The sequence below is a fragment of the Sus scrofa genome, chromosome 9, assembly GCF_054392235.1.
Source record: "Sus scrofa isolate SSC_HxYL_T2T_F1_AM1 chromosome 9, Sscrofa_HxYL_maternal_Yorkshire_Landrace_v2.0, whole genome shotgun sequence".
Classification (NCBI taxonomy): domain Eukaryota; kingdom Metazoa; phylum Chordata; class Mammalia; order Artiodactyla; family Suidae; genus Sus; species Sus scrofa.
In genome coordinates this window covers 86,735,822-86,880,000 of record NC_139391.1, presented here as the reverse complement: position 1 = coordinate 86,880,000, position 144,179 = coordinate 86,735,822, and the positions used below count along the sequence as shown (strand labels likewise).

Genomic DNA, 144,179 nt, shown 5'->3' with positions numbered 1-144,179 from the left:
CTGCATCCTTTCTTCCTAACATGTTGGACTTAGTCCATATGTAGGTGGACTCTTTATGTTGTAACTACTGCAACCTCCGTAGAGAAATGGACCCATAGCCACATTATGAGAGTAGGCCCTCTTTGGAACACCAATTCCACTGAACAAAAAACAATGATGGGAAAATAGGCCATTGGAAGATTTGCCATATTATTCTGAACTCTATCATTACAAAGTATTTAGAGGTAGGATTGGCTCTTTAAGTTCCTATGGCTATGGGATCATTCGAGTAACAAGGACAGGTCCAAAGACAAAGATGCTGGTATTCCTGCTAACCTAACATGGGATCCCAAGATGGTTTTATTTTGAAAAATAAGATTTGTGACTTTACCTTTACACCATGCTCTTGAGATGGGTCATACCAGTCACGGAATAAGTGGTCATCAAAGTTTTTTTTTTTTTTTTTCACTTAAAGACTGCCAAGTTCATATCTGTGCTTTAAGAAGATTACCTTGGATAATCTTGGCCCAAAAACTGGATAAAAACAGAGGGAGGAAGACTAGTTAGGAGGCTTGGTAAGACTCATTAGAACTTAGTAACAAAAAATGGAATGAGGGGAAAACAGGAGTTAAGTAATTTGGAGAGAAGATTGACAGGTCCTAGAAATTGGTTAGATAAAAGAAATAAAGGTGATGTCATGTAGCTCTTATGTATTTAGCCTGAGTAACTAGAAAAATGTTGAAACAATTAACAAAAATAGAAAACCATCCCCCCCCCCCCCAAATAGGAAGCACAAAATATGAAGCTGGTGTGGTAAAGAAGATATTGAGTTTAAAATAAGTATAAAGGTGTGAAGTGGTTGTGACATATATAGATGTACACATGTAGAGACGTCTAGCCCAGTGGTTTTCTAAATTGTTATCACACTCACTTGAAGAGGTTTGTTTATTACAGAGATTTGTTAGTTGGAATTTTTAGATAAGTTAGATATATCATAATTGATTAAGCAGGCAACATATTTTGATTTACTCACAAAGCTGCAAACCACTATTATTAAATGCCATCATGAGCAGAAAGTACCAGGAAAAGTGATTGGAAACCAGCAGCAGGCATTAAAATAAAACATGTTTTCTTGGACAACAGCTGCTTTATGTAGCTTTGTGCCTATGTTGACAATTTTTAAGTTTTTAGTTATATATAAGAATTCCAGGAGTTCCTGTCGTGGCGCAGTGGTTAACGAATCCAACTAGGAACCATGAGGTTGCAGGTTCGGTCCCTGCCCTTGCTCAGTGGGTTAACGATCTGGCGTTGCCGTGAGCTGTGGTGTAGGTTGCAGACACGGCTCGGATCCCGCGTTGCTGTAGCTCTGGCGTAGGCCGGTGGCTACAGCTCCGATTCAACCCCTAGCCTGGGAACCTCCATATGCCGCGGGAGTGGCCCAAGAAATAGCAACAACAACAACAACAACAACAACAAAAGACAAAAAGGCAAAAAAAAAAAAAAAAAAAAAAAAAAAGAATTCCAAAGCTAATAAGAATTCTGACAAGAGGGAGGGACAATAACAGGCAAGCCTACAGGAAATCAAATCTGGATTTGTTTATTTTGTATCTATTTTATAGCTGTACTCTTATTATTATTAAAATAAAAGGTGCAGGAAAACTTACTTTTCTATATGATTAAAACTTTGTAGCTTCCAACTCTGTTATTTTTCATAGAAGTATTTGTTTTACTTTCTTTTCTTTTAATGGCTGTGCCTGTGGCAAATGGAAGTTCCTGGTCCAGAGACTGAATCCAAGCCACAGCAATGGATTCTTTAAGCCACTGTGCTGGGGATCGAACCTGTGCTTCCACAGCAACCCAAACCAGTGCAGTTGTATTCTTAACCACAGCAGTAATTCCATCAAAATATATGTTTTAATAGCACATGTCATGATAATGCATGGTCTCTTATAAATATAATTCTAATATATGGCCAAGAAATTTTATAGAACTACTGAATCAGAACACTTGGGGTAAGGTCTTTAAAAACTTCTGGAATGTGGAGTTCCCATCGTGGCTCAGTGAGTAATGAACCCAGCTAGCATCCATGAGGATGTGGGTTTGATCTCTGGCTTCGCTCAGTGGGTCAAGGATCCGGCATTGCCATGAGCTGTAGTGTAGGTCGCAGATGCGGCTCGGATCCTGCATTGCTGTGGCTCTGATGTAGGCCGGCGGCTACAACTCCAATTGGACCCCTAGCCTGGGAACATCCATGTGCCACAGGAGCTGCCCAAGAAAGACAAAAAGAAGGAAAAAAAATTTCTGGAATGAGCAGTATCTGGAAATCACTAACTGAAGTTGAGGATAGAAGTCTTGCAGGATAAATTCCCAGCATCTGGCGTACCTGCAGGGTAGATGGTGATTATTAGCAAAGAGAGGAGGATGGAAATTTAGAGGGAAGCCTGAGTTTTCACGTGCATAGCAAATTTTAAAATTACAATATTTTATATAATTCTTCAACTGTCAGGAAGGGATCAGAAAAGATGGTGCCATAGAGATGGGGGCCAGAAGAAAAGGCATGTTTGCTCTGGCAAGGGAGGCTGAGTCTGTTACACAGACAATGCAGGTCAGTGTCTATATTTTGATCTTTGTTTATAGAACTAAAAGAGGGTTGAGTGGAGGCTGAGGAGGGCTATGCTACTGTTCAGCAACATTTAATCAGTTCTGCTAAGTACTGACAGTGGTCTTCCCTCCACTCGAAAGGAAAGTCTGTGCAGGTAGAACAAGCTCACAGGGAAGATCTGAGCTAGGAGGGGAAAGGGTACCCTCTGTGGATGATAAAGGATCAAAAGGAGAATCAAACAGAACCTTCGGTCTCATAAATTCTAAAACTAGTCTTATGTATACCGGGCAACTGATGGGCATGTAGATAATATTTGTGGCACCACAAACTAGTCAATATAACAGAAAAACAGTAGATTGACAGATATAAAGGACAAACTAGTGATTAGCAGTTGTGGGGGGGATCAAGCAATATAGGGGTGAGGGAGTGGGAGGCACAAACTATTGGGCATATGATAGGTGACAGAGATGTATGTCTTGTACAATACAGGGAACATAGCCAATATTTTATAATAACTATAAGTAGAGTGTAACCTATAAAATACATAAAAATTTTAAAAATTTTACAAAATATTTGTAATCTGATTAAATAAGCAAATTAGGTGTGCCTTAGAGTCTTTGCACCTCATTGCCTCCTTGGGTTGTTTTGGGCTTTGAGTGAAGTTACTCTATGCACAACATCAGTAATCGTTAGATAAAATAGTACTTCATGGGATTGTGATTACTTTTTTTTTTTGAACTTCCTGAAGATCACAGAACTTATGAGCTAAATAGCATTTTAGTCTAAAGTAATTAGGATTTAAAAATTACCGTAAGCTAAACTGAAATTTTTCTGGTGTGAAACAAATAAATTGAGCAAAGATGTAGCATAATTTCTGATCTGTTGAAGAGAAAGATAAAACTGTTGGCTATCTGCAAATAATTTAATGAGTAAACCGAGTCCTAAATTTGAGATTTGATAAGTCATAGTTAATATTTGTTTAATAAAGAAAAGAGCAGTTAAAATTTACAATGTTATTTTAAGAGGAATTTTCCATTTTTAGCAATTATCCTCCAAACTACATTAAAAGGAAAGCAAGAGCAGTATGATTTATCCTGATTTCATAAATGAAGGAACAGAGGCTCCATGAGGGTAAGTGATTTATCTGCTGAAAGTCACTAAGCCAGCATTTGGAGTTGTAACTTGGCTGACTCCAGGTTAGAGCACTGCCCGTGACCACTGCCCATCCCACATGGCTTTGGGATGTGGAGTATATGGGATGGAGGAAAGTTCTTCTAGAAAGTTTGCACTGTAACCAATTAGGGCAGAAAGAAGACGTGGAAAATCAATATGACAGTGTTTTTGAAAGTACATTTCCTGAAATTCCCATCATGCGCAGCGGAAACAAATCTGACTAGGAACCGTGAGGTTGCGGGTTTGATCCCTGGCCTCGCTAAGTGGGGTAAGGATCTGGCGTTGCCATGAGCTGTGGTGTAGGTCACAGATGAGGCTCGGATCTAGCATTGCTGTGGCTGTGGTGTAGGCCAGCAGCTGTAGCTCCCATCAGCCCCCTAGCCTGGGAACCTCCATATGCTGCACATGCGGCCCTCGAAAGCAAAAAAAAAAAAAAAAGACATTTCCTATTTTTAGCACAATAATCCCTCAGTATGCTTCATTTATCATAAGGATATAATATTTAAAGATTAATAACTATCAGTCTGGAATCTATTGAGAGCTGGCAGCAAATTTATGATGTTCTCATTACAAAAGAATTTTATGATCTTAAGACATATCCAGATGTAGTTTTAAAATCAGGGAACGAAATAAAGTTTAAAGTGTAGCACTCACACAGAAACACCTCATGTTGGGGGAACTGTCCTGCTATCTTCTATTTAAACATAACTCTACTTTTTAATAGAAAATTATGACTCTTCTTCATGCTCCATGTGATCATCTTACATTAAATTAATGGGTCTTTACATCTACTTTGAAATAGTGATATAAATTGAAAGTATGCTTGGATGGCTCATTAAACTTAGGCAATATGCTTTTTCAGGAATAGGAAAATTAAATCAGGCTGATATTCAGACTGGAAAATCGCTTCTGTTTTGAATCATATCTTAAGACTTTAGACAGAAATGTTGTACCAAACCAGGTTCTCAAACATTTTTATAATTCTGAAATTAAACTTGTCTCCAAGATGTCCTAAACCGTAAGTATAATAAAGCAATGTTGTTTCAGGAACAATCTGAAATATTAGAAGTTTGTGTGTTGAAAAATTACAAAGATAAGTAGCATTCAATGTGAATCCTTTTCTCAATATAATAGTTTATGATGTAGACAATAAAATAGAACTCAATCTTGCCTTTTTAGTCTCATACTGGAAAATATTTCATTTCACTCTAGAACAGAAAGTATAAATGATCAATTAAAATACCTTGGGATGACTACAGATATCAGTGTGTGTGTGTGTGTGTGTGTGTGTGTGTGTGTGTGTGAGCGTGTGTGTGTATATGTTAAAATCTTACCATAACAAGAGATGCTAAATATATGATATTAGTATCACAGGATCAATTTATCTAAGATTAAACTTGAAATTGTTTGTTAGTATTGTTTATTCATATATATACATGGTAAACATACCTGGAAAATATTAAGAATTTAGTATATCATATAAAAAAGGAAATTATCAATAATGGACAAGATAAATATTTTCTACTTGAACTTTCCTTTTATTTCATTGGAGGTTAGAGGTAGACACTGATTTTCTTGAAATGCAAGAATGAAAGCCTATAATTGGATCTTCTGAAGTTCATATACAACTTGTTAACTTATAAAAATGTAATTATATGTAATAAAGCAAATATATATTCTCCTACTTTGAAGAAATGAATATTAAAATCATACTTCAAAAAATCAATTTCCTTTTAATGTCTTCGATCTGACAATTTCCAAACAATTTTAAAATTCCATTTCTTTAAATTTTACTCAAATATTGAGAAACATTGCATTATTAAATATAAAAGTTAAAAGTTTTAATAAATTCCCAGAATATAAAAATAGTTTGATATTAAAAAATTATATACAAGTGCTGACGGAAATACAAAATGGTGCAGCTGCTTTTGGAAAACTGTCTTGCCGTTTCTCAAAAGTTTAAACAGAATTATCACGTAAGCCAGCAATTTTTTTTTTTTTTTTTTTTTTTTTTTTTTTGCTTTTTAGGGATGCACCTGTGGCATATGGAGGTTCCCAGACTAGGGGTCTAATCAGAGCTACAGCTACTGGCCTATGCCACAGTCACGGCAACATCAGATCCAAGCCAAATCTGTGACCTACACCACAGCTCACGGCAACACCGGATCCTTAACCCACCAAGCGAGGTCAGGGATTAAACCCGCAACCTCATGGTTCTAGTCAGATTCATTTCTGCTGTACAACAACGGGAACTCCATAAGCCAGCAATTATGTTCCTAGGTATCAATCCAAGAGAAAAGAAAACATATGTTCACATGAAAAACTCATATATTAATGCTTATAGCAGTATTATTCATAAGAGCAAAAAAGTGGAGGCAACCCAAGTGTCCATCAAATGATGGATAAATGAAATGTGGTGAATCCATACAAAGGAATGTTATTTGGCAATATGAATAAATGAATAATGATGTATAACATAGATGAACTTTGAAAACATGATGTTAAATGAGTGAAGTCAGGCACAAAGGACCAAATATTGTTTCATTCTATGTATATGAAATGTCCAATATAGGAAATCTATAGAGACAGAAAGTGTATTGGTGGTTGCCTAGGGCAAAGAAGGGGGAAAGCTGGAGAAAGAGGGAACTACCAATGAGATTTCTTTTCAGGGTGATGACAGTGTCCTAAAATTGATTTACAATTTTACAGATGAATGTACAACTGTAAAAAAAAGGGGGGGGGCATAGCAATCTTTTAAAACTAATTAATGCAAATAAACCATGTTTCTTCAGAAAAGACTTGCACACTTGCCCACTTAAAAGAATATGTAAATCTAGCACATGTATAGGGGTAAAAAAAAAAAAAAAAAAGCATTTACAATACTCCAGTTCTTCAGGATAAAGATCTAGGCTATTATTCATACTCAGAAGAACTAACATTTTGACTGAATTCATTATAGTTCTTTGCCTACAAAGGGAAAACAGCGTCAGGATTTAATAGATCTCCCTGAGTTTTTATATCCAAATATCTGGTCATCTGAAGAGTAACTGGCTGAGAGCAAATTAGCATGTACCCGCTGACTAGCTCTGGTTACATTTGTTAAGACTTCACAACCCAGCAGGAATGCCTTTGAGGGGTTCAGTTCAGGACTGTGTCCACTACATATTTTCATCTCACAAATAATCCATTCCAAATAAAGTATAAAAATTGCACTGCTACAACATCAAAGAAGAGGCCTAAACAAAGATCAAGCCAAGGTATTTGGCAATCCATTGTGCCAGTAGATGCAAACACAAATTTCAGTTTTGGCAGCTGTGTTTGTATACATTCTAATCCGGGCTGAACATTTGGACTGCTTACCAAGCTGAATACTCATGTGACTGGGACAACTTTGGCATAAACACAGACAGTGTTATGTATATGGATTCCTTTTGCAGACTGATATTTATGTCTTGGAAATTAAACATGAATTCATGCAAAGACAGAGTATATCAGTGCATATGTACAATCTTTAGAGACTGCCTTCTTGCCAGCACTGTACTAGGATCTGGGGAATTAAAAATACACAATGATATCTATTTCTAAAAATCACGCAAAACAGATGCAATATGTCCTTTAACCATTATTATGATGGATCCACCACATATTACTTTCCTTCATGACTTTAGCTCTAAACACACTATAAAATAATCAAATACATACAACACTAAAATTTGTTTGCTTTTTTTCCCCTCTGCCTCTTCTTTGCATCATAACTTTAAGTGATTTCAAAGGGATAAGGATACCAGACTTCTCTTTTCCCATCCTGAGGCACTCTGACAACAAATCATTTCACAAATAGAAAGGAGAAACTGTTAACTCTAGATTTTTTGGATGGCCAAAATCATCCACTAAAGCAACTTTGGGGGTTCTTCTGAGATCATGGAACTTTCAGCATCATCCACTCATTTTCTGGGAACTATAGCCTTTACTGTAGCTGGAATTAAAGGTGAATACAAGGGACGTTTTTGTTTTGTCTTGTTTTTCAAGAAACCCTCATTCCAACACCTTGGTCTGTGTGTGGCAGTCAGCATTCTTAGTTCTCCACAAACATCATCACTTCTAGTTAGTTAAGCAGAGAGAGCGCTCAATCCGCAGGAGGGCCAGGGAGTTGGGCTTAGAGTCTGCACAGCCAAGAACCATCCCTTGACTCCCACCATTGGTTAACAGCATCAGCAAAGACACCACTGTGGCCATTGCTGGGTGACCACTGCCCATACTGCTGATATTGATCCCTGGATGACACTGCTAGAACCACAGCAGCTCTGTAAACTGAGTGCACCACCCCAGCTCTCACTCAAGTGGATCCTACAGCATGGATAGCACAAGTTCCAAATTCAAGTCTGGTTGTTTAGGTCCTCTGTCTGCTCCTGACCAAGTGGATATGAGCACTGGCTTTTAGCCTCTTTGTAGGAGATGCACTTGCAAAATATGGGAGGGAACATCAGCCAAAGGTGCCTAATATTCAACAGGATATCAAAAAACATTGCTTTTCAGATTACTTGGCCAATTTGTGGACCATGTCTTTCTCTGCCCTGAAAACATAACTTCTATGATAGGTGGAGAGGATGGGAGAAGAGGATTTCAGTTAGTTATTCCTTCCCAACTGTGGTATATCCTCAAGAATTCTTTTTTATACATGTTAACTAATGTATACTTTCAGCATCATAAAATTTCAATGCCAGGGCAAGAAATGTTATAATAAAAATTTGACACATAATTTTAAAAAGAGAAATTAGGGAAGTTGAAAACATGGCAGAAGAGTCCATGGGACTCTGCCTTCCTCCTATGCCTGGGAGGCTTCTGGGAATAGCAGAATTACTCAACCCTAACATTTGGCACTTTCATCAATTTATAGTTAGGAAATACAAAGGGGCTTTCAACATCTCTTTCCTCCTGTTTGTTTTTCTTTGCTCAACACACCCTTCTCTCCATGGTGCTTAGTTTAAACTCTATTTGCCTTGAATGTCCATCTCATCCTGCACGGGGCAGATAATCATACCTCACACTCTCACCATTGTTCTCTTTCCCTCTGGTGTCAGTGGAAGCAGAGCCCCTGCCCACCACCCAAGGCTAACCTTGCCTGTGTTCCAGATCTCATCTCCCACTTTCTCCTGGGATGCTACTATCACTTCTCTGTCTTGCATGTTTGCATCTATAACTGGTCATTTCCCTTCTGCACATAAACATGCTTAAGGCTCTCACTTTCTTCAAAACATCTTTCTCCATCCAGAGGTCTGTCTTCCTTTTGGTACTGAACTTTTCTTTGCCCTTATAGCCAATCTTCTTTCCAAAGTAAGTCTCCTGGATGAGCTCTTTTATCTTACTGTGCGGTGCTTCTCCCACCCAAGATCCCACTGCACTGCTCACACAAGTCAGAAAAGACTGCTAGAGTGGAATCTAGCAATGAGTTCTTGGATTTTATCTTCCTCAATCACTCAGCAGGTTTGAGACGGCTGACACCACTTTTCTTTGGATTTCTGTGATATTGCAGTCTTTCCTTTCTCCTCTCCTTCTTTGGTCTCTTCTCAGTCTCCTTGGAAAGCTTTATTTTCTTGCCTACTTCTTACAGGTTATTATTCCCAGTCTTTGTCCTAGACCTCTCTTTTTCTTTTTCTCCACACAGCCATAGACTTCTGCATTTCCTCTTATGACTCCAAATATCATCAAAATGGCAATGACTCTGAAATATATATCCTCTCTCTAGAGAGATACCCTAAGCGCTTGACCTGTGTTTCTGACACCGTAAAGAACGTGGCCTCATGGAAATCCCACAGGCGTCACAAAGTCAAAGCTCAAAATTGAGTTCCTGATTCTTCCCTCAAAGCCTGCCTGTTCCCATGTCCCATCCCTTTCCTCATGGAATGACACACACCCTTCTAGCTGATGGAGCCAGAAAACTGCCATCACCCTTCACACATCCAACTTTTTTCACCCTTTATATCCAGCCATTTGCAGAGTTCATCCTACTGATTTACCTCCTAAGTATCTCTCAGAACTATTCACTGCTCTCCATATCTAAAGCTGATAGTCCAGGTTATGCCAGTACTACCTCACATCTGGAGGGCTGCCCAGCTTCAGTGCTTTTCCTGCCTCCATTCCTACCCCCTCAGGTACATTCTCTACATTGCAGCCAAGGGGGGCTTTCTACTATGCAAATTTGGCTGCTGGCCTCTTGAGCTACCATTGTTTACTACCACCTCACAGGCTCCAAGGGTAAAGTCTAAACTCTCTGGCAGGTTTTAAGGTCTGTCTTTGACCTTGCTCCTGCTTGCTTTTTTCTTTTTTAATGATTTTTATTTTTTCCATTATAGTTGGTTTACAGTGTTCTGTCAATCTTCTAATGTACAGCAAAGTGACCCAGTCTCTCTCTCTCTCTCACACATACACACACACACACACACACACACACACACATTCTTTTTTCACATTATCATTCACCATCACAAGTGACTAGACATCCTTCCCAGTGCTATATGGCAGGGGCTTTTTTTTTTTTTTTTAGTTGAAGTATTGTTGATTTACAATGTTGTGTTAGTTTCAGGTATACAGCAAAGTGATTTAGTTTCTTTTTTTTTTTTTTTTTGTCTTTTTGCTATTTCTTTGGGCCGCTCCCTCGGCATGTGGAGGTTCCCAGGCTAGGGGTCTAATCGGAGCTGTAACCACTGGCCTACGCCAGAGCCACAGCAACGCAGGATCCGAGCCGCGTCTGCAACCTACACCACAGCTCACGGCAACGCCGGATCTTTAACCCACTGAGCAAGGGCAGGGACCGAACCCACAACCTCATGGTTCCTAGTTGGATTCGTTAACCACTGCGCCACGATGGGAACTCCTAGTTTCATACATATATTCTTTTTTAGATTCTTCTCCCTTCTAGGTATTGCAAAATATTGAGTAGAGCTCCCATAGGTCCTTGTTGGTTATCTATTGTATATATAGTAATGTGCATAGGGTAATCCCAGACTGCTTTGCCAGCATTAATTTCACTCGAAATGCACCAGTCACTGTATCTGTTAGAGATTACACCTGGCCACGTGTAAATGGTGACTTGAGTCACTGAACTGGGGATGGGAGTAACATTATTATGATTATTTACCGTATCAGGAAATCCATACTCAGCTGCTGTTTCCAGTTCACTGGAAAGGGAATGTGTCAGGAGAATTTCTACCTCCAGAGCATCTTGGGTCAATGCTCCAGCAGAAACTTGTCCACTTTCATCTCTTCTACTGACCTTTCTAAGGAGTTAAGGGCCATTCTTCATCATTCTCACTCCATCTCAGCTAGGGCTCATCAGTCCCATGGGGAAAAAAGATCCAACAAAATAGCTATAGATGTAGCTATGGATCTAGCCGGAGCTAATGCCAATGTCAGATAATTAGAAAAACTGAAATTAGTTCATTCTTGTTTACTTGTTTACCAAAGGGTTGGCATTAGCCAGAATGATTGGGATAACATCAACATTAATCTTAATTCATGAATTATTAAAGGTTTAGACTGAGTCATAGAAAATTTGCAGGAAGAATATTTTAATTCAGTACTGTTTGCAATCAGTGCAGGAATAATGGAAAAGCATTTTATGACCAAGCATTTGTAACAAAGGTGTTATTTTTATTACAATAACATTAAAAATTACCCCTCTAAATAAGGTGAACTTTGTCATATTAACTAAATTAAAAGATCCATTTTTCACAGGTAATAGACAACATTATGACTACACTTACTCTTGTCCTAGAGAAAAATATATTAGAAATCATCATTCTGAAAAGATGGAGACCTAATAAAATGCAAGCAAATACCATAGCCAATTATATACTCAAAATGACATCGTAATAGAAGACTTATGTTGTCAAATAACAATCAGCTGCTTTTCACATCAATATGAAAGAAACACAAGCTGCAAAGCACAAGGGAAAATAATATCTCTGATTTATCTTCCACTGATTGCATTATACAAGCAAATTGCTAATCAGTATCTTCATTTCTTTGCCAATGCACAAAAGAAATTTATCCCTTAAAACATTCAGTTACATCCTTTGGTGCACTTTTGCATGCATTTCTGTTGGGTATGTTCCATGGAGAGGAATTTCTGGGTCACAGAATATGTGGATGCTCATTTTAATAGAAAGTGAAAGTTTTTCAAAACCAATGTATCAAGCTGTATTTTCACCAGCCATGGGTGACAGTTCCAGTTGCACCACATCCTCACTAGTATGTTTACTTGGTATTGCCAAGTAAAATATATATTTTGTCTTTTCAGTACCACACCTACAGCATATGGAAGTTCCCAGGCTAGGGGTCAAATTGGAGCTGTAGCTGCCCGCCTACACCACAGCCACATCGACCACATCAAAGCCAGATCCAAGCAGCAGCAGCTCATAGCAACACTGGATCTTTAACCCACTGAGCAAGGCCAGGAATCAAACCCACATGCATGGTTACTAGTTGGGTTTGTTACCACTGAGCCACAATGAAATATTTGATTCTAGCCATTCCCTAATGAATACTTAGTTTGAACCACTTTCTATAAGCCTAATGTCTTTTTTATATCATTCTTTGTGAAATGCATTTATAAGCCTTTTTTTTTTTTTTTTAGCTCCTCAGATCATCTGTCTTACCTGGGACAACAGTGGACTACAATCAATGGTCATACAACATATCTTTGGCATATGCAGCCTTTAAAATTCAAACCCAGGTCAAATGCATAATTGATACTTACTATGTTTTTTCCTTTTAATTCAAACAAGTGTCAACTTACTTTTTAGAAGAAAGGCTGGTTTCTCTATACAATGATGTAGGTTTACAGTGTGGAGTTTTGGGAAATGACTGATATGAAAATTGCTGCAAAACTGAGTGATGAGCTCAGGGGACAGGGCTTAATGTAAAGATATAAGGGGTTCCTAACCATTACTAGAGACTGAGCATTACAACAACACAATGTGGAGGCAATTCTCTATACCAAGACTGTTGGAAATAGATGGTGTGAAAAATTATTGGATAAGCTCCTTGAAATAGGAGATAAAAATACTACCAATTCTGTTTGTCTAAATACAGATACCTCTAAATGGCTCTCCAAGGCAGAAGGTGACTGCAGACTTCTGATGGTCAGAGCGGAATATATACTTTTGGGATCGGAGCGGAGAAATGGCAGTGACCTCTGCTAATAGTAAATATGGATCCCTGCTGGATCCAAGAAAAGAATCTTCCTTTCCTTGCCTCCGATTATCTATGAAATATGCCAAAATATCAGTTTCAAGGGATGTCAGCACAGTAGCTTATTTGAGTACACGTAGATCCCCGTCTTCCATAAGTACCCAAATGTCTTCAATTTTAGATTAGTGTCTATATTTGATAAATATACACTGTTTCAGGTGTATTTGTTTTAAAAAAAATATTACTGTGTGCTACATATCCACAGTTTAGAGTAATCTATATAGCCATTAACAGTGTATTTGTCCTCTGGGCCTCCACAAGACAGCTTTGCTCTATCAAGGTATCAAGGGACACCTTTGATATGCGACTTCTGACCTGCACAACCCAGAGAGAACCAATTTCTGTTATCAGCCACCCAGCTTGTGGTGGTGTATTTCAACAGCCCCAGGAAACTAACACCCAGAATCAGAATTAGAATCCACATCTGACCCTCTTCCCTTCGCCTGTCTCTGGTCACTTGGGAGCTTGTTATTGATACAAGTAATTGCTCCACTTGAGAAAAAAAAAAAAAAATCCTGACACATGTGGAGTTAGAGAGCGGAATACAAATGGAGCCTGGCTCTGCCTGTCCCAGAATTGACAAAGCCATCAGTCTCCAGCTATAGATTAGTTTTACTGGTGCTTAAACCCAAAGCCCACCAACTTGATTTCCAAAATTTGGTACTGGCAGAGAGGAAAACAAGCCTTTGTTTTTCAGTGGTGAGAGAAGTGTCTCTGCTCACAAGCAATTGAAGATAATGAATATGGAACCAGATGACACCTATTTCCTAAAGCATCACCCCCGTGTTCTAACTCTTAACTGTGCGCTACTATTTCCAATAAAGGATAAATAGCCCTCTCCCTCCACAAAAAATAATGTATTTGTGAACCTGTGTTCTTGTCCTCTAATGACCACTAACATTTTGATATTTTAACATTTTCCAACTTGGTAGATAAACAAAAATTTGTTTCTTCTCTTTTACTAGGAACTTTATTCAATGATGAATGTCGTAGGATATCATTTCAATATTTACTGGCCATTTTCATTCTTTGTGAATTATCTCTTCACATGCTTTGACCATTTCTCTATTGAGTTGTTGACTATTAATTCATAAGGGTTCCTTTCTAATGACAGAAATTAGTATTTGTGTTGCTATAATGTTAGCTGTATTTATTACACATTAATTTCTAAGTTTCTCAGTTTTGGTACTATGTATGCCATATTTTCATCTAGTAAAATGTACCATATTTTTCTTTTATGTCTTCTGAGTGCTTATGGTTTTGCTGGGATGCATTTGGAAATTATAGAGCTGCATTATCTTTTCTCTTGTTCTTTTAGGCAGATTAAAACCCTTCACAGCAGAATGGAATAATCCTTTTACGCTCTCAAAACATTCTACTTTATCATTTTACCACCTACCCCATTTTTGAGATTGCCATTCAAAAAATATTAACTGACACCCGAACTATCTGCATAGGACTACATTGAAATTAAAGATGAAAAAAGCCACCAGTTAAACCACAGAAATTAGCCAAATACAATTTACAATGAACCAGCAACCTTGCTCTTTACTAATTTTACAAAAAGTCCTTTTTAAACATTTTCTTCTCACTAGCCTTAAACAAGTACAGTATTTAGCTTACCTCATAAGATACTTATACATTTTTATTATTTTGTCCTTCCTTATTATTCCTAGAAATAGTTAAATGCCTCCATATATCATTCCTGTTGAATGCAGGGGAAGTGCCATCTTCACTAGTGTATAGGTTAAGCTGATTATTTTTAGGCAAATATCCTACCAGACAAATGTCAGCTCTGAGTCACATGGCCACAATCAGCTCCAAGTGAGGCTGAGAAATTTCACTTTTGCTTGGACAGGACTTATTTGCTAAAATTTTGGTTAGTTCTATGATTAGGAGTAATTAAGAGATATTGAATACTAGAAGACACTTAGCTTCTGCCCTAACCCATTTGTATGTTAACTCAATCTTCTCATTTCACCGTATATGAAGGACATGTCTCTTTTCCAAAGGTGAACAATGTACATACATACACACACACACACACACACACACACACACACACACACACACACAGATATACAGTAGTGGAATAGAACCAGGAAAACTGCAACAAAAATCCTTTCTTGGAAAAGAAAAGGATGGGAATTACACAGAAATACTTGTCTATAGCAATGCTGAAATCTTTCTGGGTAAAAATTACAGACTCTACTCACTGTCATTGGATTAAGTTCCTTGATGAAATCCTGGCCTTCTCTCTGAGAAACTCCTTTATCCATTGTCCTTTTGGTCTCCTGCCTTTGTTCTTTGGGAAATGCTTCTCTATCCACAGTCCCCTGGGACACCTCTACAGCACACATTGGAAAGCATACCCTCTTTTCACTCAAGATGTGATGATGGACAAGGAATCCTAGGTTTTAGGTTGAATGAAGCTCAAGTTCCTCTACTCTCTGCAGATGCAGTAGAATCGCAGGAGGTGTTTGTTGGTCAGGTAGACCCAAACTTTTATAGACTAGACTTGCAATTTCTTTGGCAATATAACGTGCTCAAAAACATAGTTGACTTCTTGTCTATTTGGTTCCAGGTAGTTGTATACAAAAGAAACCAGAGCCAAAGGCTTTATTTGGGTATAACCTTGACTACAATATCATCTATCTCTCCTTTGAATTAACAGCAGCTACACTGGGTATGAAAACACCCTTAAGCTAATTTTGTATTGGCTCACATTCCTGGTCAAGAACACTTAAAGGAAGGTTTTGAGCAAGGTCCTGGATGACAACTTTATCTACTGTTATTTTGTTTACAGAAACAGCTGGCTTTTACAATCCTGCAGTCTATTTAGATTAAAAACCACCTGCTAAGAATAGAGCAGAGTAATATTCCCTTTCATCTCTAATTTTTGCCTGATTCATCTCTTTCTCATAGTGCATTGCTAAAAGCTGCAAGGAATGGCCAACACACATTAGTATTCCAAAATGTCCTAACCCCTTGTCCAGGAGATATAGGCTTGGTAGGCACATGATCTCCCTTCTTAGTTACCACGGGTAACAGTTTTATTTGATGTTTACAATAAAAAGGATCCTGGTTTCCCAACCTGCAGTATCTATTCTCTTGATCTTTACAAGTCTATCACTAAGGCAGGGCCACATATGTTCAAATATTTTTGCAGTAAAATGCCACCTCTGATACCAGTTTTATATTAATCAGGGTACAGGCTACCTCTGCCTCCTCTAAAAAGAGACTCCAATGGCTCTAATAAGAACTTTCTTTTTATCTTTTCATCTTAAACAAGCTGATCCAGTTACAATACAGATGTTCCATGTACTGCTGCCTGTAGCTTCCATTTCTGAGTCCAAGGTGGCTATTCAAGCTCTCACCATTTCACAGCCAGAGGAAAAGGGAATACAAAAGTGGGGGCAAACAAAATGACTAGATACTTGCCTTTATGACTCAGAGAACTTTTACTTAGATCTTTGTCCTGAATTTAGTCAGATGACTTTGCTGCTGGGGACACAGTCACACAGTCGGGTTTGCACAACTAACAGGAAAAAGGGACGAATGGATGATAGAGACCTATCAGCAGACGTAGATAGCACACTAACATATTTTCTTCTTCCATTGCTTGTTTTTTGATATAACTTTAAGGGAAATAGCATACATATTTAGAAACAGTATTTTTAGCTCCCAAGTTACATATGAAATTATGTATTTTCAATTTAGACTTTCTATCTTTTTAATTAGGCTGTTTATCAATACCAAGTCACTAATCAATAAAAAATATTTTTTATCTGAGATACTTTCTGCTTGTTTAAATTGTTCTTTGTCCTTTCAGTTATACTCAGTTTTTTTTTTCAAAGCTTTTCTTATCTAACTTCTGCCTTCTGAAATGTTCACTAAATTGAAATGTCTTACTGATGTGTTTGATGGTAGGAGACTACGTTTGATAAATGCAAAAGGCAAGTGAACACAGAAAACAGTTGATATTCTTATAAGAGGTGGGTTTTTTCCTTCCAAAAAATTTCCTTCCCCCAAAAAATTCCTTCCCCCAAAGAAGGGATTCTCCCTACCTTTTGCATAAGTATTGTTCATCTTGCTTTTCACTTCTTGCCTCTACGTATGTAACATAACCTCATCGCTAAGTGCTACAAACTACTAATAGTTTCTGACATCCAGTTTTCTTCCCCATCATCCTACTCTCACCACCATTATTGTTTTACTTACTCTAGTCAATCCTTGAGCTTTTCCCAACATCCCCCTCTTCTCCCCCAAGGTTTCCATGAGTACTTGAACATTTATGCTTTTAATTCCCTTCCTGAGCATAGCCATTTTCTGATGTTATCTGCTAATTTTGATTTTCTTCAGTCTATTTTCTTCACCATATTTTGTATGTCCTGAGACATGCCATGGTCTCCTCCTCCTCCTCCTCCCTCCCCTTCTCCTCCTCTTCTTCCCATTTCATTTAACCTGGGATAGCTCCTCAACAAACTCCTTCTGACTTCTAGCAGCTATGCTGGGCTTTTCCCAGCACCCACACTAACCAGTGAAACCTGTCTAATACACAGATTGTATGGTGAGTAGGCAGGCAGATGCATGCTTAACCATAAGAGAAACCAAGGGTATAAAAATAAGTGATTTACCTAATATACTTGGTCCAACTAACAATGGTGGGGCTGGAATTCTTCCCAAGAATCCTTTTAATTAGATGATTAAAAGACCTATCAAGGCATCATTCAGAGTCCTTTAGCATTTCACTGTTACTGTAACCAACCACACTGCTTCAGACAAAGCAGAGGAATTCCAACAGCATCAGTAAACTGTCAGTTATATTTGGCTATTAGGTGTCATCTTGGGGAGGCTCAGGAGGAGGTCTGGTTCTGCCAAGACTGAATAGTTTACTTTCCAGGGGAGAAAAAAAATATGCCTAGAAAAATGTATAAAATTCTTTGCAGTCTCACTTAATAATTATCTTAAAAGCCAAAATCACAAAACACATTTTTAAAAAAAACATAGGGCTGAAAACTTTAGAATCATAGAATATTTCAACACCAACAGGGTACTTGTAATCCTTATTGGGAAATAGAATATAAAGTTTCATAATTTTTGTTATTACTCTTTTTTCATTAAAAATTGGAAACAATATTTCTGTCACTATTTTGGCCTATATATCCTTCTGAGATTCTGTTAGTTTGGGTGCTGGAAGGTGGAATTATTTGCTCCCATGTATCATTAATGAAATACCTTAAAAAATAACATTGTAGAGTTCCCGTCGTGGCACAGCGGAAACGAATCCCACTAGGAACCATGAGGTTGCAGGTTCAATCCATGGCCTCGCTTCGTGCGTTAAGGATCCAGCATTTCCGTGAGCTGTGGTGTAGGTGGCAGACATGGCTGGGATCTGGTATTGCTGTGGCTGTGGTGTAGGCCAGCAGCAACAGCTCCAATTAGACCCCTAGCCTGGGAACTTCCATATGCCAAGGGTGCAGCCCTATAGGGACAAAAGATAAGAAAAATTAAAACAAAACAAAACATTGTGTTTGGCAGTGACCTCTTCTCTTAAGGAATATTATCATGGGACCATAAAGAACAGGGCTGTGTGACTCCTACAGGGACAGTTAAGCATTACATAAATTGCATACATTTTCTGCTTTGAGTAACTGATAACCTCCTGGGCCTGAAAGAATAAAGTGTAGATTCCAATGAGCAGCTGGCTCAACTACTGTAAAAAAATAAATTAATTAAAAAAAATTTTAGAAAGATGTTATCTCTGGTGCTCTCAATAAAAGTTCATGTAAAAAAGTACTTGACCTTATAAAATTATGACCTTCTTTGAAACACTTTTATATTTAGAAGTTACAATCTCAAATAATAATTCTTCTCATTCAAATCTGGGTTTACTATTATGTGCCATTAGAAAGCTGTTGGCTAACCTCACTGATGACCTGCTGAAAATATTATCATTCTAGCCATATTCCTACTGGATCTTCAAATGCATAAAATTCACAGGTGTCCTCTGACTAAGAACAGAAAACACTGCTCTCAAAAAAACAAAGCTCAAAAATTATCTGATTAAGTTAATGTTTAATTGTTCAAACTGTTTTGCTTTGGGTTAAAGTCAAGTGAAATTTCACAGCCCCCTACCTTGTGTCCAGAGTGTCTCCCATATTCTTTTGTCTTTTCAGGGACGTTACTGTAATTGTGAAGACAGCAAATGCCTCATGTGAACCTAGTGTGAGAGTTTTCTTTCTGCCTCTGTTTACAAGATTGTCAGGTTGGACTAAGAACGGCATCTTGCAAGGATGAGAAAAGAAATGAAATTCTGACTAGATTTTCTCATAGCTATGTTTATGGGCTCTCTTAGAAATGTCAGTCTAGGCTGAAGGTGGAATTGATAGAACAGAGTGGGAAAATCTTCTGCTTTCCCAGGTTATCAGCTTTTATCCAGTCAACCATCTACAACACTGGTTTTACTGTCCAGCTTTCCACCCAGTGTGCTAGGTGGAGTAACAACCCCACCTACCCTCCAGAGATGACCACATACTGCCTGGAGTCTGTGAATGTGTTACCTACCTTACAGATGTGATTAAATTAAGGATCCCAAGAAGGGGAGATTATCCAGGACTATTCAGGTGGGTCCAGGATAACGACAAAGGTCCTTATAAGTGAAGGAGGGAGGCAAGAGAGAGTCAGAGAAAGAGGTGTGACGGTCATATCGCAGAGGTCCGATAGGGGGACAAAGGGAGATTTTTGAAGGTGCTACACTGATTGTTCTAATGATGGAAGAAGTGGCCACAAGCCAAGTGGTACAGGAAGGAGGCCACTAGAACCTGGAAACGGCAATGCAAGAGATTCTTCCCCTAGTGCCTCCAGAAGGAATGTGACCCTGTTGGCCTGTTTTAGAATTCTGAGCTCCAGAACTGGAAGACAATGTATTTGTGCTGTTTTAAGCCACTAAATTTGGGATAATTTGTTATAGCAGCAATAGGCAATAAATACACAACAATTTGGCAAGATCAATTTTAAATACAGAATATCAAATTTGAAGCATTTAAGAATTTTTTAAATATTACCTTATGCACATACCTATATCCATATATTTTATATCTATTAAATAATTAGGTCTTAGGTCTCTGTGCCATGATGACAAGAATACAGCAAATTTAGTTACTTAATTGGGAACTCTCATTTGGTCCTTTACGTAAAATGTTGTGTGGAAAAATGAAGCAGCTGTCCTACCATATGGTATTACCTCATTTTAGCTTGTTCCTTAAATTTCCCTCTGAGTGATAGTCCATTTCCATTTTGAACTGTAATTACGCTAGGTTAGAGATGCTCAGCCTTGGCATTGTTGACATTTTGGATGATAAGCCTTTGTTGTGAGGGCCTCTCCTGTGTCTTGTACAATGTTTAGCAGCATCTCTGACTTCTACCCACCACATGAAGTGGCACTAGGTGTCCCCCAGTTGTGACAAGCAAAAAATGTCACTAGACATTGCCCAATGTCTCCAGGGAGCAATATCAGCCCTGGTTGAAAATCACTGCTTAGGGCATACACAGCTTGGCGATCAATACCCCATGAGCATCCACTAAAACATTCACAAGAACATTTGGTTATATGATTAGGAAATGATCAGAAAGGCATAGGTGGTTGTTTCCCTGAAATTCAAGTTTGTAACGAAAGGAGGGTGATGACCTCGACAAAGCATTCTCTCATAGATGCCCTCGGTTTTCTTTTTGTTCCACTGGGATCTTCTCTTCCTCTTTGTTGATTCTCCCTCACCTCCCATATCTCTACATGGTGGAACATCCCTGGACTCAGTTATCCTCTCAGATGTCTTCCTTATCTACACTTGCACCCTAGGTCATCACATCCACATGGCTTTCAACTTATCTATACACTTGGCGGATAGCAAATCTATGTCCCAGACCATGAATTCTCTATTGAACTCAACTTCAGCAAACCATCCAATAGGATCTCAAAAATGAACATATTCTGCTCCTGTTTCCCCACTCAAAACCTCCTCCTTTCACAGTTTCCCAGCTCAGTAAATGCAGCTCCTGTGATACTCGATTTCTCTCACACCTTATATCTAAAACACTACCCTCCCACCAGCTTCTCATTCAAAATATGCTGGAATCCAGCCCCTCTTTGACACCACTGCCAACAGCTCCCTGCTGGATTATAATCAGTGCCTCCTAACTGGCCTTTCCTTTCAGGCCTGTCATCCCACGGTCTCTTCTCAACACTGCAGCCAGAGTGATCCTTTCAAAATGTCAGGCAAATCATGTCATTCCACTAAATATCACCCAGGGGAAAATGAAAATGCCACACGTTCTTTATGATCTATGCTTCTACTGCCTTTCTGATCTCATTTCCCACACTTCTCCAGCTCCCTCCATCAATCCAGCCACACTGACATTCTTCCAATTCCTTGAGCAGGCCAAGAAGCTTCTCAGCCCCCTGCACAAATGGCTCTGCAAGACCCCACCCAGAGTTATGCCCAGGGTTCTGTGTTAATCACTAGTCATGGCTTTCAACCAATCACAGGATCAGAACCACTAGGATAAATGGATGGATGGACAGGTAGATAAGAGAGTGATATGGATCTTGGTATCTATATATGCAAAATAAAATTTATTTTAGGAACTGTGCTCACGTGATGATGGAGGCTGATAAGTCCCACAATATGCCATTTGCCAGCTGGTAACCCAGGAAAGCTGGTGGTATAAATTCCAGTCCAAGTGCAAAGGCCTGAGAACAGGAGATCTGATGGTGTAAGTCACCCCCAGGGCAGGAGAAGACATAACCCAGCTCAGCGCCACCTTGTCCCTCAGGCCCTCAGAGGACAGAAGGACACCCACCCAGATTGGGGCCGGCCATCTGCTTTACCCAGTCTACTAAGTCAAATACGAATCTCTGTGAGAAACACCTTCACAGAAACACCCAGAAATAATCTATCTGGGCATCCTATGGCCCAGTTAAAATGACACATAGTCTGAATGAACCATCAGACTCATTCTCTGACTTGCTTCAGGTCTCTCTCCAAATGTCACCTCGGAGAGGTCTTCCCTCTTCACTCCACCTAAAACAGAATCCCTCATCTCACAATCCGTTTCTCTCCCTGCTCTTATTTTTCTTTGTAACACTTATTGCTGTATGGCAGAATATGGATTTTAGTATTTGCCTCATAAATGCAGTATATGATTGTACTCTATTAAACCTCAACATTGGAAAGTGGTATAATATATACCTCTAGATTAGGAATGCAGCCACATTGGATCTGCCTGGAAGCAATGTTTGTTTCCCATCTAAAATAAAAGTAAACATGACTGTATTTCTCAGCGTCTTCAAGAACTAGGCTAGTCTTTCTTTAGTAACATGGACAAGAGTGCCCTCTACTGTGCTGTTTGAATGTATGCATCTCTGAAGTTTTTATCCCTTCATTTAATTTTTTCTTAATTTCTATTTTAATCAGAACACCGTTTTAATACAATTGAAGAGGTTTGCAAATAGGTAATTTTCATCTTGAATATTTTAAAATAAAATTGTATTTCTATAGTAAACAGAAAGTCAATTTTATGCTGCTGAGGTGCGGATTTTTCTTTAACTGAGTATTCACTACCAAAATTTGATTTGAGGCATGAACAGGGTATTTAAGTCAAAGGCTTGTTTTGACAGTTATCAAATACTGTGAAGGATAAAAAGTTATAGTTTTTGCTGTTCCTGCATCTGAAAATAATATAAGAAGGCTTCCTGGCTATTTGAGGCCAGGTCTAGAGCTGGAGAGAGCTGTATTTAATTTGTCAAAGGCTCTTGTAGGTTTCTAGCCAGCTTCAGATGATAATCACCTGGGAGCATTTAAAATCTACTAATGCCCATATCACTTTCGCCAAGAGTACTTACATTTTCCTTTCCAGTCTTTGGGCCTTTCAGTTCTTTCTCTTACCTCCTTTAAGTAGTTCCTTACTGGGGGCAATTTTGCTTCCCTCCCCTTCCAGAGCCATTTGAAAATGTCTGGAGATATTTTTGATTGGTGCACTGAAGAGAGGGGTGGGGGAAGACACTGGTGTCCATTAAGCAGAGGCCAGAGATGCTGCTAGTCATTCTGTAATGCCCTGGACAGCCCATCCCCTACAGTAAAGAATTATCAAAATTTGACATTTTTCACCAAGACTGAGAATCTCTGCCTTCTCAGTCTGGCTAGCATCTCCAGCAAAATATTGAAGAGATGAAAACAAACATCTGTATCTTGTTCCAGATCTTAGTAGGAAAACATTTGGTCTTCTGCTCTTAAGTATGATGTCAGCTGTACATTTTTTCATTGATAATCCTTTAAAGATTGAGGAACTTCAATTCTATACCTGGTTTGCTGAGTTTTCATTATGAGCAGTTTTTGAATTTTATCAAATGCTTTTCTGCATCTATTCAGATGTTCATGTGATTTTTCCCTTTTAGTCTAGAGCTTCCCCCCACCCCCCGGTATTTTTAGGGCCACATCCATGGAATACAGAGGGTTCCTAGGCTAGGAGTCAAACCACAGCTATAGCCGCTGGCATAAGCCACAGCTACAGTAACAGCACATCTGAGCCGCATCTGCGACCTACACTCAGGTCACAGCAACAACAGATCCTTAACCCACTGAGAGAGGCCAGAAATCAAACCCAAGTCCTCACTGATGCTGGTCAGATTCGTTTCCACTGAGCCACAATGGGAATTCCAGGACGGAAAATTCTTGATTAATTTTTAAATGTTAAAATGGATCCCTGGGAAAAAACCCATTCGACTTGGATTCAAGTTGATATATTTCAAAGATTTTAACATCTGCTTATTGAGGAATACTGGCATATATATACAGTAGCCTTATAATCTGTTTAGTTTTGCTATAGAGTAATACCGGTATCATAAATTAATCAGAGAATGTTCTCTCGTCTTCTACCATTTGGAAGAGTTTTGGAGAATTGGTTTAATTGCTTTCCTAAATGTTTCAGAGAAGTTACCATGAAGTCCAATTAGGCCTAGGCTTTTCTCTGCCTCAGGTGCTTAACTATGAATTCAACTTTTTTTTTTTTTTTTGCTTTTTAGGGCCGCACTCCCAGCATATGGAGATTCCCAGGCTAGGGGTCCAATCGGAGTTTTAGCTGCTGGCCACAGCCACAGCCACACAGGATCCTTAACCCACTGAGAGAGGCCAGGGATCAAACCCGAAATCTCATGGTTCCTAGTCAGATTCATTTCCGATGCACCAGGACAGGGAACTCCTGAATTCAGCTTCTTTAATAAGTGTTTATATGTTGTTACTTGGGGTCTGTTTCTTCCTGAGTTAGCTTTGGTAGTTTCTGTCTCCCAAAGAATTTGCCCATTTCATCAATGTCAAATTTTTAAGCATAAAATTAGGTTTCTTATTTTCTTTTTAGTATCCATGTGTTCTGTGAGGATACCCCTCTTTTACTCCTGATATTAGTGATTTATATTTTCCCCCATTTCCTATACTCGTTTGTCCTAGTTATCCCTTTCTCTCTGCTTTCTTTCAATTTAGTCTTCTAGAAGTTTCTTAATGTAGAAGCTTACATCATTGATTTGAGGCCTTCTTTTAATATTTAAATTTTTGAACCACAAGAAATTTATCCAGCCATATGGAATAAAATATGGATTCAGCCTTTTCTTTTTCTTCTTTCAGCACCAAAGTATTTCATCATTAACATTTTAAGTGGCACAGTAAGCATATTTAAGAGAGAGAACTATTATAGAGAACATATAAAATACATGACATACTTTAAAAATACCTAAGTCTTTGAAAAGGGAGAAATCAAAATAGAGAAAAAATCTGCAGAGAAGGAAAAAGCATTTTGAAAATACATTTCATTGAACTACATCATATCCAGCACATATATATAATCAATACTAATATTCTTTTGACTAGAATTTCATCTCTTTTAATAATCTGTCCAATATAGGAGTTATTTTGAAGCCAATTTTCTGATGGTCTTGCAAAACAAAAAAAAAAAAAAAAAAACAATGGCTAAGAGGACAAAACAACTATTCACTTTCCATAGGTTCTCTCTAGCTCAAAGTTAAAGCCATAATCAAATTCCTTATTTGAAATTCCTGAGGTGCTATTTCTGACTAGAATATTTACTTCTGATTAGCACTTGGTTTTCCTGGATTCACTATTTTTTTTTACTACCACAAATTTCACACAAAAATGAGCATGTTACATTATTTGAAGAGAAAAAAGGTCTATAAAGCACTAGCAGCTGGGGCTAAATTTGTTTTGGCTTTTATTCCCAAAAATCTTTGGGGAAAATCAAAGGCAAGAAAGCAATCAAAGTTTTCAGATTATAAATTAATAAACAGTCACTGTGGAAAAAATAGAAAATTAATTTATGAAACTTTTATATTTATTAATTAGATTGTATGAAACTGCACTTCAAATCCAAAAGAGTAATTTCTTTGTGGGTTTACATATAATTGGAGTTTTAAGACTACACAATGTCAGAGGATAATGGCCCTTGTATAACCCACTGAATTTTGTTCTTTTTCAAAGGACACAGATTCCCCTCCCCCCGGTTAATCTCCTGTGTTTGGTAGGTATTTCCTCACTCCACATCAGCTTTGGGTGTAAACGAAAACAGGAATTCCCTAGCGCACCCTTCCCAGGTAATTTTTATACATTCTCTTATTCAGTTTACCAACACCTGACTCCTAGGTCTTCCTGACACAACCTATGTTGTTGCGAGTCAGTGGTTTCTGTGACCACCCTCGTGGTCTGTTTCCTTAGGCGTCACCATCCCTGCCCCTGAGTCCCCAGGGCTTTGGGATTTGGGGAAGCCACCTGTTTAGAGCAGTTCTGCCTAAAATGAAAGGTTTGTAGCCCAAGGGTGACAGGAGGAGAGAACCCTGCGGTCACCCCCTGTCGGGTGTGATCGCAGGGTTCACTGCTCCTCCTGCCAGTTCTCTGTGTGACTATCACCTTCTCAGCAAGACCTTCCCTCTCTAAGCGCCCTATTCAAATGGCATCTGCTTTACTCTTCACCCTGTATTTCCTGTCCTCCTCCCCTATCTTTTTTCCTCCATAGAACTTATCCTCTAACATATTTTTACAATATATCTACTTATTAATTTTGTTTTTATTAGCCTCTTCCTTGCAATATAAATTCCATGATAAATGGAATTCTGTCTGTTTCATTCACGTTGGGTCCTGTGTCCCTACAATAGCACCTGACACCAAGAAGCTGCCTAATAAATATTTCTCAATGAATTAACAGGCTCTAGAAGTACAGCATCTCACTGCTTCCTTACCACCCACAGAAGCCCCCACAAGACTGTACATCTTTAGACTGCAATGGACCTGGGCCCGTGTTCCCATACCAGACCAAATCTGAAACACAGAGCCCTTCCTTCCCCAGCAAGAGGGTGAGAATTCCCCATGTCCCTCCTTGGCTGATTGCCCTTCTTGTGGAAAAGCCACTTCCCCTCCTCAACCAGCCACCACCCCCTCACCCTCTGCCCAAGCTTACCGCCAAAATTGACTTCTGCCTTACTAGAGCTCCATCTTCTCCCCAGCTCCTGTTTTCTGCCCGCTGTGAATTTAAGTGAGCAAGGCGGCCAGTAGACAGAGATGCCTCTGGCCATGGATGTGAGCAAGTCAAAATCTAAGCCTGCAAAGGCCTCAGGGTTACCCAATCCAAACCTGAAGACAATCAGTCACAAACAGCCAAGGAGACTTTAAGCTGAAACCAATTAGTCATCTCTTTGCTGTTTCCACCTTTTTCCTATGAAGGCCTCTCTCGTGTTCAGTTTGCCTCTGCCCAATCCAAATCAGTCTTTGCTCAAAAAAACCTCTTAAAACTGCTAATACAGTTCAGTTTATCTTTTAACGGTTTTATCTGCACTATGACATTTAAAATTGAAAATGATGTAACCGTGAAAAGTTTGATTTTGACTACTTAATGGGAATAAATTTTTAAAAATTAAATTCATATTTAAGCATAAAACGTTTTTTGTTTTTTGTTTTTTTCCTCTTTTAGGGCCACACCTGTGTCATATGGAGGTTCTCAGGCTAGGGGTCTAATTGGAGCTGTTGCTGCCAGCCTACGTCAGAGCCACAGCAATACCAGATCAGAGTCACGTCTGTGACCTATACCACAGCTCACGGCAACGCTGGATCCTTAACCCACTGAGTGAGGCGCAACCTCATGGTTCCTGGTTGGATTTGTTTCTGCTGCACCATGAGGGGAATTCCCATAAAAGTATTTTTAACCTTAAAGTTAACCATGTAATTAACTCACACATCACACTTGAATAAAATGTCACAAAAACCTTTACAAACAGAGGTATTTTAATGATCAAAGATAGGATTAGTGAAGGTTTTATTTTTTGTATGTATCTTTTCAGATATTAAACATGTACTGTCAAATATATGTATATGAATAAGAATACAAATTATTTTGTCATAAAAGAGCTGTGCTTCCAAAGGCTTTTAAACAGGCCAGAAAAGTAGTTTCTCTTAAGAAAATAACACTTAGGGGTTAATGATATCAACATTACATTGGCTAAAGCAGGAAAACAAATTTTTAAAGCTGTCTTAATAGAAGCTGTACTGCAAATATGTGAGTCTTTGTATAACAACACATAGAAAGGAGAATAACCTCAAAGACATTTATAACTTTCTTCTCTGGTATATTAAAGGACAAGTTTGGCTAACAGCTCCTGAATTATAAAATTTCCTGACAAGCTCCCTTAGGCTGTGCATAGCTTTTCACCTTTAAAAGGTCATTTAAAGAGATATGTCAGTTTCCAGCTAAGCTAATAATGGTCCATAACAAAAGTTTACTTAGAGTTATTTTAAAATATTATCATAAGAAAATTCCATTTTTTAAAAAATTTCAAAGCAATACTATGCATTAAAAAACAGCCATATAGCCAAGGTTAATTTTCTGAAGTCAAACAGACTACTCTTTTTTTTTTTTCCTCCCCTAGAACAGCAGTGGGACAGCTGCCCCATAATGTTTGCTTGTTTTATCCTATAAAAATCGTTTACCACCTGTTGGAATCCCAGCCCAAGAACCAGCCTGTGAACGTGGGTGGCTCATGGCCTTGTTTTACAATGACAATTGGCGTCCTCTTATCTCTTCCAGAAGGGTCTGTCTCCAGGTACATTTTGGCTAAAAAGAATTAAAAGATACATTCAATTAAAGTAAAATAACTACAGAATAAAAAATCTTCCAGTAAAGATCAAATTTTCATTGCCCCTAAGTAGCCAATGTTATTCTATATGAACAATTCCTTATTGATTTCTTTCATCTGCCATGGAATATGTATGAAAATCTCATTATTTCCTGAAAAAAGTCTAAACTTTATGAAGTTATCCTGACAGCATAGTTATTCTTTGGTTTGCAATAATATAAAAAATTGTGCTGGAAAGAACAGCATTACTCAAAATGAATTTTTAAAAATTTAAGTAAATTGATATAATTATATTCTAAATTAGAGAACAAATCATATTTTTCTTGTTCCTATTCTGAAATTCTTCACTTTAAAAAAAAATCCCATTACTCTATTAGTTCAGGAGATGAAAGCTAAGCTTATTCTCAGTTTTGATACATAGTTTTGGAAGATGTGCTAAAAAGAGTAGTAACTATTCAGGGTTACTGCCGTAACTGCCCATGGGATCTACTTACCAGACTTCAGAGATTCTGCTCTCTCAACTTCATTGGCATCTTTGCCAATCCAAATAAAAATCTGAAAAATGAAACAGTCATAATAACATTGTTTTGGGAGTGCTGACTCAGTGCAAACCTTATGCAAAATGCTTCTCACATAGTCTCAATCTTCACAACCACCCCAGAAGTTAGGGGTGTGGAAATGGAGGCACACAGAAGGTCAATCACTTTCCCAATATCTACACTTACTAGGAGACACATAAATTTATATCCAGCCAGTTTGACTCCAGATTTCACATTCTAGCATTTTATGTATATAGTATTTTCCATATATAGTTGGTATAGTGAACTTTCCCCAAAACAACATATTGGCTTTTTTTGTTTGTTTGTTTGTTTGTTTTTTGCCTGGGGTGTGTAAGGCAGTCATTATCCCCATATTATTATCTTGGGGGAACCACAAGTAGCTTGTTTGTGGGCACCCCAAACCCCCATCAGGAACCCCTAACTTCAACCTAGTGGTCTTATCCTATGTTATGCTATCATTTTGGTAAAAGTACATAATGTTTACTGTGTAAATATTGATTTTTTTAAAAAATTGATATAAATTCTGTATCCTTTTTGTCAGATGTGTGGGTTGAGTACTTCAATGCTGAAAAATTCTCCTGAACTACTTTATATTTAAAGCACTTTAAGATCACTTGTTGGCAGAAAAATTTTGGTCAAATTAGTTCTGACTGTATTCTAATTCATATTGAAAGTGGTGAATATTTTCTTGCAGGCAGAGAATACACCATGAGAGCCTGGCAATGTAAATGAAAGTATTATTTTTTAAAACAAACTTTAGAACTGGAAATATTCTAAAGTATCCATGATTGTGGAAACAGTAGAGATGATTACAAATGGAAAAGATTGAATTCTTCTCAATAAGGAAATGTAACTCTCTCTCTCTCTCTCTTTTTTTTTTTTTTTTTTTTTTTTTTTTTTTGGTCTTTTTAGGGGCCACACTCATGGCATATGGAAGTTCCCAGGCTAGGGGCCGAATCGGAGCTACAGCTGCTGGCCTACACCACAGCCACGGCAATGTGGGATCTGAGCCACATCTGTGATTTAAACCACAGATCACATCAATGCCAGATCCCCAACCTATTAAGCGGGGCCAGGGATTGAACTCGCATCCTAATGGAGACTAGTTGGATTCGTTTCTGCTGCACCACAATGGGAACTCCCGGGAGTGTAATTCTTATTTCATAATTCTTAAATACATTTCATATTCAGTAATGAATCATCAATTCACTTAAGTAAAAATCTGTGATGGGATTCCAAATTCAAATATGGTAATTCTACCCCAAAAAGCTAAGGTGTAATATAATTGAATGACTTACCAAATAAGGACAGACCTAAGAATAACAATCTCTATGGCTGACTTAGACTAGGCCTAATTCAGATAACTGTTTCATAATTGTTCTATACAACTTAATTCCCAACATATTTATTTTTCCCTTTCACTATTATTAGTTTACATAGAGATTAAAGAAAAATATCAGATGTGAGGTGTCAAATCACCATTAATATTCTACCAAATAAAGATATATGAAACAGGAATATATCTTACTATAAAGATTCAAAAACAATCCTGTGTCTGCTTCTTCCCCAGGTGAGGGGTCCACTATGACTTCTTGTCAAATTTCAAGAGAAATTCTGTTTCAGACTCCCTGTGGAATTGTACCTCCATGGATTGTAGCAATTAATGCATTTATTACTTAAATGAGTGAATGAATGAATGTATTAATAAATAAGGAAGAGTGAGTTTTACAAATAAATGAAAAACAGGTTTGTTTTATGTTTTGTTTTGTTTTGTTTTTGCCACACCCATGACAGTGGGTTAAGGATCTGGTGTTGTCATTGCAGTAGCTCTGGTCACTGCACCACAAGGGACTCCAACAGAAGGAGTTTTTTTGCCTAAAACTATACAGCAAAAGATGGGTTGCTGTGGAATTATTTCCACATTAAGAAACCAACTTGCCATGTGTATCAGTTTGTTTTTTGTTTGTTTGTTGCTAAAGTGTGGTGAGTCTCTTTTAAATACAGCCTAAATTGCTTTATTACTAGACCTGCCATTTCTCAAAGCAGGTTTTGTCAGCTCCCAACTATAAGTGCACTCTCTTGTTATGAACAAAATATAGTTTTACCTGTTCCCAAGCATCTAGTAACATGACATCATCTTCTGCTAAGTCATCCTGGGTGAACTCTCCTGGGACCTCTTCAATCTGAAATGTATGAAAAAGCTTTATGACCAAACAGTCAAGCAATGAAATTTCTAATATAGGATACAAATGCTTTGTGCCATTTTGTAACAGAGGAAAAATAAAGTTTGGTATTCATTTTTTTTCTTCTTTTTGGGCAATAAAGATTTAAATAATTGTTTACCTGTTTAATCAAGTATCACAAACTGATGGTATCTTATTTGGCAAGGACCAGGCTTAACATAAACATTGCATTTGAATCCCTCAGGAAGGCCACATGAAGTCAGTCTGGCCATGGTTATCTCTACTTTCCAGTTCCTTATGACAAGTTGCTTCACAGGTTTTTACCTTCCTAGTTCCTAAAGACATCTGAGTTTCTGATCTGGGTATTACATTGTCCTCCATCTTGTAGGTCAAGATTACTTTAATAAAACCAATAGGTCTAGACATTTTCACAAACCAACAGTTTTCAATAAGATGGTACTATAACATTCCATGTGCAAAGTTTCACTTTTTTACTTCAAATGTCTTAAATCATGTTCTCTACAGTGGACATTAAAGGGTAAGAGGGAGGATGAGTTTAATGCACCAGCAGGCAGGGGTTAATCTAAAGTTCAAAATGTTTAAAGAATTCTGAAGGAAACCCTCTCTGATCCTTAGGCAGCTGAGGTAGACTGGATTATGATTTGCACACTTCCTCACTTCATCCCTCTGCATTGCGACTCTACAGTTCAGGTGAGCAGGCAAAGCTGATAGTGGCCTTGGCCATATCATATTAGCAAATGACTCAGCAGGAGCCTGCCTGCGCTCCTGGGCTCTGTCTGGGGCAGGGGTGGGGGTGGGGTTGTAGGGAAGAGGCACGAACCCAACCTTCATCCTCCTGAGCATGACATACCCATTGGTTGTAATCCAATGATATTCTGAGTTACACAAAAAACAAACAAACATGAACCATTTACAGAAGGCAAGGATATCTGCATATTTCTTTCCACAAAATAATTACCAATTACATAATGTTTTAAGAAAGCAAAAATAAACATCACTTACTCCACACCAGGCACTACTCTAATCCATTATATGCAACAACTAATTTAATATTTACAGCAATCCTATGAAATAGGTAAGAGGATTATCACCATTTTACAGATGAGAAAATTACAGCACAGAGAAGTAACCAGCCTAAGGTCACACAGCTAGTAAATAACATCACCAAGTAAGTGATGTCACACAGGCAGACTGGATCTAAATACTGCATTTAACCAACAGGCTCTGCTGTCTCCTATGAAGCCTGCTTTGTGACATGATAATAAGAGCAAACATTTGTTAGTAACACTCCTTTTCCTCAAATCGTGAAGGGCATAGAAGGAGTTCCAAACACCAACCAAGAATATGAGTAGGTGTAAAGGAAAAGTATATTTCTTTTTAAAATGTACATGACAAAAAACAAAGTCCGATAGACTTTTTAAACCTGACTTTGAATAAAGCCCAGGTATTATTTTTGTAAAATATATCTTCATTGGAAACAAACACATTATGTACAGAATTATTAGGAGATAGTACTAACAAGAAATTATAGAAGCATATGCTTAAAAAGCTGTTGTTTGGATGCAATATCAAATCAACAGTCAAAAGAGTAAATCAACAGAGTTTTCTGACAACACATTTATAAAATACAGGGATTTCCAGCAAAATAGGTGAGCAATTGTGATGCCTAACAACCTAATATTTATTACAATCCACCATTCAAATCTTTACATATTAGGTCAAATCACTTCTAAGCTTCAAGCGTGGCTCACACATGAGTAATTTCTACTTCAAAGCATTTTATTTCAAGCACTCAATGTACCTGGAAAAATACTAAATTTTCATGTATATGTTGAAAAGCAAAGCTTGTATTCACCAAGACATGGTGACCACATCTTTGGATCAAATTTTATAGGCGAGGAATTAGTTTTTTAAATGAAAAACTAATACAAAAGCCTAACATGTCAAACAAAGAAAGAGGAATTTTTGCGATTAACCTGAGATGAGGGGCTGCAGCCCAGGATATTTCAAAGCCTCACAGAAAATCATCTTATACACAGATTCTTTTACTTTAAACTGCCTAGAATGCAAAACCTTTGAATGTGACTGTGACTATAAAATGAAATATTCCTGATTTCAGTTAATCTGCAGGTATGTATATAGCTTTCTGTGATTTTGACCAATGATCATAGTATTTACATAATATTTTTACTCAGACAACATGGGGAAACTTTTTATTCCTCTGGAAAACTGCAGTGTAGAATTTAAATAGTTTAATCAGAGAAACCACTATTGCTGTCCACAAAAATTGTCAAATTATTAAATTAGCAAATCCAACCACATGCATTTTCATACAGCAATGACTGCACGCTGATACAGGTGCAAAGTAGCTGATATTTTTAAGAGCAGCTTGATTTATACAGTACATTACAGTATTCCGTTGTTTTCATATCCATTACATCATCAGCTCTTAAACCAACCCTGGGTGGAGCAAAGACTGTCATTAGTGGTTTGCAGGTAAACTAAAACCAAGAATTGGAGCGGGAACGTGGCTGGAAAGTGTCAGAGCCAACCCCAGAATGCCTCTCCCTCCATAATGCTCGGTTCTACCCCAAGGTTTCACAAGACACTTACAGTGAATCTTCCAGTTTTGTTGGAGCAGCCATAAAGCCGAGGCAGATGCTCTTCAGCCTGGGTTTCTAACAGGGGAGAAGTCTGGTAGTCTTTTTTCCCTCCAAGGGAATTCCAGAACTCCTCTGTGGAAACATACTGAGTTAGCCAACGCATTTTCAGGAGCAGATAGTCAATACTGCTTTACATTCACAAATAGTATCCCACCTCAATGTCATCGTTAAGAAGTTAAATATAGCGAGTACTGTCACCCACTTTTACAGCTAGTAAAAGGTTCTTAATGCCCTATAATCATGACAAAGTACCTAATTGTGAAAAAATAAATAGTCTGCATGATTAACAAGTGTACCAAATAGAAGTTCTGGCTAGTGTCCTTGGCCCCTCCTGCACACACCTGGTTCCTCGCCTTCCTGAATCCTTGTGGTTTTGCATTTGAGGACACTTGCCACATACTCTGCTCCTTTCTCCTCCTCCTGGCTGGCACCTTTTCCTATCCAGATGTAGCCATTGTTTTGTTGCAGTTTCAAGACAAATACATCATTGGAATTCAATGAATTTGCATCAACATCTACCTGGAGTATGATGAAAAATAATACAGTGATTTAAATTCATTGCTGCTCCTTCAATAAATGTGTCCAAGAAGCTGTGACAGTGCCAAACCCTCTACAGACTTCTGTGGTGATCTCAGGGTATTTAATCTAGAGGCTACCAAGACAGCATAAGGGGGCTAGAAAGATTAGAGAAGGAGCACAGTGCGCTGCATCACTTTAATGCTCGCCTGCCCACAGACAGCAGCACAAGGCTCTGAGAATAAAATGAGGCAAACTTAAGTGATACACAACCAGAATAATATTCAGAGACGTAAGAAAGAGGGTGGGTTATAACTGATGATTGGAAAGAGGATGTAATATTCACAATGACACACATGAAGCACAGGTATTCAGTTTTTCTCTCCCCTGCTAAAGAAGTTTCTCAAATGATCAAAGGGACACCTAAAAATTATAAAACAGAGACTAGGGTTTAATTCAGGCAAAGAGATAGTAACATCGAGTCATTAAAGGGCTCTCCAGGTTCAGATAAATTACAGCGCAGATTATCAGAGGATTTATAAAAACACAGCATGGACATATCCTTCCCTTCAACTTAGAAGCTGTGGATATGGTCTGGGACGGGAAGTGAGGTCAGGTCCAGTCTGTGTGACCCAGAGTGAGAGTCACCTGACTGAGACCAGATTCCAGCCTGAGGATGAGACTGAAAGTGGAACCTCGGGGCAGGGACAAGGCATGTGCAGAGTCTCAGGCTGGGGAGTGAGCCTGGGGTCCTAGGATGGGCTCGTGTATTTGGCCTTGTCATTTTGCATCTCAGTGCTGGTCTCTGGGAGATCCTCTGGCCATTTGATCCTGCAACTGCAACAGTATGTATGTGATCATCTGTGAGACTGTGGGACTCTGATGTGTGCTAACAGGAGATGAAGAAGAACCAGTGAATGAGACTGCCACAGGGCAGCCACGATGGAGGAAGGAATCAGGAGTGTAGTGCCCCGAGGCCAAGAGAAGAGAGTGCCGCAAGGAGCTGGAGATCCACGGTGCCAAATGATGCCATCTCTCCACCTGTGTCCACTGCCAAAGGCATCAAGCGTGTGGAGAGCTGGGGGTTACAGGTCAGGACCCTGTCCCCAGAGAGAGCACTAGAAGACCAAAGAATGCCTGGAGGAAGACTTAAAGATGTGTCCCAGGTGTTGGTAACATTCTGGGAAGTGATTCTCATCCTCTTTCAGTAGGAATGAGGCCCCACAGACCCAGGTCAAAGGAATCCAGCAGATGCGATGATGGAGATTTACAGGAACGGATTTCCAATTTCTAACCCAAATGTTTCCTTATCGGTATAGAGGAAAGAGCTTAGAATGACAGAGAGACAGGTGACAAGAAGCCCATGCCCCCACTGGTGAAGGATATGGGAGGAAGTTCCAAAACAGAACATTATGAAGCTTTAGCCTCCCAGGGAGTGGAAACAGAAAGACTTGTAAACAATGTTTTGACTCCTGCATTTCAGAGAGGATGGTAACGCAATGGCTGGTTTGAGAGGCTGCAGGAAAATAAAGAGTCTGCATGGCAAGCAGCTCATTATGCCTCATAAAGAAGTGCCCACGGGGAAAAGACCAGGAATGTGATGATTCTCTCATTCAGTCGTGAACCTGAAATCAACTGGAAGCACCTGTAGACGAGAGCTTAACCACCAATTTGAAAGATTAAAAAAGTTAGTCATAATTGAATGTATGAGAATCCATGCATAGAATGTCCTGGATGAGATTAATACATAATGGAATTTAAATTATATGACTAAATGAGATCACTCAGGAGAAGGCCAAGACTGAGCCTTGGAGAGTTCAAGAACTTAGACGATAAGCAGAGGAGGAAAATCCAGCAAAACTGGATGGGAGTGAAAACACTCTTCAGAAGAGTGGCCCTGAAGTGTGGGAGAAATCCTGATAAGTGTGGGGTTTCAAAGGCCTAGTACTGGGGCAGGGGCGGGAATAGTGTTTTGAGAAGACAAAAATGGGCGACTGTGGCAAACTATAGCAGGAGGTTGAGAAAAGTGGGATCAGATGGCAAAAGGCAGGTCATTGGCAAATTAGATAAAAACCAAAGCAACAAAAATAAAAGCAAAAATAAACAAATGGGACCTAATCAAACTTAAAAACTTTTGCACAGCAAAGGAAGCCATGAACAGAAGGAAAAGACAACCTACAGACTGGGAGAAAACATTTGCAAATGATGTGACTGACAAGAGATTAATTTCCAAATATACAAACAGCTCATATTCGGTAACAAAAACAGTTACTGAATTCAGTAACAAAAACAAACAATCCGATTGAAAAATGGACAGAAGACATAAAGAGACATTTCTCCAAAGAAGACATATCCATGGCTAATAAACACAGAGATGATGCTCAACATTGCTAATTATTAGAGAAATGCAAATCAAAACTTCAGTGACATACCACCTCACACTGGTCATAATGGCCATCATTAAAAAGTCTACAAATAATAAATGCTGGAGAGGGTGTGGAGAAAAGGGAAACCTCCTCCACTGTTGATGGGACTGTAAATTGGAGTAGCCACAATGGAAAATAGCATGGTGGTTACTCAAAAAACTACAAATAGAACTATCATAATTATCCAGCAATCCCACTCCTGGGCATAAGCCCAGAAAAAGAAAAAGAAAAAAAAAATGACTATAATCCGAAAAGATACATGGGGAATTCCCATTGTGGCCCAGCAGAAACGAATCCAACTAGTATCCATGAGGATGTGGGTTTGATCCCTGGCCTCGCTCAGTGGGTTGGGGATCTGATGTTACAGACTCAGCTTGGATCCTCAGTTTCTGTGACTGTGGTGTAGGCCAGCAGCTCTAACTCAGATTCAATCTCTAGCCTGGGAACTTCCATGCCATGGGTGCAGCACTAAAAAGCCAAAAAAAAAAAAAAAAAAAAAAGATACATGCACCCGTATGTTTACAGCAGCCATCAACAATAGCTAATACATGGAAGCCAAGACATGGAAGCAACCTAATGTCCATCAACAGATGAATGGATAGGAAAGATGGGTATATATATACAATGGAATTTTACTCAGTCACAAAAAATAATGAAATAATGCCATTTTTTTGTTTGTTTTTTTGTCCTTTTAGGGTCAAACCCTCAGCATATGGAGGTTCCCACTGAGCGAGGCCAGGGATCAAACCTGCAACCTCATGGTTCCTAGTTGGATTTGCTTCTGCTGCACCATAATGGGAACTCCAAATAATGCCATTTCTAGCAACATGGATGGACTTAAAGATTATCATTCTAAGCTAAGCAAGTCAGAAAGAGAAAGACAAATACCATATGATATAACCTATATGTGGAATCAAAAATATGACACAAATCAACATATCTATGAAACAAAAACAGACTCACGGATATAGAGAACAGACTTGTGGTTGCCAAGAGGATGAGGAATGTAGGGGAGGGAAGGGTGGGGAGTTTGGAATTAGCAAAGGCAAACTCATATATAGGATGGATAAACAACAGGTCCTATTGTTCAGCACATGGCAATATATTCAATATCCTGTGATAAACCATAACGGAAAAGAATATGAAGAAGTTATATACATATATATGTTTATATTATATATATATATATAAAATGAGTCATTACAGCGTACAGCAGAAATTAACAAAACATTGTAAATCAACTATACTTCAACAAAATATTTTTTAAAAAAGAGCAGCCTCAGCAAAGTAGGGACAGTGAGTGAGTGAATACAATTGTTTTGAGAATCTGTACTCTTAAGGAGGGCAGAGAAAGGACATGGTAGCCAGTAGGATCAGGGTCAAGAGATAGATTTCAAAGAAAGGAGGGACTGTTTTAAAGGCACGTTTGAGTTCCAAAGTGAGTGACCCAGGATAGAAGAATAAAGTGGTGACACAGAAGAGAAAGGAAATGACTGCCTATAGCAATGAACTGTGATACAGAAGAGAAAAGAGATGACTGTCTGCAGTAATGAACTGGAAATGGGATAAGAAGATGGAACAGAGACATCAGGAAAGTCCTTAGAAAGCCAGAAGACAGGGGACCCTGGACAGAAGTTAGTGGTGGGATGGGGGCAGGAGGAATTTGGCCTGGGCCAGGAGTCACATTTTATTTATTTCTAAAATAAATATGTGTTCATTTATTTACTAACATATTATTTTATACATTATTATTGGATAAGTATACATCAATATATTTATATGTATTTATATGTAAATGACTATTATAAAATATTTATTTATTTATTTATTTTTGTCTTTTTGCCATTTCTTGGGCTGTTTCCACAGCATATGGAGGTTCCCAGGCTAGGGGTCCAATTGGAGCTGTAGCCGCCAGCCTACACCACAGCCAGAGCAACTTGGGATCCGAGCCGCGTCTGCAACCTACACCACAGCTCACGGCAACGCCGGATCTTCAACCCACTGAGCAAGGTCAGGGATTGAACCCGCAACCTCATGGTTCCTAGTCAGATTCGTTAACCACTGAGCCACGACAGGAACTCCTATTTATTAATTTTTAAATACAATTACACTAACACTTTCAATTTATTTCATAACAGAAGGAGAATACATATGCAGAGATGCAGACAAGTTGGTGAAACTGGAGGGGAGTAGATAAGGACAGTCTTGTATGATTATGTTCTCTGTGAACTCAGAATCCGTTGTCAGCAGGAAGCTGGGATACTGGAGATGTGGAGAGGGAGGAGAACTCGAAGGATGTGATGGATGGAGAGAGTTCGTGGATTCAGGTGTGAGATAGGAGCCTCACTAGAATGTGCATCCTGGAGAAAGGGAGCTGAAGGCCCAGAGTTGGTTGTCAGGCATTAGATGCTTGAGGTACTAAAGTTACCACCAAGGGCAAGGTCTAATATAGGACCCTGTGAGTAGGAGATGAAGTGGTGTCAAGACAAGACTGTTGGATGAGATAAGCCAGAGTGACAGAGACAGTGAGATAAGGGCTGAAGGCACCAAAGAATAAAAGGCGGGGGGGAGAACCATGGCTCAGCACCAGGGGATGGGGGAGGGAAGTCAAAGGGACAAGGGTGACCAAGGAGGGGATCCCACCACCCCATCACTGGTGAGAGAGTATTGGGAAAACCACAACTTCCATTTGAGAGAGCTGTGGGGAATCCATGTCCTCTGAGCATAGCCACGCAGCAAGAAGGGGAGGGCAGCTTAGAGAAAAGGCTCTGGGTGGAGGGACTCTGTGACCCGCCTGGTCTTAAGGGCTCATCTGAATGGCCTGGCAGGTGGGACCAGAGGTGAGGGCCTACACAGAGTCCAGGACACTTAGAGGACTTGGGTTTTCATGGTGACTGAGGTGACCAGTCATGAAGTGTGATGAATCCTCCTAGAGGTCAAAGCACTCAGCCTTTGAAAAGCCTGGGCCTACAGCCTTCCCCTCACCCCTCAACCCCCCTAGAGATCTTCTCATCTGGCCCTGTGATCTGGGCTTTGACTTCTTTCACAGATGCTGTCAGAGACTGCCTATTTGGCCAGTTGAGTTATGGTTCTGACCCAAGCAAAGCTTGCTTTCCATGTTCCTTATACTTGTACAAACAAGGGCCTTCCCTCTGGAATTTCCCCTGTGTGATCACCTGACTGTCACCCGCCATCCATCTTCCCCAGGCCTTCCAAGGTGGAGCCTAAGCTGCCTCCTGCCTTTGACAGCTTGATTTGTTACGTTATTCTTAAAATTCACTTGTTTGGGTAAATGCAATTGAAAAATATGAATGGCCTGCCATTTTAAGTTAATTTTTTGCTTGCTTCTCCTGATTTGAGTATTTTTCATGATGAACACTGGATTAATTATGGAAGTTAAGGGAGTTTACTTGACAATTTTTTTTAAGACTAATATTTGTTGATGGCTCAAGTCCACTGGGAAGTCCATGAGCAAGGCAGGTTTTAATGAATGCATGACGTTACCTCCACGATTCTGGTGATAGATGCCAGGTTTCTTCGGACTTGAAAGAAGCGTGTAGGGGGGGCTGGTGCCTGACCTCCATTCTTTGATGTTCCATTCTTGTAAATAATGAGTGGTTTGTCTTTGAACAAACTCAGCAGGTGAGCAGGTTCTTTGCCTTGGGAGACTCGGATCTGGGGGTGGTGGGGATAAAAGAAATGAAATAAAGAGTGAGATGAAAGAAGGCTGTATTTCCAAATGTGTTCTTATTTTTCTTTTTGAAAATAATATTAAAAAAAAAAGTCAAGAGCTGGAGGAATGACGATTAACAGAAAATATAGGTTAATGGTAATCAAGCACCATCTCCTCAATGACTGAGGAAATATTTGTTACTCCAGACATGGCACCTTCTCAGGGGACCAGCACCCCTGCACCACTTTCTGCCTCCAGAAAGCACAAAGATGCAAGTCTGTTCATCTCCACCTCCAAAAGGGAAAACAAGAAAGTGCTGATGTATGCTATCTTTTAGGGAAATTACTCTTTTTTCAAGGGCACCAAACTTTACAGATATATAGGGGTACACCTGCTTTTCAGGTATTTTGGACTTTGTTCAGAAGGTTGAGATGTGCATTCTAACGCTTTCAAAAATAATGCACAATCATACTTATTTTATCTACATTCCTACCACTGAGAAATGAAAAAATATCATAATCTGGGGGTAAATAAAGATTTCAATTCAAACATCAACAGAATAAACAGAACAGGCTTTCTGCTTTTTAAACTCACCTATGAAAATGGTAGACTTGCTTATTATAAACACTTTTTAAAATACAATGTCAGGGCTTTTCAGGATAAGGAAATTGAGGAAAATAAATGATAAAATATTTAATTTCACCTATTAGTTTTAACAGCAGGTACTGGAATAGACACAAATTTCTTTTTTCTTGCAGAAATTATTAATGCATTTATTTACATGAAGAGTTCAAATTTTGTGTCAGTCTCTTATTTTTGTCCCAAATTTTCTGCCCTGTGCTAAAACTCAACTGTCTCTCCTACTCTGGTCTTTTTCTAGAAGCCAAGTGACCAGAAATGCTGCTGCACATGCCATCGTAGGGAGGCCTAGGGAGCCCTCAAAGTGACTAACTCCATAATCTCTTTCAATTAGTAGACATTCAAATAAGCAAGTAGCAAATCATGAAAATGTGTTTTGAGTCACAACCCCACAGCTTGGGATGAGGTTAGCTAAGAGTACTTTAAATTACAGCTGGCTTAGCATCTCCTATAACACTGAGGAAACCTCAACTGACAACACAAAAGAAAAAGGGCCACTGATTAAGACCCAGTCTCCACTGAGAAATGAAAATAAGAGAAAGGTAAATTGATTTTCAAAGTTTAATATAGTCTACAAAGAAATGTTTAAAACAATTCAGAATTAATATTGTAAAAATGGTCACACTACCCAAAGCAATCTACAGATTCAATGCAATCCCTATCAAATTACCCAGGACATTTTTCACAGAACTAGAACAAACAATCCAAAAATTTATATGGAATCATAAAAGACCCAGAATTGCCAAAGCGATCCTGAGGAACAAAAACCAAGCAGGAGACATAACTCACCCAGACTTCAGACAACATTACAAAGCCACAATCATCAAGACTGTGTGGTACTGGTACTAAAATAGACAGAAAGACCAATGGAACAGAATAGAGAACCCAGTAATAAACCCAGACACCTACAGTCAATTAATCTTCAACAAAGGAGGCAAAAATTAAAAAATGGGAAAGACAGTCTTTTCAGGAAGTAGTGCTGAGAAAACTGGACAGCCATATGTAAATCAAAGAAACTGGAACACACCCTCACACCATGCACAAAAATAAAATTAAAATGGCTTAAAGACTTAAACATAAGACACCATTCACACTCCTAGAAGAGAACATAGGAAAAACATTCTCTCACAGAAATAACAGAAATAAAAGCAAAAATAAACCAATGGGACATAATTAAACTGACAAGCTTTTGCACAGCAAAGGAAACCATTAAAACAAAACAAAACAAAACAACAACTTACAGAATGGGAGGAAATAGTTTCAGACAATGAACCTGACAAAGACTTAATCTCTAAAATATACAAACAACTTGTACAACTCAACAGCAAAAAAAAAAAAACAAAACAAACAATAACCTAATTGAAAAATGGGCAAAAGACCCGAATAGACATTTCTCTAAAGAAGATATGCAGATGGCCAAAAAGCACATGAAAAATACTCAACATCACTGATTATTATAAAAATGCAAATTAAAACTACTATTAGGTACCATACAACATCTGTCAGAATGGCCATCATTAATAAGTCCACAAATAACAAATGCTGGAGATGTTGTGGAGAAAAGGGAACCCTCCTACACTGTTGGTGGAATGTAAATTGGTACAGTCACTATGGAAAACAGTATGGAGGTACCTCAGAAAACTATACATAGAACTACCATATAACCCAGCAATCCCACTCTTAGGCATATATCCAGACAAAACTTTCCTTGGAAAAGACACATGCACCCATATGTTCACTGCAGCAGTATTCATAATAGCCAAGACATGGAAACAACCTACATGTCCATCAACAGATGAATGGATTAAGAAGATGCCATTTGCAGCAACATGGATGGAACTAGAGACTCTCATACTAAGTGAAGTCAGAAAGATAAAGACAAATACCATATGATATCACTTATATCTGGAATCTAAAATATAGCACAAATGAACTTTTCCACAGAAAAGAAACTCATGGACTTGGAGAACAGACTTATGGTTGCCGAGGGGGAGGAGGAGGGAGTAGGATGGATTGGGAGTCTGGGGTTAATAGATGCAAACTTTTACATCTGGAATGGATGAGCAATGAGATCCTTCCGTATAGCACAGGGACCTATATCTAGTCACTTATGATGGAGCATGATGGAAGATAATGTGAAAAAAAGAATGTATATATGTATGTGTGACTGGGATATTTTGCTGTACAGTAGAAAACTGACAGAACACTGGAAGCCAACTATAATGGAAAAAATAAAAATCATTTTAAAAAAAATTCAGGACTTAAAACTTATGCATTACTGTAAACTACTGCCATCTAGTGATGAAGCTAAGCATTACCATTTCATTATCAGTCTAGGATTTAACTGGCTAACAAAGAATGGAAATTCATTCCCTGGATCTATCAAATACTTAACTATGAAATAGAGACTTTATAAGGCACAGTCCATGTCTTCAAAGTTTTTGTGTTATTTATTAATAGTTGAAAGATCAATGATATGAAATACCATGGATGATTCAGTTCTTCTAAATATTTCATTTGATAAATGAATGTAATGGTAGTTCACGGGGGAAATTCATGGCGAACTTCATGGAGAGTTAGTGCATTTAAAAAATTCAATCATCTTGACAAAGTTCTTCTATTTTTAAAAAATTAATATGCACCTTTAAAATTAGGTCTAACTTGCTTTATTTAGCTACTAAATACCATGATGGAAAGAAAACTAGCTCTAAGACCAAATCTTAGATTTTATGTGCTAAAGTACTGATTTGCCTTTCTATGTAATTATTACCTTTGAAAAAGCCATTACACATTTATAAAGATTTGAAAGCTGGAAAGTGATCAACTGGAAGTGATATGTCAGAAGTCAGAACAGTTTCATTAATGAATGGCTGTCTTTTTTTTTTTGGCTGCATCAGTGGCACAGAAGATCCTTAACTGCTAGACCCCCAAGGAACTCCAGAGAGCCAATGGCTGTCTTTGAAATCTGATGAGATTCTAAAGGAAAGATTCTTTGGGGCTCTTAAATCTGTGAATAGCTTATTTTTATTTCTGTTTTTTAAAATTTGTTTGCTCCCTCTTTTCCTGAATCTGAGAGAACTAGAATGGCATGAGAATAGGAATATTTAAATTCTTAAACAACAAAGAAGTGTATTTAGAAAATGTCTGATGTTCCTCCCAAGTTGAGAGAAAGGCTTTAGGCAATGGGCTTACAAAACTTTAACCTGTATTTGTTTTGGGGGGTGGGTAAAAAATCCCAACCTGCACGGCCTGTCCCCCAAGGGACCTATCCAACTGCACAGTCAGGAAGGCGGAGGTCGTCAGCTCATCCCTTGTGGCATTTGCTCCTTGCCTGGAAGAACCAAAGAAAACAAATTAGCTTGTGTTAAGTAGTAAGATCTTCTAATGTAGGCACTTCAGGCAGAAACTTATTATAAAATATCCAGAAGAAACGAACTGTTTTGACATAATAAAATCACGGAAGCTATTATTTTTTGAAAGTACTAGCCTTGAGCCATGAGCCAATATATGTATTGTTTAGAACTACATATGGCAGGTATTTTTACCTTCACTTCATAGGTTCATTTTTAGTTCCTTATATAACTTAGCTAAGTAATCAAGTCTGTCTGATTTCAAGTTGGAGTTGCTTTTTTTTTTTTTTTCCCTTGGCCAAGCCTGCAGCATGCAGAAGTTCCCAAGCCAGAGATTAAACCTGACCTACAGAAGTGTCAACATCAGACCCTTAAGCTGCTACAGCAAGAGGGAACTCCGAGAGATGCATTTTTTTTTTTGGGCGGGGGAACCACCTTCATAGTGAAAATAATCCATTGAGTAGAATATGAGCCAAGTCCTTTAGGCTGCATTTTAGAGGCACTTATCTTTCCGTGAATATTTGGTGAGCATAGTAACAAATGTCCGGACCCAGAATAATAAAGAAAATAATCCTCAGAAGTAGGCAACAGAGAGGTCTCATTTTGTTTTTCTAGCAATTCTTTAAAGGAATTCTTAGTGTTAGTATTAGTATTAGTGGTATTTATGGCCAAACCTGCAGCATATGTAAGTTCCTGCGCCAGAGATTGAATCTGAGCTGCAGCTGTGGCAACACCACATCCTTTAACCCACTGCCCCAGGTCAGGGATTGAACCTGCAGTTTCACAGCGACCTGAGCCACCACAGTCAGATTCTTAACCCACTGTACCATGGCAGGAACTCCTTTTTTTTTTTTTTTTAAAGGAATTATTAATAATCCAGTAAGAGAGCATGAACCACCAGTGAACCAGATAAGAGTCAATAAACTCATTCATCCAGCTCATTTGCAACTTCTCTTTTTAGGGACCCTTGTGGCTATAACTCCAATCACTAGCAACCTCTGGGAGAACTGCTTGTTTGATGACTTTGTGGGAGGGAAACACCAGCCAAAGCATGGAGCATTGTTTGTTTGTAGTCAACCCTCCCATTTCTGACTAGGGATTAGCAGGAAGAAGACAGATCCTGGAAGAGAATTTCAAGAGCTAAATAATCTTTTCCTCTGAAGGTTTGGGAGTGACCTGCCTATTCCATACCCGGAACAGATTAACCACAGCCCCCTAACCTGGACAACACACACGCACGTAAGCATTCATGTACTCATGCCCCAAAATATTGGGTACAGGGAGCATTTCTCATTTATCTCATAGTATTTCATTGCACCAACAGAGTCAAATGATTGATATCAGAATGTTCTGCACTGGGATGCAAAAAAAAAAAAAAAAAAAATGCTCATGTCAGACAAACATTTTAAAAAAGTAAAAAATGCTTTTTTAATAAGGGCACCCATAAAAACACAGTCTAATGATAATAGCCTAAATTTTCCATGCTAACAAACACTTCCAGGAGCCACCAGAAGTGCTGGGTGGGGAGTTACACAGAGCTGAGGTAACAGTAGGGCCTTCCTCACATCTGTGATTCTTAGCTATTTCTCCATTTCCTTTTTTTCTGGACACACACAAAAATTTTTTTGGAGTTCCTGTAGTGGCTCAATGGGTAACGAACCCATCTAGTATCCAGGAGGACTCGGGTTCAATCCCTGGCCTTGCTCAATGGGTTAAGGATCTGGCATTGCCATGAGCTATGGGGGTAGGTCATAGCTGCAGCTTGGATCTGGCATTGCTGTGGCTGTGGTGCAGGCCAGCAGCTGTAGCTCCAACTTGCCCCCTAGCCTGGAACCGCCATGCAGTGGGTGCAGCCCTAAAAGATAAAAAAAAAATTTCTTTTTTCCAACAAATAGCATCACCAAACTTTAGTTGTCATTTTACTTTTTTTCCCCCTGGAGTATTTCAGCAAAACTGAGGACCCCAGAATTCCCTTGTGGAGCAGGGGGTTAAGGATCCTGCTTTATCATTCCAGGGGCTCAGGTTGCTGCTATGGAGCAGATTCCATCCCTGGCCTGGGAATTTCCACATGCCTCAGGGCGGGGCCAAAAAACAAAAAACAGAACTGGAGACCTTCACCCAACTTTTGCCTTCTGACATTCTTCATAAATATTTCACTGTTTATTTTGAGCCCTTCTTCCTCTTCCTGTCAAAGTAACACATGCTTCCACCCACATAGATTCAAACTAATTTGCTTTATGAATCTATAACCCAGGCAGTCAAGGACTCCACTACAATCAAGACGTAATAAAGCTGTCCTTTGCCTCCAATTTTGAAATCCTATGCTTAGGGGGGGAAAAAAAGCAGTCTACTTAGATATGATTTCTTCTTCATAAATCTTGTTACTCATTAAAAATAAAATCTGTATGAAAATATAATTTATTGCTTCAAGAAACTCATCATTGCCACAGTTCAAAGTTTGTTCAATTTCAATTACTTGACATTTCAGAGAAAAGATCACTGCTGAAATTATGTTTCCCCTACCATTTTAGAATATAAATGGTTTCAGAAATAAAAAGACAAATTTGTGTATTCAGTAGTTGCTTTCATTCTTTAAGTCTGCTTCCTGGACTTAACCTATTTACATTCCTTCCCTGAAATTATCACATAAACTGGAAAGCTATTTCATGTGATAGTTAGTCTTCAAGATATGTGCTTATTTTCTAAATGCCCCTTCACTATCTTTATGAAAGTTTCAATAGGCCTGCAAACCATGCAACATTAACAAACTGACATATTTAACATCCATGTTATTAAATGATGAAGACTCACAAAAAGATTCTCAAATACCTAATTTATATTCTTGAGATGTCAAAAAGTCATACATTCTCATCAAAGTGAAAGAAGAAAACTAAACCACCCATTCCTTCATCCCCAGTTCTGGCCCAAAGGTAGTGACTATTAACAATAGGGCATATTCCCCTTTTTCTCTTTCAATTATTTACACGGAGGGCCAAACTCGTCCTCCTCCTGAGTTCCTCACCTCAGTGAATAAAACACTACCCACCTGTGCACAGATCAGAAATCTGGGCCAACTCTTGACTCAGTCATCTTCTCCATTCCCCATAAGCAGTCGTTTGGCTGTCAACTTCTTCACACTTTTCAAACTTGTCCCATCCCCTCCCTCCCCATTGCTCTTACACTGTTTTCTGGCCACACTGTCACTCAGGTGGATTATTGCAACAAACCCCTACTGGCCTCTCTGTCATCAATCTTCTCCCACCGGTCCATTATTTAGATGTTAACCAGAATAATTTCTCTAAAAATAATTTTTCTAAGAGGAAAACCAATCATGTCACTCACCAGTGGAAATTTCATGGCTGGATTCCAACACCCTGAAAATAAAGTTCATCCTCTCCCAGATAGTTACAAGGCCATTCGCAATTCTGCTCCTTCTAATTTCTCTGGTTTTATCTTTTGCTTCCTAACTTTGTTCTAGCCATCATTACATTAAAGCACAATTTGCCCAGCACTCTTGAAACAACTTCCCTATTTGCTTGTCTTCCCAGTTCCCACCTCTACGCCTACTTAGATGTCACTTCTAGGAGACCTTTACCAATAGTCTAGGAGAGGGCTTTGGGTGTCTCTCCTTAATTCCCCAAAGATCAATCAGCTTAATCTTATCTTACTTAAAACTTTTCATATTTCATTGAGATGCCTGATCATTATCTTCTTCTCTTTAAAGCATAAGCTCTTGGGGACACAGGCTGTGTTTTGTTTGTTTGTCTTTCACCACTGCATTTTTAGTGCCGTACCAGTACAGTACTTGGCACATAGAAAGTGCTCAATAGATGCTTTTAAATGATTTAAGGACTGGCTACTACATTTAAAATTTATAACCTGATTTAGTCTGTTTTAGTTATGTTCACATAGTTGTTTATGTGGATTACAAATTGTAAATTCCTCAAAAAAGTCCCCTGAGTTTCTTATTTAGTCTTTCTTCTTTCATCTAAGTGTCACAATCAATTGTATTTTTTATGTACGAAAGAGAATTAAGAGGAAGACCAAAAAGCAAAATGTAAAAGAGAAGCTGACTAGGAACAATTAACTTATCCCTACAATCGTCTTGCCTTGCATGAGCACTTCTCTGAATTAAAATTCTAGAACAGGAAACTGCAAAATAAGAACATAGCTTCTACCAGGTTATCGCTGCACTCAAGCCTTAAAGAGAGCTTCAGATTAAGGAGTGAAATGTTGCTTCACCAGTTACAACAGTTGTGACTTGGGGTTAAATTACTTAAACTGTCTAATTCCCCTCTCTTCCTCATTTTCGTTTGAAAATAATGGTTGTGATGAATAGAGATAATATATGGAAACATATAGCACTTTGCTGCACAAATATGCTGCTCAAAAACATGGTTGTTATAAAGTTGGTATCTTAAACACAGAGCGAAATAGCTAAATACATTCATCTTCAACAGGATATGATGTGACTTTTGGGGTCAGAAACTTCCCTGGACACAGTGGCTCTCATTAACGTTATGGTGTACATTAGAATTTCAGGAATTCCGCCACCTGAGAGGCTGATTTATTTGGTATAAAGTGGGGACCAGGCATATGAAAAAAACTGTCCAGGTTAATATGCACAGCTAGTGTTTGGAACCATTGCCAAAGGCAGTGCCTGTTAATCATCAATGTGCATATGAATCATCCTGAGAACCTGTTAAAACACAGGTTTGGCTTTAGCAGGTCAAAGGTGGGGCCGGACATTCTTTATTTCTAACCTGCTCCCTGGTGATGCTGATGCTTCTGGTTCCCAGACCATGGTTTGGGTACCAAGAACCTCTGGGACAGGAATAATAATCTCTCCTGAAATTGGTTAAGCTCAAGACACCGGCCAGTATAAGTGGTAAGTGGTGGGACCAATGGCTCTGTTATCTGGTGGGACACAGAGACCTGAGTCCAGGTACGTTCAATGGGCTTACTGGTTATGGCCATCACCATGGTGCCAAAGGCAGGATCATGCTTCACCCCTGAAACTTCAAGCTATACCTCTCAGCTTTAAGATCTTTGTTGATAATCTTTTCTTTTTCTCAGTCTTCTCAGAAATATTCTGTTTCACCTGATTTCACTGAACACAAAGTTTGAGAATCTCACATGACATGCTATGTCTACTTCACTTACTTGGTTGGACATTCCCCATTGGCAAGGATGCTCTCTCAGTAAACTTAACCCTCAATTAACTCAGATCATTATGGAAAACCATACAAGATATGGATGCACTGGCATTTTTTCTCTATTACTGCTATCAATTTCTTGGGACAAAGAATAAAGATGCAATAATTTGAGGTCTCTAGAGTATGAAGTATAATCATAAATTATATGCATGCCCTAGAGGATTTGCTTCATTGCAATGTTGCAGCTCCAAACAGGATGGGCCTCGATGAATTTTAACAATTAGAAGACATGGTACCCAATGCTGGACAGCTGGAGTGTTAGCTTGCATAGGTGATAAGTTATTCAAGGACATATTCACTAAGAGAAACTACCCTTCGGAGAGCAAAACCTTTTTCCAAGACTGGAAAGGATGATATTTATCTAACCCCTCCTGCTTGTGGACAGCAGCTACAAAAATAGCCAAAATCATATTGAAAGAAAATACTACATGCATGGTATGCAACTTTCACTGGGGAAATTATAGGAGAATTCTACCCCATATTGCATAGAATTTAATGAAATTTAACTGTGGACCAAAATCGGACCTCTATGGAACTTGAGATCTTATGAAAGAGGAAAACTTACCACGTGTAGATAATCTGTCCTCTGGGATAAGTGTAGAGTATAATGTAGCAGTCACCACCATAGAATTCACCATACGAGTTTTGGTCAATTTCAACCCTACCATTGTTTTCTACACGCCAAATCTGAAAGGAACGAAATATGCATACCAAAATTAAAATTTTCTTGATCTAATAATACTTCTCAGAGGTTTAAAAAAATTTGGTTTGGATTTGTCATTAAAAAACTTCTAAATTACTTTTCTAACTAGCTTACGAATCGAACAACAGGAAGAAATTTTTACCAATTTGGCAATTTGGTTATTGACTTTTTAAGTACTTACAGTTCTTTTTTATCTTTCATAGTATTTAGCTCCGTTTTGAGCCTGCTGATTAAAAAATACCTACTGCCTTGATTGATTAGTGAAAATAACATGATATTCTAGTTAAATAAGAAACCAAAATATTCAGCTCAGAAATATATCTCTTAACTATCGCAAAGTTTTTCATCAGTTTAATCAGTTTTTTTTTTTTTTTTAAATGGCTTCTTCCCTGTCCTTTAAGGCATAAGACTATTCTTTTCTCAGCGAAGGTAGCAAGTTGTGACTGAATAATAAGGATGTCAATTGCATGACTTTTATTTTCAAAAGGTGCCATCTAGGCATAAGACTGATTAGGTAAAAGCAGGCAGAACGCGTCATTTTTTATCTCCTCATCTTCATCAGAGATTAAAGACACTTTTAATTAAAGATTAAAAATTGGACAGAGGAGAGTTGTAAATGAAACAGGAAAGTGACATACGAGTAAGAGACTGCCAGGCATTGCGTATTTGCACACGCTCTCCTGCCTGGGTCCTGGGGAGGCTCAGCCTTTGCTTTGTTGGAGATGAGCTGGAGGGGTGCCACAGCCAGTGTTTCAGAGAGTAGCCTCCCATGCCAGTCATCCAGAGGAAAACCCAGAGAGAGCCATAGATGTCAGCAGCCCTGGGGTGACACCAGAGGACATCTCAGAGATACTATGCCCTGACAGGGAGACTGCAGCCCGACACACTTGGTGCTAGGGAGCCACAGCTGCCTTGGGGCCATCTACCTGTGCTCAGCTCCAGAAAGGATGTTCAAGCAGGAGATGGACGGGCCTCAGAAAGTGACACCCTCTGACAATGATCACAGGGAGCATTTCTCCCTTTGCAGTTCCCATAACCACTATTCAGCTTAGATTCAAATTTCGTGTCCTTGAAATAGTAGGGGAAAAAGTACTTTCTAAATCTCATTTCTCTATACTTTGGTCTAAGCATTGCAAGCACTGGGAATATAGAGATAAAACATTCAATTTCTTCCCTCAAGGAACTGACAAGCAGTCTGGAAAGAGAAATCTGAGTAAATGAACAATCTTGCGGTACTTACATGACAAACACTGTGAAAAATATTACTTATGGCCTGAGCACAAAGAAAGGTCATTTGCATGTGGAAGGTAGGCTTCTCAGAAGAGATGCAGCTTGTGACCCAACTCATTCACAAAGGAGGAGTGGGAACGCTAGCCAGATAGCAGAGGGGAAGAGCCCTCGTGGCCTTAGAAGGCTGAGGTGAAAAAGGTCAAGTACAAAGTCCTGGGAGGCCCAGCTGAGGACCAAAGTTCTCAGGAAGACATATAGATATTCTAGAATGGAAGGGGCCCTATCTAGTTCCCCTTGAATTAAACGACTCAAGAGTAATTGAGTGTGAAGAGATTTTAGTTAAGAAGTACTCTTCAGGTTTTTTGGAAACAATTTTTGTCCAAAAAAAAAAAAAAAGGCAATAATTGACAAACTCAATTCAAGTGCTCTAAAAACATCTATGATTTTGGCACATAACACACACCCAATTTGCTTCTGTGACTGCCCCTAAGATGCAAGGGAAGGACAGATTTATGGTGGTCGTACTTTCAGGGCAACGCACCCTCACTGGACAACCTCAGTCCAGAGAGCAGGAGCAGTTCTGGAGAAGGAAACCAGAAGGAGATGGCTGGGTTCCACGAGGGTCTCTAAGGTCATAATTAGATGATCTTGCACAAACCTCCTAACTTCTTAGAATCACATAAATACCATAAAATAGGACTGAAAGGTCAGACAATCTCTCTCCCAGCTTTAAATCCCCTGATTTAAATCAGTCTTAGACCACCTCTGTTATTAATTAAAATTCATATTTTACACAGTTTATAGTTCCCTGAAGTTATATTTTGACATATACTGGTATAAAGAGGCTTGACAAAGACCAAAAAAAAAAAAAAAAAAAAAAAAAAGCAAAAACATGTAAATACCTCTACTTGGCCGGAGCCATCATCCACCATATTATGCTGGGCTGCCATTTGTGGAGAACTGTGCAATTTTGAGGCATCAAAAGGAATTTGTTTTACATGAGCCACTTTCTCTGTGACATATACTTTCCCAAAGCCATCACTCTGATCTTTATCTCTCCAGTCTTTAAAGAACTGTTTGAAGATTGGTGTTTCACCTCCTTCTGGAAGAACTTGAATCTGAAATTTAAAAAATAATAATAATCCATAGACAGAAAAATAAGAGACTGAGGAAAAACATTAATCCAATAGTGGAGAAAAATACAAGAAAATGCAAAGATTATCCTATTTTTTTGTGACGACAGATATAAACTTAGAAGCTAGGATCCTTCAATGAATGCAAAAGGGAAGACTATTAAATATGAAGTTAAAGCAACCCAGCTTTTTTCTTACAACTAAAGTACTTGCCAATGAATCTGGGTATCTGAGGTAAAGTTCTTTCATATCTTACCATTATAGTCAAATAAGTTTGACTTTTTTTCTATATTAGGTTCCTAAGAGGTCTGTGACCTGAAAGAAGTGATCTCACTATGTTACTCATGCCAGGACATAAAAATGAAGAGAGAAGGTGAGGCTCAGAGATTCAGAAAGGAAGCCTAACTAGCCAGTGTCTTAGCTGATCTCCATGCAGTCAAATGTTCTCTGACATCAGTTCATGTCCATACAACTTGCTCTAAAGAATAACTGACAAGTGCTCTCAGTTAATTCAGCTGTGGTTGATCATATCCCCCCTACCACCACCACCTTTGGCTGTGCCTATGGTATTTGCAAATTCCTGGGCCAGAGATCAAACCTGTGCCATAGTAGCAACCCAAGCCACCACAGTGACACTGCCAGATCATTAGCCTGCTGTGCCACAAGGGAACTCCCTGTGGCTGATCATCTTGACTTAAAGGCTTGGAGGAATGGATGGGCTGTTATTCTCATCACAGGGCCCCAGAGAAGGTCTGATCTCCAGTTTCTGCAAAATCCCATCCTCTCCACAGATACAGCTCTAGGGACACATGGCACAACACTGCACACATGTAAGTAAAGAATGATTTCCATGCATATGTTATTTTGAGCCAAATTCTTTCATGAGTTTTGTGGAGTAATCATGAGCTCCCATGTTAAAAATTTGTTTTTAGCCAGTTCCTCTCCACACATACTTGGGTATTAGTAGAATAATTCATTTGCTGTAGGAATTCTTCAGCTGTCTTCATGGCAGCCTTTCTCTCCTGGGGATTAGCATCTTTTCCTAACATGTAAGACAAATAAAAGAGAATTTCAGAGAGGCAAGATTTTATATGATTAAGAAATATTTGTGCACCAAAAAAATTGTTAGAATTTACTTTAACTACAGCACTGAGGGGATAGCAACAATTTTCTAGTATACTAAATATATTTAACAATATTATAATGAGTACTACATATAAAAAAAGATTTTTTTTATAGTGCTCAAAGGCTTTCTTTCATCCCATCATCACAGCAAATGATGCTAGTAGGAATAAAACATGGTTTTTATGTCTGCGAGTACAGGTCATGCCTCGGAAAAGTAGGCCTCTTTTTTTAAGCTAGAAAAGATGTTTTATTTATCTTTCTGAAGAAATATATGTAAACCTGAGGTGTATCAACAATGCCAATGGCATTTTTTACCTTTCCATACAAAAATCTGTTTTGCAGCACCATGGTCCAAAATGAAGCATTCTTCAGAAAGCAGCATTGCCATGGAGAAGGGGTTTTCTTCTGCCACCATGGTCACTCTCATGGATCCACTGGCATCTGAAACCTAACATAAACACCCTAAGCTCATATAAGGATGATAAATATTTTCTAAACTTTGACTATAATGATGGTCGGACAGCTCTATAAATGTAATAAAAACCACTGAATTGTACACTTTTAACAGGTAAACTTCAGGGTATGGAAATTATATCTCAACAAGCTATTTTAAAGAAAATGAACAAAAAACTCCCTAAGCCCAATTATACCCTAAAAGGCTTGTTTAAAGTCCTTTGGTGTAAAAGTACTACTAATAAAAGTTAAGTTTCAATACAGAAAAATAATAGTGATAGTAATAAAGGATAGTTTATTGAATTTTTAAAGCCACCACGTAATGAATTTTACATGGATTATTTCTTTTTCGTATGTGGGAGAGAACCATACCCGTAGCATATGGATCATGGATTGAATCTAAGCCACAGCTGTGACCAATACCACATCTGCAGCAATACAGGATCCTTAACCCCGTGTCAGGCTGGGGATGGAACCCATGCCACCACAGAGACAATGCCAGATCCTTAACCTGCTGCACCACAGCGGGATTTCTTAGGTGATTGTTTCTTAATTTTTACCACAACCGTTTCAAATAGGTAATAATCTCACACTCATTGCACACGCTCACAAAGCTGAAATTTAAACATTCATTCATTCAATGTTTATTTAGTACTGCCATATGCCAAGCACCGTGCTAAGGAAGACATTGATACATTACAGTTTATTTTTACAGATTTTTTTTTCAATTAGGGCCTGTAATTTACTTAAATTTACTTAAATGCTTTGTGTAAATTATCGAAGTAAGTTTCATCTGTCACAAATCAATTGTGTCACACATAAATTTATCTAGACTCTTGAAGTTTGGAAATGACTAGAGAACATTTTTTTTTTTAAAGTTGGAGGTGGTTTTACAAAATTGAAAGTGATTAATGCCCAGGTCAGAATTCCCTGTTTTTCAAAGGTCTTCTAGACTGCAAGGTAATCCACCTGGGTACTTGTAAAACATGCAGATTTAAGGGCGCTTCCTAGATCAGTGATGGAATTTTTGCAGCACTGTCGTAAGGCTTGAATTCTGTATTTTTAAAGATTGCCCTAAGGGACTCGTTTCCCAGCTCTGTTGAGCAATCCCAAATTATTTTCGAAAGGACTTTAGAATTAGATGTGTGCAATACATTACAGATCCACTAGAGGGAGTACTGATTCAAGTTAACACGGTCACTTTTAGAGACGGAGGAAGAAGAAAATAATCTACATCCCCTTTACAAAAAGGAAGTTAATCTGCACAAGTTAGTAACTTGATCATTACTTAAAATCACAGCATTTCTGAGCTAGAAAATCCCCTTAAAGAACAGCTAATATCATTCCTTCCTGTAAGAGATGACATTACAACTTGTTCCAAATCACACACCGAGAAAGTTGGGGGTGAGGGATGATTGAGGAATCCATCTGAACAGTCACAACTAGTACAAAATCTTGAGAATTTTTTTTATCCTTACCAGCAATAAAATCATGAAATTATGTAGTTGGAAGGAAACTGAGTAATCTTCTAATGTAACCTCTCTCTCTCTCTCTTTTCCATAAAAGAAAACTAAGACACAGGATGGTCACGTCTTGCCCAAGGTCACCCAGGTAGTCTTTCCCAAAGAGTGGACATGGAACTAGGTCCACCAACTAGGTCCCAGGACAGTTTTTAACCCTGTTTCCTTCCAGCTGTTTGATTTGATGGCCTTGCTCTCCTGTACCAAAGAAAGCCTCCATTAGAGCTAATCAGGTTATCGCAAATGAGGTGATGATTTCATAGCATATCTAGATTTTATAAGAAAAGGCTTACAAAGTCTTTTTCCTCCAGGAAGGAAATATTTTATTGAATATAATATACCAAAACATACAGTTGCAAACTAATATAGCAGCAATATATAATTTTATTTAAATCTAACAAATTGTTATTTGTTTTTAATAAAAATGTAAAGAGTAATAAAAAAGAATTTTAACACCTATACTTTGCACCTATACTAAGTGCAAAGTATGGATTCTGCTTACACATTTCTCTTTGAGGACAATGAGAAGCGTCAACTATAGTGAAAAGTCGCTCCCAGTAGAGGTCTCCCCAGAAGCATCCAGTTCAGTGAAAACAATATTTAACTCCCTAAAAATGAACTCACCATGTAGAGTTTAGCCATTTTCCTATTAGTTATGTCTGCTATGGTGTCATCATCATCTTCTCCATCCCTAAGCTCTGGCTTTTTCCCTAAAACCTGGGGAAAAAAAGTAAGCAGATAAAAGATAAAGACCTCTCCTTAAAGGATGCAAAGTTAAAAAATTACTTAACCATCTTACATTTCTAAATATAAAGACTATAAAATATTAGCAGATAAAATGACCAAGCTCAGACATTTCTCACCAATAATACTGCATTTGCCTTTTCCCATGGCTCAAATCAGTTTATGGCCTTAAATAAACAAACACTGAGCGTGCTGGTGATGGGAATATCCAAGAAAGTTAAATTCTAAACTTGAAAGCATAGATCTTCATATTACTGAAAACTAGCAGGAATTAATTAAAATGTTAAGAATTCTAAGTGCAGTTCCGTAACAGAATTTCTTTCATAACCTCTGCATCTAGAAGTAATCTATAGGTTTTCTTTATTATCACAAAAACCTGGAGCAAAATTAGGATTTGATGGTTGGGTACCATTATCATTAATTTTTTTATTTTTTTGCTTTTTAGGAGGCATATGGAAGTTTCTGGGCTAGGGGTTGAATCAGTGCTGCAGCTGCCAGCCTACGCCACAGCCACAGCAACACCTGATCTGAGCTGTGTCTGTGACCTACACCACAACTCACAATGCTGGAATCCTTAACCCACTGAGAAGGCCAGGGATGGAACCCGCATCCTCATGGATACCAGTTGTGTCCGTAAACTGCTGAGCCACAACAGGAACTCTCCCATTATCATTATTGATATAAGCTAGATAAAATGCAAGTTAACCGTATCATACTTCATTTCCTGTTGCATTTTTGGTAAAGAACAAATAAATGTCAAATGAATAAATGCATGCATTTATTTATTCTTTGCACAGCTGATATAATCCGACAGTTCAAGGAAAGTATTTGGTAGAAAACACATGTGAATCTGCTCTGAATTTTCCTACACTAAAATGACACAAAAAATATGTCTGTATGGCAACATCTTCTCAGATCCACCTCCTGGAGTAATGACTGACAGTAAAACCAAAAATAAACAAATGGGACCTAATCAAACCTAAAGGTTTCTGCACAGCAAAGGAAACCCTAAACAAAACAAAAAGACAACCCACAGAATGGGAGAAAATCTTTGCAAGTGAATCAACTGACAAGGGATTAAACTCCAAAATTTATAAACACCTTCTGCAGCTCCATACCAAAAAAACAAACAACCCCATCCAAAAATGGGCAGAAGATCTAAACAGACAGTTCACCAAAGAAGACATACAGATGGCCAAAAAAACCCATGAAAAGATGTTCAACATCACTCATTATTAGAGAAATGCAAATCAAAACCACCATGAGGTACTTACTACCTTACTCCAGCCAGAATGGCCATCATCCAAAAGTCTACAAACAATAAGTGCTGAAGAGGGTGTGGAGAAAAAGGAACCCTAGTACACTGTTGGTGGGATTGTAAATTGGTGCAACCATTGTGGAAAACAGTATGGAGATTCCTCAGAAAACAGCAATCCCACTCCTGGGCATCTATCCAGAGAAAACCATGACTCGCAAAGACACATATACTCCATTGTTCACTGCAGCACTATTTACAATAGCCAAGACATGGAAACAACCTAAATGTCTATCAACAGAGGAGTGGATCAAGATGTGGTACATATACACAATGGAATATTACTCAGCCATTAAAATGAACGAAATACCAGCATTTTTAGCAACATGGATGGACCTAGAAATTATCATGCTAAGTGAAATTAGTCATACAATGAGACACCAACATCAAAAGCTTTCACTGACATGTGGAATCTGAAAAAAGGACAGACTGAATTTCTTTGCAGAACAGATGCTGACTCACAGACTTTGAAAAACTTAAGTTTTCCAAAGGAGACAGTTCGGGGGGTGGAGGGATGCACTGGGGGTCTGGGATGGAAATCCTATAAAATTGGATTGTGATGACCATTGTACAACTATAAATGTAATAAATTCATTGAGTAATAAAATAAATTAAAAAATATGTCTGTAAAGCACATTAATTAATTAATAGACACAAATATAGGACATTAAGGACAGGAATCAAATATAAACTTATTCTAAACAATGTAAGCTTTATAACAATATAGATATAAATTCAAGTTTAGAAAATGCAAAGGGGTTCCTGTTGTGGCTCAGTGGATTACAAACCCAACTAGTATTCACGAGGATGCAGGTTTGATCCTGGCTTCCCTCAGAGGGTTAAGGATCCGGCACTGCCATGAGCAGTCTTGTAGGTTGCAGATGCGGCTCGGATCTGGCATTTCTGCAGCTGTGGTGTAGGCCGGCAGCTGCAGCTCTGATTTGATCCCTAACCTGGGAATTTCCATGTGCCACAAGTGAGGCCCTAAAAAGAAAAAGAAAAAAAATATATAAAGAAGTTATTCATTTAGAATCAATAAATATTTAAATTCAATGAATCACTTGCATAATGTGTCCTATATTCAGTATTCCTTATAATGTAATGTGTGAAAATACATAACGCTGAATACCAGGTAGTAATAAAAATGCCTATGAATTCTAATCCTCACACGAGCATGGCACCGTCTCAAGGTTAGAAATGCACTGAAGACATTCCCTCTGGGAACATGCCCACTTTTTGCTTACCCATTGATCAACGAAACACTTGAATTATTGAACATGCTAAATGAATAGTTTTTCCTTTTTGGCTAAAATTAAGATCAAGACAAAAATTAAAGCACTTGTAACCAAAAGCACTTTTCTTAAGAAACAGTTTAATCTTGGTAAAATATGTATATCTTATAAAAGTAGTGAAAGCTCTGGTATAGCTTTTTGTTATTCTACTCTAACAAGATAATAGTTTGGACTCAACAGTTTGGGCTAAGGACATATTTAATACTAGAGGTCTCCCAGTGGAGTGAGTATGAGACTTGGGGCATACTCTAATTTTAATTTATAACAATTCTCATATTAGCTGAGGATCTTTAGTAGCCTCTCAAATAACTGTAGCATAGTTGGGAATTGAACCCAGAGGATTTACCAGAAACAGGCTTAACTCCAGAGGGTTAGGGAGGCTGTATATTGTCAGGTATCATTTTAAAATTCAGTTCAACAACTAAGCATTTGCCAAATACCTCACTAAGATATACAAAAGAATTTCTGACCACTCTGCACAATCCTTTAAACCCTGACATCCTTCCTAGAGAGAAGAAAATAATATGTTCACTTTATCAACTATGCCACACATTCTGATCTTTGAAATGAAATGTAAACATAGTTTTTCTCTTTTTCTAAGGTAGGATAATGCCTAAATTTTAAAACACCCATTTTAGGATTCTCAACTGATGAGCACTTAGCTCATGTAAGCCTTTGTGTGTGAAACAACATATATTTTGACTATCTAAAGAGGAAAGGAAACAGAGAAGCCTTATCTGAGGATGTTCCTTAAAAGTTTCATCTATTACTCTAGTCAAGACCAGTCAGTCCAGCTGGAGGCCCCTTTCCTTCAATTAAGTTTCCACTTATAAATATTATCACCTTCTAACATACTTCTTTCCACAAACCTGACCATTCTCAGTTCTCCATTTGTGTCAGTGAATATATTTCTCTAATCACATGGTCAGTTTTGAATACTTCCTGCCCTCCACTTTAAATCTCCTAGCCACCTAGTCATTAAATTCTCCTTCTTTATGACCATGGTGAGAATCGCAGATTCCCACATACATTAATCCCCACTCTAGTGCAGACCTTGTCACCCAAGTCATGGGTTATCCTGCTCCTGTCAGTTTCCTCCTGCCTTTGTTCTTCAGTATTCTACCAGGCACTGTGGTGAGAAGAAAAATCCTAGACAGTAATGAGCAGTAGGTAACAGAAACCTTAAAAGCATGTCAATCATTTAATCCAGTCATTCTATTCTAGTAGTTTATACTAAGGAAATAATTAAAATATATACAAAAAAGTATGTTCATGACTATTTATCACAGTTTATGATATTAAAATATACAAATCTCCTAAATGCCCAACCTGGTAGGAACTGATTAGTTAAATTAGGCTATATACATACAATGGAATACTATACAGTCATTACAATATTCTAAAAATGATTTGATGATCAGGAAAAAGGTTCATAATATTTCAAGTAAAAATTAAGACTGCAAAACATTATCTACAGTGTGAACTCTTGTAAAAGCACAGAGATGCATATGTGATAACAGAGATTAGAAAAAATTTGGTTACTCTTTTCTCAAAATTGGGACTTGGAATATTTTTCGCTATTACAACAGTATTTTGTAAATGTCAACAATAAACATTTATTTTTCTATATTAAACAAAACTGTAAAAGCTTTCATTAAAAAATGCTGACCTCTTGTATTTGTATTGCTTCTCTCCCAGTGGAATAAACTGTGAGATTTTATTACCTTGAATAGAGTAATTATCACTTCTTTTTAATTACAATCTACTTTAGGCTTTTGCCTCAACCTTCCTCACTCAATTCATCAAAGGGTAGTAAATATTTTTACTGCATTCCCAACTGTTCTAGGCATTTTGAGCAGAGAAGCCTTTGTTAATGTAAAAGCTGAGAAGGGAGCCACCAGGGGCCCAGGGTTCTTAAATTTTCAGCTAGGAAATTAAGTGGTTCCAAAGATCACAGGTGCTATCTTGTTACAGATGGATATGAATATAAAAGTGGGCATATAATTATCTTTTCCTCTCTGTTTTGTCAATAACATAATTGAAATGCTTAACAATGTAAGTACACTACTCCAAGTATATTAAAGAGGTTGGAAATTTGTAGAAATACAATTTTGTTCTTTGTAGAAATTGACCTTCTTTTCTGCTGTTTATTCTTTGTCTTCAACAGAAGTTCAATTCAAAATAACTCAGAAGATATTTATATTAAACCATTAAAGCAAATACACAATCCAGTTTTAGATTCACAATCCCCTAGCCTCAGAACTTCTAGGTTTTCATGACCTATGTCAAGACTACCCTCAACCCTCAGTGTCTTATTTTTTCTATATGTTTCTATATGACCTACCGTTACTTTCTTTTAAAACATAAGTTGCCTGTGCGTAAATTTGTTTCTTAAAAAAAAGGACCAGTTAAGGAAAACTTTGCTACATTTTCAGGATCCTTACTGAATTTTAACATTTGCATCTGTCTTTATTTTGAAACTTTTAGCCAGCCCCACATATTCGAGATATTGAATTCCAATATTTACAATCTTGCACAAGATGCATTTTATCTCCTTCGATATTCCATAGGAAAGTCAAGATGTTTGGACAATTTACAGTAGGCAATTGAATTGAATAATAGGAAAAGAGGGGATAGTACATAGCCTGGAATAAGAACAGTGCATAACTCAAAACTCCAGATCACTTGGGATAAAAATGTTCTATGTTTGTCTCAAGTCCTACAATCACTTAACAGAGGGTCCTATGTGCTTCTCAATACAATTTCATCTTGATAGACCAGGAAAATGATGCTGAGAAAAATTAGGAAATTTGCCTTAGGTCCAAATCCTACAAATGCTGAAGCAAGGATGTAAAGTCCAGGCCTTCCAACTTATACTAAGTGTTTTATAGAGATAATGAGACATGGTGCAGTCCTTTACCTTGAATATTTTACTGTAAATGGCTCTGCTTCTTTTTTCACCAAAACAGAGTAAGCTCTCAGGTTCTAAGAGCTAAAATTGTAATTATTCTGTAGTTTCTGTGTCTTACTTCCTTTCCTAACTGGAAAAAAACAGTACATTGCGAGCATATGGTGAACAGAAACAAATTGTTAAAGTGAGGTAGAACCTCATTGCTATGGTGTATTTACTTACTTGAGGGCATTTTATGCTTTTGGTAAGACTAATATTTGACAATAGGGAAGAAGCCCAGATCTAAAATGATAGGAAATTCTGAGAAAAGCTGTGACCTCATTTAGCAAGCCCCACCTAACTGAATACAGTTCCAACATTTGCTCTCCTGCTCTCTCTCAGGGATGTGCTTCCCCTCCTTTAAAATATCTTTATCTCTTCATTGGTATATAATAAAGGGTAATTCATACATCTAATAGAGGGTAAGGTATTTTAGACTGGGGGAAAACATGTGAAATACATTTGGATAAAAGAACAAAGTGAAACAAGTGTCTGCAAAAGAGGCTTGGCCTCATTAGTGAGTTCAGCATTGACCACAGACACAGAATTTTCTGTGACTGTAATATTTCATACCTGTGTGGTCCAATAGAGTAGACACTGGCTAACCTGGTATAACAGAGCACCTGAAATGTGGCTAGTGTGACCAAGAAACTGAATTTTATTTTTTATTTAATATTAATGAATTTAAATCAAAATCTAAATAGCCACCCAAGTCTCACAGATGGTGTATACGATAGCGTAGCTGTGGAGGACTCAGAGAATGCCATGGCCTGATTCAAGTCTGAACCTCAGCATTACTGTAAGATTAATGTATCAGAGATTAGATTTAGCAGCTCAATCTCATGAGAACGTTACCTGATAAACTATTATAATATGGAAAGCGAATCCACAAGTTACTATTACAGAAAGCTAATGTACAAGTTTCTTTAATATGTAAGCCTAACTCACAGGTCATTAAAATACATAAGCCAGAAGGTCAACTTCTTAAACTAGAGCAGTTGTTTTCCACTGGCTGCATGTTAGAATCACATAGGAGTTACGATACCCAAGACCATGGAAGCAACCTCAATGTCCACCAAAAGATGAATAGATTAAGAAGATGTGGTACATAGATACAATGGAATATTACTCAGCCATAAAGAAGACAAACTAATGCCATTTGCGGCAACATGGATGGAACTAGAGACTCTCATTCTAAGTAATATAAGCCAGAAAAAAAATACCATATGACACACTTGTTAGTGGAGTCTAAATATGGAACAGATGATTTGATCTCAAAAAACAGAAACAGATCATTGACAAGGAGACCAGGCTTGGGGTTCCCAGGGGTGAAGAGGGAATAGATGGGCATTTGGCGGGGGGGGGTTGGATATAATCTCTTATATTTGGAATGGATGGGCAATGGGGCCCTACTACAGCACAGGGAAATGTGTGTGATTGGGTCACTTTGCTGTACAACAGAACTTGAAGAAACATTATAAATCGATTATACTTTAATTTAAAAAAAAGGAATACCCAGGTCTGAATCCCAGTTTCAGAGATTCTGACTGAGGGCTGGCACTGTGTGTTTCAAGAGCCCTAGCCCTGGTGTGGTGTTATTATTGAAGCCTTCAGTGACATCACTTTGTTAGCCTGGCTCACTCACCTCATCCATCAGAACAGGTCTTCCCAGCATTTCTGATTTTCACAATGCTTCATATAAAGAATTTCTCCCCTGGGAGTTTCTGTCATGGCTCAGTAGAAATGAATCCGACTAGTATCCATGAGGATGCAGGTCTGATCCCTGGTCTCGCTCAATGGGTTAAGGATATGGCACTGCTATGAGCTGTGGTACAGGTCGCAGATGCAGCTAGGATCTGGCATTGTTGTGGCTGAGGTGTAGGCCAGAGGCTACAGCTCTGATTAGATACGGGCCTGGGAACCTCCATATGCCATCGATGCGGCCCTAAAAAAGACAAAAAAAATTTAAAAAAGAATTTCTCCCCTGAACAAATTGTCAGTGTCTGGTAGCCTAGAGGCTGTCCTGGGTCAAATCTCAGATAAAGATCTTAGGCCATCTGCTCTTTCGGGGGATCATTAAAACCTTTTCTGTAAGATTCTAAACTCGTTTGGCCATTTCTACCCGATCAGTGCTTGAATGGACACTTTCCTCATCGGTGTTTGGGGTACCTAAGCTCTATACTTCACAGTGAGCACCCCGCAACTTTGTCTTTTTGGCACCTCCTTCATTTGCTAAGTTCAGACAGCCTGAGCTGGATAGACCCACTGCTAAGCAACTCTAAGACCTTGTTCCCATATTTAAAACAGTATAATAACTACTACCACTCACAGTTATTATGAGGATTGGTGAGGTAAGTTGGCCTGATTTACACATGTTTAATCAGATTAGGCAGAGTTTTACAGCAAGGGAGTTGTGAAAGCTTCCTCTTTATCTACGTAATTCAGAAAACTTCCAAGCACCAGAATTAAGCAAACTCAAAACAGTTTTCATGTACTCTGAGGAGCTTGAAAAATATTTGCATACCTTTTACACTCACATTAAAAAGTATTTTCTTTCAAAGAAAATGTCTACCCCCAATAACCCTGAGCCTAATGCCTCCATAGGATGGATGAAAGGTTGAAAGCTGACACTAAGAAATATAAAATAAAGGGTCAAGCCAGCCCACTGAGTGCCACAAAAGCTATTACTTTTAATATGGAATATTCAAAATAGGTACCATCGCCAAAAATAATGCGGCAAAATTTTGGAACTTATAACTTCACAGTGGATGGGATTCCCACTTTTCAACATGTTTAAGATTTTCATGCTCTGGAATTAAGACTGCCTGGGTGTGAACCACAGATCTCCTATTCCCACTCCCATATGGCAGGTTACACAGTCTTTCTACGACTTACTTTCTTCATAAAGTGAGGAAGTAGAGATGCTGTTGGTGCTTGGCCCATCTCACCTTGGTCTACCTCAGAAGTCATCAGCAGAAATTTCTTAAAGGTCAAAGACTTCTACTCTCTGTCTGATGGCATTATCTGGCCACCAAGCTGTACTGTAGCCAACCACAAGGCATGTTAGAAGTTCTGGGAGTTAACACCCATGGAGCAGCCCTCAACCAATGAGGAATGGGAGATACTGGCTAATCCTGCAGCCACCTCAGCCTTCTGAGGGCCAGTTCTAAGATGTTTTCCATGTGGTTTCTCAGAGGGTCCCTCTGGAACTAAGTCCCAGGTGCCTGTAACAGTAAATAACTTATTAACAAACTATTGCCATATTTTACTCCTACCCCATGCTTCCAGGATCATCTTCCACATGACAACCTGCTCCCAAGTCCTTGCCTCTGAGTTGGCTTTGGAGGAACACCAACCAAGACAGGGGACAATAAATGTATCTACTTCATAGGGCTGTGGTTAAGAACTAAATTGCTCATTCATGTACAGCCCATTGAAGATTGCTTGTTAACACCTCTGCAGCAAATAAATCCAGGACAAATGGGTTTCTTAGATTATGGAATTGCTGTGTCAATGATAAGAAGTGCTGGCATCATGTAAAGAAAACTACAACTATAAAGAGTAAGAAGTAAACAGAAAATTCAGCCCACCAGTGAGCCATCTGCCCTTACCCTTGTGGGGCACAAGGTGAAATGGTGCCATCACCTAGCAGTGGAATACCACGACACAATATCCCAGCAACTCAGATTCAGTGGTAGGGCATTTGCCACTTGTTTTAGAAGTTTTTAATCAACATATTTGTCTTGTCTACATGTTCTCTATCAGATTTCATTAAATTTTTAGTTTTTACTTGTTTTTTTAGCTACCAGCCTTCACTGAAATAGAGCACTGATATTTAACTTCACAGTCTGCATGATTTATGACTTCATTTCCCAGTATATTTGTATGGCATTTGTATATAAACAGCATGTTAGTACCTTTTTCCTGATTAGTAAAATGTTATAGAATATCCAAAACTGAAGATTTCCTAATTGAGAATATTCGCTGAGAGTATTTACATGAACAAACTATGCCTTCTTGACAAAGTCACTTTAAATCCTTTTTATAAATAAATAAATATACATACATATTTTTTATATACATATATATTCTATATACATATCCAAAACAATGTAACTGTAAAATTGTGATGCACTGGATATCCTTGCAAACATAACAGCAATTCTAATAGCAATAACACCAGTTTTTCATTTGCACAAATACAGTGAATATAACCCAATTCCACCACAGTGTGATCCTTGGCTTTGGATAAACAGAACTTAAAAGCACAGTGCAGATGGACTCCATCTTGGAAAGTTCATTCCAAGATATGAACACTTTTCCTATTAGTAACAAACATTAATTACAAAATAAATACTAAGGAATCATGAATCACTGACTCTTGGAAAGCCAACATTTTAATATCTGGGCTTGGCTAATTTTTAGCACAGATGTTAAGAAGAAACATAAAATTAAGGTGAATTATTATTACATATTTTAATGATTTGCTTTACAACATGAATGCCAAGGATCTGTGAAACACTGAATCTTACAGATCCTGCCCTTTGATGTTGACTTTCGCTAATTCTTAGCCCTGTGCTAAGAAGAAACTAATTTAAAATTGTTGAAAGAAAATGTCTTACTTTTTTTTTTTAATTAGAAAACATTTGCCAAGTAGTACTAATCCAGAGTAACTATTAAAAAGTGACACCTTATCAGAATTTTGGTGTGACAAAATAAAAGCTTATTTGAAAAAAACTATTATCTGGTTGTATATGGTTAACTACACTGTTACTCTATTTCTTATCTTTGTTCAGAATATTTCAACTTCCCCCACTGGATGAATTGGCAGGGGAAAAGATGGCTATCTGAATTAAATACTAGACATCCCAATAAAACATTCATTAAAATAAATGACAACAAATGATCAGTGCCCTGAGCAGTGCCTGGTGCAGAGTAAGCTACCCATAAATGGTAGCTACAAATAGCTGCAGCAACAATAGTGCTCCTGGAAACATCAGAATCCTGCAGTATGCACTACTGGTCACTGTAATTCTTTAGACTTGTGTGTCTAAGTATCATTGCTGTAAAGCAAAATGGAGGCAATGATTTCATTACAATACAACCAAGAGAAGAAAAGGAAACATTTCTATATGCTGGTACCTCTGATACTTCCTCTCTACTCCACACGTAATGATGAGGACTAGTCTAGATAGAGCAAGTGACAGAATTTTGGATCACTTTGCCTTAACAATCGCTGAATGGTAAACCCACAAATGGACTTTCTCTCTCCACATGGCTCTCATAATAACGTTATTCTAATCAGACAACGAATTCTGGTGAACATCTCTGATGTGCCAGACACCATATGATATGAAAAGGAAATTCCAAAACCTGTAAAACATTGTTCTATTTCCCAAGAACTCAAAGAGGCTGGAAAATAAAGGAGGGGTAAACAAGGAAGCTAAAGCTTCTTGGACAGCACACAGAGGTGTGCCTCTCTAACAAAACCTTTTTTTTTTTTTTGGTTGTTGTCTCTTAGTGTTAAAGTGTTTACTGTACCTATTGACCAAATTAATATCTCAGTCAACTCAAATTTCCATCCTTACAAAGTGCAGAGTTGTGACTAATAATGAAATGAGAGGGCAATAGAGAATAATTTAATGAGTGATGTGTGCATGTGTGTGTATATTACATACCCACAAAACAACTTCATGTTGGAGTTCCCGTTATGGCTCAGTGGTTGATGAATCCGACTAGGAACCATGAGGTTGCGGGTTCGATCCCTGGCCTCGCTCAGTGGGTTAAGGATCTGGCGTTGCTGTGAGCTGTGGTGTAGGCTGCAGACGCGGCTCGGATCCCGTGTGGCTGTGGCTCTGGCGTAGGCCGGTGGCTACAGCTCTGATTAGACCCCTAGCTTGGGAACCTCCATATGCCATGGGAACGGCCCTAGAAATGGCAAAAAAGACAAAAAAAAAAAAAAAAACCCAACAACTTCATGTTTAAGGAGCTGAAAGTATCCATGCTTATTTCCTGAGGCTAAAAAGCAACATGGTTTTTATTTTATTTATACTATTTTCCTATAAATCTTTTTTTTTTCCTTTTTAAGAGCTGCACCTGTGGCATATGGAAGTTCCCAGACTAGGGGGTCAAATCAGAGCTGCAGTTGCCAACCTATGCCACAGCCATGGCAACACCAGATCCTTAACCCACTGGGACATGTCAGGGATTGAACCCACATCCTTATAGATACCAGTTGGGTTCTTAACCCGCTGAGCCACAAAAGAAAGTCCCCTATATATCTTTAGACCCTTTAAAAATACTATATAGTCAATGTTCCAAAATGGCCATGAGGGGGATTTTTCAAAACAGCTCCCCATTTCTATTTTTGGTACTTCTTTGGTTCATTTGATACTATTCTACAAAGATAAATGGGAATTGATTTATTTAATGAAGAATCACCCCCAGAAAAATAAGTTTCTCCCATTTCCTATAGCATCAATTTCAAAATGATCAAGCTTGATTTAAGTATACATTATTTTAATTAAAAGATTAAAATAGTCTCAAGTAAATCCAGTAAACTCAAGACTATGCTATGAAACAAACATCTCCACAGATAAGCTTTATGGAATGCTGACAGAATTCTAAATTTCCAAATTCCAACTTGATTTTCTTAATTTTTTACTTTACATGCTGAAAATATATGACTACTTCAGTGCTAATATTATCAAATGTTCAAAATCAGTCCTGATTTTACTTTCTGTAAATTTAAATTATATAACCTAGGGAAGTGTTAAAGGCATTATTCACAGCCTTTTGATGTTAAATGTTGGGGAAGAATAAGACAAGTATATTGAGTGATTTCAAAAATGAAGGAGTGTCCGTCGTGGCGTAGTGGTTAACGAATCCGGCTAGGAACCATGAGGTTGCGCGTTCGGTCCCTGCCCTTGCTCAGTGGGTTAACGATCCGGCGTTGCCATGAGCTGTGGGGTAGGTTGCAGACGCGGCTCGGATCCCGCGTTGCTGTGGCTCTGGCGTAGGCTGGTGGCTACAGCTCCGATTCAACCCCTAGCCTGGGAACCTCCATATGCCGCGGGAGCGGCCCAAGAAATAGCGACAAAAAAGACAAAAAAAAAAAAAAAAAAAATAAAGCTCTAGGAGTGCTGTTGTGGTACAGCAGGTTAAGGATCTGCTATAGTTACCACAGAGGCTTTGGTTGCTGCTGTGGCATGAGTTCAATCCTGATCTGGGAAATTTCACATGCTGCAGCTACAGCCAAAATCAAATAAATAAATAGAGCTTTATATCTGTGTGGTTCCTTGGAGTTCATGGAGCATATTCATGTTTAACCCAGTGGTGAGGAGAGGCAGTACCAGGACTATAAGTAATGACCACACAAGGAGTCAAGTGAGTGGACACAGAGATGCGTGCTAGAGAGTGAGAGGAGAGGAGAGGGGTTTTTGAACACTAAGTGTCTCATTTCACTGAACACTAAATGGGGATGTAAAACTTGACCTGGGAAGGAAAAGTTTATAGAGGACAGAATCCAATTACAGCTCCTGAGAACATGAACTTTTATTACCAGAATGAACAGTTTTACACATGAGCTACTTATTTCTTACTGTGCTAGATACTCTTCCTTGGAGTAAATGCCATCTACTTTATCTGTGGGGAGGTAGATAAGCTCAAGACTGGGTTATCACTCTCGGACGAGATTAGTTGTAACTATCCATCTGGAGAAAGAAGACTAGGGTAATATTTAGATTATCCTTATCTAAACACTAACTGCTCCAATATAAATGCAGTTGGTTTTAAATCAATCAACCATATGGCTTTGTTCATATCTTTCCCAACACTATCATCTACAATGCAAGGATGTTTTTAAAGCAATACTATCCTCCAGAAAACAGGAAAACAAATGTAGTTGGTCTTCTGGTACCAAAAATTCACAGTTATATTAATTATCTATATATTAATGAGCAATGAGTTAGAGCTGTGAGGATTACACAGCTAAAGGCAGTGTCTTGCCCTCAAGGAACTTAAGAGTAGCATCATTAAGATAAAAATTTTGGAGTTCCCATTGTGGCTCAGCAGTTAACAAACCCAACTAGTATCCATAAGCATGAAGGTTCAATCCCTGGCCTCACTCAGTGGGTTAAAGATCCAGCATTGCCGTGAGCTGTGGTGTAGGTCACAGACATGGCTCAGGTTCCATATTGCTTGTGGCAGTGGCATAGGCCAGCAGCTGTAGTTCTGATTCGATCTGTAGCCTGGGAACTTCCATATGCCTTGGGTGCAGGCCTAAAAAAAGAAAAAAGACCAAAAAAAAAAATAATAATAATAATAATAAGATAAAAATTTTACTTTGCAAAATACCTTGGGGAAATATAACTAAAATTTTACTCTTTGCCTAAGTAGACATCTCTAAAGGATAATTTAAGCGATATCTGCACTGTTTAACTCTAGATTTTATTTATAAGATACTCAGATGATCATCACAAATAGCCAATCAATTTGTCAAGAAAATGGCTGAATAAATGTTATTTTCAAGTACTCAATTATGATTTATAATAATAAGAAGAACACAATTCCTACACTGGGATATCCTTTGGAGATTAATCTATGTTGTATGCTACTATCATACTGCCTAAAATACAGAAGTTTTATCATGATAAGTCCTCCATCCATTGGTGGTATCATTCTGACTGTGTTTTCTGTCATTTGAGAGCCTTTACAATCTGTTCCCACTCTTGGACTATGTCTTAGATCTAGTGCTTGCTTATCTTCTCCATCAGGCAATAAAATACAGTCTCTGAAATTTAGTGAGAACCAGACCAGTGCACAATGAACACATTAACTACCACATCATATGACATTCTAATTTTGCTTCCAATTTTCCTTCCTTTTTTTTTTTTTTGTCCAAAATCTAAAATAATGATCATGCATATGACTTTCCAGGGAGCTACAGAGTTTTGATAAAAGCAAGAAAGCTAACAGTGCAACAACATAGCATCTGCTTATAATTTCCGTGTAGTATTTCTGCTGCCACTATTCCTTCACTAGCGTTTACAATGATTATAGACTTAAAAGTTTATTAAATTACATTGAAAAAAGTATTCCCAGGTTAGAAAAATTGTTTTGTTGTCATTTCAAATGACTTGTCCCTTCTTTATTCTCTTCTTGGTATCTACTCCATGCTATTTTTTAAAAAATGAAAGTCTATAAAATAAACTGATAAATTATTCACCTTGGTCACTTTTTTTTCAAGGGACTTTTTAGCCTCCCTTGTAATGTTTAGAGAATGAGTAGAACCAACAAAGAAAGTTTGAGGCCTTCAGGCTAGTGAGATCTTTAATTTCTTTCACATTCACTGATTATTTTAAATCCAAAAAGAAGAAAGACCAAGGAAAAAGCTTTACATAATTTATATGCAGGCTTTCACAGTAAATATGTTTACAGTGAGGAGAAAACAAACACAGAGCAAATGTAACTTTAGTTACTGGCTTTCGGTGGTTCCACTTATAGGATTACTTTCACATTTAGGCATATGAGCTTTTAAAAGTGCTGAAGATACAGATAAAGGGCTGACCACACATCCTGTCTCCCCAGACCGTCTTTTTAATGCATGTGATGTCCTACCTGGTTAGTGCCGCAATTATTCTCCAAAGTGGTGTTTTGTTTTGTTTTTTTTAAGCTTCTTTGTAAAATTTTAATATATAAAATATTTTAATGTGCAAAATTTTTCTTTTTCTTTTTCTTTTTTTTTTTTTTTTTTTTGTCTTTTTAGGGCCACACTCATGGCATATGGAGGTTTTCACGCTACGGGTCAAATGGGCACTGCAGCTGCCAGCCTACACCACAGCCATAGTAACGCGGGATCTGAGCCACATCTGCAACGTACACCACAGCTCCAACACCGGATATTTAAACCACTTAGTGAGGCCAGGGATCAAAACTGCGTCCTCATGGATGCTAATCAGATTTGTTTCTGCCGAGCTATGATGGGAAATCCTTTCTTCATTTTTTAAAGTTTTATTGAAGTATAAATATCCTCCCACATACTATTGTATCCACATGCCAATCCCAAACCCCCAGTCCATCCCTCCCCAAATCTGTCCTCTTTGGTAATCATAAGTTTGTAAGTCTGTTTCTCTTTGTAAGTAAGTTCATTTGTATTCTTTTTTTTTTTCAGATTTCACATATAAGTGATATCATATGATGTTTGTCTTTCTCTGTCTTACTTCATTTAGTAGGATAATCTCTAGGTACCAAAGCATTTTTGTTTGAAGTATTAAATTTATGATCATCTTAGAGATAAGTCATAATAAAATTGTGTGAAAATAATACTGTGACAAATAGCTGAACTACCTCTAAATAAAGATCAATTATTCAATGAACTAGCAGAAAAATCAGTTTTCAATATTTTCAGTGTTGATTACTTTAATGTTTTACAAAATCACATTCCAAAAATTCAGTATTGAACATGGAGTCATGAGAATACAATAATTTAACTGGTTGAAAAGTCCTTTATCTAAAGCCTTCATACATAGACTTTCAAAGTTTTTGGAGATAAATAACTTTAAAAGATTCCCACTAAAAATGAATCATTTAAAGGTCAATTTTGAAAGATACTTTGAAAGATTCTTAGCTTTTTTGCTTTTGTTTTTTGTTTGTTTGCCTTGTTTTATGGCCACATGTACAGCATATGGAAGTTCCAAGGCTAGAGGTTGAATCTGAGCTACAGCTGCCAGCCTATGCCATAGCCACAGCAATGCCAGATCCAAGCCATCTGCAACCTACACCACAGCTCATGGCAGTGTCGGATACTCGACTCACTAATTGAGGCCAAGGATCAAACCCATGTACTCATGGATACCTGTCTGTTCGTTACCACTAAGTCACAGTGGGAACTCTGAAAGATTCTTAGATTTTTAGAACCCTGCTCTAGCAAAGTCAACAGTTTCATTAGCGTCTCAGAAAAAGAAATGGCACTCCATTATCTTAAACAAGGTAATTTCTTTTGTGTGTGTGCTACAATGGCTTTGCACCAATTTGAAGCCTATGAACTCCTACTAAGAAAAACATTTTTTAAATTGATAAAAATCAAATACTAGTTATTTCAGTGGAAACCAATTACATTGAAATACAACTATCAAAAGATATTTAAAAAGTAAATGTGATAAAGTAATATATACACTTCTTCATTAACTCATTAAATAACATTATTGAACAACAGGTCTAAAAACTGCCATAATTACCAAGTAGTGATGAGCATAAATGGTATTTTGAGGTTATGTTTAATACACCTATAGTGTGATCTGAAAAGTCACAGGTACTGTTCACGCTACTGTGGTTTGTCAACTACATTCATATTTGGGGAAATTTTCATCAAGAGGTTAGTGAAAATGAAGCTGTAGTTTTTTTTTCCAACCAAGTTCATGAGCTCTTTGAATGCTCTTGTCACAGGTGAAACATTAAAAAAGCCTAGAGGTCAAATGAGTTGATCATAGGTACATAATTAATTCATCAAAGAATGATCCACCCTTGTAAGCAGGCCACAGAAGAACACTCATAAAAACAAAACCACCCACTGAATGCTTTTTAAGAAAAAAATGACAGCTTTCACTGAAAATTCATTTCAGATCAATTGTGTGAGAAAGCTGTCAATCACAATGTGGTATAGATTGAATGCACTGAATGGAAACAAATAGGTGTTTTCTAGGAATTTTTAGAAAACAAAAAATAAAGAGCCTCTAAAACACAGATATAGCAGGTTATGTTAAACGATATGTCCCTTGTGACTATCACTAATACTTTAAAATCAAAATATTTTTTGGCAAATTTTTTCTTCAGGTTTGCATTTTTTTCTTCATCTTAATAGCATAATATAATCACTGACAACTTAAGATTTTCTTTTTCATGAATTTGAGTGAAATTCAATAAGCAAGGATGTAAAAAATACACATGTGCATTCAAGGCCCTTGGCCTCAGTGCCTTCATTTCCTGGAACAGACCACAAATCCTCAGTAATTAAACACAGGTATTATCTGAGAGGCAAGGCTGAACCACAGATCACTGGAATCTAAAAAGACCAGAGAAGCCACTTTGTCTTTACGAATGAGGAACCAGAGACAGTGAGAAGTTAAGGGACTTTCCAAGATGACCATGGAGAAGCTAGAGTAATCAACACATATCCTGTTCCTAGGGCCACTTTGACCAAAGCATAGCTATTGACACAAGCGGTTATAATAATTAGAAGTACATCTTATTGATATATTTTTGCTTCCAAATATGAGAATTAGATGACAAGCAATCACATCTCCCAGAACAGAGACTTTAAAAATACTAAAAGATCAAGAATCTGTTCTAAGACAACTTCCAGAATGGGAGAAAATATTTGCAAGTGATGTGACAAACAAGGGCTTAATTTCTAAAATATACAAACAGCTCATACAATTCAATAATCAAAAAAAAAACTGAATTTAAAAATAGAAGATCTAAATAGACATTTCTCCAAAGAAGACATACATATGCCAATAAGCACATAAAAAGTTGCTCATTGTCACTAATTTTTAGAGAAATGAAAGTCAAAACTACAATAAGGAATCACCTCACACTGATTAGCATGGCCATTATTAAAAAGTCTACAAATAACAAATGCTGGAGAAGGTATGGATAAATGCAAACCCTCCTACGCTGTTGGTGGGAATGTAAATTGGTACAGCCACCATGGAAAACATTATGACAGTTCCTCAAAAAACTAAAAATAGAGTTGCCACATGATCCAGCAATCCCAATCTTCTGGGCATATTATACCCAGAAAAAAACCATAATCCAAAATGAAACATGCACCCCCTGTGTTCATAGCAGCACTATTTGCAATAGCCAAGACAGGGAAGCAACCTAAATGCCCATTTCAGAGAAATGGATAAAAAGACATGATGAACATATACAATGTGTACTACTACTCAGCCATAAAAAAGAATGAATGTTGCCGTTTTGCAGTCAACATGGATAGACCTAGAGATTATCATACTAACAAAGTAAGTCAGAAAGAGAAAGGCAAATACCCTATGATGTCATTATATGTGGAATCTAAAATACAACACAAGTCAACATACCTACAAAACAAAAACAAACTCACAGATACTTGTTGCTACATCAGACTTCTTGTTGCTAAGGGGAGGGATATGGTGGAGGGAAGGATTGGGAGTTTGGAATTAGCAGAGGCAAACTCTTATATATAGGATGGATAAACACCAAGGTCCTACTGGATAGCACAGGGAACTATATTCAATATCCTATGATAAACCATAATGGAAAAGAATACGAAAAAGAGAAAATATGTATGTATAACTGAGTCACTTTGGGGTACAGCAGAAATAAACATATTATAAATCAACTATACCTCAATAAAGTTTTAAAAAAGACTTTGCTCTGAATAGTTTTTGAAGTCCAATTTACTAGCAATGTTCTTCTGACTACTGAAAACCCAGTTAAGCCATCTGTAACTTTATTTTTTCAGACGGCTTTTTGTTTCTGATTATAAAAGGAATATACATCCACTAAAATAAATTTTGCAAATACAAAGAAAAACGAAGAATCAATAACAAGAAGCCATATTCAGAGTCAAAGACATTATTGGTAGCATATTTCTTTCTAGATATAAATGTATATATGACTCTATAGCTATATAATATAAACTCGCATATTAAGATAAATTTTATATTCTGCCTTTTAGCACTCTGTCATGAGCATTTTAATTTTCTCACTAAATTAAAATTGTTCCCAAAACATCATTAATGTGAAAGTCTGTGTCTGGTGGTTACTGAAGTAATAAAGCTTAAAGACATTATAATCAATAAAATTATTTCATTATATAATTTTTGATTACTGGATTATGTAGGCTAGCACTGGATCAGGTAATTCTAATGCATAAAATTGCTCTAAATAAATTTACGAAAAATGTCTTTAGAAAAATTTAAGTGCAAATGGCTAAAATCATTGGGAGAAAAATGCAAAATACCACAGGAGAATTAGAGAAATGAAAACTCAAAAAGATGCCTCTTGCTGCTATTAACTGTGGGAAGATTCAAAAAGGCATTATAACAAAAATTCCTGACAGGGTTTGTAAGGTCATAAAGGGACACTGCTTGCGTGAGGAAGCAGCTATTGGTAAAATATTTAGTGGCTGGCTCATGTAGTTCAATAAATACTGTTGAATGAATAAATGGGAATCAACTACCAACATGTATCTAGACACCTAATATGAACACACCCTTTGACTGATAATCTTAGTTCAGGGAATACATATAATATATAACCCAGGTACTCACTATAGTTTTCTCAAAGGGGGGAAATTGGTTACAACTAAATGTCCAGGACTGCTATACTGATTAAGCAAATGATGTAAGAATAAAGAGTCATTGAGATAATTCAAATTAATTGAACAACTATACTAAAATTATTACATATCTTGCCTATACTGTAATTCTTAGTTTAAAATGGCTGAAATGTTTAAAATATTGGCATATTTAATCTCTTGGTAGAAGGCTTTATTTCATTCTTTTTTTTGTCCACACCCACAGCATGCAGAAATTCCTCGGACCAGGGATCAAACCCAAGCCACAGCAGTGATAACATGGAATCCTTAACCACTAGGCCATCAGGAAACTCCTATTTCATTCTTTTAATGAAACAATTGTTAATTTTAAAAGTGAAGATAATCACTGCATTAAAAAAGTTGAGAGGTCCAGAAGAATAAACCATTATTTATCTTCCAAAATATTTTCTTATAGTCCATCTCAAAGGCCTTGCTGACCCATTTGTCCTTGAATACCACAGAGGACAGGAATGAGGCTTTCTTTGATAGTCATCACAGTATTGACAGAAAACAGCCTTGATGTTCTGTTTTCCTAGCACCATGACTTAGATTACTCTGGTACTCCCTCTTTCCTAATCTTAGCCTAAATATTAGCGAGGTTGTGAAATCTGACACACATGCACACACATGCGCACACACACAATTTAGAAGGGCAACCTTTTAAAATCTACCACAACCCACAATACCTCTATAAGCTCTGGTGGTTCACTCCCTTCTTCCACCACAATTAGTTGAGATCTTCCATTCCTTTCATTGTCCCGAATGCCAGTGGCAACCTGGCTGGCCTTCAGACGCTCATATTTGTTGCATGAGGATCCAAACCACTGGTAAATTTCCTAAAAGAAAGAGAGAGATCTTTTGACCGCTGGAATATGTGGAGGACATTTGGCCCTGGAGCAATGCACACTGTGACTCATTAGGAAAAAAAGAAAAATATTTAAAAATTAAAGTTATCTATTTGTGAGGTATGTATAATTCGATATATTTATTTTTTTACCTCAATCTGTATCCTGTTACTTTCAGCTAGCATTTTTAACACATCGAAAATAGAAATATGTATCTCACTATTCTTTGTGTATATAATCCCACTACAATTTGTGAACATAAATTTATACAGGTTATCTAAATTTAAAATATGAATCCAACATATTTCATATAGTCAAGAATTTGTTATAGCAATATGCTCTTGATGTTCATAAAAATGATATATCACTTTTGTTAAGCTATTTAACAGTTCTTATCAAGAGTTATAAAGAGTTAAACATTTGACCTAGTAATATCACTATCTAGAATTTATGTTAATAAGTTATTGATAAAGAGAAGAAAAAACATATGTGCAAGGGTTTTCACTGCTATGTGATTATATTAGGCATTAAATGTTTAGCAATAGGATAATACTTATATAAATTATGATACATAGGAAAAATACTTAAAAATCAAAGTTACGCTTCCTTTTTTTTTGGCCACACTTGCATCATGTGGAAGTTCTCCAGCCAAGGGATTGAACCCTCACCACAGCAGTGACAAGGCTGAATCCTTTAATCACCAGGCCAAAAAGGACCTCCTCAAAGTTATGCTTTATCAGAAATTTAGAAAAATAGAACAGTTTTCTATATTATAAATTAAATACATTATATATTTATTTATAGTTGCCATTTAAATTAAAATATATATATTTCAGACTTAGGTACAGGGTTCAGAAAGTATATGGTAACTAATGTAAAATAAAAAATCATTTTTTCCATTAAATGTGATTTAATAAAAGAAGGACAGAAGTTTAATGTTGCCTAGGCCTGGTGGGATGTGGGAGTGGGCATGGTCACACATTATTTGGATGGTGTATACTGACACAGGCTTTTTTTGAAGCATGTTTGATGTTGTATCAAAAAATTATACGTATTTTTAGAATCAGGACTTTCCATTTCTAGGAATCTATTTTATAGAAGGATTCAAGCACAGGATGCAAAAACAAAGAAACAAAACAAAAACAAATGCCCATCAATAGCGAGATGGTCATATAAATGTCATTACATTAGGAGTTCCCATCGTGGCTCAGCAGGTTATGATCCAGACTAGTATCTGTGAGGATGTGGGTTCTATCCCTGGCCTTGCTCAGTGGGTAAAGGATCCAGGGTTGCTGTTGAGCTGTGGTATAGCAGTGAGCTGCAGCATAGGTCACAGATGCAGCTTGGATCCAATGTTGCTGTGGCTGCAGCATAGGCCTGCAGCTGCAGCTCCGACTCAACTCCTAGCCAGGGAATTTCCATATGTGGTGGATGTGGCCCTAAAAATCAAAAAAAGAGGGAAAGACAAGTCATAACGTGGATACTACAGACAATTCTTCAAGTGTTAAAATTTAGGAAAAGCTTTAAACACCAATGTTGAAATATATCCAGGTATATCATAAAGAATAAAAGTCACAGGAAAATATAGTTCCATTTAAGCAGAAACAAAAATATAAGCTCTGTTTCTTCCTTTGCAGGAAATTTTTTTTTTTCTTTTTTTGGTCTTTTCTAGAGCCACTCCCGCAGCATATGGAGGTTCCCAGGCTAGGGGTCTAATGAGAGCTATAGCCACAGTCCTACGCCAGAGCCACAGCAACATGGGATCTGAGCCACATCTGTGACCTACACCACAGCTCACGGCAATACCGGATCCTTAACCCACTGAGAAACACCAGGGATCGAACCCACAACCTCATGGTTCCTAGTCGGATTCGTTAACCACTACACCACGACGGGACTCCTATAGGAAAATATTTTTAAACCTACAAAGTTTTAACACAGGGGAAGGGCATGTCTTCACAGAAAGAAAAACTTCAGTTTTTACTGTACCTAAATTGGTATTTTTTAAAAAGAAGAAAAAAAATACCATTCACATTTATTAGGTGCCTCTTATGAGCTAGATGTTGGGACTAGAAAGATGAATGAGAAAAAACTAGCAAGGAGAGACTGACATGTAGACAACTAATGTTAACAATACATTTACACTACACTTGGTATTTGCATTTCCACACATCATCTAAATAATCTAGAGAGGAGGTTGCACTGTGGTTAAGAAGAAGAAAGGCTTTGGCAGCCACTATATGACTATAGGCTATATGACTTTGTGTTTGAAATTTTTAAAAGCAGAAATTAGTAAGAGCGTAATAAAAGAACACCCCCCCAAATTCAGAGTCTGGTTCTCTCTGATTATGACATTTCCAGTCTCAAGTCATTTCTTCATTCAAAAATTGTTTACTGATTGCTTCAAACTGGGCCTGCTCTCCTCCCCTGGGAGCACAACTTCAAAGTATGTAGGCAGGTGACAATCTCTCTGACCCCTTAAACAACCCGCACTCCCATTTTCCTGATTCAATATTCCACATTCCTCTTCAATACTGAAATATAAGTTTAGAAATTCAAGTCTTATTAAGAAGTAAAATAAAAAGGATTATGCTTTGCAAGTCCTTTCATTTTAGAATTTGAATGAGTTATTCAACATAGTTAAGGGTGTTTCTTTTCTATTATTCAGAGACTTGTGTGCTGCTTTTGTTACCTCTCTCACCTCTTTTCCACACCAGGGCATCTGAATATGAGGCTCACATTTGGAGACAATTTGAATACCATGCCTAGGTTAGCAGGTACAAAGAGTGAAAACAAATGGTTCCCAGTGATCAGCCAACACCTAATCACTGAGCATTGAAATCAGGTGGTGGGGTAGGATGGTGATTTTTTAAAACTACAAATACCTGAGACTAATCTTAGGGCCTCTCAGCTGTGTTCTGGGAAGTCATGTTTATTGAAGACTCCCCAGATGATTCTAAACACGAAACCAGGGCTGAGAAGCCCTGCTGGTCCCCAGGAGCACCATGCACCTGGCAGATGTTACAGGGAATCGGTAAGTGCTAATTACCCCAGGCAGCAGAGCAGGCTATTCAGCTAGTCTACTTAGGCTCTTAGCTTAGATTCATGATATTTGCAAATGAGTCTTTTTTTAGTAGGTCTGAGAAAGCAAATTTCTAATATTTACATTACAGTAAATTATAGGAAGTAGGTCAGAAGTTAGCTCTCTGGATTTCTCAGTCTTGTTAGCAACTTTCATTACTAGCTTGCTCTGTATTTTTACATTTGTCTAATAGATGTTTACCTTCTCCTGACATTAGTTCTATCAATTGATTACCCCTCATCTACTTCAAAGAGATTACATAAACTCACACTAAAATTTATTAGAACCTGTAAAGCATTATGGAAACATTTAAAATGAAATATAAGCAATGATAATTTTATGAACATAATTATTATTTAACATAGACTTTTACAATATTCTTTAGATTACAAAATATTTTCTATGCTATTACTTTGAGTTGAGAGTTTTCATGGGCAGTATCACTTCACAGATAAAATTTAGTTGCAGAAAATATTCCTCACTATTACTTAGAGACCACACTTTCAACCTTTAAAATAGGAAAAAACACATCTAGGAATACTCGTGAAAATAATGAAAGTTTTAAAAGTGAAATTTTCCTTTTAACTCAAAGATGACTAAATCATGAAAAAAGTGTTACCAAAAAATTCTTACTGAGTGTGAAAATGAATGTTTTGTGTTATGTTTACTCTTTTATTATTTTCACCTTACTTTGTGCTACTATAAGTGATGTATTATTTTATTTACTAGATTCCATTTTCAATGGTTAACTCAGACAAGAAATGAAATAAAATAGAGACTTTAATTTTAAATTGTTAAAAGCCAGAACTGCTTAAAAAGTTAAAAAACCCTTTTCATTCAATGCTAATTTTTTATACAAATATAATTTGTTCAATTATAGCACTAGCCCATGAAAACACACTTTAAAATGTTAAACAGAATTTGGACAATTCATTGGATTTGAGGCATTTATATTCCACCACGTCTAGGTGGTATGTTTAAGACATCTTATTTTAACAGAGGTCTACAGTGATGAGATGAATGTGTGTAGTACTATTAATAAACTGTTCTAGCCCAACACTTACTGTATTTAGAGGTGGTTGGTTAAGACGACTTCACCACCCTGGGCACAAAGAAACTTTGTACTCAATTGGCCCCACACTGAAAAAACTCTCCTATAATTAATTCAGCTTAACCTTTTCTTTAGAGGGCATGGGCTGAAAAAAAAGAAATTATGCACAGAGCAAAAAAAGGTCTAAATTGATGGAATAGGTTGACATGTACTATTATAACAGAAAAAAATTTTCTTTACAATTTAAATTATTTTATGTATCATACTTTAATGGAATTTAGATGAAAAAAGTTTTGTAAATCTGATTTAAGTGTACTTGACACTGAAAATTGTAAATTAAACATGGTTTCAGAGGCAACTACTTTACCCTCTAAGATCTTAAGGAATTTAACACTAAACGCTATATTTCTTTGGGGAAAAACACATAAAAACTCCCTGTAAATATGGAAATATCCATTCAATTCAGAATGAAGTTCACTTAAATTTTGGTGGAAATTTATTGATGTACACATTGCCCATGAACAACCTTTAGTAGAAGTTTGTGAAACCATAATTAACTCTTAGTATACAAACTATTAAAGGAAAACAAAATCACTCCGGATAATTGGAAAAGGAAGAAATAAAGGCGTAAAGACAATCTGTTACTGGCAATTAGTTCGGACTACCAGTATAAAGAAATAAAAGCAAGTGAGTGATATTCATAGAAACAACCACACTGGGGCAAACCAGAAGTTTCTAAAATTTACTTTAAGCTACGTGGTCAGAGCTAACAAACCAAACATCAAAAGTGCAGCCTAACCTGATTTTGGGACAGGAAATATGAGCAGAAACAAAACAAGGGTCAACAATTGAAGGGAGGTCATTTTTCAGAAGCTGAGTTTGAAGGAGCACCCCAAAGAGCCAGGTGACGGTGACTCGTACATAACACATGCAAAGAATTCAGCATGGACTTGCTACTCTTTTGTCCTTCTCTAAGTACATCTAAACGTTTATTAAAGCAGGGTGGTATGGAGGACAACAGACCTCTTCCTCTCCTTTGCTTCTATTGGCTTTATTATTCCTGTGCTTAGTTTTCCCTTAGATCTAGTTAACCAAAGATAGAAGCTCATTCAGATACCTCTCTAGGCTGGAGACTCTCCAAGCACTGCTAAAAATGCTAATGACTTGTGTGATATTTCTAGGAATCAACACTTTTTAATCTTTAAACTCTAAAACATGACTTTTTAAAGTTTTGGGATAAACAAATGTTTATTTATACTCTATTTTGTTGTTGCTTAAAGCCAAGACACCTCAATACCTTTCAATGACATGTACATGTGTTTTTAAAAACATTTCTGACTGAGAATGACAGACGGATGCAGTGGGTGTGGATGGTCGCTGAAGACTTGGTGACCAGAAAGGAAGGAATTTTATGTGAGGTAGAGTAGATCAGTGGTGATGGAGAAGAGAAGAATAGAGGCATATTTAGGAGCTTAGAGCCTACAGGGTTGGTCAACAATACCTCAGGAAGAATAGAGAGAGAGAAGGTAATGATCCAAAGCAGAATCCTTAAAAAAACACTTCAGGGGTTGGCAGACCATGTGAAGAAGAATGAGAAAGTGTGACTTGACAGGGAGGAGAAAGAGAAAGCCAGAGAAAGAGTGAGACTGAAGTGGAAGGGAGTCAATTTTAAGCAGGTGTCAACTGCAGCAATAGGAATTAAAAGGAAAATGATCAAAAAGTGTCCACTGGCATTGATGCTCATAAGAACAATGTCAAAGAAATGATGGGAGTAAAGGTTAGAAGATGTGGGTAGAAGACCAACTGGTCAATGAGGAAGTGTAGGCTGTTTTTTCAAAGCAGCATGACTGCCTATGAGGGAGGGCATGACAGATTATAAATAGCAAGGGCAGTTGGGCAATTCTGCATAACTGCCCAAACAAGTTAAGAGGGAAACAGAATATGCAGAACATCATGATTAATAATTCACCACAGAGTCCTACTCTTATGAAACCCAATTCTCCAATACTGGCTGGCTCTGACATGTATTTCTAAAAGAATTATCTCCTGATCCCAAAATTTGAGAATATGGGCTTTTTTTTCATTTTCATTCACATTCTGGAGTTACTGAGGTTTTGTTGAAATATATTTAGATGCAATTGTATTAGTTAATTTCTATATATATCTCATATCTTTAAGAAGAGTGGGAAAGTAATGATTTACAAATTCACCATCATGAAAACACACAGCTCTGAGCATTCTTCCAAAGACTCAGGAAGTTCCAAGTTGTGAAATCTAGCCATGTTCTAGACTATTTTCTGAAAACAACACTAAAGATAAATTATCCAAGGAGTTCCCGTCATGGCTCAGTGGTTAACAAATCCGACTGGGAACCATGAGGTTGTGGGTTCGGTCCCTGGCCTTGTTCAGTGGGTTAAGGATCCAGCGTTGCCATGAGCTGTGGTATAGGTTGCAGACACAGCTCAGATCTGGCGTTGCTGTGGTTCTGGCGTAGGCCAGTGGCTACAGCTCCAATTAGACGCCTTGCCTGGGAACCTCCATATGCCACAGGAGCAACCCTAAAAAAGGCAAAAAGACAAATGAATAAATAAATAAATGAAGATAAATTATCCAAATCCTCTAAAATGTTGATGATTTTCTTAACTCTCAGAGTGATTAAATGAATAATCTTACAATGTCTTGCTTTAGGTTGAAGAGGTGACACTGTCACATCTAGGGAGTATTCACTGTGTCCTAAAATCCTATCACGGCAAATGTCTCTAAGGTACGTGGCACATCATTTTAATAAGAGTGATGGTTTCTCAAAAAAAGAAAAAAAAAAAAAAAGCTCACTTCCCTCAAACACAGTCAAGACACAGCATTTAAGCTACATCCATAACCTTAGTGGTGGCCAGCTGGCTTTAGCTGGGTGAGAGCTCTAGATGCTTAACCTACCTTTTTCATACTTGAGTAAAGAAACAAACTTGAAGAAACAGCACTTGGCTTCCCTTTGTGCCCACGAAAACAGCAAGTGATTATGAAATAATTAACTCAATAACTGCTATTAAAATATTATGAGACATGTTTGATTCTATTCTTCTTTGTTTACTGTGACACACCCCAAAAATAAAGTCCCCAAGGCATTTGCAAGATCTTAGCACCATTTAGAAACTTTTGGCAACATACCAGCAGGTTAAAGGTTAGTAACATGAGCAAAGACCATGTGAGCATTTGTTCTAATGTACTTAGGACCAGGGTTTGATTCCTACCAGGGGAGCCCTTCTGGAGTGTGACACACTTTCACAACATAAGAGATGATCAGCTTCAAGTGTCTCTGCAATAAAATCATTCCAAATGTCTCTATTCAGGCATGAGAACAGGAGATAACTGGAAAATCATTAAAGAAAATGGACCACACAAAATAAAGAAAATTTACCATTAAACGTATAAGTATGCTTTAACCTTATAAAGACTCTGCTCCTATTATAAGAGCCTGGATTTGTGAGTCATACACTTATGGGCAGATACTACCTATCAGAAGAGAGCCTGTTTTACTAAAACTACAATCAGTCTATCAAAGCCTTCAACTATCTGGCCCATTGTGGAAACTCAATACTTGTTGAACAAAATAATAATTTCATTAATAATATTACTTTCACTAGATTCTAAACCACATTAGGAATACTCAGTTCTGAATTCACCAGATCCTGAAAGTACTGCAAGATACCCTGTTAAAGAGCCACATCACCTTCTATACTACCAAGTTCACTTAATGTAATGAAAAAGATCTGAATGAGGAACAGAGAAACCCAGGTCTTATCCCAGGTCACCACTCGACATGCATTCATACAGGTGACTTGCTCACATCTTCTCAGGTTTTTTTTCTTCTTGTGAAACTGGGAGGAATAGTAACTGCCACTCACAGATGTGACTGTGTGTCAGACCAGACTGAATCATAGCCAGATAAGGTCAGTAGAATCAAAGAAACCAGAGTCAAGATGAAAACAAAACAAAGAAACAAAAAGAACAAGGAAGTTAAGACTCAGAGGTTAATGACTTTCTCAAGATCAAAGAATAGATAGTTGGAAAGCTCAATTTGATACTACTTGCAACAATTAAAGAGATTATTACATTTGTCAAGTAGTTGCATTACATATAAAACATTTTTTGGACAAAAGAAATGTTTTCAAGTAATAGCAGTGATGCATTACATTTATCAGTGGGAAATGTCTCTCCTGTGTAGGGGGCCCAGAGCTCACCAAATCAAATACCTGACTTCTATAGATTAGAACCTGAGATCACACTACACTTGGGTGAAAACTGAGGTCCCCCTTTTCCATGAACAATACCACATTATATATATAGACTACTTTATAAATTATAAATGGATAAAGGGCTATAAAAGTTAAGTAGCCAAGAGAGATGATTATTTTGCAGAGGCTTTGAGGGGCTCTGAGTGCCATAACTGCTTTTGGAACTGTGTGACTTAACACACCTGATCGTCTATTTGTATAAGCGGTGGTTGTGGTTTCAGGGAAATGGAGGGCAAGAGTAGTATTTTTTTCTGCCCACATTTGAAGGTCAGGACTTAAGCCCAGTTAGGAGAACAGGCTAGCATTTAAGGTCAAAAAGGAGGTTTCCATGAAATTCACTCTCTGCGATACAGTGCAAGATTACTGCCATTTAGGGTGCAGATGACTAAGTGTGACACTAGGAAGTGTACTTTCGGCATTGACACCATGACCTTGACTGTGCACCCAAACTGGTATAATCCAAGACAGTCAGATTATACATTAGCAGGGTTAAAACTAGAGGTGTACTCCAACTTAGAGAACCCACTGAAGTTTACTGCTCGGGTCATTTTCCAAACCATTTATAACCTTAGTGTATTTACTCTCTGCTCTTGCCAAATTAATATTGCTCAAATAGAACTTTGTAGAGCTCCATTTTCAAAATCTTCAATGTCCCCTCTCTGCACATATGAAATAAATTCTTTTGGCCTCTATCTGATGCTTTTCTCCAAAACACTGCCCAAGGAGAGGTAGTAAAATAAATGCTCAGGAGGGAATCAGACACATGCAGGGTCTAACCCTGGCTTCACCATTTCTGGCTGCACAACCTTGGGCAAGTTCTATAACCAGTCCAAGGCCTCATGCTAACTGAAGCAATGCAAGTCAGATTAAGTCCCTGTACAATGCTTGATGCAGAAATGTTAGGGATGATATCAGAATGCTGATGTATGTGCTGTGCTAAGAATTATGATGCCAAGAAGAAAAAGGACATTATAAACGTATAAACGTATATATAAACGTGCTTTCTTGCCTTCTCTGCCTCTGCACGTGGGCTTTCAGTGGTAGGGAATACCCTTTGTTTCTACTTTTAAAACTCTAAATAGTTTCAAAAACACAACTTAAATCCTACCTACTGGAGTCTAGCATAAGACCTGACAATAATATTTCTTCATCATGATAATAATAAGTACACCTGACACATTAGAGTGGCTTCTTTTCCTGGAAGAAAACATAAGTCAGATATTGCCCATCCCATTAAGACACCTCGTATTTTTACCTGCTCCTTTTCTTATAATAACTAAGAGAGAAGTAAAAAGTATGAAATAGAATTATGTGTGGACATGAGAGATATATTAATATTTGTAAAAATATTTTACCAAAACTTTCCAGGCAGGCTGTTTAGATTCATCCTATATCCGTTATAAATTCTTAAATCTGGAGTTCCCATCATGGCTCATTGGAAACGAATCTGACTAGTACCCATGAGGATACAGGTTCGATCCCTGGCCTGGCCTGGCTCAGTGGGTTAAGTATGCAGGGTTGCCGTGAGCTGTGATGTAGGTCACAAACATGGCTCAGATCTAGTGTGGTGTGGCTGTGACATAAGCCAACAGCCACAGCTCCAATTCGACCCCTAGGCTGGGAACCTCCAGATGCTACAGGTGCGGCCCTAAAAAGACAAAAATAAATAAATAAATAAATAAATAAATAAATAAATAAATTCTTGAATCTTTGCTTCCCGGAGGAATCAATTTCCCCCTCAAGTAATGTTTTCCCACACGCATTTAAGGATAAAAATAATTAGAGGAAGCTCTGTTCGGTGAGAAGGGGAAATAATATTAAAAATCATTCAATTTCTGTTCTATGGAAGGAAGAACTAAATCACTCATCCATTCTAAACCTATCAAAGAAAATAAAAACTGTGAAGTCCTGTTTTATGTGTCATTTAAATACTTGCCAGTTAGTCATATGATATGATTGCATCTCACATAAACGTGACCTCTTTCTAGGGCGCATGAAAAGTGATTATCCTCCATGACAAAGACATCTGGTTTGATTTGATGAGAGTTTACTTTCCTTCAAAGGTTGCCATGTGTGTAAAACTTACAGAGCCAAGGTCAATGATGAAACAGTCACCCTTGTTGAAACTGTCCCAGCTTAGGGGAACTTCCGTGGCCCTGACCACCCTCCGACCCTTCACATGCAGGAGCCTCTGGGCACTCAAGTCATTTGTGAGAACATGGTTGAATCCAGATGCCACACCTCCAGCCTGATCAGTGGGAGAAAAACAGAAAACAAAACAAAACAGATGAGGCTTTGAACTAGACACAGCAGCTTATAAAACTATAGGTGTTGGTGCCAAAGAGCCCACTGTGCCAAGATAAAATAGCCACCTAAGGGCATGTGGAAAATTAAATGCAAATGCCAGAATTTCTGGCAAATCAACAGGTTTTTGTTTTGCTGTTTTAGGCTCTTGGTCCTTCCTACTTTAATCATTCAATTTAATATTGCAAATATTCACTGAGAACCTTCCGTGTATAAAACCCGCTACATAAACAATAGGAAATTGTAGCTCTTGTCCTGTGGGAACTAATGATTCTTGAACCATTAAAAGAGAGGGCAGATAAGGATTTCATAGAAAAAGGTGGCAGGAAGCTAAAGGAGAGTCAGAGGTCACTAGTACAGAGGAGGAGGGTCCAGAGAACCAGGCAGCCTGAAATTCCACCTTCACGGCCTCAGAGATGGAAGCTGAGTGCCGAGTGCTGGACAGGAAAGGGCTGCTCCTAATTAAGGTCCTTGTTTCTTTTTCTTTTCTTTTTTCTTTTTTTCATTTTCTTTTCCTTTCCTTTTTTTTTGTTTTTTTTTTTTTTGTTTGTCTTTTTAGGGCCACACCCATGGCATATGGAGGTTCCCAGGCTGAGTCCAATCGGAGGTGTAGCCACCAGCCTACACCACAGCCACACCAACGCCAGATCTGAGCCGCATCTGTGACCTACATACACCACAGCTCACGGCAACACCAGATCTTTAACCCACTGAGGCCAAGGATCAAACCCCCAACCTCTTGGTTCCTAGTTGCATTTGTTTCCGCTGCACCACAATGGGAACTCCAAAGTCCTTGTTTCTACACTGAAAAAAAATCATCTCATCTATTTATTTATTTAGGTAAAAAGAATTCACAAAATATGCCAGGCTTAAGTATTTATACTCTAAATCTGGTTGCACATCCCAAAACAAGCAAAACAAAAATCAAGGTACAGCCACACCGAATTAAGAAATGCTGAAGAAAAATGTTCAATGGTATCAAGCACATTTTCTTGCATCATTTAATATTAGCTTTTACCTTTTTTATTATTTCCCCTAATTAAAGGTTATGGACAACAATCTTTATTTACTTCCACAATTAACTATGAGATAATGTGCAGAATAAAAGTACAGTGTAAACAAATGAAAACATGCAAAGAAAATTACCAGTATAAGAAACCTATAAAGTAATCCAACTTTTAAATTTATTGCATAAACATATATGGTAAATCCAAAGAAAGAAGTTAAGCTGCTTATGTAATCCTTCGTACATTCTTTAAATTTCCATTGACCTCAGATTTCTCACCTTCTGTAAGAAAAGGCCCTCGTGAATAAAATGGTTTTATTAGTACAGAGTAGATATTGACTTCAGAACAATTATAAGCACAAGTTTTTAGAAATACATAACCATTTCCCAGTTCATAATTTTACAAATGTTGGGAGACATGTTTCTACAATATTTTCTTAGCCTTTGGCTTCTATTTTCTATGCTGAAAACTCCATTTTGTTCTGCTTTACTTTACCCCATATCTCTGCTTGAAAAACAGTTGCAGTGCTGGTAAATGACTTAAGCTTAAGAACAAAGACCTAAAGGCATAAATTATTCATATTGTCAGCTGAATGAGGACATAATGCTTTGGTCTAGCCATGCTGGACTTGTGCAAATGGGCATGCCCTTTGCACAGCATCACAGCATGATATGTCCTCTTAAGAATAAGAGAAAGAGGAACTTCAAGTCCCAAGTAGTTTATGAGCGGTTGTTAGCAGAATATGCATCAGCAAGGAGAACCGGTGCAAACCTAGGCAGGCAGGGTTGCCACAGATAGGCATGTCATCTGTGGAAGCACAGTGATGAGTCTCTAGATGCTATGCATAGATAGTTGAGGCCAAGCTTCCTCAATGCTAATGATTGTTAAATGCCTAAAGGTCAGAATAAAAGCTTGACCATCTACCAGCTATAGGACTTTTAAAATAATAAAAGAACATTTAAAATAATTTAAAAAAAACTATATCCTGCACTTATAGCCCCCTCCTCACTTGATGTAATCCTAAAGAGCACCATAAAAGCAGTGTGGTTTCTTGAGGCGACCCCCTTGGTCCCTGAGACCCTGAGTCTCCCAGTTCCCACCTTTAATTAAGACAAATGTCTCCGTGTCTTGTTTTACATTAACTTTTTTCTTAAGCTCCACAGCACCCGTTCTTCAGCCCTCACCTGCTGAGTTAGTCTCGGCATACAAACATTGCCATTTTTCTTGACTGCACAAACTATTATACAGTTAAAATAAATTCAAGATTTTCATCTCCATAGTACTATGCTTGGCCATTTTAATTTTTTAAAATAAGTACACTGTGATAGGATAAAAAAAAAACAATATAAAGACACTGTAATAAAAAAAAAAGGGTTATAAAATATAGAGTTGATGAAGACTGAGAATACTTACATAACATTTAAGATAATTTCATATGGTGAACCATTAGAGTGCTATACAGTCTGTGAACATCTAACAGTATTTTAAAAATTAATTTTATCTTTAATATTTGCTGCCAAAATTGCACAAAAGAAAAACTTTTGTTTCATATATGTCTGTATCAGACAGTAAATAGTTCTTCTGTGGATACTGTTTGAATGAGCTCTAGGAACTCCCTGACTCTTTCTACCTATTCTACAGAATGGAAGCAAGGTGAATGATCCTCTAAAGCAAGGATGCCATAAATGCAGTTTTACTGCCTGACAGGCAGATGTCTGTCAGATGTCTGACTGTTGCTATTTAAAATTATGGCTGGGGGTGGATCTTGTTCAGCTTGGGAAAATGCTTAACCAGAGAGTTAATATGAAAAAGTAGTAGTAAGTAATTAGTCCTCTATAACCCCTCCCCAACTCCCTATAAAAACCTCACAGAGAAAAAACCCTCAAGTTGATTAAGTGACATGGGATGAGAGTCTGTTTCCTACCTGCATCTTTATATTACATATGGCTACTAAATGTGGCTGTTGTTGACTTGGTAACTGCAGACTTTGTCAAGTTTTTCCCATTTCATATAGACACAATATCCTTTTCACAGAATAATCCTAAATAAAAAATTTATCCTTGTATTTGAACCATTTATTTATGTTGAAAGCATCATAGCATCATGATTACCAGCTTAGGCATTGGAGGGAGTCAAATAGTCACCTATTCACATACCAGCTATGAGAGCTTGGCAAGTTAACACAGTTTCTCTAAGTTTCAGTTTATTTAATAGCATGATAGTGGTACAAATTGCACCTTGCCCAGAGCTGTTTCCTTTAAGCATGACATTAACTATGTAACATTATAGTCTTTGCTATTCAGGATGGTAAACTATCTGTGCCTCCACATTTCCTAACAAGCATTGTTGCAACTACATACATTGTTATCTGTTCAATGTCACTAATAAGATAGTAAACGAATTTCTTTTTTTGCTAATAAATTTGGCCTCCATTTCTAAAAAAGGCTGATTTGTTGTGGTTTTGATGTTGATAATTGGAAGATAATTATCCAATAACTGTAAAATTACTTTTATCATGTCCACTTTTAAATATGTATCCAGAAGTTTGATCTCAGAAGTCCTGCTAATAGCCAGAAGGACTAAGTCCCCAGTGGTTGCATATGTATTATAACGAGGGTATTTTTATTATTTAATTTAATCCTTAATCCTTACAACACCTGTACAAGAAAGCTGCTGTGAAACCCATTGCCCATTTGAGCTAACTGAGCACAGAAAGCTCATGTAATTGCCCTGAGGCAAACAAGCCACTTGAAGCAGAAATGGGTTCATAACTAAGAAGATGGTACATACACTCTTTCAGTGACTACAAACCCTAGCTTATACAAAACCTTGGGTTCACTGGCATGCAGGGTGTCTCAGGATCATTTGACATAAACTGTGGTAACTCATGTGAGTTAAATAAAATCATAGGTTACAGTTTCATATTTAATAGTTTCTAGCCTAGAGTAAAAAATATGATTTTAAGAAAGAAAGAGAACTTTTAAGGTTTTTGTCCTGATCTCAATGGCATCAAAAAATATTCGACTAAGGCTTGGATCAGGAAAAAGTAGAAAATAGACTCTGGCATCATAGCAGGCATATTTAGTATATATTCAGAACTAGTTTAGTTCTGAGGTTTTAGATCTTCACTAGGCTAGTGTGCTGGAGATGTGTGGGAGGGTCTGTAGAACACCTGCTAGAGCACGTTTGGTTTTGAAAAAGACTGTTGTCTGAAGAAGTTATTCCTTCACTTTAATTGAACACTCTTGGGGGAAGAGGGAATGGTGAAGGATGGCCAGTCTGCAAGGGTCACTGAAAGAATTCTAGAAAAAGCAATCCTTTACTGAAGGTTGCCTTAAAGGTATAAAACTATTTAACTATTTGGGACTATGTTTATTTATTTGTTTGTATCAAAAATAAAGCTGGAGTTCCCGTCGTGGCACAGTGGTTAATGAATCCAACTAGGCACCAGGAGGTTGCAAGTTCAATCCCTGGCCTTGCTCAGTGGGTTAAGGATCCGGCATTGCTGTGAGCTGTGGTGTAGGTTGCAGATGCAGCTCAGATCCCTCGTTGCTGTGGCTCTGGCATAGGCCAGTGGCTACAGCTCTGATTAGACTCCTAGCCTGGGAATCTCCATATGCCTCAGGAGTGGCCCTAGAAAAGGCAAAAAGACAAAAAAAATAAAATAAATAAAGCCATTTTCCCAGCAATCCCACTCCTGGGCATGTATCCAGAGAAAACCATGACACAAAAAGATACATGTACTCCAATGTTCATTGCAGCACTATATACAATATCCGAGACATGGAAACAACCTAAATGTCCATCAACAGAGAAGTAGATGAAGATGTGGTACATATACACAATGGAATATTACTCAGCCAAAAAAGGGAAAGAAATAACAATATTGGCAGCATCATAGATGGACCTAGAAATTATCATGCTAAGTGAAGTCAGTCAAACAGTGAAATACCAACATCACATGCTATCACTTACATGTGGAATCTAAAAAAGGACACATGAACTTCTTTGCAGAACAGATACTGACTCACAGACTTTGAAAAACATGTGGTTTCCAAATGAGACAGTTTGGGGGCTGGGGGGATGCACTGGGGGTTTGGGATGGAAATGCTATAAAATTTGGTTGTGATGATCATTGTACAACTATAAATGTAATAAAATTCATTGAGTAATAAAAAATTGTTTTAAAAGAAAAAAAATAAAGCCATTTGTTGATTAATGTTTCAGGCCAAAACACAAAAACATGTGTGTTTGTGGCAGTGTATGTGCACAAGTCTGTGAGGTTGAACCACACATATGTTCAACTCAGTGGTTTCATCTATATCATTTCTAAGGTCAAACCATACTATTTGGGAAATGTATGTATAGCTCTTTGCATTAACTGAAATTATAACTGTTATAAATACTATATTATTATATTCCAGAACAACTGAAATAGCCAAGTTGTGGGTTACTTGAAGCAGATTAAGCAATTCTTTAGAATAACAAAAACAAAAACTGTTAATGCCCAAGTTGCCCATATTAACTTTATTGAAAATTAGCCTATCAAATGAAACTAAGTTAGACTATTTCATACATTATATCAGATATTTCACAAACATTTGAGCATCTATTATGTGTCTAAAAGAGTACCAGGGATGTATGAGTGATTAAAACAACAAACAAAACAAAACAAAAAACTATGCCCTCAGTAAACTTTGATTCTATGAAGACATGAGGTGTGGATGGAAAAGAAGAGAAGGGGGGGGTCACAAAACAATTTGAGAGAGCTGCTTGCCTTGTATTTTAGACCTCCTTTGAAGTAGCCAACAAAATCCGTAGATTCATAGCCTTGAAGTTCTCTATTTTGCACTGGTTTGCCGCCCAAATAATCATCCATCTGAATAGTGAAGATGGCAGCCGCTGTGCTTTCATCCTGGGTACACTCCTTTCCTGAAACGGCAATGACAGCAGCTCATTTGTCAAGCAAGAAACAGTATGAAGGCAGAATTTCTGATATGAAAAAGCTCAGAAATTTTCTTTGAGTTATTTTCCAATGCAATCAATTTATATGTAAATTGCTCATCTTCAACAGAACAATCTCTTGGTAGAAATGGTTTAATATAAAATATTCCTTTGCTAATAACTGAAAGAATTGTTTTGTTCCTGCTTTCATTTTTTTTTTAATTTTAGAAGAAATACCACTGTCTGACTATGTTCAGGAAGATATAACTATATATTCCAGTGGGATTCACATTCATTTGGTCTGATTAGGCTGTAAAAACACTTTTTAATTGTTTTAGGCTTTTATCAGCATTAATCTCCAGGCTTCCAACATGTCAGGATGTTAATCTTTGTGAGGAATATGAACATCCACAACACTCCGAGAATAGGCAAATGAATGTAACATGACTTTATCCTATTCTTGGGCCCCAGTGTCCCCACTTCACTATCTTATTGGCATAATATTCTCTGAATGAAAAGGGAAAATAAAGAATAGGCAGGATAACATCTTTTGAACATTAACATAGGCAGTATTTCCTCAGGGATTTAACAAACAAGATACACTTAATGTTCACAATTTTAATACAGATCCCATCCAGGTGACTTCACTGATGTCCAAACATCAGTTTTTAGACCCAGTGCCTTCAATGGACACAAAGATCAGAGCCAGGACAGTTCGCAGGGAGCTCAAAATTTATAAAAAGCATTTTAAAACTTTTATATGCCTGAGCTGTGTGAAAATCGTAAATGATTCTAGAAGTAATAACAGCTAATCCTGTATTTATAGCACGCTTGGTATGGGCCAGACATGGTACTAGTGCTTTATGTGGATGATTTCACTTAATCATCAAGTGACCCAGTGCCACAGAAACAATTCTGTACCATGCTACAACAGAAAATATAGAGGCTTAGAGAAGCCAAGGAACTTCCCTAAGGTCATAAATCTGACCTTTGGTAGAACATGATTCAGAGGCAGGTTTCTGTGACTCTGAAGCACAGAATCTTAGAAACTACAATAGTAATAGGTATTTTTTATACTCAGACTCTCATTAGCAGTAATATTTTGTGGTGACTGGGTAAGTTATTTTCCTCCTTGGATACCTGATATACAAATTTTTAGAAGCTGTAACAATACTATTGTTCATCCAGAATCCCAATTGAGAGTATTCAAGAAAGTTGAAGAGAGTAAGTCGGTCAGCTATTTTAAAGAAAGAAAGAATTGGATTTTTTAAAATTTTTTTTCTTTTTACAGCCACATCTATAGTACATGGAAGTTCCCAGGCTAACGTTCAAATTGGAGCTGCAGCTGCAGGCCTACATCACAGCCACAGGAATACAGGATCCAAGCTGTATCTGCAACCTATGCCATAGCTTGTGGCAACAATAGATCCTTAACCCACTGAGCAAGGCCAGGGATTCGACTTGCATCCTCACAGAAACTAAGTTGGGTTCTTAATCCACTGAGCTGCAATGGGAACTCTGAAAGAACTAGATTTATTTATAACTCCTCTCTTTCTCTCAAAGGGGACCTGTGCAGCAAGGAAAAAAAATTCAGTAGCTAGAAAAGTATTTGACATGATACCAATTTTGTGAACTTGTTGTTGAAAGAAATCAAACACATAAACATGTTCAATTTTCAGTCTGAAAAGGCTCTGGGGTCATTCTTTTATCTACTTTTCCATCCATAAACTATATTACTAATAAAGACATACAGAGAGATTTGTACAGAGATGCTTTAAGAGGGAAACAAAAGGGGAGTTCCTGTCATGGCTCAGCAGTTAGTGAGCTTGACTAGTATCCATGGGGACTCAAGTTTGATCCCTGGCCTTGTTCAGTGGATTGGGGATATGGTATTTCCATGAGCTGTGGTACAGGTCTTGAATGCAGCTCATATTCAGCATTGCTGTGGCTGTGGTGTGGGCCAGCAGTTGCAGCTCCAATTTGACCCCTAGCCTGGGAACTTCCATGTGCCACTGATGCAGCCCTAAAAAGACCCAAAAAAAAAAAAAAAAGGATTACTATAAAAAGGTGTAAAGGATGATGTATTTGATATAAACATTTTCACTTGAGTACAAGTTGAAACCTGAATCTCCTTAGGTAGATGTAAATGGACAGGAATGCAATTAATGAATGAACTAGAAGGAAGATAATTATACTATTATTTGTAGATGTTTATCTACTGAGCTAGGCCAGGAACTAACAGTACGAATAAACCAGAGTCCTTGCTCTAAAGAGGTTGAAATGTCTTAATGAAACCAATGCTAGCCTTTGAATATAAAAACTAGAATCAAACTCATCATGAAATTCTAGTAAGTGTTCAGAAACATGAACTTTCTGAATGACTTCATTTATTTTCCTTCTGCTGATTTTCCTAATGCTTTCATGTTTTGTTGTTTTGTGTTTTGTTACGTTACATTATGTTATATGTGTGTCTATGCTATAAACTTCCTAAAATTATTTTGGGGATGCAGTGATTTTACATATAAACCACAAAAAGAGAGGTATAATGATTATGTTAAACGAACATCCATTCATGATAAAAACTCTCACCAAGTTAGGAATGCAGAAAAAGATTCTCAACTTGATAAACAGCATCTACAAAAAAATTTTAGCTAACATAATTCTTTATGATCACAGACTGAATGTTTTCCCCCTATGAAGGGAAACAAGGCAAGTACTCCAACTCTTCATAACAGAGGAAGCCCTAACTACTGCAATTATGTAAAAAAAAAAAAAAGAAAAAAAAAACAGATTGGAAAGGAAGAAAAAAATGTCTCTATTTAGAGATGACAGGGAGGTCTACATAGAAAATCCTAATGAATCTACCAAAAAAACCTTCAGAATAAATGCGTTCAGCAAGGCAGCATGATAAAGACTAATCAAAAACAAAAAGCAGTCTCATTTTTCTTATAAGCAATGAAAATGCAGAAATTGAAATTAAAAGCACAGTACTATTTAAGACACTCCAAAGAAGATGAAATATTCAGATACATATTTAACAAAATAGGTATATGATCCATATACTAAAAATTACAAAATGATGATAAAAAATCAAAAATCTTAAAAAATATAAAGACACAGTTAAGATTTGATATAATAAAGACATCAGTTTTCACCCAAATGACCTTTAGGCTTAATGTTATTCCTATCAAAATCATAGCAAGATTTATTACAGATTATATAAGTTTGCTAGAAAATTTATATAAAAATGCACAAGCCCTAGAATAGCTAAAACAATCTTGACAAAGAAAAATAAGGTAGGAGGATTAACTCTATCTTATATTAAGGTTTACTACAGAGCTGCAGTAATTAAGATGGTGTGGTATTATTGCTGGAATCTGGCCTCTGCCTGAAAGTACTAAACTGAAATGCAGAGACAGAGTTTGGGGTAAAGGAGAAAAAAATAGCTTTATTGCTTTGCCAGGCAAAGGAGGGTCAGAGCAGACTAATGACCTAAAGACTGTGCCCCCCCCAACCCGTTGGGAAGAATTGCAGGAAGTTTCATAGTTAAAAGGAGAAAAATGGGTTTCTGGGTAAGAATCAGGGTTGGAAGGAAAGATACATTGTTCTTTCTTTCCGGGACTCTTAGGCATCAAAGCTGGAGTCAGGAGATGATCATGATGGTGGTCTTTTGGGTTATTGCTTAGAATAACAATACTTGCAAAAAGGGCATATTGATCAGAGATTAAAACAAACTAGAAAAGTTCCTGAAAAACATCATATGCTAATATTTTTTAACCCACAGGCAACTGTGCTCAGGGTTCCTAATTTTTAGCTTTCAGGCGATTGTATTCAGGGGTGCAATCAAGCCAGGGAGAAGGACAAGGAAAGACTCCAAGCTGTCCTAGAGTCTCCCTCCCTTGTCTTCGCATCCCCTCCCTTCCCTAATCAGCAACTGTTGGAATCTGTCCCTAGGAACTGAGGGAAGGTCATGGTGGCTGAAAGAGGCACATTTCCTAAGAACAAGAAATGGGGGACATGGAAAGGCTCTTGCACCCAGGAGCCCACAGGGCCATGTCCGGTTTCATTCCCCCTCCTCCTTTTCTCTGATACTCCTCAATCTGGAGAAGAACAGGTGTTGGGCAAGAAAGGAAATAACTGTTTTGGGTAGACATGTTAATCATAAACTCAGCAAAGAAACTAGGTATGGGGGTGCTTAGTTTTAAATCCTCACCTCTGTTTTATGTTTCCCCAAGTCTTCCAGGGAATGGGCGATGATCACTCTTGCTAATTCCTGCTGAAATGGGGTATAGTCCTACCTCAATCTGGGGAATGGACACCCCATCAGAAATATTCCTCAGTTCCAAGTCCTGGATCTGAGTCTTATATGATTAGGATCTCAATCCCTTGAACATTCTAGTGCCACAGACCCTGTTAAAAGTAGAAGGAGTGACAACTGGAACTTCAATAAACAAAAGAGATCTCATTCCCTGAGAATTCATGAGAATTAGCCCAAACCTACGTCTGAAACTGTCACTTTGGTGAGACTTGTAGCTAGGTAGCCAGTTGTCTACCTTTGTCTAAAAAGGTTTTTTAATTTCTGATATGGTACTAACACATATACAACAAGAGCAACTGGTCATTACATATTTCCTTTTTCCCACAATGTCTGATCTAAAGTAATTTCGATTTAGTAGTTACAAGATTCCTGGAAGCCAGAAGGTTGCAACTACTGGCTGCCAGCAGACATTGTTTCAAGAATGTGTGGTGGCATTCAAGTCTGACACAGCTCAGAAAGTTCTCAGCAATACAAAGCCTTGTCTGACCCATAGCTACTCCATTTTTAATAGTGTTTTCCTCAATGGCCAAGGCAGATATCATTGTTAAAGATTTTAGTGCTTTTCTATATGAGGAGATGCAAGAACTGGGCTCATAAAATATTCTCCTGAAAATATTTAACTGTCTGAAGACCTGTTTTGCCAGTTTTCCCAGAACACAGAGTGCCTCACTTCTGATTTCAGCCCTGAGATCTTTCAGGGGTATTGAAAGTCAGCAACTGTAATGGCTCATGACTCAATTTATGTAGAGGCAGATGGCAAGTGCCAATCTCCAGTTCACAGGCTTCCGTCATTGTCGTAAATTGGAGGATAGTTTTAGGAGGCATTTCATGACCATTTCATTCCAAGGTGCTAGAAATGCTCATTTCCAGGTCTGGCAAAGATTTCACTGGTAGGCCACTCAATGTGCTATTACTGGACTAGCCTTATTACAGTAGCCAAAAGTCTCTTGACCACTTGTCTTTCTGGTCATTATGGTCCAGGAAAATACTCCCTCTTGTTGCATCTTCCCATATCTAGAGTTATACTATTACAGTAAAGAACTATATATTTGGTTAACTGCTTCAAGTCACCTAGTCATAATTATTTTTCTTGGAGGCTCAGTCACCCATTTGGTAAAATAAGGAACAATAATCTTATAAGACAGTTAAAATACAAGCAATATAGCTAATAGAGTTACAAATAAATATTTAAGCCAATAGCTTCCTACTCCAAAACAGTTTTAGAATATGTTGTCAAGACTAGGGAGTGGGTCACTTAAAGCAGCATAGGCTCTAAAGCAGCATAGGATCTCAGAATTCAGTAGGCTAATAGCCTGGTTACTATCATTTAAAATCTGTTGGGTGAAATTCCTTAAGGCTTTGATGTGGCCGATGACAGGCTCCAATCCCACTGACAGTGCAAAAATAGCTGCTAAGTTGTCATACTATTGGAATACAGATTTCTTAACTCATTGGGCTCTAACCAATGGTAGATTGGTTGGTGTCATCTTTAAGCTGTTATGTATATGACCTTGACTCTGAGGGAGTTCTAGAGTACATCTTCCTATTCATTCTACTGGAAGCCAAGGTCATAAATTAGTACTATAAATTCACTGAATACCATTTGGTGCAACCCAGTGAATCTCCAGAGGTCTGACCCAGCCTGTTCTACATCAGCCATGATCTTCAAGGGTAATAATATGTAAGCACTGTTCATAAGGCACCCAGCATATTTTCCTAATGTTACTTGGGCTGATCATTGTTAGAATGATTTAATTGTTCTCAACATAGAAGAGCCTTTAAACTTAAATGCCCAGAGTGTGGTATTAACCACTAAATCCATTTCATAAGTGTGGGAGGTTCCCTTCTAATAAACATGATATTACAGGGTTTTTGTTGTTGTTGTTCTTTGTTTTCTAGTTGCTATTATATATATATATATATATATATTTTTAGTCTTAATTGTAATTAATTATTTCCCCAATACATATTTTTTTCTACTGTACAGCATGATGACCCAGTTACGCATGCATGTACACATTATTTCTTTTTTTTTTTTTTTTGGAAGGTACAATGAGTTTATTTACTCCATTTTTAAATAAATCTTTATGTAAAGATCATATTGTTATGTCCAATCTACAGATGAGGAAGAGGAGATTGAAACAGAAATACCCCGAACAAAGTCAGAAGCCTGGCCTGAGTACATTTAGTTGGGTTTCCAATCCATGTGTTTCTTTTTTTATCTTCTATTTAATTTTATTCCCCTAATACATTATTTTTTTTTTCTACTGTACAGTATGGTGGTCCAGTTACACATACATGTATACATTCTTTTTTCTCACATTATCATGCTCCATCATAAGTGACTAGACATAGTTTCCAGTGCTACATGGCAGGATCTCATTGCTAATCTGCTCCAAAGGCAACAGTCTGCATCTATTAACCCCAAGCTCCCAATCCATCCAACCCGCTCCCCCTTGGAAACCATAAGCCCATTCTCCAAGTCTATGATTTTCCTTTCTGTGGAAAAGTTCATCTGTGCCGTATATTATGTTTGTTTGTTTGTTTTTTGTCTTTTTGCCATTTCTTGGGCCGCTCCTGCAGCATATGGAGGTTCCCAGGCTAGGGGTCTAATCGGAGCTGTAGCCGCCAACCTACACCACAGCCACAGCAACGCCAGATGCAAGCCGTGTCTACTCACGACAACGCCGGGTCCTTAACCCACTGAGAAAGGCCAGGGATCAAACCTGCAACCTCATGGTTCTTAGTCAGATTCGTTAACCACTGAGCCATGACAGGAACTCCTGTGCCGTATATTATGCTTACAGTTTTTGAGTTAGACTTAGCTCATTGTTCTGAGCTTGAGCGACCTTAAAAGAAAATTCATATTTAAGGTCAGGGTCAGAGCAGGTATTATTAATTGGCAAGGTGAAAAATTCCACTAAGTAATAAAATAAATTTCTTAAAGGTTATTCATCCAGAGCCTTCGAGAGGAGAAACCCACCAAAGCAACCCAGAAGTACTAGACAAAGGTAACTGGTCACCAACCCAACAAGTGGATTGATTTTTAAGCTTAGCATTGGATCATACTCCTGACGGAAAAACATTTGATTCATATGCAAAAGTTCAAGAAGTCAAGAAAACATTATAAAGCATCATATAAGTCAGGACCAGCATCTTGAGCCAGCTGTCTACTCCTGATGTTATCATCTCATCCTAGTATGGTTTTTCCTCCATATAAGCATGATTTTGTCAGCAGTCCTCTCTATAGACCAGTCCAGTGCAGGGACCTAGTTCAGCATTATGGTTTCAAAATCAGGAATTCATATTTTTCAAAAAGTCCTTTCTATAGACCTCCTTGAAGAGAAAGCATTTTTGCTAAGGCATCAGAGTAAGCCCATTAGCTGCCTATAATGACAAAAGACTCAAGAAGGCACATTAAAGATCTGATTACAATGCAACTGACAAAGAAACTTGGTTATTGTTGAGACATCATACTGTATAAGCTGGAGATGCTTATCACTCATTTGATAATGCTCTCTACATATTTTCCTAGTTAATTTAACTCTGGGATACCTCGGGGCCCTCTGAACCATCCCAAAGTTAGCTGAAGTTAAAAAAAAAAAAAAAAAAACTTTAATTAGAATTTGACAGAAAGTTCATTAAAAAATTTGGACAGAGAGAATTATAGTTCATTGTGGATAATACTTTTCCCAAAGTTACTAGATCTCAAAAGAAAACACAGATCACCTAAAGGCAAAGGACTTTACATAATCTGTTGTCAAAACTGGCATTCTAAGACTTTGTTCTCTTGGCAGAGAGAGAAAAGCCAAATTCAAGTTTTGCACCAGCTTACTTTTAAAATTAATTTACTCAATTAAATTTATTCTAAACTTAGTCCCGACCATGCACAGAATTATTTTCGAAGCGTCAACTTCCCACAAACCTTGCATCACTTTCTTTACCCATATTTTATTTCTGCTCCTTATTTTTACATTCAGAGCAACAAGCTAAAGATGCCGTCTTTCTCTTCCCTTAATAAAATGTAATTCCATTCCTCATTCTTTCTTTACCGAAAGCACACACACTCTACTTTTCTAAAGCAACCATGGGACTGTCTTTTATAATTTCTAAAAATGTGTGTTTTTTTAATAGGGAACATCTCATGGTGGCACTGAACATATTAATAGTCCTCAATACCTTTAGTATCTCTGCTTAGTAACTGACATCTCAGTGTCTCATTTGACTTCTATTAAACCTAGGTCCAAGTTTTTATACTTAATATTGATAACTCTACTGACATGTCTATAAAAATTAGATCAACAACTTTAATTATAATACAATATATTAATTTAGTACTGAATATTTCCCAGTTCACATGAACATAAAATTAATTCTGGCCAATCAGTTCCCTTTCATATTTTGAGAATTTATATATGTGCTTAATTTCCTTTAAGTCAATTAAGTAGAGCTTATTTACATTTAATTTTTGATAATAGCATCCCAAAGATATAGATGATGCACATATAAACTCAGACAGATACAGAGATCTCATAGCTTCATTTTCTAAGCTTAGTCATGAGGCAGATACTGCAAATAAAACTCACTAGTTTAAAAGGAAGTTCTGAAAAGACTTCTTCCCCATTTTTTTTTTCCTTTGGTCTCAGGAATTAGAGATGGTCTAGATGAGATAAGTGTTCCCGAGAACTCAGGTCTCAAGGCACAGGGAGAGAAAAGCAAGTTCTCCTTTCTAGGAGACTTACTCCCTCAAGGTCAGAATTCTGAAAAGATGTTTTCTCAAGCTTGCTTTTTTTAAAAAAAATTATACATGCAAAAAGAGTCAACAGAAGTATCTTGGGACTTCAAAGGTTTCAAAGGGAGGAAAAGGGGCTAGCTTGAGGGAATAAGGTAAGGGGAAAAGGTCAACAAAGTCTCTTTTACCTTACCAGGTCAGGGCACTCTGGCCAGGAGGAGACCAGGAACCAAAAGATCCTGGTTGCGGCTGCTGGGTCTGGTCCATCAGTGGGTGAGCAGGTCCTCAAGCACCCTGAGTGGTCGGGGTAAGCTTGAGAGCTTAATTCCCCTAGGTTTTATCCCAGAGTTGCTTCAGCTCTCTCTTACGTGTCTGGAGTATCCCAGTGGCATCTAGGAAATATCTAGGGTGCTCAGATCGCTGAATGGCTGATTCTTATTCACGTCCCCAGTTGAGCAGGTTTTAATTAATGAGTAGGTTTCCCTATGGGACTACTGAATGGTGTGAGGACTCAGCCTCCACTACCCCCGTTAAATTTCTCAGTCACCTGAGAAAACCGTAACTGGCCAGGAGGAGTCTTGTCCCTTTTCTTTGGAGCAATGCTCTCAAGTAATATTTTCACCTTTATTCCGCCAAAGTCCATTAAGGTAGCCAAATTGAGGAAAGGCATCAGATCAGCTTCTTATCTAAACACCCAGCCCAGACTCCTCAGTCTCTTCCAATTAAACAAGCCAAGCAAGGTATCTCAGTCATTGGTTCATAGACAAAAGTCATCTAGTTGCCTGCGATCTTCCCCAGAGGATTGCCTGATGCAATTTCAGAGATGTTTCCCAGATTGGCTTTGTTTTTCCTTAACTCACAAAACTGAGGCCTATGCTAGAATCTCTGTCAAAATGTTTTCTAGGGTACCATCAAATGGAATTAAATACTCGCGCGCAAAAATGAAAGTGAAATCAGAATCCTCACCAGCCAAGAGAAAGCCACAAAATTACAAATGGGATCACCCAAAAGGAAATCCCCAAATGGGAACCAAAGGTTCTCCAGAATGGCTTCCAAGTCCTACTAAACCCAGGACCTTAGTCCAAGCAGCACCTTACAGATGGGATTCCCCCCCTAAAAGGAAGATCCCCAAATGGGAACCAAAGGTTCCCCAAACAGACAAGGTCTAAGGGGTCTCTGAGTGCATGCCAGGGGACACATCCAGATACTGGCAGAGGTGTGACGCTACTTTTCTCCTTCCCAAAAAGTTTTCTTGAAGTGGGAAGTTTATGTCAGCAGAAGAGGAGGGAAAGGAAGGAGCTCCCCCAAGGACAGTGGAGCCTCGGCAGCTGTTGGGGTGGTCCTTGCCTTCCCACCACTTTTCCAACCTGGAGTTCCAACTTCCTAGATGGCCAGTCGGAACTGCTTGGAACCCGACCCTGTGGCAGGAAACTCGCAGTGATCTGGCCCTGAAAGAGTCCTACAATTCTCCACGAACGGAGGGGAGACAAGTGGAGAGAAACCTCAGAGCATCCAATCAAGCCAAGAGCCCTGCGGGGCTACCTGCCCATAGGCAGATCCCAGGGAAGCCCAAAAATTTGTTGCCAGAATCTGGCATCTGTCTGCCAATGCTGAATTGAAATGCAGAGACAGAGTTTGGGGTAAAGGAGAAAAAAATAGCTTTACTGCTTTGCCAGGCAAAGGAGGGTCAGAGCAGACTAATGACCTAAAGACTGTGCCCCCCACCCCACCCCACCCCGCCTTGGGAAGGATTGCAGGAAGTTTCATAGTTAAAAGGAGAAAAATGGGTTTCTGGGTAAGAATCAGGGTTGGAAGGAAAGATACATTGTTCTTTCTTTCCGGGACTCTTAGGCATCGAAGCTGGAGTCACGAGATGATCATGATGGTGGTCTTTTGGGTTATTGCTTAGAATAACAATACTTGCAAAAAGGGCATATTGATCAGAGATTAAAACAAACTAGAAAAGTTCCTGAAAAACATCATATGCTAATATTTTTTAACCCACAGGCAACTGTGCTCAGGGTTCCTAATTTTTAGCTTTCAGGGGTGCAATCAAGCCAGGGAGAAGGACAAGGAAAGACTCCAAGCTGTCCTAGAGTCTCCCTCCCTTGTCTTCGCATCCCCTCCCTTCCCTAATCAGCAACTGTTGGAATCTGTCCCTAGGAACTGAGGGAAGGTCATGGTGGCTGAAAGAGGCACATTTCCTAAGAACAAGAAATGGGGGACAAGGAAAGGCTCTTGCACCCAGGAGCCCACAGGGCCATGTCTGGTTTCAGTATTGATGGAAGGACAGACATAGAGCAACAGACCAATTTTCCTCCAGTGTAACACTCTGTTAAACTATCGTATGTATAGTTTAGTATATTACCACATACTAAAGTATAAAGTACAGCACAAAATGACACAATCAGGGTACTGACATCAATACAACCCACTTATATTTTTCATGTTTCCCCAATTTTACTTGCACTCATCCATGCGTGTTTGTACAGTTACACAATTTTACCCCATGTATACAATTTTATCACATGTATTCATTTATATATCCACCATCACAGTCAAGATACTGCACAGTTCCATCACCAAAAAAATCCCTTATGTTGCCCTTTTATATCTATACCCACCTCCCACCTTAATCACCTCTTTCCTACCTAATCCCTAACCTCTGATACTAACAAATCCAAATTTATGTCATTTCAAAAATGTGTAAGTGGGAGTTCCCGTCGTGGCGCAGTGGTTAAAGAACCCGACTAGGAACCATGAGGTTGCGGGTTTGGTCCCTGCCCTTGCTCAGTGGGTTAACAATCCGGCGTTGCCATGAGCTGTGGTGTAGGTTGCAGATGCGGCTCGGATCCAGCGTTGCTGTGGCTCTGGCGTAGGCTGGTGGCTGCAGCTCCGATTCAACCCCTAGCCTGGGAACCTCCATATGCCGCGAGAGCGGCCCAAGAAAATGGCAAAAAGACAAAAAAAAAAAAAAAGTGTAAGTGGAATCATAGAGCATGAGACCTTTTGTTTTTTTGTTTGTTTGTTTGTTTGTTTGCCACTTGGGACAATTATCTGAGGGGTTCATCTGAGTTGCTGTGTTTATCGATAGTTTGTTCCTTTTTGTTGTTGAGTAACATCCCTTGGAATAGATATGCCATTTGTTTAACCAGTCACCTGTTGAAGGATATCTGGAATGATTTAAGTTTTTGTCTTTCAAATAAAGCTGTTATGGACATTCATGTACAGTCCTCTGTGTGAATATAAACTTTCATTTCTCTGGAATAAATGCCCATGAATGAAATTCCTGTGTCATATGGTAGTTGTGTATTCAGTTTTGTAAGAAACTGCCAAACTCTTTTCCATTATTGTTGTACATTTTATATTCCCCCTCATCCCAAGTGATGTCTAAAAATCCAGTTTCTCTTGGTGTTCCCACTGTGGCACCGTGGGCTAAGGATCTGGCATTGCCACAGCTGTGGCATAGGTCACAGCTACTGGTTGGATTCAATCTCTGGCCTGGGAACTTCCATATGCCTTGGGCACAGCACCCCACCCCCCCAAAAAAATTCTAGTTTCTGAGCATCCTCTCCAACCCTTGAATAAGTTCCTTGTATGTTGCATATTGTAATCCAATTTTTTGGATCCCTAGTGCCTTGCATAGACTAGTTGGTAGATGCATTTAAACCATTAGGTACAAAGCAGAATTTTTTTTTTTTTTAGGAAGGACCGATACAATAACTTAAAAGTTACATTCAACAAATTCTTAGTTTGTAAAGGAAACCAAATAAAACAGTAAAATGAAGTAATGTATGCTAAGGGTATTACAGAAAGATATTACAAGAGGCCAGGAAAGATAACTCTTCCTCTGTCCTCTTTTACGTCCCACTTCTTGTTTCCCCTTTCTTCCTCTTACTTGGCTTGTTTCATTTTTACACTGGGTACATTTTCTGTCTCAGTCTGACTTTGCTCTCTTTCATCTTCCTTGTAACTGCTTTCCTTTAGTTAGACCTTGTCTTCCCCTCAACTTTCCCCTGAAAGTTTTCCCTCTTGGAACTTTCTCTCGGTCTGTCCCTCTGAATAATCCTCATGAATTCATCTGAATTTAGGTTTTAGAGTAGAATGTTCTGGATGAAATCCAGCTTGCTTCAGAGAACTGCAATAGGAAGAACAATTCCAACTACAGGTCCTGCTGACTACCATGCTCTAAACTTTCCAGGTTTCCCATGATTTTCTCTTAGCACAAGATCCTTCCCAATTACCCTCATTTTCCTTTTTTCTATCAAGTCTTCTCTCCTCCAACATAACCACACACCTTGTGGCTCTTTCAGAGCACTCATCACATTTTACCCGGGTTTTATCACTTTTTGTGTTATTTTACCTTTGAGTTGTAAATTTTCAGGGAAGGTGTATAAATTATTCATATGCAAAAATGTCTTACACAAAGCTGTGCACATTGAAAGTTACTGAATTAACCTATTAATTAACACACTATTAAGTTCCATTTTAGTAGATCTTTAAGATCATAAAATCTTTCTTCCAAAAGCATTTTCTATTACATTTTTTGAAATTGGTGAGCACCAAATAATTGAGTTAAAACTCAATCTGTAAACCCTATAAAACACAGAACTCATCTGGATTAGAAAGAACCTATAGAATTAAAATAATTGTGTTTAAAACCTTCTTGTGGTCCTTTGACCAAGTCAAACTTAACTGTTGCCCACAACAGAATATGAAATTATTTCACATTTTAATTCATCAAAATAACAAATTCAGCATTTTGGACATTGTTACTCATTCCAGATACAAGTTCTGAACAGAAAGTCCAAGGTAAGGACATTACTATTCTATGTTTATCCATTCATGAACATAAGTTATACATTAAGGTTTCAGTAGGGTTTGGGGAGGATAAAATATAAACAGATTGGTATCTGTGATAACAGAAATAGTGACATCATTACACTAGGAAACCAAAATGAGTTTGGATCTTAGCCTCCTCAAGCAAGCACAAAATTTTAATATTGAATTCTATAATAAACATAGTCCTGTCTCCCTCTGTGTATTTCTCATTCGGAGTGTTTGCTCCAGGTGTTTCCTAATATCGAGAACATCAATGAAAGTTCTTTATCATTTTGTCCCTTAAAATCTTCAAGTGTTTGGGGGAAAAAAAATGACTTTAAAGGACTTCAAAATGTGTATGTGTGTGTGGTTTGTGTATTTTCCTCATAGGCTCAAGAATAAAACTAAAAATAAACACAGTCCAGGGGAGGCAAGCTGATTTTAGAATAAGGCAATAAGGCTCAGATAATCGTTGTGTTGTTAGAAGGGGTGTGCCCACTGGCACAGAATCTCACAGGGAGAGGTTAGACATCCAGGATGTTTACGAGTAAAAGTAGAAGGTGGAAAAAGTAGAACACACAAGGCCCAGTGTCCTGAGAGCCTGGCCAGGGCCCAGTCCAAAATAATTACTACTGATGAAGGAGCCGTTTTGTTCCAAACTGTGTCCTGCTTTAAATAATAAATTTAATCATCATCATTATTATAAAGCAATTCATCTAAATATGAAATATGCCATATAAAGCTATTTACTTATATTGACAATATCTGTATTTTTTCCCCCTGTTTTCATCCAAGGTCATTAGCATCCTAATCAACAGGAATTTTTGTTAACCAAATTTGTGAGCAGCCAGGTGCAGGCAGGATCCTTATTTAAGCAGCCAGAACATTACTTGCTGCAGTTAATAGAGAAATATAAGCTGATGCCCAAGGGCAAGAAATAAAAATTAAATTAAGAAATTTAAAGGACTTCTCAGCTGCAGCGAATGCCCACAAACTTGTTTGACTTCATCTGCTCGCTGACAGGGAAACCAGGACTGAACTTGTCAGAAGGTGAGAGGAACTCGGCCAGGGCGGGGCGCGCAGTGGCCTTGAGCGAGAGTGGAGTTTGGAGAGAGGAAGATAAAAGAAGGAGAAGCTAGAGGAACCGGCCCCGAAGCCTGGGAGACAGACATGACAAAGGTCAAAGCCAGTGGGGTAAGATTGCTCCGACTTTGCAACGCCGGGCGCTCGCAGCGGCATTTGCAGGTGAGGACTCCGGCAGAGAGGGAATGCCGTGCCCCCAAAGGGTGGCAGGGGGAGTGGGGGTGCCGCAAGGTTCCCCCCAATGCCCCCGCGCCTTGGGTGCAACCTGCGCGACCGACTAGTGCTGCCCTCCCCGCCTTCCCGCCCGCAAACCTCGGCCCCCACCGGCGTCGCCCCTCCCCGGCCTGGGCGCTCCAGGTCCTGCCGCCCTGTACCGAGCCAGAAGTGCAGGCGGTAGACGAAGCCCCGGCTGGCCTGGGTCGTGTGTAGCACCAGGTAGGCATCCCCGACGTAGAAGTCGCCGTAAGCGCTCTCGGGCACCGGCACCAGCTCCAGCTTCTCGATCCTCCAGACCTGCAGCCCCGCCTGCTTGCCTGCCCGGGCGAATTCCTCGTGGTACAGCGCCTGGGCCATGGCTCGGGCACGCAATGCTCCGGGGAGTTGGCGAGACGGCAAGAGACCTCGTTGACCTTGGAGTTGAAATTGAGCAGAGGACCCTGTTCGCAGAGGTTTTATAAGGTTTGCTCTGCGGGGAGGCGGGGCCCCCAAAGGGAGGGGCTAAGTGCCCAGGCTGTAGCTGCTTGTAAGTAGAAGATCCCTTTCCATCCTGAACCCAGCGCCAGTACCACCCTTCCCGTAGCCCGAGCAGAATCCCAATCTCAGAAAATGTGAGATCCTGAAAGAAGTTACTGAAACTCCTGGAAATGCCTTCTCCTAGAAAGGACATTTTCCTTGGCAACAGCTGGAGGAAATCGACAATAAATTCTGGTTGGCTCATGGTTTTAAAAAAGAAAAAATGACTGTCCACGTAACAATTAATCATCAACTCCAATTTATGATAGTTTTGTCATTCCTGATGGCCAAAGTTTCTGTCCTGATCTTCCCAATTTGAAAACGTCATGAGAAACAGTATTTTCCTGGCAATAATGAAAACCTGAGAGGCTGGTGGTCTTATCCCAGGAGACAGAGCTAAGTCCCCACGGGTTCGGGGAGCTGTGGTTAAGCTCTTTGCCAGCTGCCACCTATGGCCAAGAAAGTTTCTCAAGAAATCCTCTGGGGAGCTCTTAGACTGAGCTGTTTATGACTATGATATGCTTGCTTAGCTTGCGTTGTGAGTTACCTGTTAACCTGGCTTCCAGTTGCTAATATTCTCATTCTTTTCCCTACAGCTTTTGCTTTTTGCAGCAAGGCAAAGCACTGTAAAATACAGATGGAAGTTTGCTTCTTATTTTGCATTCATTTAACTGAAGCTGAAAAATAAATGACTTTTCCTTGCCTTTGGATTCTGGCAACTGTCCCCTCAAATGCACCATCCCTTTTGGTTTCTCTGTCTTTCTACTTCTATATATAACCTTAAAAAGAATAATCTTCTGAATTGTTCTGCTTGGTATGTCATCTATCATAGGTCGAGATCCTAATTGATAAATATTAGCTACGGTCTCTCTCTCTCTCTCTCTTTTTTTTTTTTTTTCCTTTCTAATGCAAACAATGATAGGGAGATATGAGAAGGGTTGTTTTATAAATGAGGAAACTTTGGAACTTGTCAAAGCTCACCCAGCTAGTGAGGGCCAAAGGATAATTCAAGATCACTGTGGCTAACTCCAGAGTACATGTTCTTTACAAAAACTTATTCTTTCAACCCAAATTATCTGGCCAAGATTTGTTCATATAAGTATACTTTGTATTTTCATTTTCTTCAACCTTGTCACTAGAGAAGCTTCCAGTCAGCACCAGAAAGTTTAGCTTTAACTTTGTCATTAGACCATTACATGTCTTGGTTTTCTTATCTATTAAGTGGAAATCATTTGTTGTCTTACTTCCACTAGGGAAAAAAAAATATGAAAACTGGTGATCTGGACTTAAGATAATTTAAAAATCAGAGTTATCAGTTAAGTTCTTTTTCAGTTTTAGTGATAATTCCATTCCTTCCAGTGAAGGAATTCCTTTTGATGATGAAATAAAAATAGAAGAAAATAATTTTCTTTTAGTGAAGAGATAAATTGAACTTTGATAGGTAAGTGAAATTCCCTCTTGCTTAGGTCAACAGTAGGGTGAGACAAGTGAGGCACTTCCCTGGGATGCAGAATTTACAACGGCACCAAAAAAGTTCAATAATCAAGATCAATACTATTTTAAGGCAGTATTTTAAAGAAATCAAAATTAATGCAAAAAATCATGATAAAAATAGCAAAATTTAAAATCAAGGCAGAATTATTAACAGGGCCAGGTGAGGCCATATTTAAGGTTGAGGCAAAGGAAAACTGCTGATCTTACTTTACTTACCTCTTTGATATTTTGTTTATCAATATTTGCATTACTGTGCCTCATTTTTCTTTTCTATGAAATGGGAATACTTATAGGAATATTTGTAAAACTGGCATGCGTGTTAAATCAGTAGATATACCTGTAGGAGTGCCTCGCATAGACTCGACTGAGATTGATGAACGGTTAATTCACTTCTCCAGATCCAGTCCTGTAAGAATAATGTTTCTAAGTCAAGTTCAGATCATGACTGGGGTGGGGGGAGTCTTTAAAACCAGATGCCACTTTCCTTCCCTTGCTATTATTTTCCCTCTCTAATTACCTAGGTTTTTAAAAGTAGATTATTTTCTCCTCTTCGTATTATTGCCCTTTTTCCATTATCTGCCTGTTGAAGTTTTACCAGTTTTTTAGGATTTAACTAAAGATACACATCTTTATTGCCATTATTCCCTTGGCTCCTTTAACTTCAGCATCCTCTGGGCTCCCAGTGCTTTTGATATGTTCTTACATTATAATAATTACCACACTTTAAAGCAAGTTTTCTCTCACAAGACTGTAGGCTCACTCAGAGACTTATTTTATTCTCTGACGTTATGGTAACTCAGGCTGAAAATGTGTGATTAAATAGTTGCTTTGTGATTAAAACAGTTTTTTTTTTTCTTTTTTTGGTCAAATTACCAATCCTCTCTTAGTCCAGGGAGAAAGAGCCAAAGTGAGTAAGTTTTTCTTTTGTTTGTTTGTTTTGTTTTTTTTGTTTTTTTTTTTTGTTGTTGTTGTTTTTTTTGTTTTTTAACCAAGAGTCTGGAGGCTAGAGGTGTGGGAACTTGTGGTTGAATTCAAGGTAGGTGTTTTTCTAGAATGTTAAGTCCCAAGGGGAAATGTTACACAGTTTAATCCTTGAAATAAATAAGTGCTAAATAATATAATTAATTCACTGTTCAATTCATGGGAATGAGTTAGTAAAAAACAAAACAAAATAAAACAAGTTCATTTAAGTGATCTTTATTCCCCAAAACATAAAATTTTAGAATTGAGAAAAATCTGGTTTATTTTCCTCTTCTAAATCATGACCATAGAATCATTAAAATTAAACATATGTGAAAGACTGGATGCATTTTTTTTTCCAGGAGAGGGAAATGCTTCAAGTATGCTCTTTATTTGCTTTCCTTACATTATAAATAATGAAAGAAGGTAATTAAAATTACATTTCTTTTTTTCCTTTTGAATCTTATGATTTTTTATTTTTTCCATTATAGTTGATTTATAAAATTACATTTCTTTTACTTGTAATCCTGCTAAATTGTAATAGCATGCTTGATTTACCAAATGATTTGACGGTTTAAGCATGGCACCTGGAGTCAGAAGACTTGAGTGTTGTAAAGATTAAAAGAGGTAATGTATGTCAAAGCCATGTGAACCCAATCAATAAACACAGTTAATAATCAGCAAGGGCCCTAAACCCCGTGCTCATTAAAGCTACGTGATTACTGTAAGTGAAAATGCATTCTAAGCAAGTTATTTCCTCCGCTCCTGTCCATACCATACAAACTAGAACTTTTTAAAAATTCACTTTTTTTTTTTAAGATCAGCCAGGATTTAGGACTTTTTCCACCAATTAGTTTAAAATTGCATATACTGTAACTATAAAGGCATGATCATAGCTCAATACCTCAGTGAAGGTTTTATTGGTCTTGAATGTCTGCTATTGTGATAAATAATTTATTTCTTGTAAATCTATTTACCACAGCAGGCTGATTCAGCACTTTCATCATAATATTTTTATTATATATAAAAACACATTATTATTAATATATCGGAAATAGCTAACCCCTGCAAGATTATTGAGAGAAGACATCATCATTACTTGAGCAACTTACTTAAGTATTAGAGTATATACATAAGACCAAAAGAAGATCCAAGAAATTTCCATTGTGGCTCAGCAGAAACTAATCTGACTAGTATCCATGAGGATGTAGGTTCAATCCCTGGCCTTGCTCAATGGGTTAAGGATCCAGCATTGCCGTGAGCTGTGGTGTAGGCCGGCAGCTGCAGCTTTGATTTGAGCCCTAGCCTGGGAACTTCCATATACCGCAGGTGTGGCCTTAAAAAAAAAAACAAAAAAGAAAAAGAAGATCCAAGGTCTCAGATTTATGATCTAAAATGATAGCTTCTGCATTAAGCTTATGTTTATGCCAATAGATCTGAAGATAATTCTGGTTTAAAACTATGATAAAATTGAAGCTAAAGCTGGTTGAGATTATAGCTGCTTTTTTTTTTGCCCAGTTTTTCTAAATGTACCTATTTACTAATAATGACAATGAATACCTTATTCAGTTTTGCTTGTTTATAGCCCTGAGTTTACCATCTTATGAGAAATAACCTTAGATTTTCAAGGAATATGTCAACAGTTACTTAAAACATTTGGATGCCGGAAGTGTATTATCATAGGGAATAACGGAAATCTGACATGATCAGATGATCATTTTGTTATATAAGAATTTAGAAAAATAAGGTTAATTAACTCACCTAAACTGAATGGAAGTTTGTTGAAAAGAGTTAAGACTTGATGATACCCTTCTCACTGACCAGAAATAACTTCCTTTAGCTAAGTCTCTTTTGATTCAGTATGTCTATATGTGAGTTTAAATTGAGCAATTTGACTGGTACTCCTTTTACTCCTAGCTTCCCTGTATCTTAATATTTTGAGGCTTCAAAATCACAGGGTTCTATGAAGTATTCGAATTGATTGGAAGGATTTTTGTTAGATGTTTTATTTTACACATATTAGAGAACACTGTATTCCAAACCTGCCAAAGGGAACTTCACCTCCTACATATCCACCCAGTCCCTTCCTTGAAATGACCAAGATTACACATAAGCCATTCAGTACTTAGCCCCTGGACACTTGGTACTCATGCTTCCAGCTGAGGCTCAGGGAGGAAAAATGAAAAGCAATTTGATTCACCAAAGAAATCATGGGGCACTGGGATACTTGGGAGACTTTTAAAAAGATAGGTAAGAGTTTTTATTTTTTGGAATTTTTTTTTTCTTTTAGGACCACACTATGGCATATGGAAGTTCCCAGGCTAGGGGTCAAACTGGAGCTGAAGCTGCCCACCTATGCCACAGCCACAGCCATGCCAGAATCGGAGCCATAGTTGCAAACTATGCTGCAGCTTGCAGCAATGCCAGATCCATAACCCACTGATCAAGGCCATGGATCGAACCCGCATCCTCATGCACACTAGTCGGATTCTTAACTCACTGAGCCACAATGGGAACTCCTCCACTATTTTTATTTTAATATTTATTATGTTTTTTCTGATTATAATAGTTACCTATGTTCACTGAAAACAATTTCAAAAGTACTAATCATAGATGAGATTAAAATTATCCCTAATCACATACAAATAAATGCTAACATTTTTATTTTATTTTTTTAAGATTTTTATTTTTTCCATTATAGTTGGTTTACAATGTTCTGTCAATTTCTACTGTACAGCAAAGTGACCCATGCATCTATATATATCTTCTTTTTCTCACATTATCCTCCATCATGTTCCATCACAAGTGACTAGATATAGTTCCCTGTGCTATACAGCAGGATCTCATTGCTTATCCACTCTAAATGCAATAGTTTGCATCAATGAACCCCAAACTCCCAGTCCATCCCACTCCCTCCCTACTCCCATGGCTGATAACATTGTAAACAACATTCAGGTCATGATATGAAACTCTATGTTTTGACATATAGTTTATTTTATCACCCATGATACATAGATCTTTTCATTGGGTGGCTGGAAGTGAAAACAATGTAGAAAAGTCCCATCCCCACCTTCGAGAAACCCTGATTTGTTAGACATGAACAGATCATGTGTCATCTTTGAAAGTATTTTAATTTTTATTTTTATTTGAAAAATTATGATGGCATTACACTCACCTATAATTATATCTTTCTTGCTCTGTTTTGACAAACCTTATATTAAAAAGTAAATGCCCAACTTCAGCCCATTGAAGTCCGTCCCTTAGAGAACACATTTAAACAATTTGATGCATATCCTTTTCATGCAATGTTAAAGACATACACATGGATCATGTTTTTGACTTTCTACCTGTCCATTTCTGCTCATCCGTCCATCCATCTACCTATCTCTACCTATGCTAGTGGTTAAAAGCACAGGCTTTGAAGTCAAATGTCCTGGGTTCAGTTCCCTGCTCTGCCAATTCTAGTTACTCTGAATTCAGGTTACTCTGCACTCCAGTTTTCTCATGTCTAAAATGGGAGTATTACCTGGTAGAATTTTTGTGTGGATTAAATGGGTTTATACAGATTGAAAAATATTCCAGTAAATGCTCAATAAATGCATATTATCATTCACACACACATATATGCACATATGCATTTCAACCAAAATGGAGTGTATATTCATATGTAGATAGCTTTAAAAAGTTATTAATAGATTATGAACATCCTTTCAAGTAAGGATATATAGAACCTCATTAAAAATAATAACAGCTTTGGGAGTTCCCGTCATGGCTCAGTGGTTAACGAACCTGACTAGGAACCATGGGGTTACGAGTTTGATCCCTGGCCTCGCTCAGTGGGTTAAGGATCCAGTGTTGCCATGAGCTGTGGCATAGGTCGCGGCCACAGCTTGGATTCTGCATTGCTGTGGCTCTGGCGTAGGCTGGCGGCCACAGCTCTGATTAGACCCCTAGCCTGGGAACTTCCATATGCCATGGGAACAGCCATAGAAAAGGCAAAAAGACAATAATAATAATAATAATAAATAATAGTAACAACAACGGCTTCATATTCCATTGTGTTAAAATACTATTTTCCTAATCACATACTTTTAGTTATTTCCAAAAGCACCAATTCAAATAATAGATCAATAAACAGCCTTTTGTACATATTATTCTTTATATGCATACACACACACACACACACACATGTCACTATTTCCATAGAATAGATTTCAAAAGTTCAGTTTCTGGGTGAAATGATTATGTATTGAGTTGAAGTATCATTTATCATATATAAAATTCTTATTTCTTAGCTTTCTATTCAGTTTACTGATTTTTGTCTTCATTTATCTGTGGCATGCTTATTTTATCACAATAATTATATTTTCCTTTAATTTCTGCTATGGCAGATCCTCACAATTTTCTTCAAAACCTTTTTTATCAATTCTTACATGGTTCTCCTTTTTTATCAATTTTTACATAGTTCTCCATGTGAAATTAAAAATCAATTGAGCATTAAACTTTTTAATGACATTTACGTTTTCTTTCTAATGTTATGAGAAATACATAAATCCATAAAAATTAACAATCACCCATAATCCCCACTCCACAAAGATAACCATCATTTGTATTTTGATGAATTTCCTCCCATTGTTTACATATTTTTTTAAATTGAAGTGTAGTTGACCTACATCACCGTGTTAGTTCCAGGTGCACAACATGATTCAACATTTCTGTACAAATGATCACCATGATATGTCTAGTTATAAGATATTACAGTAGAATTGACTATATTCCCCATGCTATACATTTCATCCCCATGACTCATTTTTTTGTAGTGCTTAATCTCTCTCACCTATTTCACTCATCCATCCAAACCATATCCCCTTTGGCAACCACCTGTTTGTTCTCTGTAATTTATGAATTTGTTCTATATTTATGAATATGTTTTTATGTGATTTTCAAAGATTCAATATATACATACAATCATACAGTATATGTCTTTCTCTGTCTGACTTATTTCACTTTATATAATACCCTCTAGGTACATACATGTTGTTGCAAACAACAAGATTTCACTCTTTTTTTATGGCTGAGCAATATTCCATTGTATATATGTATCACATCTACTTTATCCATTCATTTATCAACAGAGACTTAGGTTGCTTCCATAGCTTAGCTATGGTAAATAATGCAGCAATGAACACAGAGGTACATGTATCTTTTTGAAATACTGTGGGTTTTTTTTTCCTTCAGAAAAGTACTCAGAAGTGGAATTGCTAGATTGCATGGTAGTTTTATTTTTAATATTTTGAGGAATCTCCATACTGTTTTCCACAGTGGCTACACCAATTTATACTCCCACCAATTTATACTCCCATTAACAGTGCATGAAGGGGGTCCCTTTGCTCTACATCCTTACCAATGCTTATTTGTTTTCTTCCCAATAATATCCATAATGATGGGTATAAGATGATACTCATTGTGGTTCTGATTTGCATTTTCTTGATGATTAGAGATGTTGAGCATCTTTTCATGTGTCTGTTGGCCACTTAGGTCTTTTCTGGATGTCTGTTAATTTTATTTATTTGTTTGTGTGCTCATTTATTTACTTACTTATTTTGTCTTTTTAGGGCCACATCTGCAGCATATGGAAGTTCCCAGGCTAGGAGTCGAACCTGAGCTATAGCTACCAGCCTACGCAACAGGCACAGCAATGCAGGATCTGCGCTGTGTCTGCAACCTACACCAAAGCTCACCGCAACGCCTTAACCTACTGAGCAAGGCCAGACAAAAACCTACGTCCTCCTAAATACTAGTCGGGTTTGTTACTGGTGAGCCACGACAGGAACTCCAGTGTCAGTTAATTTTCACATTAATTTAATCTAATATTTTGGAAATATGGTATTTGGAAATATCTTCACCCTTGGTCATGCCATGATTTATAGAAGTCAATATTATTTCAGAATTTTAAAAAATTCTTATTCCTAGAGCCTTATAATGAATATATGATACCTTCCCCCACCTCTCTCTCTATATATATATACATAAATATATATGTTTAGTTTCTATTTATGTTTGTTGCTATCCAATAATAGTCTCACCTTCAAAATAAAGCAGTAAAAACTATATAATTATATCAATACAAAAGGATTTGATAATGCTTAGAAGTTACCCTAAGTTATATTTAGAGTACCAGAAAGCTTTTAATAAAAAGTGAATGAAAGAAAAATAAAACAAGATACAAATTTCTATGTTCAGATTTGACTGTAAATTGTACATAAACATATCTTATTTTGAGTATTTTGTGTGTGCCATGTACTGTTTAAATGTTTTTATGTGCTTTGCCAACTTAATAACACAACAATCATATTAGATGGGTGCTACTATTATTTATCTCCCTTTTCATAGAGAAGGAGAAACTGAGATAGAGCTGAGATAAGAGCTGAGATAGAGCTGAGATAAGAGCTGAGATAGAGCTGAGATAAGAGCTGAGATAGAGCTGAGATAAGAGCTGAGATAGAGCTGAGATAAGAACCTTGTCCAAAAACACATTTGAACTCAGTGCTGGGCTGGTATCTGAAACAGGCAATGGGAGTGCTGAACTCACCATCTAAGTCCAGGGATCATCTCAACACCCACAAGCATCGGTAGTAACATATCCAGGCCCTAACCAGGTGATATAGTCTAATTCTGAAGGACAGTAAGTAGAGTTGACATGTATTTAGATTTAACCTCAGCAGGACTATGGTTTTTTTAATCTTAGAATCAAAGACAGAGATTGAAAGTTGATAGGACTTTGGGAGAATACATAGTTCTTGGTTCTAGCAAAAAGACACAATTTGTAAAAGTAATATAAGTACAGAAAAAGATAATTATTTTAAAAATCAAATTCTAAACAAATAAATGTCAACAAATTTGAAATTCAAAGTAAAATGGATATATTTCTAGATAATGTAAAATGCTAAAATCAATAAAAGAAGAAGCTCTTGAAATGGATTTACGATGAGATCCTGCTGTGTAGCACTGAGGACTGCGTCTAGATACTTACATCACAACACAACAATGGGAGGAAAAATTATGTATACATGTATGTGTAACTTGGTCCCCATGCTGTACAGTGGAAAAAAATAAATTAAAAAAAGAAATAGAAAATCTTAATTGACCAATAGATGCTAAATAAACAATGCTGCTTAAAAAGCAAAAACTTTTCTTCTATAATGTACCAGACACAAGAAGTTTTATTTGTGAGTTTTACCATGTATATCCCCTGTTGAATATTAACATAAAAAAGAAAAGCTGCTAAAATTATTTCATGAAGCAATTATAGCTTATAAACCCCAATGAGGGCAGTTCAAAATAATAAAATTACAGTTCAGTTTCATTTATGAATATTAACACCAATATCACATATAAAATTTTTTCCAAGTGAAAAATGTGTTTTGTTTAAAGGAAAAAATAAGAAAATTTAATATATTAAAAAGAAATAAAATTCCTTTATGTCACCATTTTTAGAAATCTAAGTAGCAAGGTAGAAGGGAATTTTCCTAACCTAATGACATAATAATAAATTAAAGCAACACCATATTAAATGAAAACCTTTTAAGGATTTCATTTAAGATTGGAAAATAAACAAAAAGAAAAGACAATAGGAACCCCAGTATCTTCCTACTGCTCAAGAGGATACAGGAATTTGTGGACAATACAAGACCAGAAAAAGAAATAAAAGATATTAAGAACTGCTAGAAAGATTCAGAACTCATTATATGAAGATGATAATCTGAAAATTAAGTGTTTAAAAATCCTACTGACAAACTGATAGAACTAACAAGAAAGTTCAAGATTATCAAATGATTAGAATAATGTGATATAAAATGAAATACAAATTCAAAAGAATTAAATATATAAAATTGGACGTTTATGATTTCAGGGAAGGAAAAGATTTCTTAAACACAGACAGTCACATGTAAATCAATGAAACTGGAACACACCCTCACACCATGCACAAAAATAAACTAAAAATGGCTTAAAGACAAACATAAGACAAGACACCATCAAACTCCTAGAAGAGAATGTAGGCAAAACATTCTCTGATATCAACTGTACAAATGTTTTCTTAGGTCAGACTCCCAGGGCAATAGAAATAAAAGCAAAAATAAACCAATGGGACCTAATCAAACTGACAAGATTTTGCTCACCAAAGGAAACCATAAAAAAAAGACAATGTACGGAATGGGAGAAAATAGTTTCAAATGATGAAACTAACAGGGCTTAATCTCTAAAATATACAAACAACTTATACAATTCAACAACAAAAAAAAAGCAACACCCCAACTGAAAAATGGGCAGAAGACCTGAATAGACATTTCTCCAAAGAAGATATACAGATGACCAACAAGCACATGAAAAAATGCTCAACATCACTGATTATTAGAAAAATGCAAATCAAAACTACTGTGAGGTACCACCTCACCCCTGCCAGAATGGCCGTCATTAACAAGTCAACAAATAGCAAGTGCTGGAGAGGGTGTGGAGAAAATGGTACCTTCCTACACTGTTGGTGTGAATGTAAATTGGTACAGCCATTACGCAAAACAGCATGGAGGTACCTCAGAAAACTATACATAGAACTACAATTTGACCCAGCAATCCCACTCTTGGGCATATATCTGGACAAAACTTTCCTTGAAAAAGACACATTCACCCATATGTTCATTGCAGCACTATCACAATAACCAAGACATGGAAACAACCTAAATGTCCATCGACAGATGAATGGAATAAGAAGATGTGGTAGAATAAGAAGATGTGGTATACACAATGAAATCCTACTCAGCCATTAAAAAAAAGAGCAAAATAATGCTATCTGCAGCAACATGGATGGAACTAGAGACTCTTAGTGAAGTAAGTCAGAAAGAGAAAAACAAATACCATATGATATCACTTATATCTGGAATCTAATATATGGCACAAATGAAGCTTTCCACAGAAAGGAAACTCATGGACTTGGAGAACAGACTTGTGGTTGCCAAGAGAGAGGGGGAGGGAGTGGGATGGACTGGGAGTCTGAGGTTAAGAGATGCAAACTTTTGCATTTGGAGTGGACAAGCAGTGAGATCCTGCTGTATAGCACAGTGAACTATATCTAGTCACTTATGATGGAACATGATGGAGTATAATGTGAGAAAAAGAATGTATATATGTATGTGTGTCTGGGACACCTTGCTGTACAGTAGAAATTGACAGAACACTGTAAACCAACTATAATGGAAAAAATAATAATCATTTAAAAAGATTTCTTAAACAATACCAAATATAGCATCAAATATAAAGGAAAAAATCATTAATAGCTTTTACTATAATGAAGAGAAGATATGATCTTAAAATAGAACAACAAAGACAAAAATAATGGGGTAAAGTATGTGAAAATCTTTTTAATTTCTATAAATAACTAAGGATGTCAAGAATATATACAAACAAAAAGAATGCAGCAAGAATAAAGTCAAGGAATTTTATGGAAAAGTAAGGTAAAAATATGGAGTCATCTGGCCACTAATTTTACAGAATGCTCACTGATTTTGGCCTCACTAGTAATTGAAGGAATTATATAAACAGCCAATATTTGAGTGCTTACTATGGTCAGACACTTTTCAAAGTGCTTGTAGAGTATAACTGTTCTGGGAGTTCCCGTTAGGGCTCAGCAGAAACAAATCTGACTAGCATCCATAAGGACACAAATTCAATCCCTGGACTTAGTGGGTTAAGGATCCCACATTACTGTGAGCTTGGTGTAGGTTGCAGACTCAACTCGGATCTGACGTTGCTGTGGCTCTGGTGTAGGCTAGCAGCTATAGCTCCGATTTGACCCCGAGCCTGGGAATTTTCATATATCACAGGTGAGGCCTCCAAAAGGCAAAAATAAATAAAATAAAGTATAGCTGCTCTGTTCTGATCCTTACAGCAGCTCCATGAACTAGGCATCATTACTGTTTCATTTAACAAATTAGGAAACCAAGATCAGAAAGTTACACAACTATCAAGTGGCAAGAGCTAGAATCTGAATCCAGGTGGGATGGCTTTGAGTCCTCATACCTAATCTCTAATAACCACCATGATTGCTCTCTGTTCTACTATTTAATAATCATCAGGTTGTTTAAAAATTAGAAAGACAGAGGAGTTCTCATTGTGGCTCAGCAGAAAACCAATCTGACTAGTATCCATGAGAACACATGTTCGATCCCTGGCCTCGCTCAGTGAATTAAGGATCCGGGGTTGCTGTGAACTGTAGTGTGGGTCGCAGACATGGCTCAGATCCAGCATTGCTGTGGATATGGTGTAGGCCAGCAGCTGTACCTCCGATTTGACCCCTAGCCTGGGAACCTCCATATGCCACAGGTGTGGCCCTAAAACGACAAAAAATAAAATAAAATAAAATAAAATAAAATAAAATAAATTAGGAAGATAGCACCAGAAGCTGGCAAGGATAGGGGGAAATAAGAAATCCCATATAATATTCAGAGAGGCAGCTGTTATTACAGTGTAACCATCTCAAAAGCAATCTGGCAGCATTTAGTGAAAATTGTGGGCATAAACTTTGCGCCCCCAAATTCCACTCTTGGATGTGTACTCCAGTGATGTTCTTCACAGATAGACAAGGTGCCCTGTACAATGATGCCCACCAAAGCACATTGTGCTAGAAAGAAGTTGAAGTCAACCTAGGAGTTCAAAAACAGGTAAATGTATAAGTGACATGTGGTATTTGGATACGCTTGAGAGGAATCCTAATGTCAGAGGCAATGATCAGCATGGAAAAGATAGCTCTGTAGGCAAATTTCAAAACCATAATGTTAAATAGACAAGTAAGAAACATCGGCGATGCCATCTGTGCCATTAAAAGAATGTTTACATTCATAAACATAAATTTCATGAGTGCACACATTGCACATGACCATGAACCATGTGGAAAGTGGACTGGAAGAGCACACATTAGCTGCATGTGAGTGTGTACTCAGTGAGGGAAAGAAAGAAAGTAATGATGCAGGCATGAATGGGGAAAAAATAAAACATAAAATAGGGAAGGTGCACTGATAGACAATAAAAATCTCCTAGAAACCAAGGAGTATAAGCAATTCAATTCCATGCACCTGATATCCAAAATCCCAACACTGACAAAATAAAAAACAGCAACAAAATTTAAAAAATCTGTCTATACATATCCATCCATCCATGTGATAGATTTCTTTAATGTCAGTATTTCAATATATAAAACTCAGACCTATTATAATAAAAATTATGTAGGAATTTGAAGAAATTGGGGTGCCTAAAGAAAAGCACAGAGTGAACTATTGGGATGAATATAGTGGTTCTAATTCCATGTTTTCCTGTATACTCTTTTAGCTCCTGTGACAAAGAGAAAAACATTTAACCTAGGAAGTATTTCACATGAGTTGTAAAACCTGGGTTACTAATTTGCTATTTTATTACTGTTTAGTTTAAGAATGTGTAGTAAAATACTTGCTTCTATGACCTGAAATCTTGCACCCTTACAAACTATAACTACAAAAACTTTTAAATAATTAAGGAATATGCTTTATATTGCATTTATGTTAATCTTTCTTTTCTTCCAGTTTCAAAGCTTACAATGACCCTGAAAACATATTTACTTAATGGATCAAGGAAACTGCAAGAGGAAACAGCATGGCGACTACTTAGAGAGAAGGCAGAAAAATAGGAAAAAACTTCTACATTCTTTCTAATGGTCTTAATTACCATCCTCTTGCATTTATGGCATTTATTAAACATTGCCATATTTAATTACTTAAATAATGGAAAAAGTACAATTTTACCTTAATAAGAGGAAAAGAAGATAAAAGCATATCATTCTCATTTAGAGATAGAGTAAAATATTTATGAATAAAAGGATATAGTGTCTGAGATTTACCTTGAAATACATCAGGAAGAAAGTTAGGGAGGGATAGATGAAACTGGAAAAGTAGTAACAATTGCTTAGTGACAGAAGTATAGGGGTTCATTATGCTCTTAAGTCAACTTTTGCATATGATTTAAATTCTTCATTGTAAAATGTTTTTCTTAAAAAATACTAAGCTTGGGTTTTGTGTGGTTTTAAAAATGATTTTGCTATAATTGTGTTCTGAAATATTTATAAAATGAATAAAGCTTTTAGAGCTGCATAGCTGGACACATTTGGAAGAGTTTCTGATGCCAGTCCAAAAGGCCAGCCACATTCAGGATGATGCATGGCCTGGTCTCCCATTTCCAAAACAACTGGCAGGTGTGGGATGCTTTCCACAGGTGTGGTGAGGAATGGCCAGATTTCTACCTCTCTGGGTTTGTGTGGGACAGCTTCTGTCTACAGATATTGCTTTCTCTCATTGAGTAATTTCAAAAGTAAACTGTCAACTAATGAATTTTTATTATAACCAAGTAACTTTGCAAGGGAAGAGAAAGGGTTTTTTTTTTGTTTGTTTGTTTTTTTGTTTGCAATTTCAAAATACAGGACATAAAACAGTTGTCCAAAGAGACTGGTGAGTGAAACTGTTTAATTTTATTGACATGGTTTAAACTGATGAGTAATTTGTTTTAGGGGAATTTTTTATATTGAAATACCAGTTGAAAATTAGTGGCTTTTATTTTGAAAATTCATGGTAATTTTTTTTTTTTCTCTTTATAGCCACTCCTGAAGCAAATGGAAGTTCCCAGGCTAGGGGCTGAATCAGAGCTACAGCTACCATCCTACGCCACAGTCACAGTAACACCAGATCCAATCCAAGCTGCATCTGTGACCTAAGCCGCAGCTTACCACAATGCCAGATTCTTAACTCACTGAGCAAGACCAGGGATAAACCATGCATCCTCACAGGACAATGTTGGGTTCTTAACCTACTGAGCTGCAATGGGAACTGGAAAGCTCATGATAATTTAAAAGTTTTAAATTATGAGTACTAAAATCTGAAAGAGAGTATTGAGAGACTGGTGAGAACTCAAGGTTTCTGACAGTGTTTCCAATGTCACAATATAAATGCCTTCTTTCCCTTGTCATATCAAGTACATTAAGCTAATTTTTTTTTTAAAAATAAGAGCAACATTTTTCAAAAAGTCACCAGGAGATTAACTTTCTTTCATCATTTGGGTAACCAGGATAGATGTTCAATTTACACAGCCTTCAACTTTTCCACAAAGAATTATGAGACTATTATTTTTCTGCAGAAAATGCTATGCCCATCTGCCAAGAAAATTTTAAAGTTTCATGATGGTAACAACAACAACAAAAAAAACACTTCTGTGCATCAAATTTTACAGATGAATGAACATGTCAAATATTTGGTAGTTAAGGAGATATAGTTAGTTTGGTTTTTAGAGTTGTTTTCCAGTGATAAAATCAGAGAGGAAAAGTCACCTGAAACCTGTTTCCTGCCCTTTTCATGCTTGTAACTCTCATGGGCACTGAGTTAGAAATCTGGATTTTGCATATTTAAAAAATCCCCACACTACCTTGCTTTAATTTCCAGATGCTCCAGCTGTACACCTTAAATTTATATAGTGCTGTATGTCAATGATAGCTCTGTAAAACTGGACAAAAAATTAAAAATAAAATATATAGCAATGAATATGTATGACTGGCAAAGTAATTGTTTTGAAAAGTTTTAGAAACCTATTTATTGTACAGAATGAGATTAAAATGTAGCCTGTTCTGCACAGTTGAATGATTCTAAAAGTTGTCCTGAAATTCCCTGAGACAAAATTTCCTCATTGGAAAACTATTCATCTTGGAGTTTTAAACTACATCTTGTCTGAATTAGCTTTGGAAATCACTGCTCTGTTTTTCTAAAATGAGTGCTGGATGATTACCATATAATCCTGATGATGGCATCATTTTATTTTATTTTATTTTATTTTATTTTATTTTTTTGGATAGTCACTTGGTTTCACAGAACTTTCACAAAGAGCAATATAAACAGAGGTGATACCTGAGCCTTTATTGATTGTTAACACAATTGTTTCAATGTTGGCCATAAGCATGTGTACAGGTACATCTCTAGCTTACCATTGTTCTACAACTGTGTGCAAATGTAGAACATTTCTCCTCACTACTTTCAATTCTTAATTATCAATATCCTCACCAACCTCAGAATTAAATATTATTGTGGCTCCAATAAAAAGCTTCTCATCATACAATTAACAATATTTTCTCCAAAAGCTATTTCTTATCTAACAGGACCTTAATATTTTAAGTTCATTGACCTTCCATTTTATTCCATAGAGGTGTTACTTGAGAGATCAGTGAAAGAATTCAGCTACCTATTGTTGGAGAAGAAAAGGAGTTTGAGCCATCAAAGAATGCACAAGAGCTCTCAAAATGCTCATGGATGACTCAGGGAAGAGAGGCTAGGATCCTTGGGTTCCTGGGAGCTTGACACCACCAACCAGGCCAGACTGTGCCTGCTGTCCTATTTCAGGCCAGACCTATTCAGGCAATTTTAAATAAAGGTTTAAGATATGCAGGTTCTGGAGACCAACTGTTGAAATCAATTCCAGATCTTCATCTACTGTGTGATGTGGGCAAATTTTTGTGGTCTCTTTATAAAGAGAGAAGACTAATCTTTAGTTCATAGAGCAGTTTTGAGGATTAGTTAAATCAATCCATGCACAGTGCTTAGAATAGTGCCGAGCACAAGGTAAGGTCCTAGTAAATATCAGCTATCATCATCATCACCATCATTATACACACACAGACTAAAGCATGTATAGATACATAAATACACACACATATGCACACATGCACACACATACATATAAATATATAATATGCACCAAAATGACATGCCTTTTGGTTTTATATTGCAATATTTACTTAATATGGACTTTTTCAGCTGAGTACATGTAGACTCATTAATAAATTGCTGTCTTGTAACACATTATGTTGATATACTACTCTTACAATGGTGTACCTGGTGTACCTTTAGTTTCTCCTTCCAGGCTTTTTGCTTTACAGGTAATACTTAAAGCTGCAGTGGTCTCTACATATCTCTGCATGTAAATAGCACTCTGTCTGAAGAATAGATTCCTAGACGTGAAAGTGATGGATCAAGTTATATTTCTATTTTTTAATTGATTGATATTCTAAAGTATTCTCCAAGTATATTATGCCCATTTTATACTTAGAAGACTGTCCATTTCAATAGACTCTAGCCAGCAATTAATACTATTAATTTAATTATTGCAAACCCAAAGGGTATCATATTATATTGTATTTGGTATTAATTTGCATTTCCCTGCTAATAGTGAAGATGAGCATATTTCCCTGTATTTATGGGACATCTATAGGTATTCTATGATTTTTATGTTCATATTACTCATATATTTATATATTATATGGTTCCTTTTCTTATATTTCTTTAATCATTGTGTATATTAGGAATATTAACTCCTAGTCTCATATATGTGTTATAAATATTTTCCTCCAAGTCTTTGGTAGTTATGTCTAGACTTTTCTCCTCTTTAAGTGGGCCTTTCCACACTGAGTTTGAAATATTCTTTTATATTGTCCTCTAATAATTTCATAGATTTGATTTTGCCCATTAGATTTTTTTTTTTTTTTTTTTTTTTAGTGAGGCAATTAAGTGTTTATTTAAAGGAAGAAGAGAGAGAAGATAGGTGTGGAGAAAGCAGAGGCAAGGTTTATTAAGAGATAAGAGAGAAGATAGGTGTGGAGAAAATACAGGCACAGGCAGGCTGGGAGGTGGGGTTGCAAAGGGAAAAAGACAAAGACACAAAGAGAAAAAGCAAGAAAGGAAAAGCACCCTTTAGATATTAAATCTACATGTAAAATAATTTTGCATTATTGTGGTGGTAAACATTTATGTATGTTGGGCAGCAAATTTCCTCATAGTTAAATAAATGAAATCACAGGTAGAAACTGAGAGTTGGATGGGACTTTAAAGATTATTCAGTCCATAGTCCCATCTTGCTGGTCAGATGATTAAGGCCCGATATGAGAAAAAGAGGTCATTCACTCCAGCTCTAAAGGTAATTTGATCTGAACATTAAGGTGTGTTGGCTGTTCTGAAACTGCTTCCTTTGACAAGATAGTCTCTGTCCATGACATTTTCTGCCACATGGGTCTGTATTAAGCAATTTGGCTAGTAGTATTTTCATGTTTAGCTTCCCTTTCAAGATATTTTTTTCCCTTCCCTGAAATCATAGACCTTTATAGCATTATTTCAGATAGGCAGAAATTATTTGTGAACCCCTTTCCTTTTAACATAATTTTTTTCTCTTCTTACAGGAGAGTTCTGATCTCCCTGTTGCTCTGTATTTCGCTTGGCATAAAGATAGATCTATGCCATTGGAAATGCAGCTTGAGAAACCTAAACCTATAAAGCCAGTCACATTTTCTCCACAGGCATCAAAATGGTAAGCTGTATTTTAATCACTTGTTTGGAAGATATATTCCAAGGATTATACTTTATAATTCTATATTGATTTTTACAGATAAATTGGGAAGTTCAGATTTTAAAAACAGTGTCTGATCTAGGCTAGATGTCTAGAAAATATAAATATGTGCATGTAAGAGGAAAGTGAAATTTGCAAAGTATGCAAAAAAATAAAAACCTAAAATCTGAGAAGCTAAATATTAACTGGTATGTTTCCAGTAGGGATGTAAGTGATTTCCCTCAGGTAGAAAAGATAACCTCACAGGTTATAACTTGTAGTCCTAAAGGACAGCAAACAGTTGTGTAAACAACCTAGGAATCTTATTATGGCATTTTTTAAAATCATGTATATCAATACCCAGAATCTCAAAATGACCTTTTAACCATCTTCTTGACTCCCTTAATAGGGAATAGGTTTGTAAACCTTTTCCAGGTATTCACTCTGGAGGATTTAATTTAGAAGAGGTCATTTCCAACTAATAATAGACATGGAAAAAAGCTACTTTTAACTTTCTGAAAATTATACTTTGATGGAAAAAGTTGTAAAAATTACACTGTAAAATCTTTACATTAACTTGGCTTTCACTACCTTTCTTAGGTACATAATACTCTTCTTAAAATACAACTATGACATACGTAATTTAATATTGTTCTGAAAGTCACTTCACAAGTCACAAAAATTCATAGAGAAATTTAACCAGTTTATAGCACAGCCTTTATCCAGCCTTTATCCACTGTCTCCAAGAATATGAACACAGATATCAGAGGTTTGTGTCAATTAGATCATTTCTGTCATGCAATTTTGAGCAGTTAATCAGTAATGTTCTCAGCAAGGCTTAATGTTAAGCCTATACTTGTTTGGCAATGATAAAAAGATTTACCTATCATGTAAGCACAAGCATTTTCCCTAAAGGCTTGACTTCTTACCTCTTAGGATGGTATTTCCATTCAATACACAAGAATATTCAAATTTTAACATGCCTGATAGATACAAAGCAGGGTAAGTGCGCATGACTCCACAAAGGTTTTAATTTAAAAACAGGTTTCAGGGAGGTCTCATTTTCGCTTAGCAGTTACAAACCCTACAAGTATCAATGAGGATGAAGGTTCAATCCCTGGCCTCAGTCAGTAGATTAAGGAAATGGCACTGTCATGATCTGTGGTATAGGTTGCAAATGTGGCTCAGATTCCATGTTGCTGCGGCTGTGGCGTAAGCTGGCAGCTGTAGCTCCGATTTGACCCCTAGCCTGAGAACTTCCATATGCCACAGGTATAGCCCTAAAAAGCAAATAAATAAATTAATTAAATAAATTGAAAATAAAAATAGGTTTTACCTTTTGAAAAGCTGGAAGAGAAGTGGTAAACAGAATGAATATAAATGAATAATGAATATATGATATATATATATGTATATATCACCCAGTACTCTTCAACTGCTAGTGAATGACCTCAGCTTCACTGGCTTCTAAGAGCAGGAATCAATAAGTAGGTCATCTGTTTTTATTCAGCTCTTAGATTATTTCAATGAAGTCATTCATTCAATAAACATTTAATAACCACCTAATACGTATCAGCTACTATACTTGGCACTGGGACACAATAATCAACACACTGACAAATTCTCTGCCTTCGTGAAGGTTCGCAGTTCTCTGTTAGTAGGAGAACTTCAGTGGCTTGAGAAGTGTTAATAAGCAAATAAGTAGATGAGGGCAGAGAAATAACCAGGACCAAACAGCAAAGGTCTGTGTAGGATACTGAAAGAACTTTGGCTTAAGATGTAAAGACATGGGAGGGTTTCGAGCAGAGAAATAACACGATCGGAATTTCATTTTGCAAGAGTCAATAGGCCAAGGTGGGAGTGGGCCTGCAGGAGATTTTCAGATAGGAGGCTACTGCAATAATTCAGGCAAGAGATGATGGGGATTTGCACCAGTGTATTTACTAGAAGTGGTTAAAGTAAATGGGTTCATGGTATAATGTGAAGTAAAAAGAGTGTAGAATTAAGAATAGAGACAAGGATAAATCCATTTTATTTTTACTTTTTACCAGAGCAAATGGAAGAAGGGAGTTACTCTTAAAGAGACAAGCAAGATTGTGAGAGGACTGGGGGAAAATATTAGGGCTAAATTTTGGATACGGTAAGTTTGAAAGTCTATTAGACATCATGGGGAGATATTAGGTTGTCATGTCTTAGACTCCTGAGTCTAAGAGTTTGGAGTTCAGGACATATGCCAGGGTAGGAACACATATCAGGATGTCTTAAACATGTAGATGACATTTAAAGCAGCAAGAATAAATGAGATGACTAAGGGAGTATGTATAAATAAGAAAGAGATGAGGGCCAAGAATTAAGCCTTCAGCATTCCGACATTTCTACTCACGTGTACTGAGGAAATTCACCTAATATATTTAATCCAGAATTTGCTATATTTATTTTTCTAAGGAATAATTTCCTTTTCATGGATCACCTATTAAAATTCTAAGGAACTCAAATTATGCAGATCACCCTCTGGGAAATGAAATAACTCACTGCCTCATCTTTCCACTTGATATTGCTTATGTAAACAGAGCTATTAAATCCTTATATGCCTCTACTCCAATTAGTTTTGAAATTAGAAATTGGAAAGAAGCTAGGCTAATTCATTTGATAAAAATGTCAGTGACAGGAGATTCCATCTTCTTTTTCTTTTTCTTTTTTTTTTTTCGTTTAAGATGACAAATCTTTATCAGAAACAAAGAAAAATATTTAAGACATTTGTTTTCTTTCCTGCAAGATTTTTCAACAAAATTTTAGAAAATGATTTCAATAAGTTTAAGAAAGACTTTTTCCCTTTCTGGAAATATAAATTCTCCAAGTCTAATGATCTTCAAGGACACATTTTGCCTCTGTTAATTGAAGATCATCTGTCTTTTAATACATTTGAGTGTCTCAAGTAAATTTCCAAAAAATATGCTTGAAAAAAGTGAAAAATAAATATTCAGATTTTGATTCAATATGCAGTAAATATACAAAGTAAATTTAAACTGTTTTAGATTATGTCACCTTGAAAACATGAACATAAAACTCTTGAATTTGTTTTTTTGAGAAATAAATACTATTGCAGACCATGTGGCATCCTAAGATTCCTGAAATAAAATCTACTTCTGGGAACAATTTAAACCTTAGAAAAATGCTGCTGTGCCACAAACTAAACTTGCCTATTTTTGTCTTTGAAAAATATCCCCCAGAAAAGTGCCCTGTTTACATGGGATTACATCAACTCTGGCTGCTACATTGCTTTCTAAGGTCAAAAGTTTTTACATTTGGAGTTCCTGTCGTGGCTCAGTGGTTAACGAATCTGACTAGGAACCATGAGGTTGTGGGTTCGATCCCTGGCCTTGTTCAGTGGGTTAAGGATACGGCATTGCCATGAGCTGTGGTGTAGGCCGCAGACGCTGGTCAGATGCAGTGTTGCTGTGGTTGTGGTGTAGGCTGGTGGTTACAGCTCAGCTCCAATGGGACCCCTAGCCTGGGAACCTCCATAGGGAGTGGCCCTAGAAATTTTACATTTAATCAGCTATGTCCTCCAAAGAGGATAACATTCACACTTTTAAGAGCATATGTGCTACATACTGGGAATTCTTTGTCTTCTTTTTTGTTTGTTTTTTTAGGGCCACACTAATGGCATGTGGAAGTTTCTAGGCTAGGAGTCAAATCAGATCTGTAGCTACCAGCCTACACCACAACCACAGCAACGCAGGATCCAAGCTGCGTCTGCGACCTACACCACAGCTCACAGTGACGCCAGATCCTCAACCCACTGAGCAAGGCCAGAGATTGAACCCACATCCTCATGGATGCTAGTCAAGCTCATTACCACTGAGCCACAAAGGGATCTCCCTGGGAATTCTTATTAATGAAGGATACAAATAAAATTCACAATATCTCTCCTAGAGAAGCTTGCTGGTCAAAATTAGTAAGCGTTATCCTTGTTTATCTGACTCTTATTAGCTTAACCTAAGACTAGAACATCTCTTTAACTTTGGGCATTAACAGAAAGTACAAGTTTTATCAGTATTTCCACTTATAGTTCAAAGATCTAACTTTCAGAAACAATCAAAACCCTGGTGTCAGCATTTTTAACTTTGTTTCAACAACGGACTTTCAAGTTAGACATTTTTGTAGTTTGAAAATTTTGTCGTTTAAGAACTTTTTAGTGTCTCTGGGAGGCACAAATATATTTATATTTCCCTAGAATATCTATATTTTATATATAATATAAATATCTATATTTCTCTAGAATCCAAGCTGATGCTAGAATCCAACTGATGCTCTCAGAAGGAAGTGCACAGCAGATGAACACTGAAGAGAGAGTTCAGGAAGCCTTATGTTGTTTTGGTTCACCAACTGCCTAACTGAACAAAGAGAAATGTGAGACCAAAATTTCCTGAGTTAAGTTCTGTAAATGGTGAGGCATACCTGATGTATCACTCCTGGAACCAGAAACTTGGCTACAAGTGGTAGATGTCAGCTTTCAATCCTCTTATCTCACCATAGAGATATTCATCTAAAACCAACCTCATAACTCCTTGATAACAAAAAGGAAAAGTCAACTATGATATGGAGTAAAACCTATGCTATGCTGTGTCAGCCAAATTGATTTGGTGTTATTTATAAAAAGTATACACATGCCACTGCAAGCTGACACTCATTGTGAGTGTTTTGGTGTGTTATCTTTTAATAAATGCTATGAATATTAAATTTCTAATGAGGACTTCAGTTTTCTGGTTTATAAAATTGTAATAAGAATGACACAATAAATAAAAACTGCATACTCTGGAATTAAGTGAAGTTATGCCTATAAAAGTGATTGCGCATTGCTGAGTTGGTTTGTGGAAAGATAACTGAAGTATGCGAAAATCAAAGACTCTTAAATATATCCTATCTCCTACAGTTAAACATCTCCTTCTCCATCAGAAACAGGAGGGTGGGAGTTCCTGTCATGGCTCAGTGGTTAATGAATCCGACTAGGAACCATGAGATTGCAGGTTCAAATCCCTGGCCTTGCTCAGTGGATTAAGGATACTGCGTTGCCGTGAGCTGTGGTGTAGGTTGCAGACGAGGCTTGGATCCCTTGTTGCTCTGGCTGTGGTGTAGGCCAGCGGCTACAGCTCCAATTAGACCCCTAGCCTGGGAACCTCCATATGCCATGGAAGCGGCCCTAGAAATGGCAAAAAGACAAAAAAAAAAAAAAAAAAGAAAAGAAAAGAAAAGAAACAGGAGGGTGGAAGAGAGTTGAAGAGTGTTAAAATGGGCCATTTTATGCCTAATTCCTGGTGATCTATATCCATGTATTATCCAGTTTTCTGCATTCATTCAGTAAACAAAGTTTTCAAGTACCATGTTTCAGGCACTCACCTATAAAACAAAATCAGGCAAGACCCTGTTTCCAAAGTTGTTTACTACCTACTTGGAGAAAGAGACAGTACATCACCTACAAGCATGTATATACCTGTCAGAATGTCTATCATCAAAAAGAACTCAAATAACAGATGTCGGTAAGGATGTGGAGGAAAGGGAACCCTGGTACACTGTTGGCGGGGTTATAAGTTAGTGCAGCCACTGTGGAAAACAGTATGGAGTTTCCTCCAAAAATTAAAAATAGCACTACCATGTAACCCAACAATTCCACTCCTGGGTATACATAGGAAAAAAAACTCCACTAATTTGAAAAGATACATGCACCCTGGTGTTCACAGAGCATTATTTACAAATGCTGAGATAAAGAAGTGTCCATCTGAAGATGAATGGATAAAGATGTGGTATGTATATACACAATGAAATACTACTCAACTACAAAAAAGGAATGAAATTTTGCCATTTGTAATAACACGGAGAGACTTGGAGGATATTGTGTTTAGCCAAATAAGTTAGAGAAAGACAAATACTGTACATCACTTGTATGTGGAATCTAAAAAATACAACAAACTAGTGAATATAACAAAAAATAAGCAGATTCACAGATATAGAGACTAGTAGTTACCAGTGGAAAAGGAAATGGGGGTGTGCAAAATAGGGCTAGGGGATTAAGAGGTACAAACTACTATGTATAAAATAAACTACAAGAAGGTATTGCACATCATAGGAACCATAGCCAACATTCTGTAATAACTATAAATGGAATATAACCTTTAAAAATTGACTCACTATATGTTGTACACCTGAAACATATAATGTTGCACATAAATTATACCTCAATTTTTGTTTGCTTGTTTTTGTCTTTTTTAGGGCCTCACCCATAGCATATGCAAGTTCCCAGGCTAGAGGTCGCATCAAAGCTGCAGCTGCCAGCCTAAGCCATAGCCACAGCAAATCCGAGCTGTGCCTTTGATCTATACCACAGCTCACGGATCCTTAACCCACTGAGCAAGGCCAACGATTGAACCTGAGTCCTCATGGATATTAGCTGGGTTTGTTACCACTGAGCCATAATGGGAACTCCATCTATACCTCAATTAAAAAAAAAAAAAAAAAAAGAAAGAAAAGAAAAGAAGGTGGAGGGGAAGCTATGCTAAAGGTAAGCCCTGGGTTTGTTGATGCCTGGCTGGACAAGGGTATTCAAATAAAACCCAGTGGGTAGGAGAGGAGGATGTTGGGAGGATGACTCCCAGGAGATGACTGAAGGCATGTGAGGAGTTAGAGGGCAAGTGCACCCAGGCTTCTCAGGTGACCGAAAGTAGGAACTCACAGAGGCGAGGAATACAAGTATTAACAGCATGTGGAAATGGAATATTTTCTGTTGCCTTGATATGAGGCAAAAGTCCGGAGCTGAGAACACAAGGAAATAAGTATTCCTATGTTCCACAAAGAAGCTGCGAGAAAACATTCCTACGGGACTTTTTAAAAGGTAGATGGGCCAGACCAGCTACTCTCACCCTCTACTCCATCCAAATTAAGTAAATGATGAAAACTCTGAAGGCACTTTTTTTGGGGGGGGGTAGGGGGTGGGAGGAGCAATGCAGTGAAGACAGATAGAAAAAAGTGATCCTTGCCAAGCCAACTAAGAATCACCATTTATAGAGACTGAAGGTGCCTACAAGAGGGGGAAACTGTCAGAAGCAGACACTTAACCAAGATGCTGGTGAAACCAGAGGTGCCCCAAAATAAAGGTAAGAACGTGGGCAGGTGATAAAGGAAAAGGAAGGAAGCCAACAAAGTGCTAATAACTACTGAGACACTGGTGTTTAACCCTCTTGGGGATCCCTGGGGAACACTGTAAAACAACCATCTCAGGCCTTGCTTCAGGGCTGCTGCTGGTAGATATTAAGCTGTGAGCACAAAGACCTGCTGTGGTCAGCTCCAACAGCCAGGAACAACTCTCACGCAAGGAGATGTGGATACTGGCTACCGGAAGTTAAGCAGAAATGCTCTGGAATGATCAAGACTAAAGGGAGTTGGCTGGCATCAACAGTGACTGCAAAATTTGGAATTGTGACATGGTCACTGGTAGTTTTGCAGAATTCCACTGAAACCTAGGAAAAAATAGTAATTATCTGGTCAAGGGACTAGATTCTTTCCTACTCCACTTAAAATGGTTTAAGCACCATGCAAATATTTCATTTATAATTCCTATGATAATAGAGCTTCTATAGGATGAAACACATAATATTTTAAACAGTCATTTGATTAGTAATTCCAAAGAGTTAATGGAAGTGTTCAACAAATCTTAAAAAATGTGCCCACTGTTCTTGCATGTCTTAGTAAACGTTTCTTCCACACGATCCATAAATGCACTGTATGCATCTCGCCGCCTTCTGTGTCTCTTAACAAATGCAGTACAAAGTAAGTTACCACAAAGCAAACATGTATTGATTTTAATTTTAATTTATATTTTTTAAATTGTCATTTAATAATTTTTTGCTTTAAAAGCTTGCTCTATATGCCAAAAACACACCTTGTTCTGCTTGGACAAATAGGGCTTGTCAAAGCAGCCTTATTTGTCCAGGGGAGAATTTGAGCCATAAGGCATGTGTTTAAGCATTTGTTTCTGAGTATATGACAGAACCTACTTGTCAGGCCTTCTTATTTGAATGCAATTCACTCAAAATGGGTCCTCCAAATGAGGTAGGAGTAAATTTGGGGATAATTCTTCACAATATTTAGGCCTCAATCCACCATACAACCTCTCTTGGTACTAAGAAAAAAAATCCAAAATTCTAGATAATCCACTGTTTGCATTTTAAGAAAAAGCAGAAATCTGCATGTTTTACTTTTAAAGATAGGAATATTTTTCCCTACAACAAATGAAAAACTCCTTCATTAAAGCAATCATTAACAACAGTGCTGGAGACAAACCCCAACAGCTATAGAGACAGAAGCAACCTCACCGTGTATGAAGCAGATTTAACGGGCCATGGGGCTTTTGGTAAAATTAGCTTTGAATCCCATGTGCATCCATGCGGCTTGTAGGTGATAAATCTTTCTGCACTGTTCTTCTGTTGACCATCTTTCAGCAATGGGCACCCATGTACTACAGACATGAGGCAAATGAGAAGTTAAGCAATTACATGGATCTTTGTTTATGATATTTCTTTGAATGTAGTCTCATTTTGGGATCAGGACCCAGGAGTAGTAAATTGTTGGACAATTTATAAATACAAATTTAAATAAAAATTTTGGTTATCCTTTCTACCATTTTTGCTGGATCCAATTATTACCATTTCCTTTTACAGATGAGGAAACCAAGATATAGACAGTTCAGATAATTAGGGCAGTGAAGCCAAGGTTCAAAGCTACACACCTGGCTTCTCCAGTCTATATTTTCACTCACCAGTTCTCTATACAGAAAACATTGAGTTATAAACTCAATCTTTAATAATGTATTAAAAGTTGTGGATAGTAAAGCATATGGATTGTTGCCATAAATTAAATAGAAATTTTAAAAATTTACTGTATCATTAAAGATGATGTTAAAAAATACCTTTGAAATTACTTGTCTTTGCAAATATTGCCATTAAAATATAATGCAGAGGAGTTCCTGTTGTGACTTGGAGGGTTGTCTTTGTGAGGATGTGGGTTCCATCCCTGGCTGTGTAAATCACAGATGCAGCTTGGAGTCAGGGTTTGCTATGGCTGTAAGTAGGCAGGCAGCTGCGGCTCCCATTTGACCCTTGGACTGGGAACTTCCATATGCCTAAGGTGTGGCCCTTAAAAAAAAAGATACAATGAAGTAAGTTTATTTATTTTTTTTTTTGCCATAGTCATAGCATTATGATAATAACTTACCTGTACTTAGGTGTTGTGACTTAAATTTTAATCCAAAAGGGTCCTTTTCATAAGCTGTCACAAAATTCGGTAAGTTACGTTGGTACTAAATATGTAAAGAGAAGATTGTATTATTACTAATAAGTGTTGTTTCTTATTGCTAATATTATATTTGGAATTTACTTTTTCCAAATATGAAATATTTCACCAGTAAAATGCAATTTTAAGGCATATAAAACTTTGATATGAAAATTTGATAGAAAAATCTAAGACATCAGGATACTGTATAACCAATTCATTTTATAGTGGAGCAAGAACTTCAATTATCCTTCTGTGAATAATTCAGAAATGGTATTTTAAATATATCTATTCAGAATTCGGCAATGTAATCTTAAATGCAAAGAGAGATACATGTTTTATTTCCTGAACTGAATTTATTTCATGCAATAGGAAAAATATTGAACAAAGCTAAAATAATTTGCTGGAAAAGAATAAATATTGATTGTTTTTAGTAAACTATAATACAAAATTTTTTTAACATGGTTTAAATGAACCAATATGAACTGAAATAGAATCTGTACACTTCTAGAAACTAATCAAATAAAGCATCCTAAATGTCCCTGCTTGAAATCTGAATTAATGTGGTACAAAAAGACTGAACTTGGGGATATCAAGGAGAAATCAGGAGTTCCCATCGTGGCTCAGTGGTTAACTAATCTGACTAGGAACCATGAGGTTGTGGGTTCGATCCCTGGCCTTGCTCAGTGGATCGAGGATCCAGCATTGCCATGAGCTGTGGTGTAGGTCATAGATGCAGCCCGGATCCCACGTTGCTGTGGCTGTGGCATAGGCCAGAGGCTACAGCTCCGATCAGACCCCTAGCCTGGGAACCTCCACATGCCCCGGGTGCGGGTGCAGCCCTAAAAGGACAAAAGACGAAAAAAAAGAAATCAGACAGAGTTCTCTTCTTCGTGAGAGATTCTTTGTACCACCACAAGCAAATAATAAAATATTAAAGGTCCCAAAGTAAACTCCCTAATACAAGATTTTTCATCTTTAGTCAAATCCAGTGTGAACCAAGTTAGTTTAGAAAAAGCTTGTTTGTAAGTCAGTAACAAGACTGACACTGGGTGGTTGTACAATTTATATCATGCAGCCTCAAATTCACTCTTAAAAAAAAATTAATTTAGCTAAAATTTAAAAGTCCCCCATTTCTTAAATTTTACTTACCCAAGGCTTGTAACTTTAACTAGTAAAATAGTTAAACCAATAGCATTTAATGTTTAATTGACCTCCCCTCATCTCCAAAAGGTAATATATATCATTTACTATGAATAGAAGTGTTTAGGTGCTCTGGACAAGTAAAGAAGGTTATGGATCAAGCCTTCTTTAATTTCACAGCTTTTATCCTAATAGCTCCTAAGAGTTCACACTTATTGAAAACTTTGATATTCCAAATCCTGTTGTGAGAACTTTGTGTATAATTATCTCCTTCTTTACTTAACCATATAAAAACATGTAGTATTGTTATCCCAATGTATAAATGAGTAAAGAGGCTTAATAACTTGTCCAGTTATTAGAAAGTGAGAGAACTGGGATACCCTAATCCCAGAGGCCATGCTGTTAACTGCTTTCCTATATTTTTCCCACTGAAATAAATTTCTTCCTTTTTCTAGATTTTTCAGTATTATCAGTCTTATTGCTTTTTTTTTTTTTTTTTACATAGAAAGAAACATAATTATGTGTTAAATCACAGCTCTAAGTATAGGATATATTCATATTCTAGTAAAATTATATTTTGACTTCACTTGCATCTCCTTAAATATATATTCTCCATCACCATTTTAAATTAAAAATCTTTTTTTGTTTTTTTAATTTAAAAAATTCTTTTTAATTTCCCCGACACATTATTTTTTTTTCTACTGGATAGCATGGTGACCCAGTTACACATACATGTATACATTCTTTTTTCTCACATCATCACGCTCCATCATAAGTGACTAGATATAGTTCCCAGTGCTACACAGCAGTATCTCATTGCTAATCCATTCCAAAGGCAATCTAATTTTTGCTTATATATTAAATTATTAACTATTAGAAAGACTCATTTAAGTAATATAATATCTACTCTTGGTCAATTTTCTTTCTCTCATCCACTTGTTCCAGGAATTAGTTTCATTTCTACCACACTGTAAACTCCTGGCAACTGAGGTCTGTTCTCCAATCACACCTCGTTCAAACTTTTCATAAAGTCAAGAAAGCCATCCTTGGGTTGGCCATTCCACCTGGCAGATAAAATCCCAATCAGCAACATTAACCAGGGTCTTACCTCTCCTTTATCATTTCTTGCTGAATTTGAATTATATCATTCCATGAGAAATAAAAATGGAGGTTTATACTCAGTATATCCACATATATTTTTTTTACTCATGTTAGAGTTTTCATAATTAAGAAATAAATAAAATAATATATTTTCCCCTTACATGTTTTAACTTATTTTGAATCAAATGCTCTTTTTTTTGTACCTGTCGAAAGTCATGTGGTTTTGGGTCAATGTATACACCATTTGGATATTTCCCATTCTCTACAAACATTAATTTTGCTTTATGTGAATCCAGATGTGGAAATGTAGTTATAAATTTGGGAGATATGGCCTTTTGAGGATGACTCCTTATTCCAGGCAGGTGAAGAACTGTTCCTGGAAAATTGCTTTTTTTCTTCCTTTCTTCTTCTTTAATGGTCCTTAATGGTTTTTCTGGAAGTCTTAAAGATTTATACAGTTTATAACTGAAATCAGGAGGCTTTATTTCCCATGTTTTGACTTTTATTTCAGATTTTGGTGGTTGCAGGACATTTTTTTTCCATTCGGAGTTGAGATTTTGTGGCGAACACTGCAGCCTCTTTGCAATATCCATGGCCCCTCTGCCTTTCTGGGACTCAAGGACATTTTCATATGTTGGAATCTGCAACAGACAAGGACATTGGTGAAGTATGCCACTGTAGCATCTGTGTATTGAATATTTTCTTTCCAGGCCAGAGTAATCTCTGAAAAAATTTATGAAGCAGAAAAAAAGCTCTGAAATGATGGGGGGGGGGCACCGTGGAGAAGAAGAAAGTGTCACAGCTGCTGCAAGTATTTATTCAGCATCTTTGTCACAGCAGTCACTACTCTAGGGGCTATGAATTCAAAATGATTAACTTAAAAGTATATATGGCTGAGTCACTTTGCTGTACAGCAGAAATTGGCACAACATTGTAAATCAACTATATTTTAATAAATAAATAATTAAATGATTAACTTGAAATCCATGTCCTTAAGTAATCAAGAGGCTATTGGGAGAAAGACATGAAACAAAAAATAAAATCTGTGTAATGTTACAGATACTGCAACAGTGTTATGAAAGGCTAGGAGAGTGCTCAGCTAACCCTTATTGGGAAAACAGAAGTGACATCAAAATAAAAGTTATCAGGAGTTCCTGTCTTGATGCAGTGGAAATGAATCCGGCTAGGAACCATGAGGTTGCGGGTTCCATCCCTGGCCTCACTCAGTGGGTTAAGAATCTGGCATTGCCGTGACCTGTGGTGTAGGTCGCAGATGTGGCTCTGATCCCGCGTTGCTGTGGCTGTGGTGTAGGCCCGCAGCAACAGCTCCGATTCGACCCCTAGCCTGGGAACCTCCATGTGCCACGGGTGCAGCCCTAGAAAGACAAAAGACAAAAAAAAAAAAAAAAAGTTATCATTTGAACTGATCTTGAAGGATAAACAGAAATATGCCAGATGATAAAGGAAGGAAACAACATTTCACTAAGGCACAGAAAGTATGTAAAATTCTAGGATGTCTATGGTCACATAAACTATAAGAAATGCCTTGGAACGTCAACTGCTGGGATCATGGATAAGAATCATGACTTGCTCATTGTAGATCTATGACAAGGAAATGGATGGCGCACTTCTAGGATTTAATAAATATATCATTATGTTACTAAACAATGCCAGTGAATTTGGAATCTCCATGGAAGGAGGGATAATAATCAATTAAGAGATATTTGGCTAAGTGGAAATAAAATAATGCTGGCTCCTGGGAAATAAGGACCTGAGATGGGGATGTATTTCCTTGTCCTGTGCTAGAATTTTGCGTTGGCTGATAAACAAAGTAGAGGAGCTTCAACATTCTAAATGCTATTAGGCAATAATTTTAAGTTGCAAATGAAGAGAAACTACTGTGGAGAAAATGTCAACTTGAAAAAATAATAATAATATTTCATAATATAAAATAAATTGTTTTTCACTTCTACTATAAATATTTTTAAAAAGATTTTAAATTCCTATGGCCCATTGAAAGAAAAGCAAGAAGCACATGCAGCAAGAGCATAGCATATGTATGTGAGCAGCAGTTCAATATAAAGCTAGAAAATCGGTTGAGGTTATATTAGCAAGGGTCTTTCATGATACATCAAGAAATTTTAATGAATTAAAGATGACGCAAAATTTCTTAACCAAGATAATACACAAGGGGATGAACAGTACATGGGAAAATGTCAAAATAATAAATAGATTTAAACAAAGTACATGTCCATTGCTTAACTGGAGGTGTAGGCCTATGCCTAAATCAGGTTTTGCTGCAATAATGCTATCTAACAAACTGCCCACAAACTCAGTGGCTTAAAATAATATTGAAAAATATTTCTCCACAAGTTATGGGGAAGAGGGAATTGAATTTAACTAACAGGTACAAGATTTCTTTTGGGGGTGATGGACATGTTCTGGGATTAGATAGTGATGTCAGTTGCACAACATTGTGAATATATGAAAAACCACTAAACTGTAACACTTTAAAATGGTTATGTAGTGAATTTATGTTATACAAATTTTATCTCAATTAGGAAATAAACAAACTCATCATGAAATCATGTTGGATAAATTTCAGTAAATTTAAAAGACAAACTTTTTTTTCTGGTAAATAGAACAAGATTATAGGTGTTACCTAATTGAATCTACTTAAATTTTGCAAAAAATAGTCTAAGAGAACAAGAAGCCTTCTGTACAGCAAAAGAAGCAATCAACAGAGTGAAAAGGCAACCTATGGAATGGAAGAATATATTTGCAAACTGTTTATCTGATAAGGGCTTGAAATCTAAAATATTTAAGAACTCCTACAACTTGGGACAAAAAGTGATCTGATTTAAAAATGAGATAAAAACTTGAATAGACATTTCTACAAATACATTATACAATGTCCAACAACATATGAAAAGATGCTCAACACCACTAGCTATCAGGGAAATGCAAATCAAAACCAGAAAGATATATCACCTCACACCTGTCAGAATTGGCAATCAGAAGTCCATCATCCCCTCTGTCCTTGGAATGTGAACTTCACTTGTCTTTCCTGCTCTAGAGGCTTCCTAAGGACAGATACAGCCTTGAGATAGTAATATGGTGCTGAGATTATCTCAATGGAATACATGATGAAGCCCAGAGAAAAAACTTTTAAGATTCTCGTGTGAGTGGGGTACAGAGATCTATTCATTTTGCAGCTGCCCAAGTCAAGCAACATATGTAAATTCCTTTGCTTATTAAGCCTGCCCACCTCCCAACCTGGAATGATCTGCTTTTGTCTTCCCTCTCTCCCTGCCCTCCATGTACAGCAGCCAGTTTCAGATTATACCAGGGCAGCTCCCAAGGAGGTTGCAAGTTAACAAATGGATAAACAAAGTATCATATATACACAAAAATGAAGCAGTATTTAGCCTTTAAAATGTCTGAAATTCTGCCATATGTAGCAATATGAAAGAACTTAGAGGACATTATGCTAAGTGAAGGAAGCCAGTCACAGAAGAACAAATATTTAATGATTCCACTTATACAAGGAATCTAAAATAGTTAAACACAGAAACAGAGGGTAGAATGGTGATTGTCAGCACCTGAGGGTTAGGGGGCCTGAGGGACTGCCATTAAACAGGTATAAAGTTTCAGTTATATCAGATGAATTAAGTTCTACAGGTCTGCCGCACAATGCTGTGCCTATACCAACAGTATTGTATTGTGCACTTGAAAATCTGTGAAGAGGCTAGATCTCATATTAAGTATTCTTACTACAACTTTTTAAAAAGCTGAATCGAGACAAAGAAGAATGCTGCTTAATACCTGAGTGAGAAGATTAGAAATTTCCGAAGTGTTCAAAAATACGTTATCTTCTAAATATTATATTAACTAACATCTGAGGGTGACTTGGATCTATATTTAGAGGATAACATATTTGATAAATATTTCTAAATATGATATTAAAAATAAAGGAGATTTGATGAATAGGGAACCACTTATAATCTCTAGCAAATTACTATAAAATGCATTAATCATTAAAATATCACACTAACAAAATAAGTAGAAATAGGATGTAGGTTTACTATTCCCTAAGCAATGCTAAAAATATAAGTTAAATAATAAAAATATCTTAATTTCATGTTTCTGCATTATACAGTAAACAATGGAAATGTCTGTATAGGATTTAAAAGTGTTTGTAAATAAAAATAAAAGTGTTTGTAAATAAATGTCTGTATAGGATTTAAA

The 144,179-nt window shown here is 37.4% G+C and overlaps 2 protein-coding genes and 1 long non-coding RNA gene across 3 annotated transcripts; 1 reads left to right on the top strand and 2 right to left on the bottom strand.

The window, feature by feature from the left end:
• Positions 1 to 27,358: 27,358 nt before the first annotated feature.
• SCIN (scinderin) lies at positions 27,359 to 109,385 on the bottom strand. The gene is given in 16 exon segments (NM_001244731.1): positions 27,359 to 28,168; positions 28,685 to 28,745; positions 30,856 to 30,933; positions 33,568 to 33,689; positions 33,959 to 34,136; positions 40,064 to 40,234; positions 44,112 to 44,202; positions 50,003 to 50,124; positions 52,273 to 52,488; positions 53,457 to 53,545; positions 53,944 to 54,076; positions 56,226 to 56,318; positions 76,951 to 77,100; positions 87,621 to 87,782; positions 93,623 to 93,777; positions 109,118 to 109,385. Coding segments are annotated over 16 exon segments (2,148 nt in total). The 5' UTR covers positions 109,317 to 109,385; the 3' UTR covers positions 27,359 to 28,040.
• Positions 108,706 to 133,113, top strand: LOC102164901 (uncharacterized). The gene is made up of 3 exons (XR_305592.4): positions 108,706 to 108,905; positions 128,218 to 128,345; positions 132,646 to 133,113. It is a non-coding gene; the product is annotated as an uncharacterized LOC102164901 (long non-coding RNA).
• A 2,958-nt stretch (positions 133,114 to 136,071) lies between these two features.
• Positions 136,072 to 140,556, bottom strand: C9H7orf78 (chromosome 9 C7orf78 homolog). Its single transcript, XM_084978600.1, is given in 5 exon segments — positions 136,072 to 136,167; positions 136,733 to 136,875; positions 137,631 to 137,715; positions 140,135 to 140,463; positions 140,466 to 140,556. Coding segments are annotated over 5 exon segments (744 nt in total).
• Between the last annotated feature and the right edge of the window lie 3,623 nt (positions 140,557 to 144,179).